Genomic DNA, 141,642 nt, shown 5'->3' on the forward strand with positions numbered 1-141,642 from the left:
TTTTGGACTCTTTTGTCTATGAAATCATTGCGCCGACATCTCAGCCAATAAGAAGCAACGTCATAAACGGCGACGCCATTTTTTCCTTTATAGGCTGATAAAGTAAATTTTGAAGCGAATGAAAATTCTCGTAACAAGCAAAATTGAATTATATAGGTATAAAAATAAATATATGATATATTTTTATGACAATAAATACATAATATATATCTATAACAATATATATATACATATAATATATATGTATAACAATAAATACAAAATATTTATCTATAACATCAATATGAATCTTCAGATCTGGAAATTAAGGGTAGGCTGATGAACGGATTTGCACTGACGGCTAAACTGTGTGTAGCGTCCGGCTGGGCTTCACTGAGTCTACTGACTACAGAATCCTATCCTACAGTCATCAGGTAGGTAAGCCAATGTTATAAGTACGAAAAATATCCAGAATGTCTATATTTTCTTCACTGACAATTGACTCCATTGTCATAAATTAATGGCGATTTATCGCTTATTAGATTTATGCAATTTTGTATTTGTAAATAATTGTTTTTTCTCTGTTTTCATTTTAAATCTGGCGTTCTGATTGGCTGATTCATTTTTTCGTACTACAAAAAATGGCGCGAATTCAAACAGTTTACAAAATAGAAATTCTTTCATACCCTGTTAAAAAGTAAAGTGCCATCAATACTTAAATAAAGTATATCTTAATCCGAAAAAGACAAAAGTTTATGTTAATCGATTTATGGATATATGTTTAATTATTTGTTACTATACAAATATTGACATTTGTATGTTAATTGAATGATACAATGAATTGTTAAACCTGACAAAGGTGATATTCCCCGAGGCCGGAGACCGAGGGAAATATCACCTTTTAAAGGTTTAATAATTCATCGTGTTATATAACGGCGAGTTTTGCACTTTTCTGATTGGTCTAGACCGCTTGAACAGGTCTGAGACTCCGAGACTTATATAACACGTGAAATTTTGAAAAACATGCTTCTGGTTTTCTAGGAACATCGGTTACGGACTTCAAAATTCGTTTTCCCGTGTTGGAGCCATGATTGCACCTAAGATTATTTACCTGGTAAATACAGCCGATATATCGCCATCTCGTTACAAACTCAGTCTTACTTAGATATACGAATGTTTGTCATATGCGATAATATAAACACACTTAATGTTAATTGTCTCTTGGGAATATCAACAAGTAAAGTATACACTTTATTTATTTGGTGGTTAAAAGAGAATGTAGGATTTTTTTAGATTTAGTGTCTTAGGCTAAATTATGTTAAGTGAACTTAATCAGTATAGAAATATAATTCCAAGAGCGTGTCTTACATCCACTACTGTTTAACGTATTCCTCCGATCAAAATCACAATAGGTACAGTATATGTGTGCGTATATATAACTTGAATGTTTCAGAACAAATCCACACCGGGCCTTATGTATTTCCTGTTTGGAGGACTGATGCTGTTGTCCGCGTGTAGTACCATCTTTGTGGTGGAGACGAAGGGTAGACACATGGAGGATCTTATCAATGGTGATCAAAGGAAATCTGGCCACGAACTTCCATCTATCGAAAAGATTGTTTCTGACGACATGAAAACGGAAAACAAACACAAATGTGATATATAAATAAAGTTAAATATCTTGTCTTTGTTGATTAATTAGCACACACGGGAAATGCTTTTAGACTATAGATTTCCGTAAATAAATGCGCAATTGTCGTTTTCTGCAGATATATTAAAGGTAGGTTAGGCCCAAGCGAATACATTATTTTTTGTAAAATCCGACAAACGGAAGAAAACGTTAAAAACATATTAAAAATATCTTAATTTAATTTCTTAATGCGTATGAGATTAAACAAATGAGTCTTGAATACAAAATTGAAGAACATCCTTGATTTATTACGTTCGTCAGGCTGGCAGGATTGTATGCAAATGAGTCTGCGACGGATTGTGTAGTCGACGTTTCGCGCATACGCATTGGTACGCACTAAAAGTAAACAAAATGGCTGAACGAGAGCGTGTGAGAAAAAAATGTATCAGAATAGGGAACAACGAGTAGGAAATTAGAATGAAATCGGTAGCACCCTAGGATCTTTATGGAATGAAACTCAGAGATGGCATTGTAGCAATAGAAGAAACAGAAGCCACATCTCAAGTGGAACTCGCCCGGATTCTGTTGTGTTGCACGTACGTGGTGAGTTAATTTCAACACATATGCCAGCGCACATACAGCGGTAGACTAACTAAATCTATGTTTGATATACTAAGCTAGCGAGCGCATGTAAGTAACTTGAAGTGTTGTAGATTATATGACATGTATAAACAATCCATCGTACTTCGATTTGTTGTTTTTTTACTAAACATGCCGTGGCAAGACTGTCACTTCTATCTGACATTTTGTTGCACGCTTCCGTTTGTTGATGCGGCCTCGTTTTGGAAAAAAATACGTCATGTTCTTTGTAAAGTTTGACTCCGCTCTATTTTTAGAGGAGTATTTTCCTGGTCCAGCTAGGTAACTGACCACCCATATTGTTCGCTGTATGCATCGAAAATAATCTGAAGATGATGTATATGCACAGGATAAATTTCAGTTTCGTAAATTTCATATTTCATTGGGCGAAACCTACCTTTAAATTTGTATCCAAATGTATGCATTTTAACTCTTTGTTTATGCTAATTTTGTGGTTAACAATTAATGGATGATTTTGATTTTTTGTTAGTTTGGAATTATTCTGAGAGAGATAAATATCTTTCAGAAACTTATACTAGAAGTTACTTGACAGTTTAAAACAAAATGAAATAATCTTGCGGAGAGTGCACTGAGCATACATAAGTGAGAACCCATCTTGAAATCCATCTTGGAAGTTCATATCTAAATTAATTTAAAGACGATTTATTGGACATATTGTGCCAACACTACACTACAGTGACTGGTGTTATAGTTTACCAGTGTATACTCCATCACTTTATTTATGTTTTTCGATAACGTCGACAAATCGAATATATCAGATTATGTGGAATTAGGAGAATAATAATTTGAAATCGCTGAAATCGCTGTGGTCGGATCGCTGTAAGCTAGTTCTAGCTTGTGAAGATCCATCGTGGTCATTTAATTACTGGTTAAATTTTTGACGGCTGTTTTTTTATAAACAAGTTTTCGGAAATATTAATATTTGATATCTGGATGTTGTATATGAGAACTAGCGTTAACGTTAGTGTTATTTTTCTCACAAATGACACTTCACACTTGATATAGTCGGTTAACAATGGCCGACCTTTCTTGTCTCAGACATTGTTAGGACCACTAGATAATACTGTTGATACCTTCCATCTCTCTATATTAACGTTGTCCAATCCGATGATATGTCGAATTTGCTGGTATATTAACATGACAGTTGCTTCTCTTTTAACACATATTCGGAACACATTGTTTAATTCATATACAATGTATTCATAATATCTCCGTTACACAACCAATACGTCTGTGTATGTGAAACATTGTTTGGGTGACTAGTACAGTATATATGTACACTCAACTCCATATCTGCCTAGGGCAATACGTGTGTGCATACAAAGATGAAACATGTGTACGAGTCACATATACACACTGAATTGTTTGGTAACATTTTATATAAGTCGCGATTTCTTCACTAAATATAATACTGTCATCTTCCTTGTTCACTTCCCTAATTAATTCCTCTTTGTTGTAATAGAATGAGGCGTATTTCACAGGTTTCGGTGTGACAGATACTGATCACATTTTCCTGTATCTCAGAAAAAGGAAGTGATGGACATATGATGGTACGAACACTGTAGATGTGTCTTTTTTTGCCCTCGCCTTACACAGTAATTTTTCGCACTTCTTAATGTGTATGCAAAAATAAAAAATAAAAAAATAAAAAAGACATGTAAAAAATGAAGCGAGATGCTACAAATACTTGTTTTGGTTTTATACGCATTGTTTGTAGAATGGGTCACTGTTAACTTCTGCTCATCTTTGGCATGTGGATAAGGTATTCCAACTCATCATCTTCAACATGGGTTCCTGAGTTCGATCCTAAGAGGACACGATTGTTCTATTGCATACAGATATACCAAGGGCGATAACTGCTATAGGAACGCCTTTACCGATAGATTTATTAGTGAAACTGATGTCTGTCAGCTATCACATAAAAGATGCTCCAGCGCTGACAAAAGTGTTTTTTTTATCTCTATCAAAAACAAGAACAGACGAATAAGTATTTTTCTTCAGTTACAAAAGCTAATTACTTTACCCCGTTACCACCATTAAAAAGTTTGAGCTTCTAATTTTACCTCAAGATAAAGATATTCAAAATATTCAATTGCATCCCAAAATAATTTCGTGCTACTATAACCTATATGAAATGAAGTACTAATTGCGCATTGTACTTAATTAGACACACACACATATATATATAATCATCTATGGCATTCAAATAATATGATCATGAGTAAATCTTTTGATAAAGCATTAATTGTTATTTAATGTTTTTGAAATATTGTATTAGATTGTTTTCGGTATGATGCTCATATGCGGATATTGTGTAATCGTTTGGTTAATGCAGTGCGTATTGAAGCTTGGTCACAGAGAACAAACCCTGTTTCAGATTAGACCACAAAGCTGTCATCCTGTGGTTTTGGGCGAATACTTAACTTATAATTCGGTTAAGAGAAAACGCAAGAATTAATTCAAAAGCAATCAAGGCAGTTAAAGGTGATTGGTATATATATGTTTCGTATCTAATGATCTACTAATATCTGATTTAAACTTCATTTTTTAGCTAAATTTTAGGGCAATTAGATTTATGATTTGTTTCCTATGCTAGTTTCTTAGACCTGAAGAATTGGTGTGTTGCTAAAGAATGAAATATCACACACGAGAGCATTACGTTAGGATAATTATAGCATACTAGAGAAAGTGTGTTAAAGCTAGGATAAAACTTACAGAGTACCTTGTGCCTGTATGAACATAGCCCCTGCGAGACGTTGTATGAACATTGCCCCTGCGAGACGTTGATGAATAATTCATGGACATTCATGAATAATTCATGAATTTTTCATAAATAAAATTCATAAATATTTGTCAATTATTCATGAATAGTTTTATGCAATTCATGAACTTAAAACTTAATAAATAATTCAGGAAAAAATATCTTATGAACATTCATGAATCCTTTCATTCACGAAAGTTCATGAATCTCTTTTATTCATCAAATCATGAACATTCATGAACAATCCATTGATTTAAATTCATAAAAGGTTCATGAATATTTTCAGAATATTCATGAACTTAAAACCATCATGAATGATCATGAATGTGTAACATGCTCGAGTCTACTTAAATATTATAGCCCTCTGGTAGGCGAGGTGCTCTATAACCTTTGGTAACAAGGTTCAAACCACTGGTAGCGAGGTACAACTTACACCTTTGGTAACAAGGTTTCTACAGGTACAACCTCTGGTAGCGAGGTATCACGTCTTTGGTAGCAAGGCTATAGATATTTAAGTTCAACCGCTCAGTGACAGAATTGACAAACTCAGTAAAATCAAATTTCAGTATTTGTATTATTATTTACATGGCCATATCAACAACCAGGAGATTACAGATAACACACTATACAATATCTAGCAGTTGTAATACATTATAGCTACAGTAGAATAGATCTCAATAGTATAATTCCTCATTAACTCACTTATCACAGATAAATTCTATTTTCTTTATAGTAGTATCCCACAACAAATACAAAACCTATAGTTGATAGATTAAAATGGTTTTGAGAACGCACTTACTTAGAAAGTAGGGTTTGTACATGCTGTCCCATTGAATGATCGTACGAGCCGACGAATTTGGAATTGATAATATATTTTGTCTATTCATTGGAACTTGCTTTCTTGTTCCTAGCGGCTTCTTTACCAGACGACAAACAAGAACATACCACAGCCTGCCAACACATATAGACATTCATATAACATACATGGCAGATCGTCTTTACATGGCCTTAGCTATAGAAAGACGACGTTCAACCTTAATAACAACTAATCGAGAGAATGCGATGACATATTTCGTCATTTGTCTCGGCATTTATTTACTGAAAACTATTCATATTATGAGTAAGCACTGAGCCGACTATAGGTCTATAGCTTTTCGTTGAAAATTAAAACTTTCCTTTACATACATATCTCCATCCATAAATGACTATGATTATTCAACAGGTTTGACGAAATTCAGACCTATTAGATATAACAGGAATAAAGGTAAGATATTTATTCGACTCGCCATAAGGTACAGTGCAATATTTGTAATGGGATTGTAATTGCTATTTCATCATTTTGGAAACATAGCTGTACGTGCCCGTTAGGGATTCAAAGTAAGGTCATTCGTGGCTAGGCATATTGATATAGACATTAAAGATGATACTCCCCGGGGGAGAAAGGTCCCCAACTTCAGGTGAGATATTTCAATAACTCAATGTAGTGAAAAATACATGTACTATATCTCAATGACATTGTATCTGTCACAAAAAGGATATATATCATTAAGTTTCTTTTGAAAATTTGAATCCAGAACAATAAGATGCCTTATTCTCTTTATCTTTTAAAAGTTTTTTTATGTGTTCAAGAAAACATCATATAACTGATATTGGTATAAGATGACACGACAGTTTGAGACACAGGTTGGATAAATTCTTCTGTACGTCTTAATGAGATTTAATTTTACATTCATATTTTTTATTTCTGTGTCGGATATCTTTGAAAATTTGCGGTACACTAACACACATAATCTATTTAAGGTGATTATGACATTACCATGAGTAATTACAATGGTAGACAATACACGAATGTCTACTTGTATGAGGTTCAAAACTATTAAGCATAATCCCTCTTCACAACTCTTCATAGCTATGAATTTACGACACCATCACAATCAAAGCATTAAGCCTATATATGTCCTAGTACATTGTGTTTCTTTATAAATATATCACATATTCTATCAGAAACCCCGCCATTAGATCAGAACACATCACGAAATACAACAACAGAAAATCGAACGACAAACACCATATAACGAAATACAACAACAATCGATTGAACGACAAACACCATATAACGAAATACAACAACAATCGATAGAACGACAAACATCATATAACGAAATACAACAACAATCGATAGAACGACAAACACCATATAACGAAATACAACAACAGAAAATCGAACGACAAACACCATATAACGAAATACAACAACAATCGATAGAACGACAAACACCATATAACGAAATACAACAACAATCGATAGAACGACAAACACCATATAACGAAATACAACAACAGAGAATCGAACGACAAACACCATATAACGAAATACACAACAACAGAAAATCGAACGACAAACACCATATAACGAAATACAACAACAGAAATCGAACGACAAACACGAAAAACAACAACAGAACATAGAACGACAAAACCATATACCGAAATACAGCAACAGAACATAGAACATTTCCGACACCATCACAATCAAAGCATTAAGCCTATATATGTCCTAGTAATTGTGTTTCTTAATAAATATATCACATATTCTATCAGAAACCCCGCCATTAGATCAGAACAACATCACGAAATACAACAACAGAAAATCGAACGACAAACACCATATAACGAAATACAACAACAGAAAATCGAACGACAAACACCATATAACGAAATACAACAACAATCGATAGAACGACAAACACCATATAACGAAATACAACAACAATCGATAGAACGACAAACACCATATAACGAAATACAACAAACAATCGAAATATCGAACGACAAACACCATATAACGAAATACAACAACAATCGATAGAACGACAAACACCATAGAACGAAAACAACAACATATAGAACGACAAACACCATATAACGAAATACAACAACAATCGATAGAACGACAAACACCATATAACGAAATACAACAACAGAAAATCGAACGACAAACACCATATAACGAAATACAACAACAATCGATAGAACGACAAACATCATATAACGAAATACAACAACAATCGATAGAACGACAAACACCATATAACGAAATACAACAACAATCGATAGAACGACAAACACCATATAACGAAATACAACAACAATCGATAGAACGACAAACACCATATAACGAAATATACGACAAACAACGAAATACAACAACATCGATAGAACGACAAACACCATATAACGAAATACAACACGAAAGATAGAACGACAAACACCATATATAACGAAATACGAAAACAACAACAAAAGATAGAACGACAAACATTATATAACGAAATACAACAACAATCGATAGAACGACAAAACATAGAAAAAACAACAACAATATAAGAAATACAACCAAAGAAAAACAAACATAATAACGAAAACAACGAAGAAGAACGACAAAACATATAACCGAAATACAACAACAGAACATAGAAGAACGACAAAAAAAAACAGAACATAGAACGAAATACCGAAACACAACAACAGAACATAGAACGACAAAACCATATACCGAAATACAACAACAGAACATAGAACGACAAAACCATATACCAAAAAACAACAACAGAACATAGAACGACAAAACCATATACCGAATAGCACATACGACAAACATTATATACCGAAAAACAACAACAGAACATAGAACGACAAAACCATATACCGAAAAACAACAACAGAACATAGAACGACAAAACCATATACCGAAAAACAACAACAGAACATAGAACGACAAAACCATATACCGAAAAACAACAACAGAACATAGAACGACAAAACCATATACCGAAAAAACAACAACAGAACATAGAACGACAAAACCATATACCGAAAAACAACAACAGAACATAGAACGACAAAACCATATACCGAATAGCAGATTATTTACGCGGGCTTATAAATTTTGGAAATGCGTAAATTAAATCTCAATGGTTTAAAAATCTCAATACTTCGCGAATGGATTTCTCAAGATCATAGCAATGTCCCACAGAATCACAAAAATATAATCACCTCGAAAAGATATCAAACTGTACGGTTTTAGGCTTAACTACTGATGGAAACGGCAAGCAAAACAACAGGCCAGGAACATGTACAGTTAATGACCTTTGTCACTGACGTTTCAATGTGACAGCTGTATATTCATCGAGATTGTCAGAGATCCCCTCAAAATGCTGCTACAACAGTTAAATAACCAATAATTCAACTAACTTTGAACTTCTAAACTGTTGAGCATAGACGATGAAATTTGTATGCCTACATTACTTGTCAAATACATATTTATGGTGGTACAGACCAGCGCAAAGTCATATAGGGCATTCATGTATTCCCATAGGTGAAAAGATTATGTAAATGACACGAGAAAATCGTCAGTAAAAACAGTCACAATTACATTCTCTATCGTCACATGGCTGGTGTAAAAACACAATGTGTACAGGTAGCAGCATATTAATGACGGAATACCGGCACGGTGATAGGCCAAACCCTGATGGCTCGGCTGTTCTATTGATGTCTACCTTCAAACCTCTTTTGTCACGTCTAAACGGTAAAGATTTGGACATGTAAAACAGTTTTTAACGATTTTATTTACAGCTGTATGACATTTGGTTTTTACTCAGTGACAATTGAACACGGCGTTATATAATACTAAAGGTTTCCCCACAAGATGTCGGCTACCAGTGTATATTTGGAGGGACTGATCGATGAGTGTGGGGGATTCTCTCGGTTCCAATGGATCATGTTTTCCTACATGATCTACAGTAAACTCTCGGTTACCTGGACCATGCTCATGATGACTTTCGCTGGTGCCACTCCGGATTGGCAGTGCGGATATACAAACTATTCCAGTCATGCTACCACACCATCTACAGATCATATGTATTATGTAGATAAGCAGTGTCAGCCTCCAGTGAATAATTCCATAGAGATGTGTTTGAAACTCAAGTTTTCACCAAGTATGAACACCGTTGTTAACGAGGTGAGAACGTGTTCAGTATCTAGTTCAGTAACTGGCTGTATACCTATGTGAAACTACACATACGTAGTGTGTAGGAGGTAAACTTAAGATTTATAATTTGAATGTTCGATTTTTTTTTTGCAATTTTGTATGCATAATATAATTAGACAGTGCGTTCGGAAACAAATATATCACATGTATATACCACAACAATTTTGTACGATAAGCTTATAGTTCATGCAAGATTTGATTTGGTACAATATTTGTGGGTTTATCGATATCAAATGATACTAATGTGTATTTGATCTCTCGAAGTGAAGAATAGCTCACATTTCCGTCTTTTTGATTGCACCCATTGACAACAGAATGCTTTTATTTTTAATTCTGATTTGACGTCCCTTCATTAAGCATGGTTGACCTGAATTATGATCTCAATAAGATAACCTGTTACATGAGGCAATTTTGTCAGGGTATTTAGACAACGGGTGCCATTCTATTTATCTTTCATCTGGATGGGCTTCATATCAACTGTATGTTCAATCTGGTAACAGTTTATTTCTTAAATGAAAATAATATTAAATATAATATTTTAAAAGATTAATACAAAATTAAATGGCATTTCTACCTATGTATTGTATTAATTTTCAATCTGGTGGTGTGATATCTTTTGAGTTTATGAAAACACAAGCATTCGCATTGGTAAAAACATAAGTTGATTTGCGCTATTTGGTAGAGTGCATAGTAAAGATACATGACGTACATAGCATATACAATTTTAAAATGGAGATACAAAATGTATGTAAAAATCCTAAATTGTTTCGAAATTCAAACTTTAACGTTTTTAAAAAAAGGACCAACTTTTTAAAAATAGATAAACAATAGTAATAAAAACGTCAATGTGTGACTATTAAACATAACAAACAGGTACATGATACCATGGATTTAAAGTCAGCAGATTTTTTATCTAGTTAATGTTATAAAATATAACAATTAACATTTAACGGTGACCGTACCTGTTTATCACAAATGATAATAAAAAAAACCCGAACAGTTTCTTTGACACCAATAGTAATTACATGTTCCCTTCCCTCATTACAGTGGACACTGGTCTGTGACAGGGACTGGATCACCTCTACCATCACGACCATTCAGATGGCCGGCTTACTGGTCAGTTGTGTAGCCTCCGGACACCTTGCGGACTACATTGGGAGAAAGCCGACCTTTTTTCTGTCCTTGACCATAATGATAGTTCTAAACGTGGTGGCCGGGTTTTCGGTGTCTTGGCAGATGTTTGCAACCCTTCGGTTCCTACTCGGGTTTGGAATTGGTGCCAACTTGACGGTGTTCTATAACTATATGATAGAATTTATACCTGCTAAACGAAGAGCGATTACCATAGCATTTCCCGGATGGGCAATTTGGGCATGCGTATTCGGTGGGTTGTCAATGTGGCTCCATGACTGGCAGTATATTCATTACGCTGTGTCTATATTGACCCTACCATGTTTGTTCATGTGGTGGTAAGTCTTTGGAGAATCTGTTTATCATCATTTATAGTTCAATGTATATAAATTGTTTTATGCAATGTGATTAAAGTGCAGACTCCGTTACATAGACGATCTGACAACGTGATGACCTTTCTAATCTATGTACTTCAGTTCTATGACTTTTCTGCTCAAAACTGATTAAAACGATATATTGTCCCAGCTCCCACATACAATAAACTCTTTGAACAAGATGACTACGAATTATGGCCGCTCCTGCAATCTTTACTTGCCCCCTTAACTTTAATTTCAAAATTCTGTAAGTAGCAATATTAGCTAACTAACTTAGTAACTAAGTTAAAGTCCGGCCTATGTGCATTAATTCTTAATAATACCAGGGTCCTCATACAGTAAGATATACCACTAAACAAAATAAAATTGTGAATATTAAGACGGTAATTTATGCAACGAAATGAAAATATGAAATATATTCCGACGCCGTCACACATTCGGTTTCAACAGCACATTGTTCTGCAAGCAGCGATCTGAGCACAGCAACACGATGTCATTCGTTAATTCACAACGTTAACAATTTGTGACGTGACAATGAAAAAAACGCAGTTTGGCTTACAATATTGAACAATAAAAAAAGACCGCAACAATATCTTTATCAGTACATTTATACAATGGCCTGAGAGTGGAATAACACAACGTATTGTGGTAAAAAGGTATCAATTTTATTCAGATTGTTGTTCACAATGCGCGCACATAATGTATCGATAAAACAAAAAATGATATCAAAGATGGCCAACCCATCATGTTACCTGTTTCTTAATCAGTTAGTTAAAACTATATCGCATTACATTATCTAATTAGACAAAACTTATTGAAACAATAGACCAAGCATGTCAAAGCGCGCCTTATTAAATGATGATTAATATTAATTTGATTATATTGATGGGTTACTGACGATGTTATTTATAGCTTAGATTCTCAGTTTTCTGCTCCCTGTGATTATCTCTATGGTTTAAAGTATCTCGTTTCTTTATTTTATCTAAAACTGTTATGTTCACAGGTTTCTACCCGAGAGTTTCCGATATCTTGTCACGCACAACCGGGTGGAGGAAGCTAAAGATGTTATTCGTAAAATATCCCGAATTAATGGTAAACCGGAACCGGATATGACTAAAATGAGTTTCTTTGTTGAGGAAGATCTCAAAGTACAAGATGATAGGAAATATAGCATCCGAGACGTAGCCAGGTCTCCTAATTTACGGAAGTGTACATTTTTACTTGGATTTGCATGGTATTACATTCTTTTCTTTACTTATTAGTTGTGCGCATGATATGACATTAAATTTAATAGCATTTTCTGCTAAAATGCCTATGAAATAATATGTAATACCAAACTAAAGTTATGATTTCTTAAAATAAATTCTAGGGTAGAAAACTGATGATTTTTTTTTAATTTTGTAGGATGTCGTGTGGCTATGGGTATTACGCGATCTCGTTCGGCGTTCAGAATTTGTCTGGTAGCTTGTATCTCAATATGTTTTTACTGAGCGTGGTGGAGATTCCAGCACAAGTATCATCGTACTACCTCACAAATAGGTACGGGGAACAGGTATCATCATACTACCTCACAGATAGGTATCATCATACTACCTCACAAATAGGTATCATCGTACTACCTCACAAATAGGTACGGGAAATATGTTAAATCGTACTACCACATAAATAGGTATCAAAGTATTACCTCACAAATAGGTATCATCGTATTACCTCACAAGTAGGTATCATCGTACTACCTCACAAATAGGTATCATCGTACTACCTCGCAAATAGGAATCATCGTATGACCTCACAAATAGGTAACATCGTATTAATTCACAAGTAGGTATCATCGTACTACCTCACAAATAGGTATCATCGTATTACCTCACAAATAGGTATCATCGTACTACCTCACAAATAGGTATCATCGTACTACCTCACAAATAGGTATCATCGTATTACCTCACAAATAGGTAACATCGTATTACCTCACAAATAGGTATCATCGTGCTACCTCACACATAGGTATTATCGTACTACATCACAAATACGTTTCATCGTACCACCTCACAAATAGGTAACATCGTACAACCTCACAAATAGGTATCATCGTACTACCTACCGAATAGGTATTATCGTACTACATCACAAATACGTTTCATCGTACCACCTCACAAATAGGTATCATCGTACTACCTCACAAATAGGTATCATCGTACTACCTCACAAATAGGTATCATCGTGCTACCTCACACATAGGTATTATCGTACTACATCACAAATACGTTTCATCGTACCACCTCACAAATAGGTAACATCGTATTACCTCACAAATAGGTATAATCGTACTACCTCACAAATAGGTTTCATCGTACTACCTCAAAAATAGGTATCATCGTACTAACTCACAAATAGGTATCATCGTACTACCTCACAAATAGGTTTCATCGTACTACCTCACAAATAGGTTTCCTCGTACTACCTCACAAATAGGTTTCATCGTACTACCTCACAAAGAGGTTTCATCATACTACCTCACAAATAGATAGTTACCATCGTACTACCTCACGAATAGGTAACATCGTACTACCTCACAATCAGGTTTCATCGTACTACCTCACAGATAAGTACGGGAGATAGGAATCATCGTACTACCTCAAAATAGGTATCATCATACTACCTCACAAATACGTAACATCGTACTTCCTCAAAAATAGGTAACATCGTACTACCTCACAAATAGGTAACATCGTACTACCTCAAAAATAGGTAACATCGTACTACCTCACAAATAGGTTTTTTCGTTTGGTTTGGTTTGATTAGTTTAACGTCCTATTAACAGCCAGGGTCATTTAAGGACGTTCCAGGTTTGTTGGTGGAGGAAAGCCGAAGTACCCGGAGAAAAACCACCGACCAGCGATCAGTACCTGGCAACTACCCCACATGGGATTCGATCTCGCGACCCAGAGGTGGAAGGCATGTGGTAATATGTCGGTACATCTTAACCACTAGGCCACCGCGGCCCCTCACAAATAGGTTACAACGTACTACCTCACAAATAGGTAACATCGTATTACCTCACAAATAGGTAACATCATATTACCTCACAAATAGGTATCATCATACTACCTCACAAATAGGTAACATCGTACTACCTCACAGATAGGTACGGGAGATAGGTATCATCATTAATAACTCACAAATAGTAAATCGTACTCAAATAGTATCTACTACCTCACAAATAGGTACATCTATACCTCAAAATAGGTACATCGTACTACTCACAAATAGGTAACATCGTACTACCTCACAAATAGGTATCGTACTACCTCACAAATAGGTATCATCGTACTACCTCACAAATAGGTAACATCATACTACCTCACAAATAGGTAACATCGTACTACCTCACAAATAGGTAACATCATACTACCTCACAAATAGGTAACATCATACTACCTCACAAATAGGTAACATCGTACTACCTCACAAATAAGTATCATCGTACTACCTCACAAATAGGTAACATCGTATTACCTCACAAATAGGTATCATCGTACTACCTCAAAAATAGGAAACATCATACTACCTCACAAATAGGTAACATCGTACTACCTCAAAAATAGGTAACATCGTACTACCTCACAAATAGGTAACATCGTACTACCTCAAAAATAGGTATCATCGTACTACCTCACAAATAGGTAACATCGTACTACCTCACAAATAGGTATCATCGTACTACCTCAAAAATAGGTATCATCGTACTACCTCACAAATACGTATCATCGTACTACCTCACAAATAGGTATCATCGTACTACCACCTCAAAAATAGGTAACATCGTACTACCTCACAAATAGGTAACATCATACTACCTCAAAAATAGGTAACATCGTACTACCTCACAAATAGGTATCATCGTACTACCTCACAAATAGGTAACATCGTACTACCTCAAAAATAGGTATCATCGTACTACCTCACAAATAGGTAACATCGTATTACCTCACAAATAGGTATCATCGTACTACCTCACAAATAGTCATCGTACACTCACAAATAGGTACATCTTACTCACAATAGTAACATCATACTTACGTATACCTCACAAATATTTAACAGTACACTCAAAATTACCGTATACCTCACAAATAGGTATCATCGTACTACCTCACAAATAGGTATCATCGTACTACCTCACAAATAGGTATCATCGTACTACCTCACAAATAGGTATCATCGTACTACCTCACAAATAGGTAACATCGTACTACCTCACAAATAGGTATCATCGTACTACCTCACAAATAGGTATCATCGTACTACCTCACAAATAGGTATCATCGTACTACCTCACAAATAGGTAACATCGTACTACCTCACAAATAGGTAACATCATACTACCTCACAAATAGGTAACATCATACTACCTCACAAATAGGACCGGGAGATAGGTATCATCGTACTACCTCACAAATAGGTATCATTGTACTACCTCACAAATATGTAACATCGTACTACCTCACAAATAGGTAACATCATACTACCTCACAAATAGGTAACATCATACTACCTCACAAATAGGTAACATCATACTACCTCACAAATAGGACCGGGAGATAGGTGTCATCGTACTACCTCAAAAATAGGTATCATTGTACTACCACACAAATACGTATCATCGTATTACCTCACAAATAGGTATCATCGTACTACCTCACAAATAGGTAACATCGTATTACCTCACAAATAGATCCTCACAAATAGGTATCATCGTACTACCTCACAAATAGGTAAGATCGTACTACCTCACAAATAGTTATCATTGTACTGCCGTGCAAAAATGTGTACGGCCATTATTTAAGTTGTTTAAATTATATATTTATAAGTTTGTTCTGTCGTGTTAATTCAATTTTTTCTCTTTCCAGATTTGGTAGGAAGTGGGTAACCCTGGCTCTAATGTTACTGGCGGGGATAACAGGGTTTATTGTGGCAGTATTGCAGATATCTGGTAACGCTGTATTACAACATTCTGAACCAACATATAGGGATCTTGAATTTTTGTTATGCAAATGATGCATGCGACCTTACACATCTTAAAATACAGTTATTTTAGGTTTCTGCCAACAATTCAATAACATCTTTAAGCGTTGAAATATATTTGAGTTGCTGTTTAAAAAAGTTTGTTGTGGACAATAAGAATTGATTAAATTATATCGCATAATAGGTTAATAAACGATTTAATATTGGTGTTTATTATAGATTTGGAGTTGAAGGACTCGTTAGTCAATTGGTTTGCGCTCGCGTCTAAAATGTCAGTTGGAGTAGGGTGGGCAACCCTCATCATCCTGTCGTCTGAAACCTACCCACCCCACTGTCATTCTGAAACCTACCCCACGGTTGTCAGGTACGTCATGTCACTGTCTGAAACCTACCCCACGGTTGTCAGGTACGTCATGTCACTGTCTGAAACCCACGGTGTCGATCGTCGACGTCATGTCACTGTCTGAAACCTACCCCACGGTTGTCAGGTACGTCATGTCACTGTCTGAAACCTACCCCACGGTTGTCAGGTACGTCATGTCACTGTCTGAAACCTACCCCACGGTTGTCAGGTACGTCATGTCACTGTCTGAAACCTACCCCACGGTTGTCAGGTACGTCATGTCAATGTCTGTAACCTACCCCACAGTTGTCAGGTACGTCATTTCACTGTCTCCTTCTGGTCTTATTCATCTATTGTGTTTTCTATAAAGGCGAAATTACAGGAAATACAACGAAACAATAAGTACAAAGTGGAAATTACCCTAACTGTGTGATACGGATTCTATAATGGAAAGCCTCAATTATTTGATTGCGCTTTATATGTACTTGACATCTAACAAATAGAAAATAAAAATTCTCAAATTGCCTTTGTGTATTGCGTTTCAGGAATATTGGATATGGGATGTTGAACTCGTTTGCCAGAATCGGAGCGATGGTAGCACCACAAATAGTATACTTAGTAAGTATTCATATACTATGTTATATATATTTGACAAAACAAATCATAAATCATGATCATATTTAGTTTCCTTCTTACAAGTGACATATCGAGTTTGTGGCTGCAAAGGGAAGAGTGTTTTTTCTCTGGTCATGATAAGTCAAAATCAAAACAGTAATATATACAGAATATCAGAGTAACGATATTATTAAAAATTGAAATAACCAATTACAATGGTCAGTGATTACTCGGTCGAATGTGGAAATTTAAAATGTTATACCAAGATAGGAAATAATATTTAGGTAATAAAACTATTTAACTAATCTTATAAAAATAATGAATTGATCTTCATACCGTTTCTTATACCTTACCCTCAATGACAATAGATGGTGTGTAACTAGTTAGACACCAGACAATGGGTAAGTATATTGTTTATATAGAATGATAATTGACCTAATCTCAATTATATTTACAGAACAGCTATATCCCTGGAGCCATGTACTTTATCTTTAGCGGTGTCATGGTTGCGTCAGCATTCTGTTTATATTTCGTCAACGAAACCAACAAAAAGCCTATGGAAGATGGTATAGAGGTAACGAAAAAGGAGCAAAAGGAGGACTACCAGGATCATATAAACCAAGCCTTCGATACTAAACTGTAACCTCAGTTACTAGGTTTTAATGAAAGACATTTAAATGATAGAACAAGTATTCATATCAATACTTTACATTTATTTAGATTTAGGAAAAAACAATATTTTCGTGAATTAATCAGAAAATATGAAAAATAGAAATTAAAGTGTAAGAACTTCATATTCATTCTTAAAATATTCCAGATGCCGAGAGAATCATTGATTGACTTCAATATATTAAAATTTCTTTACTTTTAATGAAGTTTAGATGTCTAGTTCATATTTAGTGTTCAAAAGAAATGGTATTATTATGTCAAATTGTCTTTGTGTATGTGTATTTAGTTTCGTATTACAAAATTTACACCCTTTTTAATTAAACAGATATGCATAGCGTAAAAGTGTGTCACTGGTTATATCATGCGTATAACATGATGTAAATTTATTATGTTCACCTGTTTGCCTTTTATTCTGTAGCGTACAGTGCGTAATGATTAGACCCTGTTAGACCCGGAGTTCCTAAAGATTTTTCTAATCAGGGTAAATACCGAGACTTTACCGAGAAAATGAAAGTTTTAGACATGGTTCTATGGTCTACGAAGGCTTCCGTAGATTGTCAGCATGCAAATAAAGAAAACTTGGTGCTACTAAACTCTCTTAACCTACTACTAAATCAACGTCACAAACATTGTAATGATGCTGATGTCACGCTGGAAGTCAAAGGTCAACACACATATATACACTGTGTGAGTGTGTACCAGTTTTGTATATTCCCTGGTGACGTACTGTTTACAATAGACAAAAGTCACAAAGGACGGACGAGCACTAGATTTCATTTTGAGTATGTACACAGGCAATATTTCTTAACTTACGTAAATGTAAGGTTAAGAATTTTTGACCTGAAAAATCCTAAAACTTTAAATACCAATAATGCTGCTTAATTTCAGGTTAATCATTTCTTGACCCGAAATTTGTGTCCAATTTCGTGTGAAATTCTGGTGAATTTCATGTCATTTAGGTCAGAATTTTAAATATAAATTTTAGTCAATTTTAGGTCATTTTAGGTTAAATTTTGCCTTTGTAGTACCTAATAAACAGCACTATTGTTATTCATACTAATAGTGAAATTTATCTATTTCACGATTTATCTCTTCTTTTTCACTAATGGTAAAATTCTATTATGCCACATATACAAAAATGCAATAATTTGAAGAACAACAATCGATAGGTCAGATTATACCTTATATAGGTACAACAGTGTAACCTTTTTGGAATGGAAGAGTATGGTCGCTTGTCGTTTTAAGCATAGAATCGCTAAATACAGGGCAGTATAAAGAAAATATTGTTATTGAGAACATTTCAGGTAATGTAAAACAAAGTGACACTGGATATCGGGGCTCGTTGTCACAGGGCTGACTGTAGGTATCGTTCCGCAAGGTACTGTTGATTACTAGTACAAGTAAACCCTATCATAATCTTGTATTGTCGGGATATTGGCCATTTTATATCGTATACATCTTTCGCAGTATGAACAAACTCGATCGTAAATTCCCCTGATATGTTGAACCATCACATTTCTCCTACAATAAATCAATTTATAAAATGGAATCGATTTTTATACATAATCAACATTCAATTTTCTACCACATTAATTTGGATATAGGAATAGCTCACACAAATAAAACAGCAGAAAGTACAAAAAAAGAAAAACAAAAAAGAAAAAAGAAAAAGAGGGAAAAACAATTAAACCAACCCCCCCCCCAAAAAAAAAAAAAAAAAAAACAAACAAAAAACCAACAAATTACGACAAAGAGTTATACACTGCCCTCCAAAAGTTCTGTTACAACTCTCTTAATTCTGTATAAAATTATTTTTGCCAAATTATTGGGGATATAATTTTTTTTTGTCATTTGTTTTAGATGACGTAAAGGGGGATAATGCTACTTTGGTGTTTTAACACAAATAATTTTCCTAATTAAGTCCTAAAACAGGTTTTTATTAATAATTCAATTATTTCATATTTTATGCAGACCTATCAAATGCCTAAAAATAGTAAAACAAACTCACATATGGACCGTACTTTCCATGGGAATTTAATTTGAAATGACAAAATTAATCACTGCTCACCATGTGTCATCATTTTTGTTATTCTTAAAGTATGGCTTAATTATGAAAAATTTCATGTAACAAAATGCAGCTATTATCTAGAGAAGACCATTTCCAGTGTGTTTTTTACCATCGCAATGGTGTTCCGGCGGCACAAACTGCAAGGATACTTGGAACTAGCAGGTAAATGATTGTTTTCCTTGAAACTTTTGTGGATTTTACAATTCATAATTTGGTATGCAGTTTTAAAGTTTGACCATTTCTCCTTTGTCAAAGACAGAACGTGTACATGGCTATTAAAAGATTCCTAGATACGGGTAACTACGAGGATCGGGGACGTTCTGGTCGGCCACGTATTTCTACGGATCGGGATGACAGATTACTTGTCCGGGCCAGTCTAAGAAATCGTAAGGAGACCGTTCCTGAACTTCGAACTGAATGGATCCAAACTGGTGTTGTGGCATCCAATACAACAGTGAGGAGAAGATTACACAATGCAGGGTTGAAGGGTTGAATTGCTGCCAAAAACACTCTTAACAGTTACCCATCGTCAGAAGAGGTTGGCATTTGCACAGAATCACGCAAATTGGACCTGGGTGGACTGGTCAACAGTTCCATGGACTGATGAGTCAAGATTCACTCTCTTCCAAACAGATGGCAGAACGTATGTGAGAAGAAGAGTGAATGAACAATTACATCACAAGTGTGTAGGGCCTACAGTTAAGTTTGGTGGGGGTGGTGTGACGGTTTGTGGCGCTATGTCTTTCCGAGAGACTGGATATCTTACTCCTTTGAAAGGAAATCTCAACGGAATAAAGTACATTGACATTTTAGATAACAGTGCAATACCATCAGCACATCTGCTAGGCTATGGCAATAACTTTTTCCTCCAGGATGATGGTGCCCCATGCCACAGAGCCCATATATTAAGTAAATGGAAGGATGAAAACAATATTCAGTCTTTGGAATGGCTCCCATAATCCCCTGACCTGAACCCAATTGAAAACCTGTGGAGAGATCTTGGTATGGAAGTCCGCAAGCACAAGTGCGGAAACCTTGGGGAACTGGAAGCTGCATTGCAGCTAGCATGGGATGAGATACCTGCTAGAAGATGTAGAGCATTGATCAGAAGTATGCCTGACCGCATAAAGGCAGTACTTAGAGCACGTGGAGGATATACCAAATATTAACAGAATAACAAGATTTTTGATTTTTAACAAATATTCTGATTTCATTACAATACATGAACTCAGGGCCATTGCATTATCTTGAAAAATTGTAAAAGTATTTGGACAATAAAAAATTCACGTGAAACTAAAAGAATATTGAAATTATTTTGTTTTTTTAAATATATTGATAAAAAATGCATGTGTAACAGAACTTTTGGAGGGCAGTGTATGTTATATATATATGTGCCGTAACTGGGCAAAAAATTCTTTCTTTATGTATTTAAACCCATAAGGTTCAAAAAGCTTTAGATGCCTTATAAACGTTAGTTAAACACAGAAATACTGTATTGTAAAATTGTTGTCATGTATGCCTTATGTATGTTAGGATGGAAACTTCCCGTAGAAACCCCTTTACGTTTACTATTAACGGAGTAAAAATGTGTCGACCCCCAATTTTGCTTCAGGATTTGACTGAAAAGAACTCATTATTGTCAAAAATAATTTTCTGGTCTTATTTGTGTGTGTAAAATTAAAACCAATGCATTAAAAGTACTGTAATTCTTAACATTTTGATGACCTTTGGTGACGACGAGTTTTTCAAAGCTTCTTTATCTTGATTCCTGAGTAGGAAAAATACGGCACAAATAATTGTTTGAGTCAGTGTATTATGCATACCTCATACAATTCCGGATAAGTTAATCTATCATACCTGCTCATGTAATACCAGCTGGTCTAGGACAACACACTCTTGTCGCCTGAGACTATATCGCATGGCTACCCAAAGCCTCGTGACGTCACAGCGTCAACGGAAATGTTATTTTCTCGGTACATTTGTAACATTTTGTTTTCCGAAACTAGGTTGAATTGACATTAAAAGATACAAACAGCGGAATTTGAGCTGAAATCTCACGCAATGTTCATGTATGGAGAGTTGACTTGCCGTTGCGTTTTTTTCCGAATTGATTTTAAAATGGCTGGAAATCATAAAAGTAAAGTAAAGAATATACAAATCCTTCATATTCCCTATGAAAGAGCCTTATTTTCCACCATGGAGCCTTTGGTGCTTTAAAATATATTGCAATAATTACAATTATTTTTTACTACTTCAATAGAATACATTTTCAATGTACGATTGATCAAGGTATTGCTATGTTCGGATACAAGAAGCAATGTCAATATCTCTATTGTGATAACGTTAGGTTCTTAAGTTCTTTTTTATATGATATAGTTAGTATTAATTTTTATTTCTTTACACCTATCAAAAAGTCAGATTGAATAACTTTAAATTATGAATTTAAATAATGTTAAAAAAACATCATTTTAAATGACCTTGACAAATGCTGACGAGTGTTCCGACTATGAGTCCTAGACCTATTCCCGGAAGTACTCACCATTTATAGGATAGAGAAAAGAGCACATCCATTCCATGTCTGAAAATATATTAATTATATTACCAGACTTTTAACAGACCTAATGTCGCAGCAACTTTATTTCGACACTGCTTTAGTCAGGAGTTTACATGAATCTCTTTACGCGAAATAGACTTCCATGATACTATTGTGTTTTGATTTGCACCATACACGTTATATTCGGATATATTCATGAAGACAAGCAGAACTATTGCCGATAATCAAAACAATTATCATTTAGACTAACGGTTCAGATAACATTGGAGTCGAAAGTGAATCCGGCATATGTGTCTATTTATTCCAATTAGATCCTGGTGAAATGTATCGGTAAATATCTCTATTGGTAATATTGAGATCTTGGCAGTTATCTGTTGAAGCAGGTTCCAATTGATTACAAACCCGCGTCCCTTTTGAAACTCGTTTTCCGAATAAGATATATCCAACAAACAATAATACAATAATAGCACAATTTAACACAATTTCTTTCTATATAAGTACCAATTTGAAATACGTTCGTGTCGAACAAACAAACCTCCAATGGTGCCATTCAAACACGATCCCGTGATATCTTTTATCATAATATATCAAAAAATGTTTTATAGATATAAGGCATGGCACAAATATTTCTACAAATTCATATGATATATCTGATTATATAATCAATTTGATATGGCTTCGATCATGTAATATTTTTTTTGCGTTTGGCAGAGATGTAATAAGACCTATCGCGATTTCGATTGCCTAGGCCAGGCGGCAAATACATAATGACGTCTGACCTTGACCTCAGTAACCTCCAACGTGAAGTCATGATTCGTGGATGTCATAAAAAATAGTGGACCTCGCTTGATCAGATTTTTTTTTTTGCAACGGATATTGACCATAAAAATATTGGAAATGTAGATTGTGGATGTTTTGTGGTAAGACATAGCTAGATTTTTGGAAAATGCTTATTTCCAGTGTTTCTATTTCCTTTCTGGTTTTGAGATAGTTCGATATATTACAGCCCAGACGCCAGAATTAGACATTTTGACAGATAGATGTACACCAAACAGGACCAGAGTTTCTCGTGCTAGTTTTGAGACAATGAAATATATATTGGAATTGTTTATGCTTCTAATAGCCACCAAGCTATGAAAGTTAATAAGAAAGCGTACTGGTCCATTGATACCGAATATACCGACAGCTACAACTATGGACAATCCTCCAGGGACTTAAAGACTAAATATTAATATATCACTTATTGTATTAGTAACCCCACCATAAGATTAAATCACGTTATTACACCAAAACAAGATAGAACGACAAACACCATATAGCCTGTTATATACGCTGGATAAAATTTTTGGGAAAGATGAAAATTAAATCTTCTCGGTTTCAAATTGCAACAGATATTTCGGAAATCGAATTACCTCGATAAGATATCCAACTATACGGTCTTAGATTTAACTGCTGATGGGAACTTGATAGCGGCAAGCAAACCAGCAGGGCAGGAACATGTACAGGTAATGATCTAACGTTTCGTTCTTACTGCTGCGTATTAGTCGGGATTGCCAGCATATCCTTACATTAATGAAACAACATTTTAGTAACCAATACTGTGAATAACATTGAAAAAGGTAAAAAGAAGTAAAAAGTAAAGTACTCATTAAAAAGAAGAAAAAAAGAGTAAAATAATAGAACCACATATGTGAACTTTGTATGCTTACACTTTTTGTCAAATGGATTAGTATGACGCTAAAGACCAGCTCTAAGTCATGTGTTACAAGCGCTAAGTCATGTGTGACAAGCGCTAAGTCATGTGTGACTAAGTCGTGTGACAAGCGCTAAGTCATGTGTGACAAGCGCTAAGTCATGTGTGACAAGCGCTAAGTCATGTGACAAGCGCTAAGTCATGTGTGACAAGCGCAGTCATGTGACAAGCGCTAAGTCATGTGTGACAAGCGCTAAGTCATGTGTGACAAGCGCTTAGTCATGTGTGACAAGCGCTAAGTCATGTGTGACAAGCGCTTAGTCATGTGTGACAAGCGCTAAGTCATGTGTGACAAGCGCTGAGTCATGTGTGATAAGCGCTAAATCATCTGTGACAAGCGCTAAGTCATGTGTGTATACATTTATGTATTTCCTTAGAAGAATAGATTATGCAAATCACAAACAACGACAGAATTGTCAGTAAAACAGTCACAAAAACACACTATTACGGTTATAGGCCAAACCATGATGGCTCGATTGTTCTATTGGTGTCAACGTTTAACCCACTTTTGTCGTTTCTAAACGTTAACGATTGGGCCATGCAAAGCATGTGTTTTTTAACGATAATTGTGTTTATTTTTGTATGACATTTAATCATTTAAAGGGATTACGGTTAGTTTTTTTTACTCAGTGACAAGTGAACATCACGTTATATAATACTAGATGTTTCTCTACAAGATGTCGGCCACCAGTGTATATTTGGAGGGACTGATCGATGAGTGTGGAGGATTCTCTCGGTTCCAATGGATCATGTTCTCCTTCATGGTCTATACCAATCCATCGGTTGCTTGGACAATACTTATGATGACGTTCGCTGGTGCCACTCAGGATTGGCAGTGCGGATTTACAAACTTTACCAGTCCTGATACCACCCCATCTACAGATAATCTGTATTACATAGATAAGCAGTGCCAGCCCCCAGTGAATGATTCTATAGAGACGTGTCAGGAATTAAAGTTTTCACAAAGTATGAACCCCATTGTTAATGAGGTGATAATGTCCGATATGTTTTGTATTTATTTCTGGACCCTCTCTTACGTGCGATGAAACAGACGTACATGTAGCATGTGGGTGGTAAACTACTTATTTGCATGCACATTTGTTCATGTAATTTTGAAACATCCATACATGTTATATTAAAATATGTATCGCAAAAGGTTACAAATATATTACATGTATAAAACACAACAAATTAGTAAGAAGAAGCTTACAGCAATTAGAAGGTAGGCTATCGGTGGGTGTATCGTTATCAAAGGATACATGTACTAATGCATATTTGAGAGGCAAAAGAAAAGTACCTTTGTAAACTCCAATTATCCTTAGCTGATAAGTCTATCCCTCCTGGTAAATGGTGGCGTATCGCCAAATCAGTTATGAATCTAAAATAAAAAATGAAACTGATGTCCCATTGGTCATAAATGGGGAAATAAATTTAACCCCGAACTGTCCCCAACCTCATTATCTCTTCTCTAATATTAATATCACTGAACAAGATATTAAAGCCCAGTTACATCTCCTCAACGTTAATAAACCAGCTGGTCCGGATACTATTCCCCCCAAATTTATTAAAAATGTATCAATTCGCTAATTAAACTACTACACATCATATTTAATAAGTCTATTTCTACCAGTACTCTTCCAAAGGTATCCATCAAATTTTCGACCAATTTCTGTAACCTCTATTTTTAGTAAAATACTAGAAAAGATTGTTTTCAAATACATGTTTAATTGTCTTTCAGAGAATAATATCATTTCCAAAAATCAATCTGGGTTTTTACCTAAAGATTCAACTTCTTTTCAATTATTGAATATATATGATACAATTGTTAAACATATGGATAAGGGTAAAAAAGTAAGAATGGTTTTCTGTGATATTAGTAAAGCCTTTGACCGCGTTTGGCATGATGGTCTTTAGCGGAAACATGATTAAGTGGTTTTCATCGTACTTATGTAATAGGATGCAGAGAGTGGTCGTTGATGGATTCAGATCTTCTTGGCAGGTGTACCACAAGGTTCAGTGTTAGGTCCCTATCTCTTTCTTTTATGCATAAATGATATTAGTGGAAATTTAATTCTAACGTAAAAATATTTGCTGATGACACATCATTATATTACACTTATAAAGGGAGACGGACATGAATCTGCAAATATCTTAAATTCTGATCTTAGAAAAATCACTTTGTGGGCAAACGCTTGGGGAATTTCGTTTAATCCGGATAAAACAGTAGCTCTTCTATTTTCAAGGCGGACTGACTTCCAGGCTTTACATCCCGACCTGGTCTTTAATAACCGTACAATAGTGAATGTAACTAACCACAAACATCCTGGTCTCTTCTTTAATTCTAAGGCTAATTGGTCGAATCATGACAATTTCATTTATGAAAAAGCATATAAAAAGATAAATATAATCAGACTGTTAAAATACAAAATTGATAGAAAGTCTTTAACAACTATATATATACTTCTTTTATCCGACCTATTCTTGAATATGCTAGTATAGTGTGGTCAAATTGTACCCAGGCCGAATGTGACCTCTTGGAGTTAATCCAGCTTGAAGCAATACATATAATTACAGGTTTAAGAAAGGGGACTAGTCATAATATGTTATATAATAAAATTGGTATTGTACCTCTCATTAAGAGAAGACATCTTCATCAAAATATCACTTTTTATAAAATTTTCAACAATAACTGTCCCAACCATATAAAAGACCGACTACAACCATTCATTAACACCAGTACTGCCTATACTTTTCGTCATACTAGATTGTTTAATATTCCAACCTCCAGAACTCAATTATACAATAATAGCTTTTTTCCGTCTTTAATGTCAGAATGGAACTCTCCGTCCTGTCCGTTTCCCTCTATGTCATCCATACGTGCAATAAAAAAGGAATGTTTACAATCTGGTGTTACCGATAATTTTCCAATATGTTCGGAAGCATTTAAATACTCTGGCGAGAGGAAAACAAATATTACATTGTGCCAATCAAGAAATTCCGCAAGTAATCTAAACTCTGATTTATCTAACTCGAAGTTCCGCCTGCCTGTGTGGTTTTCCAATTGAAGATTCCTATCATTATTTCCTTTATTGCCCTCTCTATAATAATCAAAGAACTCGCCTGTGTAATTTCTATTCTTGCACTAGATATCAACATTCCTCATTCTATCGACACTTACCTCTATGGATATAATCGCCAATATTTTAATTCAAATGATAGATTATTGAAAATTGTACATGAATACATTAGAGATACCAAACGTTTTGTATGAGATGTCATTGACACTGAGAGCATTTCAATTCTATTCATTAAGATATTGTGAACATTTATCAAATATGCTTTTCCACCAACGAATGAATGCTATTTTTTCTCCATCAAATACCTGAGCAGACGAGTTGATGTTTTCTACAGAAAGTCGGAACTTCTTTTTTACTTCTAAATAAAAATATAAAATAATTTATTATATCCCGAGAAATGTCCATGCCACTGTGCCCTATATGGAACACATTCACCAAATGTATTGTAAATTACTTCAATAGATATATCTAAACATGAGTAAATGCTAATTATAGCTCAAATAATGAAATTCGTTTATTCCTTGTTGGTGGTGGAGCATCTTTAACATATTGTAAAAATGGTGATACTTATCTGACAATAATTTCTTATGCTTTTTTAAGCTTATGAGACTCTAACCCTAAATTATTTTGTAATTTCTGTTAACGAGATGCTATTTCTATTGATGGATTTTATGTATTGTACTGTTATTCATGTAGCTACTGGGGAGAGGGCTAAAATAGGCATAGCCTGTTGCCCAATTTATTTAACTTTTTTGTTACATGTATCACGCCATTACTCATGTCTGTCCTGATCTATGATAAAACAACATGTTACATAAATCAATGTTGTCATGTTATGTTGAGTGTGTATTTTATGTTCTCCGACCCTGTGTGATTACCTATTTACATGTTGGTGACTAGTAGTATGTTAACACTATGTGAGGAAACATCTGACGTACCCTTCATATTAACTTAAAATAGTCCATGGTAGAATTTAAAACATCTGATCACAGCCATTAAAATATCATAGAAAAAAAAGATAAAAATGACAATGATACTTAATACAATAATTCCAATATCAATACAATATCAAATGACAAGTCTATGTATGTAACATATTAATCTTTTATTCTGCCGATATGGTTATTCAAAACACAAGCATTTACATTGGTAAAATCTGAAGCTGATTTGCCCTACGTGACACTGCACGTAGTGATGATATACTATGGACATGGAATTCTAAAATGCTTCGAACTTAAAACGTGAAGTTTGAAAAGCCAGAATATTTTTAAAAAATAAATCAACAATATAAAAAACGTCAATGTGTGACTAGTAAGCATAATAAGGAAATGCATGTACATGAAAATACGATTGAATTTAATGTTGCAGATTATATTTAATATTATGAAATATAACTATTAGTAGTTGACAATTTTGGTACATGTTTATCATAAATAGAATAATTGACTATTTTGGTACATGTTTATCACAAATACAATAGTTGACAATTTTGGTACATGTTTATCACAAATAGAATAGTTGACAATTTTGGTACATGTTTTTCACAAATTCAATAAATGACAATTTTGGTACATGTTTATCACAAGCTTAAAGTTAACCGGTCACACTATCATGAAAATAAATACCCAGATAGAGTTTGCCATTGACACAAACAGTACTCACATTAGATGTTAACATGTCTTCTTTCTGTGACAGAGACTGGATCACTTCTACCATCACGACCATTCAGATGCCCGGCTTACTGGTCAGTAGTGTACTCTCCGGACACCTTGCGGAATACATTGGGAGAAAGTCGACCTTTTTTCTGTCCTTGACCATAATGATAGTTCTAAACGTGGTGGCCGGGTTTTCGGTGTCTTGGCAGATGTTTGCGGCCCTTCGGTTCTTACTCGGGTTTGGAATTCGTGCCAACCTGACAGTGATCTATAACTATGTAATAGAATTTATACCCCCTCAAACGGAGAGCGGTTACCATAGCATTCCCTGGATGGTCAATTTGGGCATGTGTGTTCGGTGGAATGTCTATGTGGCTCCATGACTGGCAGTATCTCCACTTCGCTGTGTCTATAATGGCAATTCCCTGTTTGTTGATGTGGTGGTAAGTCATTAGGATTACGATTTATTACCATCTTCTATTATCATAGTTCAATGTATATAAATTGTTGTAAGCAATTAAAATACAGATCCTTATAACTTCGTTTACTAGAGGATCTGACAACATACCATAAGGGGTCACGTTCTGGTGATCACTATACTATAGCGGATCTGACAACATACCATAGGGGGTCACGTTTTGGTGGCCTATTCTCCCTGTACATCAGTTCAATGCATTTGCTCCACATAGCTACATGAACTGAAACGACATTTCGTCCCAGCTCACACATACAATAATCTAGGTTGTGATCTTTGAGCAAGGTGACTACAGACACGAAAATGAATCTGACAATCTACCTTTGTCCCCTTAAGTTTCATTTCAAGATTCTTGAAGTGGCAATTTGATTGGTCAATTAAAAAAAAAACTCACAAGAACGTGACCCCGAATGGAATGTTGTCATATCCTTGATAAAACGGAGTTATAGTAATGGTCTTATTTTATTGAAATTGTTGTTTTATGTTAACAATGCGCGCTCATTACGAAACGAGAAGACATTTATAAAAATGAATAAAGATAACTTAAAACGCGCCTTAAAAAGGGATGATTCAGATTTATTTCATTATATTGATGGATTATTGACGATGCTATTAATAGCTTAGATTCCCAGTTTTCTGCTTTTTAAGATTTCCTTTCTTTATTTTATCTACAACTGTTAAGTTTACAGGTTTCTACTCGAGAGTTTCCGATATCTCGTCACGCACAACCGGGTGGAGGAAGCTAAAGATGTTATTCGTAAAATATCCCGAATTAATGTTAAACCGGAACCGGATATGACTAAAATGAGTTACTTTGTTGAGAAGGATTTCAAAGTGCAAGATGATAGGAAATATAGTATCCGAGACGTAGCCAGGTCTCCTAATTTACGGAAGTGTACATTTTTACTTGGATTTGCATGGTAAAGCATTTCTTTCTTTCTTATAATATGTTGTGAACATTATATGCTGTGGAAATAGTAATTGCTGTTGATAACACTTAAATATATATATATATAATACCAAACCAAACATATGATTTCTTGAAATTAATTTGAAGTGAGGAAAATAATCTTTTGGACTTCATATATCATAAGTTTATATTGTATAAAATAATAAGAATTTATAAATTTAATTATATTTTCCAAAAGACGCAACTATCAAATATAAAATGTCAAATTTCAACGTTTACATATCCAACAGATGTTATTGTATGATTCATTTTGTAGGATGTCGTGTGGCTATGGGTATTACGCGATCTCGTTCGGCGTTCAGAGTTTGTCTGGTAGCTTGTATCTCAATATGTTTTTACTGAGCGTGGTGGAGATTCCAGCGCAGGAATCATCGTATTACCTCACAAATAGGTACGGGGAACAAGTATCATCGTATTACATCACAAATAGGTATCACCGTACTACCTCACAAATAGGTACGGGAAATAGGTATCACCGTACTACCTCACAAATAAGTACGGGAAATAGGTATCACCGTACTACCTCACAAATAAGTACGGGAAATAGGTATCACCGTACTACCTCACAAATAAGTACGGGAAATAGGTATCATCGTACTACCTCACAAATAAGTACGGGAAATAGGTATCACCGTACTACCTCACAAATAAGTACGGGAAATAGGTATCACCGTACTACCTCACAAATAAGTACGGGAAATAGGTATCACCGTACTACCTCACAAATAGGTACGGGAAATAGGTATCATCGTACTACCTAACAAATAAGTACGGGAAATAGGTATCATCGTACTACCTCACAAATAGGTATCATCGTACTACCTCACAAGTAGGTAACATCGTACTACATCACAAGTAGGTAACATCATACTACCACACAAATAAATAGGTAACATCGTACTACATGTACCTCACAAATAGGTATCATCGTATTACCTCACAAATAGGTATCATCGTACTACCTCACAAATAGGTATCATCGTACTACCTCACAAATAGGTATCATCGTACTACCTCACAAATAGGTATCATCGTACTACCTCACAAATAGGTATCATCGTACTACCTCACAAATAGGTATCATCGTACTACCTCACAAATAGGTAACATCCTACTACCTCACAAATAGGTATCATCGTACTACATCACAAATATGAATCATCGTACTACCTCACAAATAGGTATCATCGTATTACCTCACAAATAGATGTCATCGTACTACCTCACAAATATCACAAATAGGTAACATCGTACTACATGTACCTCACAAATAGGTATCATCGTACTACCTCACAAATAGGTATCATCGTAAACCTCAGAAATAGGTAACATCGTACTGTCTCTCAACTTTTGTCTTTCCTCCCTTCAGATTCGGTAGGAAGTGAGTGACCCTGGCTCTGATGTTACTTTCAGGGATGACAGGGTTTATTGTGGCAGCAATACAGCTATCCGGTAACGGTGCATTAATAAGAACTAATGGTCTCTCAATTAGTTCAGTTTATCAGATGAAGACAAAAGAGTTACGCCCCCTGTCCTTCTATAGCAGTGGAAATCTCCAGTTGGGAGGTGGATATAATCCTTTTTAATCTAGTTTACGTACAGGAAGGTGCACGATATTTGTTCCCATAGATTTGTTTGCCAAAAACCCACCCTTCCCACCCATTTTTCTATTGCTAGTGTGCTGATTGATATCTTGCGTTTCTGCTGTCGGTTTTTAATTTGTATGTTTCAGCTCATCACTTCCAAGAACCTTCGTCGAGGCTTCAGCATGATTTCCCAGAGTGCAGTTAAAGTTATTCCAGGGCATCACATATTGTTTGGGACATATTACGGTAGCAATGATTATCTTAACTTTGCCGTGGAATTAATTGTTCCGTGTAAATTCCATTTGGCGGTGTTTCACTTGGAGCAACAGAAAATGCTGATATAGAATTTGTAAGTCTATTATATACAACAACTTCTATTTTGTGGTATTTCCTGTTCTCAGTTTCCATTTTAATATTAGCTGTTTTTAATTCTCATGTTGAAGCTTTGGCCAACTTCTGCCATTTCTATTAGGTTAAAAATATATTCAAATATAGTTTAATATTCCCATTGAAAGCTAAGTATTATAATGTAGGTTGTTATTGATTGAATATTGATTGGATATTTTCAATAAAAATTAAGTCTCGGTAAATATCAATTTTGTGTTTGTCTTCTATTTGATAAAATCATTAAGAATGAACAAGTAACGATTTTAACTCGGGAGAAAATTTCAAGTTTTATGAGTTAAATATCGCGTTTTGACTATAGAATAACAATATTTATCTTATTTTTGTGATCTGTTCAAAAATCAAGTTATGAAAACACGTGAAAAGGTTATCATTATTAAAATAATCGGCCGTATAGCACTGATTTATTGCTTTTGTTCGTTGTAGTTATTGTTTCGTAAGCGCTTACAATACACACCATTAGCGTATTTTCATCATATTGACTAGTATGTATAATTTGTAATGGGGTGATTACTTTAAGACTCTTTCATCTGCAGATATGATTGATAGAGATATTCTACACGAGGGTCACAAAATGCTGTAAAACCCGAGGTTTGCGGACGGTCACAAAATGTAGTAAAACCCGAGGCTTGCGGAGGGTTTTACAACATTTTGTGGTACCGAGGGTAGATTATCCCTATCCGTTATGTCACCATATGAAAGAGTATTGTTCTCTCATACCTCGACGTTTTATTGCAATTTTACTACTATGATTATCCGCAATTTTGAAATAAATTAGAAAAATACCGCGACTGTAAATAACCATATCCATATATGAAAATTGCGTTATATTTTCAACGTAAATTCCGTTGTTTGTATCTATTACTGTAATTCCAGATTATTTTCTGAAAGAAAATGTGATTTGTACCGAGAAAAAAATGTTGACGCTGTGACGTCACGAGCCTCATGCGACATGAGTGTATTGCCCGAGACCAGCCAGTATTACACTTATATGTATGGGAGAAATTTTAGTTTGTGATACTAAATCAATCTCAAGTACATTTATTTAATGTTTCTCCCACCATCTCTAACATGTGGTGTTGTTTGAAGTTTTTGTGGACAACAAGAATTGATTAAATTATATTGAACAATACATGGATTAAGTATTTAATAATTTGTTTAATATAGATATGGAGTTGAAGGAGTCTTTAGTTAATTGGTTTGCACTCGCGTCGAAAATGTCGGTTGGGGTAGATGGGGCACACTCGTCATCTTATCGTCAGAGACTTATCCTACTGTTGTCAGGTACGTACATATTAAACAAATAATGAAGCAGCTTTCTATCACAAAATCCGGCAATGGTCTTATTGATCTAGTACGTTATGAGGTGTAAATGCGAAATAGATTAAAGACAATAAAATGAAACAATAAGCACAAAGAGGATCACCCTAACTATGTCAACTGAATGATATTTTTTGTCTATTATAATGGAAAGCCTCAATCATTTGATCGCGCGTTATATGTACTTGAAATCTAACCACTGGAAAATAAAAAAAAATCTCTTAGTACCTTGGTTTATTGCATTTAAGGAATATTGGATATGGGATGTTGAATTCCTTTGCCAGAATCGGAGCGATGGTAGCACCACAAATAGTGTATTTAGTAAGTATTCATATACATTTATCCTGCAACTGTCCCACATACTGACCGATAACTACTGCCGGATAAACTTGTGCTTTATCCGTCAATACGATATGCTTTATCCGTCAATACGATCACGTGAATTTGTTCCATATCTGACGGAACTTTTTCTAACTTGACCCAGAACTTGAACCTTCCGGTGAATGAAACGTCATTCAGTCCCGCTAAAACGTGACGTCACATTCATCGAAATGACGTCATTTTTACGATATCGAAAATCTCGTATGGCGGTGTCGTCTTTTTCTTGGCTCATGACAAAGGTATGTATTGTTAAGTAATTCTTAAATGGGTATTGGTTATTATTTGAGTATTTTCATTTCCTTTCAGTGATATATCACCCTGAATAGAATTACGGTTACTGTTTGTGAATGCGCTTATTTATTTCCCACGACAGTAAAAAGGAGTACACTCTCATTCGGTTAATGAATGAATCTTTACCTCCGCATCAAAGAAGCGTCTCACTTCGAGCGAAACAAAGTAAGGAACTGTCAATTTGCTTTCGTTTTGAAAGCCATAATGGTTTTTCATCTCGGCTTTCCTAAGTCTCGCACTAAGTCTCGCACCAAAATAAACCTTGTATTGTAAGATACTAACCGTGTATTCTCTATATACTATGTTATATATATTTGACAAAACCAATGATATCCCATCATGTCCAGTCTTTTTCTCTTGTCACGATAAGTTAAAGTCAATACAGGCATGCAAAGAACATCTGGGTGACCTTGACATGTAAAATAACCAATGGTCAGTGACCAAATTAAAGACGTTATATTGAGTTAAGAAATTATATGTAATTAATAAAATGATTTGAGTCATCTGATTAAAACAATAAATAGATCTCCATGCCGTTCCTCATAACTACACTTAATCATAACGTAACATATAGTTAAATCAGATTGTGGTTAAGACATAAAACACAATGCGTGTGTTGTTGATTTCTATTTTACATAGAATGCTAACTGACCTAATCTCTATTATATTTACAGAACAGCTATATTCCTGGGGCCATGTATTTCATCTTTAGTGGTGTTATGATTGTGTCAGCATTCTGTTTATATTTCGTCTACGAAACCAACAAAAAGCCTATGGAAGATGGTATAGATGTAACGAAAAAGGAGCAAAAGGGACGAATGACAATATAAACGAGACATTCGACAATAAACTTTAATTTAAAATATAATGTTATTGTAACCATATAACATACATGAAAGGCTATATCAAGACATTCAAAACCTATTTATATAGATTTAGAAAAGAAAGGATTGCTGTGAATCAATCAGGCAATATGAAAAATAGATAGAATTATTGTTTAAGAAATTCATGCAAAGAATGATGATTTCATTATAGTAGATTTTTGTACTTGTAATGAAGTTTAATTAATAGTTATACTAGTATGCAGCGTTCGGTATAGGTGTCATTAGTTTCAAATGTTTTTGTCTAAAGCGTTATATAATTCACCCCTAAAATTTAAACATATTCGTGTCGATAATGGAAATCTAAAAACAAATCACGTAACGTCTTAGCAATATCAATTGTTTCAGAATAATTCTTGAAATCTAAAATATTTCGTTATTTCAATATCTATCTGATACAAAATAATAAAAGATATAAATATAGTTATATGGCCTAGTTAGTCCACCGTCGATTTGCATCATGCAAATAAAGATAATTTGGTGCTACTAGACTCGCCTAGCCCGCCACTTAATCAAAGTCACAAACATTGTAATGAGCCTGATGTCGCGGCGGAGTTCAAAGGTCGTTTCGTGTAAACATATATATACACTGTGTGGATGTCTAACAGTTATGAACATCATCCAGGTGAAAGCAGACCGCACCAAATTAACAGAGGTGTAAGGCGCACCATAATTCTCACGTGTAGTTCATCACATCATTATTCCACGTCCCTGTTGTATTCGTACTGAATTAATCACTGCGACATGATTTTGTTTGGCACCTTGAATATATTGCTTTTCCAATGTTTGATGTACCTTTTTATGTCTGTAATATAATCAAACATTATGAAACAATAAAATGTTGGTGTGATTGCTCACCCTATCACGACCTGTACGGGAAAAGTAGAATCAAACATTTTTTTTCAAATGTCATAATATTTAATTAAAACAAATTATATATATAGATAGAGTATATTATTTTAAAATTACACCAGATTTAGTTAGTTTTATCTAATTTTGGCGTTGATTATAATGGTCGCCTGTCGCTAAGTAGGGTATAGCTGATTACAGGTCATGTATATAGTATATATCGCTGGTATAGTTTAGGTCGTGTCAGACAACACGTCGCTGGTATAGTTTAGGTCGTGTCAGACAACACGTCGCTGGTATAGTTTAGGTCGTGTCAGACAACACGTCGCTGGTATAGTTTAGGTCGTGTCAGACAACACGTCGCTGGTATAGTTTAGGTCGTGTCAGACAACACGTCGCTGGTATAGTGTAGGTCGTGTCAGACAACACGTCGCTGGTATAGTTTAGGTCGTGTCAGACAACACGTCGCTGGTATAGTTTAGGTCGTGTCAGACAACACGTCGCTGGTATAGTTTAGGTCGTGTCAGACAACACGTCGCTGGTATAGTTTAGGTCGTGTCAGACAACACGTCGCTGGTATAGTGTAGGTCGTGTCAGACAACACGTCGCTGGTATAGTGTAGGTCGTGTCAGACAACACGTCGCTGGTATAGTGTAGGTCGTGTCAGACAACACGTCGCTGGTATAGTTAGGTCGTGTCAGACAACACGTCGCTGGTATAGTTTAGGTCGTGTCAGACAACACGTCGCTGGTATAGTTTAGGTCGTGTCAGACAACACGTCGCTGGTATAGTTTAGGTCGTGTCAGACAACACGTCGCTGGTATAGTGTAGGTCGTGTCAGACAACACGTCGCTGGTATAGTTTAGGTCGTGTCAGACAACACGTCGCTGGTATAGTTTAGGTCGTGTCAGACAACACGTCGCTGGTATAGTTTAGGTCGTGTTAGACAACACGTCGCTGAATACATGGGGTCGTTAAGACAGGGTTGACTGGATGTGCCGTTTCTTCAGGTACATATGTACTTGTTACCGCTTTAAACTAGCATACCCTATGATGTTCTCGTGTTTTGGGATTCTTTGCCATAATATGTGTCTTCTGCACTTTGGACAACCTCAATCGTAAATTCTTCAGATGTTGAACCATCACATTTGTCCTACAACAAAATGAAAGATAGAGTGAAACCGATTTGCAAACATAATGAACATAGACAAAATGCACACACGAATAAAATAAAAAAAAAAATAAAAAAAAAAATAAAAAAAAAACACCTTTTGTACACAAACTGAGAAAATGAGTCTGTATAATATGCATACCTCATTCGTTTTCGGATAGTGAATTTCACAACGGAACCTTCGTCGAATGTTCTCCGGGATACAGCAGCACAGATAATCACATACCGATACTACCAGTCGGGTGTCTACAGACTTTGGTGCTTTAAAATATATTACAGTTATCTTGATTAGTTTTCAGTCTGATTAAATCAAACATTTACGACCCTGTTGGTTTACGAAGGGATTTCCAAAATATATGCATACGTTATCGTGAATATCTTCTGAATATCGTCGCTAAATGTCGGTTTTTCAAATCATTTTTTTTTAATCTTATAGAAATATGAACAAAAGGAATACACCATCATAAATCTGGTTCAGTACCAAACAAAGATATTTAACCTATTAATATTGTATCTATCTGATTCTCATTGGTTTGTATATAATTCATACCGTCTCAATTTTGACTTCGTTTTAATAAAATAAATGTTAAAGAATAACCCTGAAATTTTACATAAAAACCATTATACAATATATATTACCTTGACAACTACTGACGAGTGTTCCGACTATGAGTACTAGACACATTCCCAGAGGGACTAGCCACTTATAGGATAGAGAATAGAGCACATCCAGTCCGTGTCTGAAAATATATTTAATACATTATGTAGAGCAATAGCATCCATTCTTACTTTACGATTTAATTGAGCATTAGCATTAATTATTACTTTAGGATTAAATAGAGCAACATAATTAATTATTACTTTAGGATTTAATAGAGCAACATAATTGATTATTACTTTAGGATTTAATAGAGCAACATAATCAATTATTACTTTAGGATTTAATAGAGCAACATAATTGATTATTACTTTAGGATTTAATAGAGCAACATAATCAATTATTACTTTAAGATTTAATAGAAAAACATTATTAATTATTACTTTAGGATTTAATATAGCAACATAATTAATTATTACTTTGGGATTTAATAAAGCATTTAATTTAGTATTAATTATTTTACACTATTAGTTAAAGGTAGGTTTCGCCAAACCAAATAAATATTTTTTTGTGAAATTCGATAAGCGGAAGAAAAGATGAAAAAACATATTAAAATATCTCAATTTAATTTCTTTATGTGTTTGAGATTGAACAAATGTGTCTTGAATACAAAATTGAAGGAAATCCTTGATTTATTACGGTGTCCGTCAGACAAAATAATATGCAAATGAAGCTGCGATGGATTGTGTTGTCGAAGTTTGGCGCATGCGCATTGTCACGCACTAAAAGTAAACAAAATGGCTGAACGAAAGTGTGTGAGATGAAAAAAATATATCTGAAACGGCAACAAAGTGGAGGAAATTATAATGGATTCGGTAGCACCCTAGGATATCTATAGGGAATTGAATTCAGAGATGGCATGTAGCAATTGAATAAACAGAAGCCACATCTCAAGCGGAACTTGCCGGGATATGTTGGGACTCGTGTAACGGCATTGCACGTGGTGAGTTAAATTTCAACACATATGCCAGCGCACAAACAACCGCAGACTAACTACATGTATATTTGGTGTACAAAGTTAGCGAGCGTATGTAAGTAACATGAAGTGTTTTAGATTATATGATATGTATAAACAGTCCCTCGCACTTCGATTTGTTGTTGTTGTTGTTGTTTTTTAACTAAACATGCCGTGGCAAGACTGTCACCTCTATCTGACATTTTGTTGCACGCTTCCGTTTGTTGCTGCTGCCTCGTTTTGGAAAAAATACGTCATGTTCCATGTAAAGCTTGACTTCGCTCTATTTTTAGAGGAGTATTTTCCTGGTCAAGCTAGGCAACTGACCACCCATATTGTTCGCTGTATGCATTGAAAATGATCTGAAGATTATATCTATGTATAGGATAAATTTCAATTTCGTAGTCTTTATATTTCATTGGGCGAAACCTACCTTTAACTTTTAATCACAGAAAATTCGTGGTTAACATTATATTACATGTATAAGTTGATCAAATTGTTATATTTCATTTAAATTATCTGCATAATTATCATCTGTAGCCATAAACGTTAATCGTGTAAAGTATATAATTACAAAGTACAGCTGGACCGTAACCTAAAAATCAACACAATAATTCACCGTGGGAACGGAACCAAAACTTTTTTCCGGACCCGAGTTACGGCCCTTTGTCATTATTTCAACCTTTTTGGCACAGTATTAACCTACGGTTCAGGTAACATTGGAGCAGGACGTGAATCAGGTGTATATGTCGAGTTATTCCAAATAGATCCTGGTGAAATGTATTGGTAAACATCTCTATTGGTGACATTGAGATCTTGGCAGTTATCTATTGAAGCAGGTTCTAGTTTGTGATGAACCCGCGTCCCTTTTGAAACCAGTTTTCCGAAGGTAATCCATCCAATAATGACTACAGAGACCACGCCTCCGACTAACCCTCCCTGTAAAAGTTTCAACCATATGACCACGTTGTCATGAAGCAGCTAACATTTCAACAGAGATTAACAATAACACCTTTAAAACTGTTTATTGTCTTTCATATAAATATCAATTTGAAATACGTTCGTGTCGATATTGCGTGTAGTACTCACCGTTGCGTCTGCTTTAGGTACGAACCAGCCAAGAACAAACAAGCCTCCGATGGTGCCATTCAAACATGATCCCGTGATATCTAATATCTAAAAAAATATATACAAAAGGTTTTATAGAAAAAAGGCATTTTCTTACAAATTCAAATGGTATATTTTGCATTATTAACATCAAGAAAGAATCCTGTAATCTGATTGGTCGAGAGGTATTTGGCATTTCAACCTAAGCAACCCTTAGCAACGAGTGTATTTGACGGTGCAAAATATTAACCGCCCGAAAAAAGGTGCACGCTCGTTTCTTTTTCGACATTATCTTTGATTTTTTGAAAGCAAGGCTTCGAAATCTTGTTTGAATCTATTTATTAATATTTCTATCTAATGAGTCTGTTAATCATAATATTTTTTTCACATCACGTCTGGAGCCTGCCGTTTATAGTACTCTTTCGTTTTCCGTCGATAATTAATTGTGTAAACAACACTTACTGTTTTTATCTAGTCATCCAATAATGTTTTTAGTCCCTAGTCGTAATTTACTGGATGTTTGCGTCTGGTTTTTTTACCTATATACTTATCTTTGATATTTTATATTTATGTTGAATGTATTAATTTGTGCTATCCGTTTTGTAAGTGGACTTTCTGGTCCGTTAAATTGGAAATAAATAAAATAAATATGTAAATTAGAAAGCGGTACCCGTGAGACTGGCCCATCGATACCGGATATACCGAAGGCAACAGCTATGGACAGTCCTCCAAAAACATTAAAACAGTCATGACGGAAGTGGTATAATGGTCATGTAATATAAGCTGTGCTTTTGAAGATGTTAATAGCAATAAAAAAAAACTCTTCTAATCACATCAAAATTCACGCTGAAGACGAGAGTAATATCAATCTGAAAAATTGTAGATGACATAATAACTCACAAAGAAATCCAACAGAAATAGAAATTGATGTTTCAGAGAATGTCTGAATATGCATGTAAGTCGGAAAATTCAATCTGGTAGCGACAAAAAAATTGCTACCCGTGATACGAGTTCAGATTGCTCAAGTCAATATCAATACAGGCTCATGTGTGGTATCGTAACAGTGACGTCTAAATGCCAACTGTTTAAAAATAATATATTTAGGAGACGCAAGTTTGTTGAAAATCACTTTTTTGTAATTGAACAATAATCTTTGGAATACGACAATAATTGTTCAACGCTATATACCAATTGTTGTGTAGGTTGACAATATATACCTTCATATAAGAAATCTATGTTATGGACACACGTACCTGATAGCTGTGCTACCCGTATGGCCCTTCTATCTGACATCGGTCTACAGTGCGGTTTGACGATATCCTCCCAGAACATGGCGGACATCCCGCTCAATACTGACGACATCGTACTACATGTAAATATAGGATGTCCTAAGATATTTAGTAATTACTTATTTACACCTATATTACCCCACTCAGTACTGACGACATCGTACTACATGTAAAGATAGGATGTCCTAAGATAATTAGTAATTACCTATTTACACCTATATTACTCCGCTCACTACCGACGACATCGTACTACATGTAAAGATAAGATGTCCTAAGATATTTAGTAATTACCTATTTACACCTATATTACCTCGCTCAGTACTGACGGCATCGTACTACATGTAAAGATAGGATGTCCTAAGATATTTATTAATTACCTATTTACACCTATATTACCCGCTCAGTACTGACAACATCGTAATACATGTAAAATAAGGATGTCGTAAAATATTTAGTAATTACCTATTTACACCTATATTACCCTGCTCAGTACCAACGACATCGTACTACATGTAAAGATAGGATGTCCAAAGATATTTAGTAATTACCTATTTACACCTATATTACCCCACTCAGTACTGACAACATCGTACTACATGTAAAAATAGGATGTCGTAAAATATTTAGTAATTACCTATTTACACCTATATTACCCCACTCAGAACTGACGACATCGTACTACATGTAAAGATAGGATGTCCTAAGATATTTAGTAATTACCTATTTACACCTATATCACCCGCTCAGTACTGACGACATCGTACTACATGTAAAGATAGGATGTCCTAAGATATTTAGTAATTACCTATTTACACCTATATTACCCCGCTCAATACTGACGACATCGTACTACATGTAAAGATAGGATGTCCTAAGATATTTAGTAATTACCTATTTACACCTATATTACCCTGCTCAGTACCGACGACATCGTACTACATGTAAAGATAGGATGTCCTAAGATATTTAGTAATTACCTATTTACACCTATATTACCCCGCTCAGTACTGACGACATCGTACTACATGTAAAGATAGGATGTCCTAAGATATTTAGTAATTACCTATTTACACCTATATTACCCCACTCATACTGACGACATCGTACTACATGTAAAGATAGGATGTCCTAAGATAATTAGTAATTACCTATTTACACCTATATTACCCCACTCAGTACTGACGACATCGTACTACATGTAAAGATAGGATGTCCTAAGATATTTAGTAATTACTTATTTACACCTATATTACCCCGCTCAGTACTGACGACATCGTACTACATGTAAAGATAGGATGTCCTAAGATATTTAGTAATTACCTATTTACACCTATATTACCCCGCTCAGTACTGACGACATCGAACTACATGTAAAGATAGGATGTCCTAAGATATTTAGTAATTACCTATTTACACCTATATTACCCTGCTCAGTACTGACGACATCGTACTACATGTAAAGATAGGATGTCCTAAGATATTTAGTAATTACCTATTTACACCTAATTACCCCGCTCAGTACTGACGACATCGTACTACATGTAACGATGTCCTAAGATATTTAGTAATTACCTATTTACACCTATATTACCCCGCTCAGTACTGACGACATCGTACTACATGTAAAGATAGGATGTCCTAAGATATTTAGTAATTACCTATTTACACCTATATTACCCCGCTCAGTACTGACGACATCGTACTACATGTAAAGATAGGATGTCCTAAGATATTTAGTAATTACCTATTTACACCTATATTACCCCGCTCAGTACTGACGACATCGTACTACATGTAAAGATAGGATGTCCTAAGATATTTAGTAATTACCTATTTACACCTATATTACCCGCTCAGTACTGACGACATCGTACTACATGTAAAGATAGGATGTCCTAAGATATTTAGTAATTACCTATTTACACCTATATTACCCCGCTCAGTACTGACGACATCGTACTACATGTAAAGATAGGATGTCCTAAGATATTTAGTAATTACCTATTTACACCTATATTACCCCACTCAGTACTGACGACATCGTACTACATGTAAAGATAGGATGTCCTAAGATATTTAGTAATTACTTATTTACACCTATATTACCCCACTCAGTACTGACGACATCGTACTACATGTAAAGATAGGATGTCCTAAGATATTTAGTAATTACCTATTTACACCTATATTACCCCGTCAGTACTGACGACATCGTAATACATGTAAAGATAGGATGTCCTAAGATATTTAGTAATTACCTATTTACACCTATATTACCCCACTCAGTACTGACGACATCGTAACTACATGTAAAGATAGGATGTCCTAAGATATTTAGTAATTACCTATTTACACCTATATTACCCCACTCAGTACTGACGACATCGTACTACATGTAAAGATAGGATGTCCTAAGATATTTAGTAATTACCTATTTACACCTATATTACCCCGCTCAGTACTGACGACATCGTACTACATGTAAGAAGATTCCTAAGTATTTATTTTATTACTATACACCCCTCATATACGACCGTACTACAGTACTACATCGTACGATACAGAAAAGAGATGTCCTAAGATATTTAGTAATTACTTATTTACACCTATATTACCCCACTCAGTACTGACGACATCGTACTACATGTAAAGATAGGATGTCCTAAGATATTTAGTAATTACTTATTTACACCTATATTACCCGCTCAGTACTGACGACATCGTACTACATGTAAAGATAGGATGTCCTAAGATATTTAGTAATTACCTATTTACACCTATATTACCCCTCAGTACTGACGACATCGTACTACATGTAAAGATGATGTCCTAAGATATTTAGTAATTACTATTTACACCTATATTACCCCACTCAGTACTGACGACATCGTACTACGTAAAGATAGGATGTCCTAAGATATTTAGTAATTACCTATTTACACCTATATTACCCCCTCAGTAACTGACGGACATCGTAGTACATGTAAAGATCGGATGTCCTAAGATATTTAGTAATTACCTATTTACACCTATATTACCCGCACTCAGTACTGACGACATCGTACTACAAGATGTAAAGATAGGATTGTCCTAAGATATTTAGTAATTACCTATTTACACCTATTATTACCCACTCAGTACTGACGACATCGTACTACATGTAAAGATAGGATGTCCTAAGATATTTAGTAATTACCTATTTACACCTATATTACCCCGCTCAGTACTGACGACATCGTACTACATGTAAAGATAGGATGTCCTAAGATATTTAGTAATTACCTATTTACACCTATATTACCCCGCTCAGTACTGACGACATCGTACTACATGTAAAGATAGGATGTCCTAAGATATTTAGTAATTACCTATTTACACCTATATTACCCCGCTCAGTACTGACGACATCGTACTACATGTAAAGATAGGATGTCCTAAGATATTTAGTAATTACCTATTTACACCTATATTACCCCACTCAGTACTGACGACATCGTACTACATGTAAAGATAGGATGTCCTAAGATATTTAGTAATTACCTATTTACACCTATATTACCCCGCTCAGTACTGACGACATCGTACTACATGTAAAGATAGGATGTCCTAAGATATTTAGTAATTACCTATTTACACCTATATTACCCCGCTCAGTACTGACGACATCGTACTACATGTTAAAGATAGGATGTCCTAAGATATTTAGTAATTACTTATTTACACCTATATTACCCCACTCAGTACTGACGACATCGTACTACATGTTAAAGATAGGATGTCCTAAGATATTTAGTAATTACCTATTTACACCTATATTACCCCGCTAAGTACTGACGACATCGTACTAACATGTAATAAGATAGGATGTCCTAAGATATTTAGTAATTACTTATTTACACCTATATTACCCCACTCAGTACTGACGACATCGTACTACATGTAAAGATAGGATGTCCTAAGATATTAAGTAATTACCTATTTACACCTATATTACCCCGCTAAGTACTGACGACATCGTACTACATGTTAAGATAGGATGTCCTAAGATATTTAGTAATTACTTATTTACACCTTAATTACCCCACTCAGTACTGACGACATCGTACTACATGTAAAGATAGGATGTCCTAAGATAATTAAGTAATTACCTATTTACACCTATATTACCCCGCTCAGTACTGACGACATCGTACTACATGTAAAGATAGGATGTCCTAAGATATTAAGTAATTACCTATTTACACCTATATTACCCCGCTCAGTACTGACGACATCGTACTACATGTTAAGATAGGATGTCCTAAGATATTTAGTAATTACCTATTTACACCTTATTACCCCACTCAGTACTGACGACATCGTACTACATGTAAAGATAGGATGTCCTAAGATATTTAGTAATTACCTATTTACACCTATATTACCCCACTCAGTACTGACAACATCGTACTACATGTAAAGATAGGATGTCCTAAGATATTTATTAATTACCTATTTACACCTATATTACCCGCTCAGTACTGACAACATCGTACTACATGTAAAGATAGGATGTCCTAAGATATTTAGTAATTACCTATTTACACCTATATTACCCCGCTCAGTACTGACGACATCGTACTACATGTAAAGATAGGATGTCCTAAGATATTTAGTAATTACCTATTTACACCTATATTACCCCGCTCAGTACTGACGACATCGTACTACATGTAAAGATAGGATGTCCTAAGATATTTAGTAATTACCTATTTACACCTATATTACCCCCACTCAGTACTGACGACATCGTACTACATGTAAAGATAGGATGTCCTAAGATATTTAGTAATTACCTATTTACACCTATATTACCCCACTCAGTACTGACGACATCGTACTACATGTAAAGATAGGATGTCCTAAGATATTTAGTAATTACCTATTTACACCTATATTACCCCGCTCAGTACTGACGACATCGTACTACATGTAAAGATAGGATGTCCTAAGATATTTAGTAATTACCTATTTACACCTATATTACCCCGCTCAGTACTGACGACATCGTACTACATGTAAAGATAGGATGTCCTAAGATATTTAGTAATTACCTATTTACACCTAATTACCCCACTCAGTACTGACGACATCGTACTACATGTAAAGATAGGATGTCCTAAGATATTTAGTAATTACCTATTTACACCTATATTACCCCACTCAGTACTGACGACATCGTACTACATGTAAAGATAGGATGTCCTAAGATATTTAGTAATTACCTATTTACACCTATATTACCCCGCTCAGTACTGACGACATCGTACTACATGTAAAGATAGGATGTCCTAAGATATTTAGTAATTACCTATTTACACCTATATTACCCCGCTCAGTACTGACGACATCGTACTACATGTAAAGATAGGATGTCCTAAGATATTTAGTAATTACCTATTTACACCTATATTACCCCGCTCAGTACTGACGACATCGTACTACATGTAAAGATAGGATGTCCTAAGATATTTAGTAATTACCTATTTACACCTATATTACCCCGCTCAGTACTGACGACATCGTACTACATGTAAAAGATAGGATGTCCTAAGATATTTAGTAATTACCTATTTACACCTATATTACCCCACTCAGTACTGACGACATCGTACTACATGTAAAGATAGGATGTCCTAAGATATTTAGTAATTACCTATTTACACCTATATTACCCCGCTCAGTACTGACACATCGTACTACATGTAAAGATAGGATGTCCTAAGATATTTAGTAATTACCTATTTACACCTATATTACCCCGCTCAGTACTGACGACATCGTACTACATGTAAAGATAGGATGTCCTAAGATATTTAGTAATTACCTATTTACACCTATATTACCCCACTCAGTACTGACGACATCGTACTACATGTAAAGATAGGATGTCCTAAGATATTTAGTAATTACCTATTTACACCTATATTACCCCACTCAGTACTGACGACATCGTACTACATGTAAAGATAGGATGTCCTAAGATATTTAGTAATTACCTATTTACACCTATATTACCCCACTCAGTACTGACGACATCGTACTTCATGTAAAGATAGGATGTCCTAAGATATTTAGTAATTACCTATTTACACCTATATTACCCGCTCAGTACTGACGACATCGTACTACATGTAAAGATAGGATGTCCTAAGATATTTAGTAATTACCTATTTACACCTATATTACCCCACTCAGTACTGACGACATCGTACTACATGTAAAGATAGGATGTCCTAAGATATTTAGTAATTACCTATTTACACCTATATTACCCCGCTCAGTACTGACGACATCGTACTACATGTAAAGATAGGATGTCCTAAGATATTTAGTAATTACCTATTTACACCTATATTACCCTGCTCAGTACCGACGACATCGTACTACATGTAAAGATAGGATGTCCTAAGATATTTAGTAATTACCTATTTACACCTATATTACCCCACTCAGTACTGACGACATCGTACTACATGTAAAGATAGGATGTCCTAAGATATTTAGTAATTACCTATTTACACCTATATTACCCCACTCAGTACTGACGACATCGTACTACATGTAAAGATAGGATGTCCTAAGATATTTAGTAATTACCTATTTACACCTATATTACCCCGCTCAGTACTGACGACATCGTACTACATGTAAAGATAGGATGTCCTAAGATATTTAGTAATTACCTATTTACACCTATATTACCCCGCTCAGTACTGACGACATCGTACTACATGTAAAGATAGGATGTCCTAAGATATTTAGTAATTACCTATTTACACCTTAATTACCCCGCTCAGTACTGACGACATCGTACTACATGTAAAGATAGGATGTCCTAAGATATTTAGTAATTACCTATTTACACCTATATTACCCCGCTCAGTACTGACGACATCGTACTACATGTAAAGATAGGATGTCCTAAGATATTTAGTAATTACCTATTTACACCTATATTACCCCACTCAGTACTGACGACATCGTACTACATGTAAAGATAGGATGTCCTAAGATATTTAGTAATTACCTATTTACACCTATATTACCCCGCTAAGTACTGACGACATCGTACTACATGTAAGATAGGATGTCCTAAGATATTTAGTAATTACTATTTACACCTATATTACCCCACTCAGTACTGACGACATCGTACTACATGTAAAGATAGGATGTCCTAAGATATTTAGTAATTACCTATTTACACCTATATTACCCCACTCAGTACTGACGACATCGTACTACATGTAAAGATAGGATGTCCTAAGATATTTAGTAATTACCTATTTACACCTATATTACCCGCTCAGTACTGACGACATCGTACTACATGTAAAGATAGGATGTCCTAAGATATTTAGTAATTACCTATTTACACCTATATTACCCCGCTCAGTACTGACGACATCGTACTACATGTAAAGATAGGATGTCCTAAGATAATGTTTATAGTAATTACCTATTTACACCTATATTACCCCGCTCAGTACTGACGACATCGTACTACATGTAAAGATAGGATGTCCTAAGATATTTAGTAATTACCTATTTACACCTATATTACCCCACTCAGTACTGACGACATCGTACTACATGTAAAGATAGGATGTCCTAAGATATTTAGTAATTACCTATTTACACCTATATTACCCCACTCAGTACTGACGACATCGTACTACATGTAAAGATAGGGATGTCCTAAGATATTTAGTAATTACCTATTTACACCTATATTACCCCACTCAGTACTGACGACATCGTACTACATGTAAAGATAGGATGTCCTAAGATATTTAGTAATTACCTATTTACACCTATATTACCCCGCTCAGTACTGACGACATCGTACTACATGTAAAGATAGGATGTCCTAAGATATTTAGTAATTACTTATTTACACCTATATTACCCCACTCAGTACTGACGACATCGTACTACATGTAAAGATAGGATGTCCTAAGATATTTAGTAATTACCTATTTACACCTATATTACCCCACTCATTACTGACGACATCGTACTACATGTAAAGATAGGATGTCCTAAGATATTTAGTAATTACTTATTTACACCTATATTACCCCACTCAGTACTGACGACATCGTACTACATGTAAAGATAGGGATGTCATAAGATATTTAGTAATTACCTATTTACACCTATATTACCCCACTCAGTACTGACGACATCGTACTACATGTAAAGATAGGATGTCCTAAGATATTTAGTAATTACCTATTTACACCTGTATTACTCCAATAACTGACGTGAAACAAAGTACTTACCTTTCAAATACTGAAGGACATCATATGTGACATTTAAAAAACAACCAAGCATTACGCTAGATTGTTTTCGTCGTAAAATATTTTCCATAACAATAGATACATGCAAATTTACGTTGATAGAACTGTTTATACGGTATCAGTGTAATGATGCTAATGTATGCAGCATACCGATTACACATTTGTTTATTTTTTATGCATACAGCAAATATTCATACCTGAGTGATGCGCTGAATAGAGCCGCTAAAAACAACCCAGGAAGACAGGGTGTGTCCCTGAAAATATCTCGAACCATCACCGCTATCAACTGATAAATAGAGGTTACACCATGTATAAGGATAGCTATTGAATGTTTAGGAATACAACTTATGTTATAAGGACAGCTACAGATGATAAATAATGTACAATGTGAAATATGTTTAGTAGCATAAGTGTTATAAGTGTAGCTATAAGAATATATTTGGTAACATAATATCATTCAATGTTAAAATGAAATGAAGCTATATTCAGCTATATTCAGAAGTATAGATTTCATGTAACAACCAAGCTTTTATCAATATTTTGTAGTACTTTTTATCTTATAAGGCTATGATACATTTGGTAGTATATAAGTTATACATTTCTATTGATCAATGTCTTCACAAATTAGCTAGCAATGATACTTGTAGTATGCCGATTGCTTTGTCGTTTTAAAGTACACAGAAAGACATTGTGGTTTTGACTCAAATTTCCACAACTCAATATGTTGCATTTGAATCGTTTTTCTGTTAAAAATCAATATGACATGACCAAGCAGTAAATTAGATTATGTCTTAATATACAATTTTAGTCCTATCATATCTGAATAATTGTTAACTATACTGAGAGCTGATAAAAACGTAACACTTTTTAATTGAATATTTTTCAATTTATTTTTTTGTTCATATCAATGTATACAATAAAGATTCGCATGACTGAACTTGCTCACGGGCCGTGAAGCGGTCGATTGTTGAAAAAGTTCCTATCTGCACGTGCACTCGGTATCAATGCGCGCTTGGTCTACCCATTACACGTGTACAGTCCTTGTGGATAGGAAGACTGTTTTCCACAACCAGATTTTAAAAACGCCGTTTAGTTTGGAAAACGATGCCACGACTTACGGATACCCAGCGTCACAAATTTAGGGGTATGTTGGCAGGCGGACTGCTGCGGCGTGAAATTGCGCGTAGAATGGGAATTTCGCCTTCTACTATTGTCAGACTTCATCAGCAGTACGTTCAAACGGGTTCTCTGAATGATAGACGGCGCCATGGGAGGCAAAAAGTGAAGTCGGATCGACAGGACCATTACATCCGGGTCACCCATCTCCGTGACCGCCACCAAACTGCCTCCCAAACGGCCAGAACAACGATAGGTATCAATGGAAGAAGAATTTTCGTTTCTACTGTCCGCCGACCTTTACGTAGCGCCGGTTTTAAAGCCTGTAAACCCTTCCGTAAGAACATGTTGACACAACGTCGATGTTGGAGGCATCGACGTTGGCTCATGCGCCAATGGAGACGCGTACTGTTCACGGATGAATCCCACTTCCATCTCCGTAATAGTAACGGTAGAATTCGCATGTGGAGACGACGGGGAGAACGTTACGTCGATTCGTGTGTCAGCGAATGTGACCGTTGGGATGGTGGCAGTGTCATGGTGTGGGGAGGGATATCCTTCGACCGCAGGACGCCCCTTGTTATCGTAGACAGTAATCTGACGGCACGGCGTTACATCGACGAAGTCCTACAAACTACCGTTGAACCGTTCTTTCGTAATCATCCCGACGTCGACATTCTACAGCATGACAATGCTCGTGCGCACTCAGCAAGGTTGACAATAGACTTCCTTAATCAATAGAACATTCAAACACTGCCCTGGCCTGCCTTCTCCCCTGGCCAGTTAGGTCAAGCTATGAAACGACGTCAGCCACAACATCAGAATCGACGTGAACTTGAAATTGCCCTTCAGGAGGAGTGGAGGAACATTCAGCCAGTTAAAATTTAGCGTCTGGTTCGGTCCATGCCACGTAGGAGTCGTGCTTGTGTGGAGGCAAATGGTGGCCACATCATATATTGAAAGTGTGAAAATGAGCGTTGAAACGTTTGTCTCATCCCCATTCACGGGCAATCTTTGACTAACTCACTGGTAGGAAACGACTCTTGAAATGTATACCTTTGTAATGAAATAAAGATTTTTTTTCTGTCAAATTTTTGTTACCGTTAAATTTTGCATATTATAACAGTACTGTTGCGTTTTCATCGGCGCTCAGTATATTAACTACTTATTGACTCATATATTTCCTCTGTACAGTTGTGAGATGTTTTAGTATTTTATTTACGGAGATTTATATCCTTTGTACCTGATTTTGATTGCTGACTTGCATGGCTACAAGGGGATCACATCCTACGGTATGGTAGTAAGCGAACATGACGGCACCCTCCAAAACAGCTAGTCCGGATATAAACAGGAAAAATACGGACGCAAGGAAAAACATCCTTCAACATAAAAGTAATATTTTCACAATCATGAACATTTACTCTGATACATTTATGTAAGCCACGTTATGTTTGCTTCTACGTCATGTATAACAAATTAAACAAATTCGCGGTTAAGGGTTCTTACTGACATTTAAATCACGTTTTATATATTCACAGCATTTGACTTTACGTTCGAGCCATCTCCCGGACTTGTACGAAAATGTATGTCTTGCGAAAACGACTAAAACGATCCGTGTGGTAGAAATCAGACCTTTTAGCTGATGCTACGGTAGGTGTTGCTTTTATTCGTTGGAAAGTTGGTTGTGCAAATTGTAATCTCAGTCCGTTTATAAGGCCCCCAACGAAGAGGCTCCAGAAAGACTGGCGTAACGTTGGATCCGGATTGAAACTGAACGGGAAGATAAACAACAATAAGTATGTGCAATCATCATGTTAAAAAACTTTCTTTTATTATCAATGGATACATATTAATGTGCATTTATCAGGAGGTTAGTGGACTATGTATCTGCACGATTATATTCCATACCAATACACTCCCGAAAGTGTAAAACTGTCCTTTTTCTTCGTATTTGACGATCAATTTTATTCGGACTTGAGATTTTAAGTTCATACATCTACACGACGATCGCATATCATGTTGACTTATATTTTCGTTTTCAGAAGTGCAGACATTTAGTTTGAATTAACATGTGTACGATAACAGCAGTCAGGATAGATAGTTGCAAAAAAGTTGGAGGGAATGTTTCAAAAACCTATATCCTGGACAATATCTTTGTACACATTACTTGTATAATTTTTGCATAGTTCTTTATTGTTCCATGATATGTATACAATTATAAACCTATAAAATCAGTAGATACAGCCTTGGTACGTATTTTACTTACTCGAACATGTTAATCCGTCCTTTCTCTCTAATGATTGTCCAAGTACTGGTTAGTCCGCCTGACTCCATTGTACCCTATCATAGATAATAAAGGTTTTACAACGGATCATTACCAACACTATCATTTATTATTTAGGGGGAGTTGCAGAACTCCCTGTTACAAACTGTCTATCGGTAACGTGGATCAATGTTATAAGCATGAGAGGATTTTCAAATTATTTTTGGGACAAAAAATATGGTTCTGTATGTAAATGTACCGTAAATGTTTGAGTTCTGTAACGTCCTTAAAGCATAAGCGAAATAAATGTCGGATTTGTTAATGGTTTTGATGTCCGCTATAGCGAAATTGCTTTTTTGTATGATATTATTATTATAAAAATAGCATCATTCACAATTAATACCATGCTTGTAAAGTTATATGAAAGCCCTTCTATTGACTGGGTTTGAGTTAATTTCCGCAAGTGCATTGCTATACCATAGTATCATTGAATAAGAGTACTGAATGATGGACATACAGTCCTTTCCACAGAGACTTTATATTAAAACAGGTATAGTGTATACGTACCTTGATGAGAACAGCGAACATTCCACTGAACATGAGGACTGCCTGGAACACGTCTGTCCAGATGACGGCGGTGAAGCCTCCCTACAACAATGACCCAGACTATCAACCTTCTCAAACATTGTCATTATATCATACTGAACAGGCGACAACAGACTTATATACTTACAATAACAGTATATATAAGAACGACGCTTGTCAGTGTGATAATTGAGATCCAGATTGGTATGCCAGTTACTAGAACAAATTAAAACATAATTCAATATTAGGAATGTTTCTTTTCACCAATAGTCTGTTACAGTGCACAATAATTCACATAGCAAAACCAAATAGCGAGTGTTATAATAAAGAAAAAGTATTATTATGAAAGCGATATTTCTTAAATCAGACTATATTGATCATAACTTTTTTTATTAATCATCCGCAGTTAATTAATACAATTTGCGCTGAAGTATAATTAATTATTAAAGACAACAATTCCATTCATACCCATTTCCAACGTCACCGCCGGTACAAATACTACGCTCCCTAGGTAGTTGACCTGTATCCAAAACAAATGTATTCCACAGATTGATTCCATTGTAAAATTAATTGTAAAGGATTCTTCGCGGTAATCATCGATAGTACAGGGGTAACTACCACTGTTATTCTATCTCCCATGGTCGTAGTGAAACTGAGAGCTTTGTGTTGGACATCTTGTGTGTATATATAGGTTGTTTGATCTACGGATGTGCTTCAAAGAATTTATCATCGGGTCCAAATAGAAAAAATGAAGAAAAAATGAAGAGTTGAGCGATTTAATGTACCGTCACTTATAATTCATTTCCGGAGATTAGGTCGCTTTTTTGTACTATTTGAAGACCCCCGGTGCTTGCGATTGGTCAGTTGCTGTCTATGAACTGAGCTTGGCTTTGACATAGTCCATGGATAAATATTATGATACATTAGGAATGTATTGGTCGCTGAGTATCCCTGCAGTCATTTAGAAATAGTGATAGCTACTATTTTTGTACTTTGAAACGATTTTATAACATATCGGATATAATTCAGGACTAAGTGGCATGTAACATATTACGTACTGTCATGGTATAATAGAAAAAAAAGATCTTGATATAAATCAAATACGCCTGACATGCATGGGACTAAATACAAAGATAAACTTACCGACGACAGCAAGCTAATTATTGTAGCAAATAGTCGCAGTCCATGAGATTTGTATCGAAGCTCGAAATACTAGAAACACATCAACAGTATAATAATATTATATTTCATATTCTATACAATGTAATTTTTATGTATATTCACTTCTATCTACCTGAGTTGGCATACTTTATTACAGTCACATATTAATGCAAAATTGATCACAAAATATTGATCACAAGTTGAATACACAAGATCCAATCATTACTAAAAGGATTATTATATTTTTTGGACACATGGATGACTTAAGCAGTTTATAGATTTCGAGTTAGATAAAATTTGACATACTACAATTAGGATGAAATCGTTAAACACATTATATGCATAGTGATCATTTGCTTTTCTGCAAGTAATTTAGTGGTATGTCCTAATTTGATTCGAAATCACAGCCACGTGAGTTCCCAGCCAATACCTGATTCATACTGGTGATGGACAGCTTCCTCTGTGATGGAAGAAGTAGGTACAACGTCAGTAGGTGGGATATAAAGGCAGCAATAATACTCATGTACCACTGCATCCCGTACATATACACTTCCGCCGGAACCCCTAACATCATCACACCAGATTCATAGGAAACCATCAGAGACAGCGCCACCGGAAGTGACCACATATTTCCATCGCCGAGTATGAAATTCTTGGTGGTTCTTTGTTTCGATCCTCGCAGTGAATAATAGAGACCGACTCCCAAGGAGAAAAACAGAGTCATAGCAAAGATGACGTAATCCTCCCATTTTAGGAATGTCATCCTTCAGTGATTACCTGTAAACGTACTTATCTAACATATTGTTTTCTTACTCAAGCGTTCAATTTACCCAGTCAATATATGACAAGGACCATGATCTGATATGCATTTTTCAGTCTGGAGTTCATACAAGTCGACGTATCTAATTAGTTATTATTAAAGAGCGACATACGTAGTGGAAATCTTTTAACTTTAAAGTTAATATGTTGCTTTGGAACATGACACAAGTCGACTCAACCAAACAATGCTAATAACATTATTATATAACTTTTAGTTTTAACAAATCGATAGAATACATCCGTTGTATGAACTTACAAAAATTGAGTTTCAGAGCCACAGTTTTAATTCGTTGATTTCCTGCTTGTCAGCTTTTCTAGATATTAACTCATTAACAAATTAAAAATAAAAACATGATCAAAACTATTTTTGAATTATCGGAACTTAAATGAAAGTCAATACCTGATAGCGGCAAAGAGACCAGATGAGTATAGCTGTTGTCTGAGGGATTCTAATTGTCAATTTCTGTCTGCTTTAGCACGTTTGTTATCGTTGATACAATATGGATCTTCAGATTTTTCGTACATAAGCCAAGGCCAGTTGTTGTAGGATGTGAGCTTGCATTTACCGTGAATGATAATGGGACGTTAAACTATCAAGGAGTGCAAGGTAATATTTATAAATATACGTAATCATCATTGTTTCAGATAAACCATAATTACCTTACACACACCTTAATTCCTTCAGTGTGGACAAAGAGATTGGCATATACTATGAATTTTAAACATTTCGTTCAAGATCCATATAACGCAAATACGGTCATATGATATAAAAGTAACTATGCAAATAAAACAATACAGAGAAAGAGACTAAATTTACTTTTCTCAGTTTGAGTATATATATATTAGTGTTATAAGGTATCTCATTCAAAGATAGTACATGTAGTTCAAACGATTTCAAATATTTCACGACATTAAAATACATAAAAAACAGTTTAATATTTATTCAGTTTTTGAAGAATTATTCCCAGTTGTGAATAAGTATTAATTTTGACGACGTACAGGTACGAGCGTTATATCATGATCTCCAGAAAAAATAATCACGTAATATTTGTTCACAAAATTCTGACGCCACAATCGATACCTTCCAACAAGGGAAATAATTGTGTAATATACCAGTTCGGAATGTCGGGTAGTGTAGTACCACTTTTCATGGAAACATTTGTTATCTTATCTAATTTAATCTAAAATGTATAAATAGATTCAGTATGACATGAATGATTTGTCTTACATTGTACAATGTTCTCAAGGATTAAGGTATTCCGGGAGAATATTGAGACTCTGACAGGGTAATTTGTCATACAATGTATTAATAGATCCAGGTACGCCGGGAGAGTCTGACTGGGTAATTTGTCTTACAATGTATTAATAGATCCAGGTAAGCCGGGAGAGTCTGACAGGGTAATTTGTCTTACAATGTATTAATAGATCCAGGTACGCCGGGAGAGTCTGACTGGGTAATTTGTCTTACAATGTATTAATAGATCCAGGTAAGCCGGGAGAGTCTGACAGGGTAATTTGTCTTACAATGTATTAATAGATCCAGGTAAGCCGAGAGAGTCTGACAGGGTAATTTGTCTTACAATGTATTAATAGATCCAGGTAAGCCGGGAGAGTCTGACTGGGTAATTTGTCTTACAATGTATTAATGGATCCAAGTAAGCCGGGAGAGTCTGATAGGGTAATTTGTCTTACAATGTACTAATAGATACTATAATGATAGTATTCTGGGGGAATATGGATGTGGGAATTTGTTTTACAATATGTAAATGATTAAGTTATTCCGGAAGAGTATGGATGTGGTAATTTGTTTTACAATGTGTTAATGGATTAAGGTATTCCGGGAGAGTATGGATGTGGTAATTTGTTTTACAATGTGTTAATGGATTAAGTTATTCCGGGAGAGTATGGATGGAGTAATTTGTTTTACAATGTGTAAATGGATTGAGGTATCCGGAATATGGAGGTGGTAATTTGTTTTACAATGTGTTAATGATTAAGGTATTCCGAGAGTATGGATGTGGTAATTTGTTTTACAATATGTTAATGGATTAAGGTATTCCGGGAGAGTATGGATGGAGTAATTTGTTTTACAATGTGTAAATGGATTGAGGTAATCCGGAATATAGGTGGTAATTTGTTTTACAATGTGTTAATGCTTAAGGTATTCCGGAAGAGTATGGAATGTGGTAATTTGTTTTACAATATGTTAATGGATTAAGGTATTCCGGAAGAGTATGGATGTGGTAATTTGTTTTACAATGTGTAAATGGATTGAGGTATTCCGGGAGAGTATGGATGTGGTAATTTGTTTTACAATATGTTAATGATTACGTTATTCCATAAGCGTATGGATGGAGTAATTTGTTTTACAATGTGTAAATGGATTGAGGTAATCCGAATATGGAGGTGGTAATTTGTTTTACAATATGTTAATGGATTAAGGTATTCCGGGAGAGTATGGATGTGGTAATTTGTTTTACAATATGTTAATGATTAAGGTATTCCGGGAGAGTATGGATGTGGTAATTTGTTTTACAATGTGTTAATGGATTAAGGTATTCCGGGAGAGTATGGATGTGGTAATTTGTTTTACAATGTGTTAATGGATTAAGGTATTCCGGAAGAGTATGGATGTGAGTAATTTGTTTTACAATGTGTTAATGGATTAAGGTATTCCGGAAGAGTATGGATGTGGTAATTTGTTTTACAATGTGTTAATGGATTAAGGTATTCCGGGAGAGTATGGATGTGGTAATTTGTTTTACAATGTGTTAATGGATTAAGGTATTCCGGGAGAGTATGGATGTGGTAATTTGTTTTACAATGTGTTAATGGATTAAGGTATTCCGGGAGAGTATGGATGTGGTAATTTGTTTTACAATGTGTTAATGATTAAGGTATTCCGGAAGAGTATGGATGTGGTAATTTGTTTTACAATGTGTTAATGGATTAAGGTATTCCGGAGAGTATGGATGTGGTAATTTGTTTTACAATGTTTAATGATTAAAGTATTCCGGAAGAGTATGGATGTGGTAATTTGTTTTACAATGTGTTAATGATTAAGGTATTCCGGAGAGAGTATGGATGTGGTAATTTGTTTTACAATGTGTTAATGGATTAAGGTATTCCGGGAGAGTATGGATGTGGTAATTTGTTTTACAATGTATTAATGATTAAGGTATTCCGGGAGAGTATGGATGTGGTAATTTGTTTTACAATGTGTTAATGATTAAGGTATTCCGGGAGAGTATGGATGTGGTAATTTGTTTTACAATGTGTTAATGGATTAAGGTATTCCGGGAGAGTATGGATGTGGTAATTTGTTTTACAATATGTTAATGATTAAGGTATTCCGGGAGAGTATGGATGTGGTAATTTGTTTTACAATGTGTTAATGGATTAAGGTATTCCGGGAGAGTATGGATGTGGTAATTTGTTTTACAATGTATTAATGATTAAGGTATTCCGGGAGAGTATGGATGTGGTAATTTGTTTTACAATATGTTAATGGATTAAGGTATTCCGGGAGAGTATGGATGTGGTAATTTGTTTTACAATGTGTTAATGGATTAAGGTATTCCGGGAGAGTATGGATGGAGTAATTTGTTTTACAATGTGTTAATGGATTAAGGTATTCCGGGAGAGTATGGATGTGGTAATTTGTTTTACAATGTGTTAATGGATTAAGGTATTCCGGAAGAGTATGGATGGAGTAATTTGTTTTACAATGTGTTAATGGATTAAGGTATTCCGGAAGAGTATGGATGTGGTAATTTGTTTTGCAATGTGTTAATGGATTAAGGTATTCCGGAAGAGTATGGATGGAGTAATTTGTTTTACAATGTGTTAATGGATTAAGGTATTCCGGAAGAGTATGGATGTGGTAATTTGTTTTGCAATGTGTTAATGGATTAAGGTTTTCCGGGAGAGTATGGATGGAGTAATTTGTTTTACAATGTATTAATGATTAAGGTATTCCGGGAGAGTATGGATGTGGTAATTTGTTTTACAATGTGTTAATGATTAAGGTATTCCGGGAGAGTATGGATGGAGTAATTTGTTTTACAATATGTTAATGGATTAAGGTATTCCGGAAGAGTATGGATGTGGTAATTTGTTTTACAATGTGTTAATGGATTAAGTTATTCCGGGAGAGTATGGATGGAGTAATTTGTTTTACAATGTATTAATGATTAAGGTATTCCGGGAGAGTATGGATGGAGTAATTTGTTTTACAATGTGTTAATGGATTAAGGTATTCCGGGAGAGTATACGTATTAGTTGGTAATTTGTCAGACTCTATATGTTATCACTGTACAATAACTGCCATTTATTTCAGGGAAATGAGGAGACGTTATAGACATATTACTTAATGAAAGCTGAGTGTGCATTAACCTCATCACGATTACCTGTTTAATAAAGGTCATGTTGTCACACTCTGGTTACTATATTAATAGTATTGCTTTAGCAATTCATTCATGTATGATTTGTTGACTGCATTGATGCAGCCACGCATGTTGCAAAACACGTTTGTGTTTAGAAATTAATAACTTCTCCAGGTGACGCAGCCATGCATGGAACCAACTACTGTTAGAATTATAAATAAATACAGACAAAGCAGTTATGTTAACCATTCATCTAAAATAGTCAGTAAGAAAACAAATATAAATACATAATAGGGCTTAGGAAAATGACAAGATTAATACGAAACAATTACTGTCTAGGATAGTAAGACATTCGGCTAATAATACACTAAACGACAGAGCGCTTCTTATTTAATGTAGAACATTTCGGTTCTATCTGATTAATAGATTACTTGACTTCAAATAAACAGTTCCATAATACGAATTGATTAGAAATGGTCGGTGTATCGTACAATCATCAACAGCTAACTGTAATCCCGGCTGAAAGTAGATTTTTTATCCTATACATATCAGTTATATCAGTATGAATGTTGTGCAAAAATGACCAATAATGGATATTGAAGTTGATCTTTTAACAATTTCAAATTTAGACAAAGGTTAATAAGTATCGATTAACCAACATTGAAATCTCAGAGGAAATGTTTCTATTTCACTATTTTTTTCTTCTTTTTTTTTTGCTTGGTGCTTTTATCATCAGGGAAATTAAACAGTATAAAATACGACATCACATCAGGATGATATCAATGATATGCTCTATCAGACATCCGTAAAACGTAATTGTGAAAACATTAGGTGATACAGATCAAATAAATGACGCCTTCCAGCGTTCAGCTCCACTGACCCGTAACAATACCGTAACATCTGAAAGTATTAGAACATTAATTTATAAATTCATTGCGATGACGCCGCCTGATTTACATAGATCATTCCATACCACCGCAGACGATACAATTACTGGATATAGTAAAATACATTATTAATATGGTAACGACGGAATCTGCGTGAGTGCTAGCAGCTGGTTTCCATTGTCGACTGCAGAGAGAAGGCTCCAGGACGCACATCAGACGTCGTTACTTATCGGTGAGTATACTTACATCACCGCATGTCATAGATTGTGTTAATTAAGCTGCAGCACGTGTACTACATTGAAATGCTTAATTGATTATGTGAAATATGTTTAAAGTCATTTGACCAAGCAACGCGAACATAACGCATATCCTTTGCATTATTTTCTACAAGACGTCAGATCAGGAACATGATTACAATTATGATTGCACATTGTCGGGGTCGGCGTGTTACAGGTAATTATATAAGACCACCAGCCTTACGCCAGGTTTGGTGAGATAGGCACGGAAGAGTTCGCTAATTGTTATTGGTAAGCAAAATCTAGGGCAATATTTACACGGGTATGTCAAAGAAATCAAAGATAACTGAAGTACAGAAAAAAAAGTTCAATGAATATGAAAGCAGAAGTAATTATCATAGGCGCGGAATGAATTTTAGAACATTTCATTTACTCTTGACATGTTATATGAATGTATGCATTATCGTATTATATAAAGTCATATGATGCACCAAATGTAGAGAAGCGACTTATTTTAAACTAACGATGCACATCAGAAAATGCTTTATTTATATAGGCAATTAACTGACGAAAGATGCGCGTTATTTGTATTGATTTTCAACATTAATCCGCTCCAACTTTATAAATTAAACTACACTACTGACGATTTTTTTTATATTTCTTTATCTCCATCTTAGGAGCACACCAATAAGTATTTTTTCTTCAGTTACAAGACAGTTACATACTTTATACCATTACCATTATTGGAGCTTCTGATTTTACTTCAAGATAAAATATTAGCAGCAATTATTTTCTACTGGTGTTACATGTTACATGTTTGATTCAGGAGAACCGCAAGAAGCTCAAACTATTAAATGATGGTAAAATGTAAGTAAGTAACTGAACCAAATACCAATTTAATTTAAATTGGTCCTATCATGCTTTGAAAAAGATAAAAATACATTGAAGGCTGTATCCAGAAAACATTAAGATTATTATAACTAACTTGAAATATATCCAGACCTTCATGCAAAATTATTCATATGTGATTGTTTTTCTCATAGATCTGAAAAAAACCCGAACACTTTTCATTTGATAACCTCAGAAAATACAGACAATGCGCATTTTGAATAATTCCAGTATTTGAACTTGGTCGGCACGGACAACTTTGCCTGTAACAGGGAAAAACATGTTCTTTGAAAATATTTATTTCATGTTTTATGAATAACTCGCCTTTTGTCAATAAATGACATCACGTGCCTAACGTATTCGTTGTTGATGGGAAGGTTATGTATTTTCATATTACGTTTGGTACAGTTTAGTACTATCAAATACTCTATTTACCTTTGGTACCATGTCAAGTCAAAACACGGCGACTAGCCCAGGCATCACTAAATGATCTGTACGATTTATAACTGATTTTGTGTATGACACCTCCATATTTTGTTTGTATTGACGTGGTGCAGCATAAATATCGATGATCAGGAAAACGTTTGTTTTGGTAGAATTTTATCACTTATATAGTACCACTGTATTTTGTATCAAAATCATGATTTGATCTTTAATGTTTTATTATTTTCCTATTATCTGTAGACATTTCTATTTTTGTAGCATCGACACAAACATTCACGATGCAGGCTGTGCCACTATTGTACAAGTCAGATTAAAACAAGCATCGAGTGCATAACAATAAAATATCTTTATGAATATGAAAATTAAAGGAAATTATGTGATTACTACTGACATTTATATGTCAATAGTGTTTTGGTAAAATGCATACAACATAAAAATCAATTTAATTTTAGAAATGTTCTTGTAAATCAATACAACATCTCAGTACTTATTGTGTGACGTCATGATGCATTTTCATTTTCTTGTGACATATCATATTTATAGAGCGACCTGTATGGAACTTATTAAATTTCTCGAAGAATACGGTGTTATTTTACAATAACCTCGCTTCAGTCATTCCAATTAAATATCTATGGTCATATTAATCTAAAACGAAAGTCTAAATGACATCCAATAGTAACAATCACTTAGCAGTTGCTTCCTTACTCCACCCTAAAGGATAAGAGTTACACTGTTGACATTTTGACATGGGATTATATTATGGTATATAAATCGGACAGCACTGTATTTCTAGCGCTATGGGATATTCATGTTACATGACATTACGGTTTTTATATATAAAGGAACATTATGTAAAATATCTATTTACCATTCAAATTACTATTGCTGAATCTATATTGATTTTTGCAATAAAGATTTTTTAAATGCTTCATTCGGATTGTCATTGTAGCCCCGTAAAATGAAGGTGATGATAAATTATTAAACCGCTATCAAAGTTATACCAGATCTTAACAAATCTGTTCAATAAAACTATGCATGTCATTTTCTTCACAAAAACGAACTTCAGGAGCTATTATACATACTGAACATCCCTGTAATGTTTTCAAATTTCACTAAAATGTACCAGTATGTCAAGGTTATAGTCTTTATATTTATATCTTTGTTGTTTCAACACACATATTAATATTGTATGATACTATTGGAAAGGATTTCTATAGACTTTGACTGCTGTCCAATCCATTTGTTAATACTTAAATATTTTATGATTTATGTTATAATTATGTTTGTATTTCTTCCATTATCAATGAAATATTTTGAAATGAAATCAATACTGTAACCCAACTTATTTTCGCGTCCGATAAACTTTCGCGTTTATTGCGAGTAATCATATCATAAACATAAATTGCCGCGTGAGCGTTTTAACGCAGATAAAGTAGAACGTTACATGTCTAGATCACCAAATTAGATCTCCCTGAATTAATTATTTGGCAAAAAAACGCAGAATTAAGATTAAGCGCCAGAAAAATACGTTGATTGACAATATATAATTGGAGATATGCCTTGGCTATACTATAACAATACTGTTTGGTTATTAGTCGGATTCATTTTCAGAATTAATAAGAATGTGAAAATGATTCGATATATAGAATGGTTTATCGTTTTCTACTCTGAGTCAATTTTACGATTATACTATTAGTTTTACTGATCTGTGGTCGTCAATTAATGAATTGGTCTTTTATGTTATTGATGTCTTTGCTTTTGATTTCGTATAAAGCAAAATCACTCAATTTTACGATTGCGCCGTGATAACAATGTAAGCTGCTTGGAAAATAAAACTACACTTTATATTCATTAACACAGAACAGCGTATTTCAAGTAAAAATGTATTGTTTTAATTGGTATTAATTTGTTCAGTGTAGATGTACAAATACTTCTGAGTAGAATGAAAACCAAAGAGGGTATAGTCCTGGGGCCATTTGATGGCCAGTATACCACCACTCAATGGAAAACAAAGCATTTTGAATGAAGATACATTAAGACTAGTTGTATACTGTATGCTATTCAAAACATTTATATTGATCATGGTAATTTCAGAGGTCAGGGGGCGAATATTGAAACCATTATTGCTTAAATCCTTATAATTACGTTTTGAGTACAAATATTTTTTTGAATCGCGATGTTATGAATTTCAGTTAATCTGTCTCCTTCTTATTATTTGTCAAAAAATATGTGTTATTAATCTAAAACATTTACCAGCTTTATTAACACCCCAACGAAAGACTTAAAAACTGAACATATAAAGACTGAGAGATCGTTTTTAAGTGTTAAAACAGGTTTGAAACAGAGATTTTGTTTTTGAAGTGAGAAAGAAAACTGAAGGGTATAAATGAGGAGAATACAATCACATGCAAAAAATGAAAATTAGAAATATATTCCAATAAATAATTTAAAAATAGTTTAACATAGACAAATGACAATAAACATGTCGAAATGTGACATAAAATGATAAATATGAACATCACTACCTAATATTGTGTCAAATACTAATTCTACTACATTATATATTACATAACTTTTAAGTTTATTATTTTTATTTTCATAATCATAGGTAAATATATTTGGGTGGATTTCATTGGGCTCCTACCGATAAGAAACTTTAATGATATTGAATTCATACTTTGGTTGATTATTATAAATTATTTATGTATGATTATTTCCCTGACGATATGAATCTAGAGATTGAATATTTCACTGCGTTTGTTGTCATGAATAAATGATGAAGTATTGGCGTACTATACACTCGTTCTTACTCTACCTGGCGTACACTGTAGTCCACGCATGGATTGTCATTTTCCCAACAGACAATAGGTAGTGTACGGAACACTATCAATGTGATCCTACGGAATATCAACTCGTATCCGATCTCCAAGTGGTGCTATAAATGTGTTATCAACCATTGATGTTAGCTGTGGAATGAAAGGCCATTTACCAAAGGGAAGACCGGCTTATTATTATTTTAGTATCCAGAATTGAGTCCATTCCACGCATAATCTAGCAGACATGCAAACTATACGAACTCAAACTTACAACACAGTAACATGTTACCACTTAACATATAATTTATTTATTTTAAAATGTGAGTTTTACCTGATGATATTAATTAATTTTTTCCAGTGGCACACGGGTGGTTTAATCATCAAATGTCATCAATGATATAACTGTTTTACCTCATTTATTTATAGTTTATTAGCATAAAGTTATTCATATAATTGAGTATCCACTTTTACATAGATTTCAGAGTTAGGTTATACCAATAACGCGAAATAAAGAAAGAAGTGACATTACGGGCAACAGACTTCGACTCACATCAATGGCTTTAGTGTAAAAGCCTTTAACGTTAATTCCACTGTACTGTGTACCTATGTTATAAAGCTGTCTTGTGTTAGCTGAACATTCGTTCTATATATTTCTCCGATTTGTTCCGTGTGTTACATTATGTAGCTGAACACTCGTTCTATATATTTCTCCGATTTGTTCCGTGTGTTACATTATGTAGCTGAACATTCGTTCTATATATTTCTCTGATTTGTTCCGTGTGTTACATTATGTAGCTGAACACTCGTTCTATGTATTTCTCCGATTTGTTCCGTGTGTTACATTATGTAGCTGAACACTCGTTCTATGTATTTTCTCTGATTTGTTCCGTGTGTTACATTATGTAGCTGAACACTCGTTCTATGTATTTCTCTGATTTGTTCCGTGTGTTACATTATGTAGCTGAACACTCGTTCTATGTATTTCTCTGATTTGTTCCGTGTGTTACATTATGTAGCTGAACACTCGTTCTATGTATTTCTCTGATTTGTTCCGTGTGTTACATTATGTAGCTGAACACTCGTTCTATGTATTTCTCCGATTTGTTCCGTGTGTTACATTATGTAGCCGCACACTCGTTCTATGTATTTCTCTGATTTGTTCCGTGTGTTACATTATGTAGCCGCACACTCGTTCTATGTATTTCTCTGATTTGTTCCGTGTGTTACATTATGTAGCTGAACACTCGTTCTATGTATTTCTCTGATTTGTTCCGTGTGTTACATTATGTAGCTGAACACTCGTTCTATGTATTTCTCTGATTTGTTCCGTGTGTTACATTATGTAGCTGAACACTCGTTCTATGTATTTCTCTGATTTGTTCCGTGTGTTACATTATGTAGCTGACCACTCGTTCTATGTATTTCTCTGATTTGTTCCGTGTGTTACATTATGTAGCTGAACACTCGTTCTATGTATTTCTCTGATTTGTTCCGTGTGTTACATTATTAGCTGAACACTCGTTCTATGTATTTCTCCGATTTGTTCCGTGTGTTACATTATGTAGCTGAACACTCGTTCTATGTATTTCTCTGATTTGTTCCGTGTGTTACATTATGTAGCCGCACACTCGTTCTATGTATTTCTCTGATTTGTTCCGTGTGTTACATTATGTAGCTGAACACTCGTTCTATGTATTTCTCTGATTTGTTCCGTGTGTTAAATTATGTAGCTGACCACTCGTTCTATGTATTTCTCTGATTTGTTCCGTGTGTTACATTATGTAGCTGAACACTCGTTCTATGTATTTCTCTGATTTGTTCCGTGTGTTACATTATGTAGCTGACCACTCGTTCTATGTATTTCTCTGATTTGTTCCGTGTGTTACATTATGTAGCTGAACACTCGTTCTATGTATTTCTCTGATTTGTTCCGTGTGTTACATTATGTAGCTGACCACTCGTTCTATGTATTTCTCTGATTTGTTCCGTGTGTTACATTATGTAGCTGAACACTCGTTCTATGTATTTCTCTGATTTGTTCCGTGTGTTACATTATGTAGCTGAACACTCGTTCTATGTATTTCTCTGATTTGTTCCGTGTGTTACATTATGTAGCTGAACACTCGTTCTATGTATTTCTCTGATTTGTTCCGTGTGTTACATTATGTAGCTGAACACTCGTTCTATGTATTTCTCTGATTTGTTCCGTGTGTTACATTATGTAGCTGAACACTCGTTCTATGTATTTCTCTGATTTGTTCCGTGTGTTACATTATGTAGCTGAACACTCGTTCTATGTATTTCTCTGATTTGTTCCGTGTGTTACATTATGTAGCTGAACACTCGTTCTATGTATTTCTCTGATTTGTTCCGTGTGTTACATTATGTAGCTGACACTCGTTCTATTCTCTGATTTGTTCCGTGTGTTACATTATGTAGCTACATCGTTCTATTATTTCTCTGATTTGTTCCGTGTGTTACATTATGTAGCTGAACACTCGTTCTATGTATTTCTCTGATTTGTTCCGTGTGTTACATTATGTAGCTGAACACTCGTTCTATGTATTTCTCTGATTTGTTCCGTGTGTTACATTATGTAGCTGAACACTCGTTCTATGTATTTCTCCGATTTGTTCCGTGTGTTACATTATGTAGCTGAACACTCGTTCTATGTATTTCTCTGATTTGTTCCGTGTGTTACATTATGTAGCTGAACACTCGTTCTATGTATTTCTCTGATTTGTTCCGTGTGTTACATTATGTAGCTGAACACTCGTTCTATGTATTTCTCTGATTTGTTCCGTGTGTTACATTATGTAGCTGAACACTCGTTCTATGTATTTCTCCGATTTGTTCCGTGTGTTACATTATGTAGCTGAACACTCGTTCTATGTATTTCTCCGATTTGTTCCGTGTGTTACATTATGTAGCTGAACACTCGTTCTATGTATTTCTCTGATTTGTTCCGTGTGTTACATTATGTAGAGCTGACCACTCGTTCTATGTATTTCTCTGATTTGTTCCGTGTGTTACATTATGTAGCTGAACACTCGTTCTATGTATTTCTCTGATTTGTTCCGTGTGTTACATTATGTAGCTGAACACTCGTTCTATGTATTTCTCTGATTTGTTCCGTGTGTTACATTATGTAGCTGACACTCGTTCTATGTATTTCTCTGATTTGTTCCGTGTGTTACATTATGTAGCTGACCACTCGTTCTATGTATTTCTCTGATTTGTTCCGTGTGTTACATTATGTAGCTGACCACTCGTTCTATGTATTTCTCTGATTTGTTCCGTGTGTTACATTATGTAGCTGAACACTCGTTCTATGTATTTCTCTGATTTGTTCCGTGTGTTACATTATGTAGCTGAACACTCGTTCTATGTATTTCTCTGATTTGTTCCGTGTGTTAAATTATGTAGCTGAACACTCGTTCTATACATTTCTCTGATTTGTTCCGTGTGTTACATTATGTAGCTGAACACTCGTTCTATGTATTTCTCTGATTTGTTCCGTGTGTTACATTATGTAGCTGAACACTCGTTCTATGTATTTCTCTGATTTGTTCCGTGTGTTACATTATGTAGCTGAACACTCGTTCTATGTATTTCTCTGATTTGTTCCGTGTGTTACATTATGTAGCTGACCACTCGTTCTATGTATTTCTCTGATTTGTTCCGTGTGTTACATTATGTAGCTGAACACTCGTTCTATGTATTTCTCTGATTTGTTCCGTGTGTTAAATTATGTAGCTGAACACTCGTTCTATACATTTCTCTGATTTGTTCCGTGTGTTACATTATGTAGCTGAACACTCGTTCTATGTATTTCTCTGATTTGTTCCGTGTGTTACATTATGTAGCTGAACACTCGTTCTATGTATTTCTCTGATTTGTTCCGTGTGTTACATTATGTAGCTGAACACTCGTTCTATGTATTTCTCTGATTTGTTCCGTGTGTTACATTATGTAGAACACTCGTTCTATGTATTCTCTGATTTGTTCCGTGTGTTACATTATGTAGCGAACACTCGTTCTATGTATTTCTCTGATTTGTTCCGTGTGTTACATTATGTAGCTGACACTCGTTCTATGTATTTCTCTGATTTGTTCCGTGTGTTACATTATGTAGCTGAACACTCGTTCTATGTATTTCTCTGATTTGTTCCGTGTGTTACATTATGTAGCTGAACACTCGTTCTATGTATTTCTCTGATTTGTTCCGTGTGTTACATTATGTAGCTGACCACTCGTTCTATGTATTTCTCTGATTTGTTCCGTGTGTTACATTATGTAGCTGACCACTCGTTCTATGTATTTCTCTGATTTGTTCCGTGTGTTACATTATGTAGCTGAACACTCGTTCTATGTATTTCTCTGATTTGTTCCGTGTGTTACATTATGTAGCTGAACACTCGTTCTATGTATTTCTCTGATTTGTTCCGTGTGTTAAATTATGTAGCTGAACACTCGTTCTATACATTTCTCTGATTTGTTCCGTGTGTTACATTATGTAGCTGAACACTCGTTCTATGTATTTCTCTGATTTGTTCCGTGTGTTACATTATGTAGCTGAACACTCGTTCTATGTATTTCTCTGATTTGTTCCGTGTGTGTTACATTATGTAGCTGAACACTCGTTCTATGTATTTCTCTGATTTGTTCCGTGTGTTACATTATGTAGCTGAACACTCGTTCTATGTATTTCTCTGATTTGTTCCGTGTGTTACATTATGTAGCTGAACACTCGTTCTATGTATTTCTCTGATTTGTTCCGTGTGTTACATTATGTAGCTGAACACTCGTTCTATGTATTTCTCTGATTTGTTCCGTGTGTTACATTATGTAGCTGAACACTCGTTCTATGTATTTCTCTGATTTGTTCCGTGTGTTACATTATGTAGCTGAACACTCGTTCTATGTATTTCTCTGATTTGTTCCGTGTGTTACATTATGTAGCTGAACACTCGTTCTATGTATTTCTCTGATTTGTTCCGTGTGTTACATTATGTAGCTGAACACTCGTTCTATGTATTTCTCTGATTTGTTCCGTGTGTTACATTATGTAGCTGAACACTCGTTCTATGTATTTCTCTGATTTGTTCCGTGTGTTACATTATGTAGCTGAACACTCGTTCTATGTATTTCTCTGATTTGTTCCGTGTGTTACATTATGTAGCTGAACACTCGTTCTATGTATTTCTCTGATTTGTTCCGTGTGTTACATTATGTAGCTGAACACTCGTTCTATGTATTTCTCTGATTTGTTCCGTGTGTTACATTATGTAGCTGAACACTCGTTCTATGTATTTCTCTGATTTGTTCCGTGTGTTACATTATGTAGCTGAACACTCGTTCTATGTATTTCTCTGATTTGTTCCGTGTGTTACATTATGTAGCTGAACACTCGTTCTATGTATTTCTTGATTTGTTCCGTGTGTTACATTATGTAGCTGAACACTCGTTCTATGTATTTCTCTGATTTGTTCCGTGTGTTACATTATGTAGCTGAACACTCGTTCTATGTATTTCTCTGATTTGTTCCGTGTGTTACATTATGTAGCTGAACACTCGTTCTATGTATTTCTCTGATTTGTTCCGTGTGTTAACATTATGTAGCTGAACACTCGTTCTATGTATTTCTCTGATTTGTTCCGTGTGTTACATTATGTAGCTGAACACTCGTTCTATGTATTTCTCTGATTTGTTCCGTGTGTTACATTATGTAGCTGAACACTCGTTCTATGTATTTCTCTGATTTGTTCCGTGTGTTACATTATGTAGCTGAACACTCGTTCTATGTATTTCTCTGATTTGTTCCGTGTGTTACATTATGTAGCTGAACACTCGTTCTATGTATTTTCTCTGATTTGTTCCGTGTGTTACATTATGTAGCTGAACACTCGTTCTATGTATTTCTCTGATTTGTTCCGTGTGTTACATTATGTAGCTGAACACTCGTTCTATGTATTTCTCTGATTTGTTCCGTGTGTTACATTATGTAGCTGAACACTCGTTCTATGTATTTCTCTGATTTGTTCCGTGTGTTACATTATGTAGCTGAACACTCGTTCTATGTATTTCTCTGATTTGTTCCGTGTGTTAAATTATGTAGCTGACCACTCGTTCTATGTATTTCTCTGATTTGTTCCGTGTGTTACATTATGTAGCTGACCACTCGTTCTATGTATTTCTCTGATTTGTTCCGTGTGTTACATTATGTAGCTGAACACTCGTTCTATGTATTTCTCTGATTTGTTCCGTGTGTTACATTATGTAGCTGACCACTCGTTCTATGTATTTCTCTGATTTGTTCCGTGTGTTACATTATGTAGCTGAACACTCGTTCTATGTATTTCTCTGATTTGTTCCGTGTGTTACATTATGTAGCTGAACACTCGTTCTATGTATTTCTCCGATTTGTTCCGTGTGTTACATTATGTAGCTGAACACTCGTTCTATGTATTTCTCCGATTTGTTCCGTGTGTTACATTATGTAGCTGAACACTCGTTCTATGTATTTCTCCGATTTGTTCCGTGTGTTACATTATGTAGCTGAACACTCGTTCTATGTATTTCTCCGATTTGTTCCGTGTGTTACATTATGTAGCTGAACACTCGTTCTATGTATTTCTCCGATTTGTTCCGTGTGTTACATTATGTAGCTGAACACTCGTTCTATGTATTTCTCTGATTTGTTCCGTGTGTTACATTATGTAGCTGAACACTCGTTCTATGTATTTCTCTGATTTGTTCCGTGTGTTACATTATGTAGCTGAACACTCGTTCTATGTATTTCTCTGATTTGTTCCGTGTGTTACATTATGTAGCTGAACACTCGTTCTATGTATTTCTCTGATTTGTTCCGTGTGTTACATTATGTAGCTGAACACTCGTTCTATGTATTTCTCTGATTTGTTCCGTGTGTTACATTATGTAGCTGAACACTCGTTCTATGTATTTCTCTGATTTGTTCCGTGTGTTACATTATGTAGCTGAACACTCGTTCTATGTATTTCTCTGATTTGTTCCGTGTGTTACATTATGTAGCTGAACACTCGTTCTATGTATTTCTCTGATTTGTTCCGTGTGTTACATTATGTAGCTGAACACTCGTTCTATGTATTTCTCTGATTTGTTCCGTGTGTTACATTATGTAGCTGAACACTCGTTCTATGTATTTCTCTGATTTGTTCCGTGTGTTACATTATGTAGCTGAACACTCGTTCTATGTATTTCTCTGATTTGTTCCGTGTGTTACATTATGTAGCTGAACACTCGTTCTATGTATTTCTCTGATTTGTTCCGTGTGTTACATTATGTAGCTGACACTCGTTCTAATTTCTATTTCGTTCTTACTGAACACTCGTTTATGTATTTCTCTGATTTGTTCCGTGTGTTACATTATGTAGCTGAACACTCGTTCTATGTATTTCTCTGATTTGTTCCGTGTGTTACATTATGTAGCTGAACACTCGTTCTATGTATTTCTCTGATTTGTTCCGTGTGTTACATTATGTAGCTGAACACTCGTTCTATGTATTTCTCTGATTTGTTCCGTGTGTTACATTATGTAGCTGAACACTCGTTCTATGTATTTCTCTGATTTGTTCCGTGTGTTACATTATGTAGCTGACCACTCGTTCTATGTATTTCTCTGATTTGTTCCGTGTGTTACATTATGTAGCTGAACACTCGTTCTATGTATTTCTCTGATTTGTTCCGTGTGTTACATTATGTAGCTGAACACTCGTTCTATGTATTTCTCCGATTTGTTCCGTGTGTTACATTATGTAGCTGAACACTCGTTCTATGTATTTCTCTGATTTGTTCCGTGTGTTACATTATGTAGCTGAACACTCGTTCTATGTATTTCTCTGATTTGTTCCGTGTGTTACATTATGTAGCTGACCACTCGTTCTATGTATTTCTCTGATTTGTTCCGTGTGTTACATTATGTAGCTGAACACTCGTTCTATGTATTTCTCTGATTTGTTCCGTGTGTTACATTATGTAGCTGAACACTCGTTCTATGTATTTCTCTGATTTGTTCCGTGTGTTACATTATGTAGCTGAACACTCGTTCTATGTATTTCTCTGATTTGTTCCGTGTGTTACATTATGTAGCTGAACACTCGTTCTATGTATTTCTCTGATTTGTTCCGTGTGTTACATTATGTAGCTGAACACTCGTTCTATGTATTTCTCTGATTTGTTCCGTGTGTTACATTATGTAGCTGAACACTCGTTCTATGTATTTCTCTGATTTGTTCCGTGTGTTACATTATGTAGCTGACCACTCGTTCTATGTATTTCTCTGATTTGTTCCGTGTGTTACATTATGTAGCTGAACACTCGTTCTATGTATTTCTCTGATTTGTTCCGTGTGTTACATTATGTAGCTGAACACTCGTTCTATGTATTTCTCTGATTTGTTCCGTGTGTTACATTATGTAGCTGAACACTCGTTCTATGCATTTCTCTGATTTGTTCCGTGTGTTACATTATGTAGCTGAACACTCGTTCTATGCATTTCTCTGATTTGTTCCGTGTGTTACGTTATGTAGCTGAACACTCGTTCTATGTATTTCTCCGATTTGTTCCGTGTGTTACATTATGTAGCTGAACACTCGTTCTATATATTTCTCTGATTTGTTCCGTGTGTTACATTATGTAGCTGACCATTCGTTCTATGTATTTCTCCGATTTGTTCCGTGTGTTACATTATGTAGCCGCACACTCGTTCTCTGTATTTCTCCGATTTGTTCCTGATAAACCCATTATGGTGACGGCTAAAAAACGACATTTGAGCGAAAAAATAAGTTCGATTAAACACATGTTTACATAATCTGGACGTTACTTTAGTTCTTTTTTTCATTTATCATTTTGATGTTCTTCAAAAAATGTTCACCGCAACAAAATTTTGTGCTCTGCTTTCTTTTTTGACGCCATTTTTTTTTGTTAAATGTCTTTTTGCCAAAAGAGTATTCATCGAAAAGAATATTTCCCCATTTAAGCCTACGATCTATTCGTGTTCGCTTGCCATCAAATCATTGTACGTTGGCTTTTATGATTTTTTTTTGGTAATGCTTCGAAACCTTGTCGATGTTGTAATGAAGACGACCGGACGAAGCAAACTTTCATATAAATTTATAATAAACTCTCAAGTGTAAAATGAATCATCAATCCTATCTGTTCGTAATTGTATTGAAATAGAAAATTGCATTTTATAAAATATTGCTTTAATATTTTTGATCGTGAAAAAGCATCTGCTTTCAATCAAAGTAGTTTGTAAGTAGTTTATATTTGGATGAGATTATATATAGAGAATACATGGTCAGTGTTTTAACAAATAAGCTATATTTTGGCTAGGATGAAGAAATACAATCTTAATGAGCCTCAGGCGAACCACTTAAGTCTTTTGTCCAGAGTCAAAGTACAGCCTATATTTTAAGATACTAAACCTGTATTAATTTTATCATTACAAAAAATGCATATGATTTTAATATTTAGCAGTGTTACATTCAATAACATATTCGTACTACAATGTTCAACAAATACGTCCGACTATCAAACAACAGATCAACCAATAGTAGGTCGATGAAATCGGCGCACGTGCTAAAATACTGCTACTTCTCGTCAGTGCGGAATAAAGCCAAAATATATGTGGTAGGTGTATTCCAACACACCAATATATGTGGTAGGTGTATTCCGACACACCAATATATGTGGTAGGTGTATTCCGACACACCAATATATGTGGTAGGTGTATTCCGACACACCAATATATGTGGTAGGCGTATTCCGATACACCAATATATGTGGTAGGTGTATTCCGACACCCCAATATATGTTGTAGGTGTATTCCGACACACCAATTTATGTGATAGGTTTATTCCGACACATCAATATATGTGGTAGGTGTGTTCCGACACACCAATATTGGTGGTAGGTGTATTCCGACACACCAATATATATGGTAGGTGTATTCCGACACACCAATATATGTGGTAGGCGTATTCCGACACACCAATATATGTGATAGGTGTATTCCGATACACCAATATATGTGTAGGTGTATTCCGACACACCAATATATGTGGTAGGTGTATTCCGACACACCAATTTATGTGATAGGTTTATTACGACACACCAATATATGTGATAGGTTTATTCCGACACACCAATACATGTGGTAGGCGTATTCCGACACACCAATATATGTGGTAGGTGTATTCCGACACACTAATATATGTAGTAGGCGTATTCCGACACACCAATATATGTGTTAGGCTATTTCGACACACCAATATATGTGGTAGGTGTATTCCGACACACCAATATATGTGGTAGGTGTATTTCGACAATACAAATGCTGGTTGCAAGATAGCTTAAGGTTGTCCAAGTGTAATAGCATTATATATGTATGAACTATATACTATATATAATAGGTATGTCATTATACATCTTTTATCTGACCGAGAAGCATTAGAATGTACAGACTCACATGTCCATAATTTGAATATAATCCCCAAAACCTTTGAGTTTACCATACAAATATAATGACAAGTTTTAACAGAATATGTGTAATTTGTAACTTGAGATTTTTTTACTATTTAATCGCATTACCATGACACAAGGGCATGTATTTGTACAAAGTTTAAGATACATGTAATACATTAAGGAATGATAGTTAATATCTTCTTGGGGGTCTTTCTAATAATATTTCTTTAATATTTTTTTTTTAATAATGATAAAAGTAAGGCGTTTCATTTGTTGCATTTATGTTTGTAGTTTCATGACACCTGGAAAAACCAATGATGCTCTGACCAACATTATTTATATTATAACAATGAAAACATGTCTTTTGATTTTGTTATTTTCAATTTCTTGTAATCTAGAGCTTTTCCACAATAAACCGACATGGCAGACAATAAAAAGGAATCGCTCAAAGATATCCTGAGAGATCTTGGAGAAAATACATCGGTTCATGGCATACCGAAGATCCTGACGTCCAAACATAGATTCCTAAAGTTATTCTGGCTGCTGGTGTTCCTGGGGACGTCTGTATACCTGTGTCTCCAGATGTACGCTCTATTTGAGGATTACTACTCGTATCCTGTAGAAACCACCGTGTCTCTCAAGTTTAGCGCCATCAAATATCCAGCCGTGACGTTTTGTAACATAAATCCACTGAAAAAGTCGAACTTGAAACTTACCCCTCAGTCATTACAGGATACTCTTAAACCAAAGTCGGTAAGTCTAAACTGTAACATATCTCTCAAACATTACAGGATACTCCTAAACCAAAGTCTGTAAGTCTAAACTGGAACATATCTCTCAAATATTACAGAATACCCTAAAACCAAAGTCTGTAAGTCTAAACTGGAACATATCTGTCAAACAATACAGGATACTCTTAAACCAAAGTCGGTAAGTCTAAACTGGAACATATCTCTGAAACAATACAGGATACTCTTAAACCAAAGTCGGTAAGTCTAAACTGGAACATATCTCTCAAATATTACAGGATACTCTTAAACCAAAGTCTGTAAGTCTAAACTGGAACATATCTGTCAAACAATACAGGATACTCTTAACCCAAAGTCGGTAAGTCTAAACTGGAACATATCTCTGAAACAATACAGGATACTCTTAAACCAAAGTCGGTAAGTCTAAACTTAAACATATCTTTCAAACATAACATCATACTCTTAAACCAAAGTCTGTAAGTCTAAACTGGAACATATCTCACAAACATTACAGGATACTATTAAACCAATGTCTGTAAGTCTAAACTGGAACGTATCTATCAAACAATCCAGGACACTCTTAAACCAAAGTCGGTAAGTCTAAACTGGAACATATCTGTCAAACAATACAGGATACTCTTAAACCAAAGTCTGTATGTCTAAACTGGAACATATCTGTCAAACATTACAAGATACTCTTAAAGTGAACAGTCGGGCAAGGGTGGCTAAATTCGGTAAAAATGGTGTGAATGTATCCAGTATAATTTCTTATGAAATGGAAAAATAAAATTTCTCGTCAAAATCTGTCTGCGTACGAAGAAATTAATTTAAAGTATGGGAATTCTAAACCGTCCTCCCGACTCACTATGTCCGTGGTTACATTTCCACACAGCCTCGCTTTCAATGCTTTCAACTTTTCTTTACTTTAATGGTCAGAACTGGGAAACTAAGCAGAACTTGACCGTCGTATTAATATGTGAGAACTTTTGGAAGGCCAATGAACGCATTTAGACTGGTTTTCTTTGCCCAACTATTCACTTTAAACCAAAGTCGGTAAGTCTAAACTGAAACATATCTTTCAAACATAACATCATACTCTTAAACCAAAGTCTGTAAGTAAAAACTGAAACATATCTCTCAAACAATACTGGTTACTCTTAAACCAAAGTCGGTAATTCTAAACTGGAACGTATCTCTCAAACATTATACTCTTAAACCAAAGTCGGTACATCTAAACTGGAACGTATCTCTCAAACATTACAGGATACTCTAAAACCACAGTCGGTAAGTCTAAACTGGAGCATATCTCTCAAACATTACAGGGTACTCTTAAACCAAAGTCGGTAAGTCTAAACTGGAACATATCTCACAAACATTACAGGATACATGTACTCTTAAACCAAAGTCGGTATGTCTAAACTGGATCATATCTGTCAAACAATACAGGATATTCTAAACCAAAGTCGGTAAGTCTAAACTGGAACATATCTCACAAACATTACAGGATACTCTTAAACCAAAGTCTGTAAGTCTAAACTTGAACATATCTCTCAAACATTACAGGATACTCTTAAACCAAAGTCGGTACATCTAAACTGGAACATATCTCTGAGACATTATACTCTTCAACCAAAGTCGGTACATCTAAACTGGAATGTATCTATCAAACATAACAGGATACTCTAAAACCAAAGTCTGTAAGTCTTAACTGGAACATACCTGTCAAACAATACAGGATACTCTGGAACCAAAGTAGGTAAGTCTAAACTGGAACATATCTCACAAACATTACAGGATACTTCTAAACCAAAGTCGGTAAGTCTAAACTGGAACATATCTCTGAAACAATACCGGATACTCTGAAACCAAATTAGGTACGTCTAAACTGAAACATATCTCACAAACATTACATGATACTCTGAAACCAAAGTCGGTAAGTCTAAACTGGAACATATCTCACAAACATTACAGGATACATGTACTCTTAAACCAAAGTCGGTATGTCTAAACTGGATCATATCTGTCAAACAATACAGGATATTCTAAACCAAAGTCGGTAAGTCTAAACTGGAACATATCTCACAAACATTACAGGATACTCTTAAACCAAAGTCTGTAAGTCTAAACTGGAACATATCTCACAAACATTACATGATACTCCTAAACCAAAGATGGTACATCTAAACTGGAACATATCTCTCAAACAATACAGGAAACTCTTAAACCAAAGTAGGTAAGTCTAAACTGGAACATATCTCACAAACATTACAGGATACTCTTAAACATCTAAACTGGAACGTATCTCTCAAACAATACAGGAAACTCTGAAACCAAAGTCGGTAAGTCTAAACTGGAACATATCTCACAAACAATACAGGATATTCTTAAATCAAAGTCGGTAAGTCTAAACAGGAACATATCTCACAAACATTACATGATACTCTTAAACCAAAGAAAGTAAGTCTAAACTGGAACATATCTCACAAACATTACAGGATACTCTTAAACCAAAGTCGGTAAGTCTAAACTGGAACATATCTCTCAAACAATACAGGATACTCTTAAACCAAAGTCTGTAAGTCTAAACTGGAACATATCTCTCAAACAATAAGGAATCTTAAACCAAAGTAAGTAAGTCTAAACTGGAACATATCTCTCAAACAATACAGGATACTCTTAAACCAAAGTCGGTAAGTCTAAACTGGAACATATCTCTCAAACAATACAGGATACTCTTAAACCAAAGTCGTTACGTTGATAGTATATGTACTACCTCATAGGAATTCCAGGACCATTGTTTGGATTGTAGGTTTGTCTTCAGTGTTAAACGGATGGCTAATGATTTGATACTTCAGGTGTAATCACCACATAACAATGCGTTACTAAATTAATACCCCTTGTTTCTTGATGAATGTCTATTATACTTCATCGAGTGAATTGGAAACTTCGATATTTTTCACGAGTACGAAGTGTTGAAAAATATCAAAGTTTCCATCTTACTCGATGAAATATAACTGCTATTCATGGAGAAACAAGGAATATTCTATTTATTACATTTGTTTTATCGCTTCCATTTACAGAAGACCATCACTTCTAGTTCCGCCAATGGTTATTCCGCCATTGTATGTTGCAGTTATTTTGCCCTTGTGATTATTACGTCGTATTTTTGTGAGCATAACGTCATATTTCTATACAAAAATATGACGTCATTATTTGTGCACAAACTAATGGCGTAGCAATCAAAATGATATTTTCACTGCCAATATTGCATTCCTATTCTACAAAAGCGAGTGATAATATTAAAAGTGATATTTTCAATCCAATGAAACCATAAAATCTTATATTTCACTGCGAAAATGTAATAAACATCGATAACTCACAGAACAAAGTAAAAATTGATAGTTGTTATCTCCACCTAAGTGTGTGTTGTTTATTTATTTAGCGCGATAGTACATCTTCGTCTAGCAGTGGAAGCAGTGGTAACAGTGGCGGGAATATGACCGGAAGTGACTACGATTACTATGGTTACGAATATCACTACGACTATGACAATCAGGAATACCAGAATGAATTGAACGATTATTTCTCCAACCCGAGTCCGTTACAACAGGCATACCTCGCCACGCAGAACCCAAACGCTCCAAAGGATAAATGGACGGAACGCATCGATAATTTCAAGGCAGAATACAGGAAAGTAACACCGTAAGTTAATGTGTCAGACAATGTCGAGGCAGAATACAGGAAGGTGGAGGAAAGTAACACCGTATTGATGTGGTATCCGCACCAGTGTGTTTTGTTTTTCTTTCTGAAGGTTCAAGTATAATGATCATCTAGCAATATATTATATACTAATAAATGATTAATCTGGAGCAGATAGCAAATAAAACTTGATGAATGTGTTAGTATTTGTGTATTATAAGAATCGTTTACATCTTTTATAGACAAATAACGGTCAAAATGACCCCAGCACCCAGGCTTTTATAAAGCCAAATCTGGTCAAACAAAAAATTGGAGGACCTACTATAGGCGTTAGTGATGATAATGATATGTTTATTTTGTACCAAGTATGTTGTATGTTTGATATGCATTTTTATTCTGTGTCATATAATTTCCCACGTAGCTGAATAAAGTACGTGTTAGCTGCCTACTGAGTTAATTATGATATATACTAACTATTTATCGCGATTAATGTCCATCAGAATAGCAATTCATAGTTATACAAAACATGACTTTACGGCCTCAAACAAATGAAGTCACAAACAATACCTACCCACAATGTCAGATAACTCTGTAATACGCCAACATGGAATATATATACGTGTTCCCATCACTTTGTACCTTTCACAGTTACGACAAACAAGAATACGGTCACCAGCTCAATGATATGGTGGTATCCTGCTCCTTCAACAAACGACGATGTAACATGAGGTAATCCTGTTAATATTGATTATCAAAATATACCTATAAATGTAGAAATTCTGCGTAACTTTGTCTACATGTAAGCATTGATGTCACTATTTTTTAACTTCATCGGAGTATGAAAGAAATGTTGTTTGCAAACAGTGTGAATCGCGTAGTTGATTCTCACAAAAGTTTCCAATTTTTTTTTCATAGTATATGAAGAAAAATTATATTTATCTGCCAATCAAAAAGTTGGATTTAGTATGACAACAAATGAAAATTAGTTATTTATATATGTCAGGAAATTTCTAACATGATATTGTTCTCTGGTATCACCAACCTTTAGTATGTACATATCAAGAAGCAGAGAGAGAATTTGAGGATGAATTAATCTTTTTTTTTCGGTAAGAATTCATGGCATTATAAATATCTTCGTTTACTGATATTCAGAATTTGCAAAAATTATTTGAGGTTGATTTTTCTTTTTTTTCAGTACAAATTATCTACTTTAAACTTAAAAAATACATACATTCCCCGTGTTGTTGTGTGTTACAGTTATTTCCACCACAGTGTGACCTCTGACTTTGGTAACTGTTACATCCCGTGTTGTTGTGTGTTACAGTTATTTCCACCACAGTGTGACCTCTGACTTTGGTAACTGTTACACCCCGTGTTGTTGTGTGTTACAGTTATTTCCACCACAGTGTGACCTCTGACTTTGGTAACTGTTACACCCCGTGTTGTGTGTTACAGTTATTTCCACCACAGTGTGACCTCTGACTTTGGTAACTGTTACATCCCCGTGTTGTTGTGTGTTACAGTTATTTCCACCACAGTGTGACCTCTGACTTTGGTAACTGTTACATCCCCGTGTTGTTGTGTGTTACAGTTATTTCCACCACAGTGTGACCTCTGACTTTGGTAACTGTTACATCCCCGTGTTGTTGTGTGTTACAGTTATTTCCACCACAGTGTGACCTCTGACTTTGGTAACTGTTACACCCCCGTGTTGTTGTGTGTTACAGTTATTTCCACCACAGTGTGACCTCTGACTTTGGTAACTGTTACACCCCCGTGTTGTTGTGTGTTACAGTTATTTCCACCACAGTGTGACCTCTGACTTTGGTAACTGTTACATCCCCGTGTTGTTGTGTGTTACAGTTATTTCCACCACAGTGTGACCTCTGACTTTGGTAACTGTTACACCCCCGTGTTGTTGTGTGTTACAGTTATTTCCACCACAGTGTGACCTCTGACTTTGGTAACTGTTACATCCCCGTGTTGTTGTGTGTTACAGTTATTTCCACCACAGTGTGACCTCTGACTTTGGTAACTGTTACATCCCCGTGTTGTTGTGTGTTACAGTTATTTCCACCACAGTGTGACCTCTGACTTTGGTAACTGTTACATCCCCGTGTTGTTGTGTGTTACAGTTATTTCCACCACAGTGTGACCTCTGACTTTGGTAACTGTTACATCCCCGTGTTGTTGTGTGTTACAGTTATTTCCACCACAGTGTGACCTCTGACTTTGGTAACTGTTACATCCCCGTGTTGTTGTGTGTTACAGTTATTTCCACCACAGTGTGACCTCTGACTTTGGTAACTGTTACACCCCGTGTTGTTGTGTGTTACAGTTATTTCCACCACAGTGTGACCTCTGACTTTGGTAACTGTTACATCCCCGTGTTGTTGTGTGTTACAGTTATTTCCACCACAGTGTGACCTCTGACTTTGGTAACTGTTACACCCCCGTGTTGTTGTGTGTTACAGTTATTTCCACCACAGTGTGACCTCTGACTTTGGTAACTGTTACATCCCCGTTTTTGTGTGTTACAGTTATTTCCACCACAGTGTGACCTCTGACTTTGGTAACTGTTACATACCCGTGTTGTTGTGTGTTACAGTTATTTCCACCACAGTGTGACCTCTGACTTTGGTAACTGTTACATCCCCGTGTTGTTGTGTGTTACAGTTATTTCCACCACAGTGTGACCTCTGACTTTGGTAACTGTTACATCCCCGTGTTGTTGTGTGTTACAGTTATTTCCACCACAGTGTGACCTCTGACTTTGGTAACTGTTACATCCCCGTGTTGTTGTGTGTTACAGTTATTTCCACCACAGTGTGACCTCTGACTTTGGTAACTGTTACATCCCCGTGTTGTTGTGTGTTACAGTTATTTCCACCACAGTGTGACCTCTGACTTTGGTAACTGTTACACCCCCGTGTTGTTGTGTGTTACAGTTATTTCCACCACAGTGTGACCTCTGACTTTGGTAACTGTTACATCCCCGTGTTGTTGTGTGTTACAGTTATTTCCACCACAGTGTGACCTCTGACTTTGGTAACTGTTACATCCCCGTGTTGTTGTGTGTTACAGTTATTTCCACCACAGTGTGACCTCTGACTTTGGTAACTGTTACACCCCGTGTTGTTGTGTGTTACAGTTATTTCCACCACAGTGTGACCTCTGACTTTGGTAACTGTTACACCCCGTGTTGTTGTGTGTTACAGTTATTTCCACCACAGTGTGACCTCTGACTTTGGTAACTGTTACATCCCCGTGTTGTTGTGTGTTACAGTTATTTCCACCACAGTGTGACCTCTGACTTTGGTAACTGTTACATCCCCGTGTTGTTGTGTGTTACAGTTATTTCCACCACAGTGTGACCTCTGACTTTGGTAACTGTTACATCCCCGTGTTGTTGTGTGTTACAGTTATTTCCACCACAGTGTGACCTCTGACTTTGGTAACTGTTACACCCCGTGTTGTGTGTGTTACAGTTATTTCCACCACAGTGTGACCTCTGACTTTGGTAACTGTTACATCCCCGTGTTGTTGTGTGTTACAGTTATTTCCACCACAGTGTGACCTCTGACTTTGGTAACTGTTACACCCCCGTGTTGTTGTGTGTTACAGTTATTTCCACCACAGTGTGACCTCTGACTTTGGTAACTGTTACATCCCCGTGTTGTTGTGTGTTACAGTTATTTCCACCACAGTGTGACCTCTGACTTTGGTAACTGTTACATCCCCGTGTTGTTGTGTGTTACAGTTATTTCCACCACAGTGTGACCTCTGACTTTGGTAACTGTTACATCCCCGTGTTGTTGTGTGTTACAGTTATTTCCACCACAGTGTGACCTCTGACTTTGGTAACTGTTACATCTCCGTGTTGTTGTGTGTTACAGTTATTTCCACCACAGTGTGACCTCTGACTTTGGTAACTGTTACATCCCCGTGTTGTTGTGTGTTACAGTTATTTCCACCACAGTGTGACCTCTGACTTTGGTAACTGTTACACCCCGTGTTGTTGTGTGTTACAGTTATTTCCACCACAGTGTGACCTCTGACTTTGGTAACTGTTACATCCCCGTTGTTGTGTGTTACAGTTATTTCCACACAGTGTGACCTCTGACTTTGGTAACTGTTACACCCGTGTTGTTGTGTGTTACAGTTATTTCCACCACAGTGTGACCTCTGACTTTGGTAACTGTTACACCCCGTGTTGTTGTGTGTTACAGTTATTTCCACCACAGTGTGACCTCTGACTTTGGTAACTGTTACATCCCCGTGTTGTTGTGTGTTACAGTTATTTCCACCACAGTGTGACCTCTGACTTTGGTAACTGTTACATCCCCGTGTTGTTGTGTGTTACAGTTATTTCCACCACAGTGTGACCTCTGACTTTGGTAACTGTTACACCCCCGTGTTGTTGTGTGTTACAGTTATTTCCACCACAGTGTGACCTCTGACTTTGGTAACTGTTACATCCCCGTGTTGTTGTGTGTTACAGTTATTTCCACCACAGTGTGACCTCTGACTTTGGTAACTGTTACACCCCCGTGTTGTTGTGTGTTACAGTTATTTCCACCACAGTGTGACCTCTGACTTTGGTAACTGTTACATCCCCGTGTTGTTGTGTGTTACAGTTATTTCCACCACAGTGTGACCTCTGACTTTGGTAACTGTTACACCCCCGTGTTGTTGTGTGTTACAGTTATTTCCACCACAGTGTGACCTCTGACTTTGGTAACTGTTACATCCCCGTGTTGTTGTGTGTTACAGTTATTTCCACCACAGTGTGACCTCTGACTTTGGTAACTGTTACATCCCCGTGTTGTTGTGTGTTACAGTTATTTCCACCACAGTGTGACCTCTGACTTTGGTAACTGTTACATCCCCGTGTTGTTGTGTGTTACAGTTATTTCCACCACAGTGTGACCTCTGACTTTGGTAACTGTTACATCCCCGTGTTGTGTGTGTTACAGTTATTTCCACCACAGTGTGACCTCTGACTTTGGTAACTGTTACACCCCCGTGTGTTGTGTGTTACAGTTATTTCCACCACAGTGTGACCTCTGACTTTGGTAACTGTTACACCCCCGTGTTGTTGTGTGTTACAGTTATTTCCACCACAGTGTGACCTCTGACTTTGGTAACTGTTACATCCCCGTGTTGTTGTGTGTTACAGTTATTTCCACCACAGTGTGACCTCTGACTTTGGTAACTGTTACATCCCCTGTGTTGTGTGTTACAGTTATTTCCACCACAGTGTGACCTCTGACTTTGGTAACTGTTACATCCCCGTGTTGTTGTGTGTTACAGTTATTTCCACCACAGTGTGACCTCTGACTTTGGTAACTGTTACACCCCCGTGTTGTGTGTTACAGTTATTTCCACCACAGTGTGACCTCTGACTTTGGTAACTGTTACATCCCCGTGTTGTTGTGTGTTACAGTTATTTCCACCACAGTGTGACCTCTGACTTTGGTAACTGTTACATCCCCGTGTTGTTGTGTGTTACAGTTATTTCCACCACAGTGTGACCTCTGACTTTGGTAACTGTTACATCCCCGTGTTGTTGTGTGTTACAGTTATTTCCACCACAGTGTGACCTCTGACTTTGGTAACTGTTACATCCCCGTTGTGTTGTGTGTTACAGTTATTTCCACCACAGTGTGACCTCTGACTTTGGTAACTGTTACATCCCCGTGTTGTTGTGTGTTACAGTTATTTCCACCACAGTGTGACCTCTGACTTTGGTAACTGTTACATCCCCGTGTTGTTGTGTGTTACAGTTATTTCCACCACAGTGTGACCTCTGACTTTGGTAACTGTTACATCCCCGTGTTGTGTGTTACAGTTATTTCCACCACAGTGTGACCTCTGACTTTGGTAACTGTTACATCCCCGTGTTGTTGTGTGTTACAGTTATTTCCACCACAGTGTGACCTCTGACTTTGGTAACTGTTACATCCCCGTGTTGTTGTGTGTTACAGTTATTTCCACCACAGTGTGACCTCTGACTTTGGTAACTGTTACATCCCCGTGTTGTTGTGTGTTACAGTTATTTCCACCACAGTGTGACCTCTGACTTTGGTAACTGTTACATCCCCGTGTTGTTGTGTGTTACAGTTATTTCCACCACAGTGTGACCTCTGACTTTGGTAACTGTTACATCCCCCGTGTTGTTTGTGTGTTACAGTTATTTCCACCACAGTGTGACCTCTGACTTTGGTAACTGTTACATCCCCGTGTTGTTGTGTGTTACAGTTATTTCCACCACAGTGTGACCTCTGACTTTGGTAACTGTTACATCCCCGTGTTGTGTGTTACAGTTATTTCCACCACAGTGTGACCTCTGACTTTGGTAACTGTTACATCCCCGTGTTGTTGTGTGTTACAGTTATTTCCACCACAGTGTGACCTCTGACTTTGGTAACTGTTACATCCCCGTGTTGTTGTGTGTTACAGTTATTTCCACCACAGTGTGACCTCTGACTTTGGTAACTGTTACATCCCCGTGTTGTGTGTTACAGTTATTTCCACCACAGTGTGACCTCTGACTTTGGTAACTGTTACATCCCCGTGTTGTTGTGTGTTACAGTTATTTCCACCACAGTGTGACCTCTGACTTTGGTAACTGTTACATCCCCGTGTTGTTGTGTGTTACAGTTATTTCCACCACAGTGTGACCTCTGACTTTGGTAACTGTTACATCCCCGTGTTGTTGTGTGTTACAGTTATTTCCACCACAGTGTGACCTCTGACTTTGGTAACTGTTACATCCCCGTGTTGTTGTGTGTTACAGTTATTTCCACCACAGTGTGACCTCTGACTTTGGTAACTGTTACATCCCCGTGTTGTTGTGTGTTACAGTTATTTCCACCACAGTGTGACCTCTGACTTTGGTAACTGTTACATCCCCGTGTTGTTGTGTGTTACAGTTATTTCCACCACAGTGTGACCTCTGACTTTGGTAACTGTTACATCCCCGTGTTGTTGTGTGTTACAGTTATTTCCACCACAGTGTGACCTCTGACTTTGGTAACTGTTACATCCCCGTGTTGTTGTGTGTTACAGTTATTTCCACCACAGTGTGACCTCTGACTTTGGTAACTGTTACATCCCCGTGTTGTTGTGTGTTACAGTTATTTCCACCACAGTGTGACCTCTGACTTTGGTAACTGTTACATCCCCGTGTGTTGTGTGTTACAGTTATTTCCACCACAGTGTGACCTCTGACTTTGGTAACTGTTACATCCCCGTGTTGTGTGTTACAGTTATTTCCACCACCAGTGTGACCTCTGACTTTGGTAACTGTTACATCCCGTGTTGTTGTGTGTTACAGTTATTTCCACCACAGTGTGACCTCTGACTTTGGTAACTGTTACATCCCCGTGTTGTTGTGTGTTACAGTTATTTCCACCACAGTGTGACCTCTGACTTTTAACTGTTACAACTGTTGTGTGTGTTACATTTAATGTACACCTATTTAGCGACGGTTGCTGATACATTAATATAATATTACACCTATTTAGTGATGTTAGCCTGATACATTCATATAATAGTTACACACCTATTTAGTGAATGTTAATCTGATACATTAGATATAATATTTCACCTATTTTACGTGATGTTAGCTTATGCATTATTTATAATATTACACGTATTTAGTGATGTTATCTTGATACATTAAGTATAAAATATTAACACCTATTATAGTGGATGTTATCGTTATACATTTAGTATAATCTTATCACCTATTTAGTGATGTTATCTTTAAACATTAATATAATATTAACAACCTATTTAGTGATGTTTAGCTGATGCATTAGTATAATATTACAACCTATTTAGTGATGTTAGCTGATACATTAATATAATATTACACCTATTTAGTGATGTTAGCTGATACATTAAGTAATAATATTACACCTATTTAGTGATGTTAGCCTGATACATTAATATAAATATTAACACTTATTTAGTGATGTTATCCTGATCACATAAGTATAATATTACACCTATTAAGTGATGTTAGCTGATACATTATTAAATAATTACAGTATAGAACGTATATGATACATTACAACCTATTTAGTGAGTGTTTATCTGATGCATTAGTATAAATATTACACCTATTTAGTGATGTTAGCTGATACATTAATATAATATTACACATTATTTAGTGATGTTATCTAGATACATTAATATAATATTACACCTATTTAGTGATGTTAGCTGATACATTAATATAATATTACACACCATTAGTAATAATATTAGCAACGATTTAGTGATGTTATCTGATGCAATAATATAATATTACAACCTATTTAGTGGATGTTAGCTGATCCATTAGTATAATATTACACCAACATTACCTATTTAGCTGATGCATTAGTATCATATACATATTTAGTGACGATGTTAGCTGATACATTAATTTAATATTACACCTATTTAGTGTGGATGTTAGATGATTTACATTAGTATAATATTACACCTATTTTAGTATGATGTAGCCTGATACATTAATATAATATATACACCTATTTAGTATAGAATATACATTAATATAATAATTACACCTATTTAAGTGATGTTAGCTGATACATTAATATAATATTACACCTATTTAGTGATGTTAGCTGATACATTAATATAATATTACACCTATTTAGTGGGCCTTGTTAGCTGATACATTAATATAATATGTACACCTATTTAAGTGATGTTATCTGATGCCATTATAATATATATATTACACCTATTTAGTGATGTTAATAGTGATGCATTAAGTATTAATATTACACCTATTTTAGTGATGTTAGATGATACATTAATATAATATTACACCTATTTAGTGATGTTAGCTGATACATTAATATAATATTACACCTATTTAGTGATGTTAGCTGATACATTAATATAATCATTACACCTATTTAGTGATGTTAGCTGATACATAAAGTATAATATTACACCTATTTATGAATGTTAGCTGATACATTACGTTAGTCTATAATATTACACCTATTTAGTGATGTTATGCTGATACATTAATATAATATTACACAGTATTTAAGTGATGTTATTCTGATACATTAATATAATATTACACCTATTTAGTGATGGTTAGCTGATACATTAATATAATATTACTCCTATTTAGTGATGTTAGTGGGATGATGACATTAGTATATAATATTACACCTATTTAGTGATGTTAGCTGATGCTCATTAATATAATATTACACCTATTTAGTGATGTTAGCTGATACATATAGTATAAATATTACACCTATTTAGTGTTATGTGATGTTAGCTGATACAATTATATAATATTACACCTATTTAGTGATGTTAGCTGATACATTAAGTATAATATTACACCTATTTAGTGATGTTAGCTGATACATTAATATAATATTACACCTATTTAGTGATGTTAGCTGATACATTAATATAATATTACACCTATTTAGTGATGTTAGCTGATACATTAATATAATATTACACCTATTTAGTGATGTTAGCTGATACATTAATATAATATTACACCTATTTAGTAAGAGCTGATACTTTTATAATATGACACCACATTAATGCATTAATATAATTACACCTATTTAGTGATGTTAGCTGATAAATTAATTTATATAATATTACACCTATATTTAGTGATGTTATCGGATGCATTAGTATGATACAAGACCTATTATAGTGTTAGCTTATAATTAATATATATTACACTATTTAGTGATGTTATCTGATACATTAATATAATTAGTGATGTTACACATTATTATAATATTACACTATTTAGTGATGTTAGCTGATACATTAATATAATATTACACCTATTTAGTGATGTTATCTGATACTGATACATTAGTTGATATAGATGATATTATATTACCCTATTTAGTGATGTTAGATGATGCATTAATATAATAATTACACCATTTTTTAGTGATGTTAGCTGATACATTAATATAATATTACACCTATTTAGTGATGTTAGCTGATACATTAATATAATATTACACCTATTTAGTGATGTTAGCTGATGCATTAATATAATATTACACCTATTTAGTGATGTTAGCTGATACATTAATATAATATTACACCTATTTTATGATGATGTTATCTGATATTCATTAATATAGTAATATTACACCTATTTAGTGATGTTAAGCTGATACATTAATATATAATATTACACCTATTTAGCTTGATGTTATTACACCTGATACATTAGTATAATATTACACCACTATTTAGTGATGCATTAATAAATATTAGCTGATGGACAATAATATAATTATACACCACTTATATTTAGTGATGTTATACACCTGATAGAACATTAATATAATATTACACCCTATTTAGTGATGTTAGCTGATACATTAATATAATATTACACCTATTTAGTGATGTTCTGATGATACATTAATATAATACCATTATATTATATTATAAGTGAGTTAGTGATGCATTAGTATAATGATACACCTATATTAGTGATGTTAGCATTAAATAATATATATTTATGATGATAGCTGATACCTATTTAGTGATGTTAGATGATACATTAATATAATATTACACATATTTAGTGATGTTAGATGATACATTAATATAATATTACACCTATTTAGTGAGTTAGCTGATTACATTAATATAATATTACACCTATTTAGTGATGTTAATACATTGATACATTAATATATGTTAATATTACACCTATTTAGTGATGTTAGCTGATACATGATATAATATTACACTACCTAATGAGTATTTAGTGATTGTTATGTTAGCTGATACATTAATATAAATTACAACCTATTTAGTGATGTTATCTGATGCATTAATATAATATTACACCTATTTAGTGATGTTCCCTGGATACATTAATATAATATTACACCTATTTAGTGATGTTAGCTGATGCATATAAATACCTAATATTACATTACATTAGTATAATATGTACCACCTTAGTGATGTTAGATGATGCATTAGTATAATATTACACCTATTTAGTGATGTTAGCTGATACAATTAATATAATATTACACCTACTTTAGTGATGTTAGATGATACATTAATATAATATTACACCTATTTTATGAATGTTAGATGATGCATAACTTATAATATTACACCTATTTAGTGATGTTAGCTGATACATTAAATATAATATTACACCTATTTAGTTGATGTTAGCTGATACATTATATATATAATATTACACCTAATTAGTGATGTTAGCTGATACATTAATATAATATTACACCTATTAGTGATGTTATCTGATACATTAATATAATATATACTTATTTAGTGATGTTAGATGATACATTAATATAATATTACACCTATTTCTAGTGATGTTTAGCTGATACATTAATATTAATATTACACCTTATTTAGTGATGTTAGCTGATACCATTAGTATAATATTACACCTATTTAGTGATGTTATATGATACATTTAATATAATATTAATACCTATTTAGTGATGTTAGCTGATACATTAGTATAATATTACACCTACTGATGTGGATTAGCTGATACATAATATTACACCTATTTATTGATGTTAGATGATGCATTAGTATTAATATATTACACTATTTAGTGATGTTATCTGGATACATTAATATAATATCTGACACACACTTTATTTGATAGTGATGTTATCTGATACATTAATATAATATTACACCTATTTAGTGATGTTATTAATATGATAAAACATTAGTATAATATTACACCTATTTAGTGATGTTAGCTTAAACCTTATAAAATAACTATTCACCTATTTAGTGATGTTAGCTGATACATATAATATATATTTATCACTATGTAGTGATGGTTATCTGATACATTCATACTAATATTACTCATAGTTTAGTGATGTTAGCTGATGCGATTAATATAATATTACACCTATTAAGTGATGTTTATATTCTGATGCATTTAGTTGATGTTAGCTGATACAATATTATATTTACACCTATTTAGTGATAGTTAGCTGATACATTAGTATAACATTACACCTATTTAGTGATTGTTTAGATGATACATTAATATAATATTACACCTATTTAGTGATGTTAGATGATGCATTAATATAATATTACACCTAATTTAGTGATGTTAGATGATACATTAATATTAATATTACACCTATTTAGTGATGTTTACTGATACATTAGTATAATATTACACCTATATTAGTGATCATGCCATTCAGAATAATATTACACCATGTTAAGTGATGAGCTGATACATTAGTATAAAATTTACACCTATTTAGTGATGTTAGATGATACATAATGAATGATAATATTACACGTATTTAGTTGATGTAAGCCTAATATACATTAAGTATAAATATTACACCTATTTAGTGATGTTAGCTGATACTTTAATATAATATTACACCTATTTAGTGATGTTGATGATGCAATAATATAATATTACGGTACTGATATTTAGTGTTGTTAGTGCTGATACATATAATATAATATTACACCTATTTAGTGATGTTATCTGATGCATTAGTATAATATTACACCTATTTAGTGATGTTAGCTGATACATTAATATAATATTACACCTATTTAGTGATGTTAGATGATGCATTAGTATAATATTACACCTATTTAGTGATGTTAGCTGATACATTAATATAATATTACACCTATTTAGTGATGTTAGCTGATGCATTAATATAATATTACACCTATTTAGTGATGTTAGCTGATACATTAATATAATATTACACCTATTTAGTGATGTTAGCTGATACATTAATATAATATTACACCTATTTAGTGATGTTAGATGGATATAATAATTACACCTATTTAGTGATTAGCTGATGCATTAGTATAATACTTACACCATTTAGTGATGTAAGATGATTACATTAATATAATAATCTACACCTATTTAGTGATGTTAGCTGATGCATTATATATAATACACCTATTTAGTGATGTTAGTGATGCATTATAATATTAACACCTAATTAGTGATGTAAGATGATAATATATAATATTACACTATTTAGTGATGTTAGCTGATAATTAATATTAAATATTACATCTATTTAGTGATGTTAGCTGATACATTAATATAATATTACACCTATTTAGTGAATGTTATAAATATAATATTTACTACCACTGATGATACATTAATAATCTAATATTACACCTATTTAGTGATGTTAGCTGATACATTAATATAATATTACACCTATTTAGTGATGTTAGCTGATACATTAATATAATATTACACCTATTTAGTGATGTTAGCTGATACATTAATATAATATTACACCTATTTAGTGATGTTAGCTGATACATTAATATAATATTACACCTATTTAGTGATGTTAGCTGATACATTAATATAATATTACACCTATTTAGTGATGTTAGCTGATACATTAATATAATATTACACCTATTTAGTGATGTTAGCTGATGCATTAGTTATAATAGTTACACCTTATTTAGTGATGTTAGCTGATACATTAATATAATATTACACCTATTTAGTGATTGTTAGCTGATACTATTAGTTAATAATAGTCGATACACCTGATTTATGTGATATTAGCTGATATCCTGATACATTAATATAATATTACACCTATTTAGTGATGTTAGCTGATGCATTATGTATAATATTACACCTATATTAGTGATGTTTAGCTGATACATTAATATAATATAATATTACACGTTATTTAGTGATGTTTAGCTGATACATTAGTGATAAATATTACACCTATTTAGTGATGTTAGCTGATACAATTAGTATAATATTACACCTATTTAGTGGATGTTATCTGATACATTAATATAATATTACACCTATTTAGTGATGATGATACATTAATATAATATTATAGCTATTTATTGATGTTAACTGATCCATTAATATAATATTACACCTATTTAGTGATGTTAGCTGATACATTAATATAATATTACACCTATTTAGTGATGTTAGCTGATACATTAATATAATATTACACCTATTTAGTGATGTTAGCTGATACATTAATATAAATATTACACCTAATTTATAGTGATGTTAGATGATACATTTAATATAATATTACACGTATTTAGTGATGTTAGCTGATACATTAATATAATATTATGAATACACACTATTTAGTGATGTTAGCTGATACATTTAATATAATATTTACACATAAATATAATAATTACGTATTTAGTGATGTTAGCTGATACATTAATATAATATTACACCTATTTAGTGATGTTAGCTGATACATTAATATAATATTACACCTATTTAGTGATGTTAGCTGATACATTAATATAATATTACACCTATTTAGTGATGTTAGCTGATACATTAATATAATATTACACCTATTTAGTGATGTTAGCTGATGCATTAGTATAATATTACACCTATTTAGTGATGTTAGCTGATACATTAATATAATATTACACCTATTTAGTGATGTTAGCTGATGCATTAATATAATATTACACCTATTTATGAAGTTATTATAGATTATTACACCTATTTAGTGATATCTGATGCAGAAATATATAATTACACCTATTTATGATGTTAGATACATTAATATAATATTACACCTATTTAGTGATGTTAGCTGATACATTAATATAATATTACACCTATTTAGTGATGTTAGCTGATACATTAGTATAATATTACACCTATTTAGTGATGTTAGCTGATACATTAATATAATATTACACCTATTTAGTGATGTTAGCTGATACATTAATATAATATTACACCTATTTAGTGATGTTAGCTGATACATTAATATAATATTACACCTATTTAGTGATGTTAGCTGATGCATTAATATAATATTACACCTATTTAGTGATGTTAGCTGATACATTAATATAATATTACACCTATTTAGTGATGTTTAGATGATACATTAGATATAATTATTACACCTATTTAGTGATGTTAGATAGATGATACATTAATATAATATGATTACACCTATTTAGTGATGTTTAGATATGATGCATTAATATAATATTAAAACACCTATTTAGTGATGTTAGCTGATGCATTAGTATAATATTTACACCCATTTAGTGATGTTAGATGATACATATTCTAATATAAATATTACACCTATTTAGTGATGTTATCTGATACATTAATAAAATATTATTACTATTTAGTGATTTAGTGATTGTATAATATTACACCTTATGTGTCATTACCATTATATAATATTACCACCTATTTAGTGATGTTATCTGATGCCATTAATATAATATTACACCTATAATTTAGTGATGTGATACATTAATATAATATATACAACACTAAATGTTAGATGATACATTATATAATATTACACGTATTTAGTGATGTTTATATGATATACATTAATATAATATTACACCTATATTAGTGATGTTAGCTGATACAATAATATAATATTACACCTATTTAGTGATGTTAGCTGATACAATTAGTATAATTATTACACCTATTTAGTGATGTTAGCTGATACATTATGTATAATATTACACATATATTTATGTTGATGTTAGCTGATACATTAGTATAATATTACACCATATTTTAGTGATGTATAGGCTGATTGAATTTAATATAATAATATTACACCTATTTTGATGTAGCTGATACATTAGCTGATAATATTACACCTTAATAGTGATGTTAGATACACCTAGTATAATATTGTGATGTTAGTTGATTAATCTGATTATTAATATAATATAACATTTACACGTATTTAGTGATTGTTACTTATATAGTTGATGTTAATTACAATAATATAATATTACACGTATTTAGTGTATGTTATCTGATACATTTAAGTATAAATATTACACCTATTTAGTTGATGTTTAGCTGATACAATAGTATAATATTACACCTATTTAGGTGATGTATCTGATGCATTAGTATAAATTACCACCTATAATAGTTATTAGCTGATTAATTACCCTATTTAGTGATGTTAGTCTGATGCATTAATATAATATTACACGGGGTATTTAGTGACCTATTTATCTGATGCATTAATATAATATTACAACCTATTTAGTGATGTAAAGCTGATGCATTAATATAATATTACACCTTATTTTGTGATGTATCTGATGCATTAATACCATATTACACCTATTAGAGTGATATAGCTATTAGTAAACCTATTTAGTAGATGTTAGCTGATGCATTAATTATAATATTACACCTATTTAGTGATGTTATCTGATACATTAATATAATATTACACCATATTTAGTGATGTAGCTGATACATTAATATAATATTACACCTATTTAGTGATAGTTAGCTGATACTTAATAAAATTAATATAATGTTAATTACAACATATTTAGTGATGTTAGCTGATACAATTAATATAATATTTTACACCTATTTAGTGATGTTAGCTGATACATTAAATATAATAATACACCTATTTAGTGATGTTAGATGATGCATTAATATAATATTACACCTACTTTTAGTGATGTTAGCTGATATACAATAAATAATAATATTACACCTATTTAGTGATGTTAGATGATAATTAATATAATATTACACCTATTTAGTGATGTTAGCTGATGCTATTAATAATAATATTACACCTATTTAGTGATGTTAGCTGATACATTATAAATAATAATATTACACCTATTTAGTGATGTTAGTGCTGATACATTAATAGTATATATTACACCTATTTAGATAGATCTGTTAAGCTGATGCATTAAGTATAATATATTACACCTATTTAGTGATGTTAGCTGATGCATTAATATAATATTAACACCTATTTAGTGATGATTAATATAGATGATACAGTATTTAGTGATATAAATATTACATGTATAATAATAGTGACCTATTTAGTGATGATGAATACATTAATATATATATTACACCTTTTTAGTGATGTTAGCTGATACATTAATATAATATTACACCTATTTAGTGATGTTAGATGATGCAATTAGTATAATATTACACCTATTTAGTGATGTTAAGCTGATACATTAATGATTACACCTCTTAAGTGATGTTAGCTGATACACATTAATTAGTATGTTAGTGATGTTTATTACATTAGTATAATATTACACGCTATTTAGTGATGTTAGATGATACATTAGTTATAATATTACACACCTATTTAGTGATGTTAGCTGATACATTAATATAATATTACACCTATTTAGTGATGTTAGATGATACATTAATATAAATATTACACCTATTTAGTGATGTGTTATGATACATTAGATAATATTACATTGAAGTTATCTATACATTAATTAAATATACACCTATTTATATTAGATGATACCATGTTATTCTGATATTTAAGTGATTATGTGGATATAATATTAAATACACACTATTTAGTGATTGTTAGATGATACATTAATATAATATTACAGTATGTAGTGATATATATAGATGATACATTAATATAATATTACACCTATTTAGTGATGTAAGATGATACATTAAATATAATATTACACCTATTTTAGTGATGTTATCTGATACATTAGTATAATATTACACCTATTTAGTGATGTTAGCTGATACATTAATATAATATTACACCTATTTAGTGATGTTAGCTGATACATTAATATAATATTACACCTATTTAGTGATGTTATCTGATGCATTAGTATAATATTACACCTATTTAGTGATGTTAGCTGATACATTAATATAATATTACACCTATTTAGTGATGTTAGCTGATACATTAATATAATATTACACCTATTTAGTGATGAGTAGCTGATGCATTAATATAATATTACACCTATTTAGTGATGTTAGCTGATGCATTAATATAATATTACACCTATTTAGTGATGTTAGCTGATACATTAATATAATATTACACCTATTTAGTGATGTTAGCTGATACATTAATATAATATTACACCTATTTAGTGATGTTAGCTGATACATTAATATAATATTACACCTATTTAGTGATGTTAGCTGATACATTAATATAATATTACAACCTATTTAGTGATGTTAGCTGATACATTAGTATAATAACCTATTTAGTGATATATAGCTGATACATTAGTAATTTAACACCTATTTAAGATGATGCATGCCATTAATATAATATTACACCTATTTAGTGAGGTTAGCTGATACATTAATATAATATTACACCTATTTTAGTGATGTTAGATGATACATTAATATAATAATTACACCTATTTAGTGATAGTTAGATGATGCATTAATATAAATATTACACCTATTTAGTGATGTTATCTGATACATTAAATTAATACAATAGTTAAGCTAATATATACCTATTTAGTGATGTCTAGCAATACTATGTATTTAGTATAATATTAATAGTTAGTTTAGTGATCTGCACTTTCCAGTAGACGTAAATACTAAGTCAAATTACACCTATTTGCAAATGTTAGATGATGACTTAATATGATCAATCATATTACACTCATTTCAGAGTCGGTGGGTCCATCGTCTAGCTGTTGACAATTGATATATTATGTCACCTACTTCCAGTTCTAAACTCTGATTCTCACAGCCGTACGTTTAATTATCACTACTGTTTCAGTTAAACTTGTTTAGGTCTTCCAAATCTAAGCTTTCCTCAACTTATTGTTCTGACAAAAATACAACAGTTTCCGCTGTTTTAACATTTTTAGTCCCGTCTACACTTATGTGTTCTGAACAAAATGATACGAACAGTGTCGCATGTTTTATCGTTTTAGTCCTGTCTAAACTTTATGTGTTCTGAACAATATAATACAACAAGTGTCGCTGTTTAACGTTTTAGTGTCCTGTCCTAAACTTATGTGTTCTGAACAATATAATACAACAATGTCGCTGTTTATCGTTTTAGTCCTGTCTAAACTTATGTGTTCTGAACAATATAATACAACAATGTCGCTGTTTAACGTTTTAGTCCTGTCTAAACTTATGTGTTCTGAACAATATAATACAACAGTGTCGCTGTTTATCGTTTTTAGTTCTTATGTGTTCTGACAAAATGATACAAACTTATGTGAACACTATAATACAACAGTGTCCTGTTTAACGTTTTAGTACTCGTCTAAACTTATGTATTCTTGAACAATATAATACAATACAACAGTGTCGCTGTTTAACGTTTTAGTCCTGTCTAAACTTATGTGTTCTGAACAATATAATACAACAATGTCGCTGTTTAACGTTTTAGTCCTGTCTAAACTTATGTGTTCTGAACAATATAATACAACAGTGTCGCTGTTTATCTTTTTAGTTCTACCTGAACCTATGTGTTCTGAACAATATAATACAACAGTGTCGCTGTTTATCGTTTTAGTTCTACCTGAACCTATGTGTTCTGAACAATATAATACAACAGTGTCGCTGTTTAACGATTTTAGTCCTGTCTAAACTGTATGTGTTTCTGAACAATAATACAACAGATGTTCGCTGTTTAACGTTTTAGTCCTGTCTAAACTTTATGTGTTCTGAAACAATAATAATACAACATTGTCGCTGTTTAGTTATCGTAGTCCTGTCTAAAACTTAATGAACAAAATGATACAACAGTTCTGAACGTTTTAGTCCTGTCTTTTGAACAATATAATACAACAGTGTCGCTGTTTAACGTTTAAGTCTGTCTAAACTTATTGTTTCTGAACAATAATAATACAACCGCTGTTAAACGTATTTTTAGTCCTGTCTAAACTTATGTGTTTCTGAACAATATAATACAACAGTGTCGCTGTTTTTATCGTTTTTAGTACTGTCTAAACTTATGTGTTCTGAACAATATAACACAACAGTGTCGCTGTTTAACGTTTTAGTCCTGTCTAAACTTATGTGTTCTGAACAATATAATACAACAGTGTCGCTGTTTATCGTTTTAGTCCTGTCTAAACTTATGTGTTCTGAACAATATAATACAACAGTGTCGCTGTTTAACGTTTTAGTCCTGTCTAAACTTATGTGTTCTGAACAATATAATACAACAGTGTCGCTGTTTATCTCTAAACTTATGTGTTCTGAACAATATAATACAACAATGTCGCTGTTTAACGTTTTAGTCCTGTCTAAACTTATGTGTTCTGAACAATATAATACAACAATGTCGCTGTTTATCTTTTTAGTTCTGTCTAAACTTATGTGTTTCTGACAATATAAACAACAAGTGGTCGCTGTTTTAAACGTTTTAGTCCTGTCTAAACATATGAGTTCTGAACAATATAATACAACAGCTTTTTATCTTTTTAGTCCACAGTCTAAACTTATGTGTTCTGAACAATATAATACAACAATGTCGCTGTTTAACGTTTTAGTCCTGTCTAAACTTATGTGTTCTGAACAATATAATACAACAGTGTCGCTGTTTTTATCTTTTTTAGTTCTAGTCCTAGAACCTTATGGAGTTCTGAAACATATATAATACATCAGTGTCCAGCTGTTTAACTTTTTTTAGTCCCTGCCTGAAAACCAATGTGTTTCTGAACAATATAAATTACTACAGTGTCGCTGTTTATCTTTTTAGTTCTACCTAACCTATAGTAACGAACACTAAAATAATCAACATGTCGCTGTTTACGTATAGTCCCTGCCTTGAACCAAGTCCTGTTCTGGAACAAACTAACAACAACAGTGTCGCGCTGTTTATCCTGTTTTTAGTTCTACCTGAACCTATGTGGTTTCTGAACACTAATAACACAACAGTGTACGCCTGTTTAGTCCTTTTTAGGTCTACCTGAACCTATGTTGTTGCTGAACACTATAACACAACATGTCGCTGTTTATCTATTTATCCTGTCTAAACTTCTAGTGTACTGAAGAAAATGTTTAATACAACAGTGTCGCTGTTTATCGTTTAGTCCGTTTTTTAGTTTCTACCTGAACCTATGTGTTCTGAACAATATAATTCAACAGTGAAATCGTTTATCTTTTTAGTCCTGTCTAAACCTAATGCCTTTCTGAGAAAATGAATACAACAGTTGTCTGAACCCTGTTTATCGTTTTAGTTCTACCTGAACCAATGATGTTCTGAACAATATAATACAACAGTGTCGCTGTTTATCTTTTTAGTCCTACCTGAACCTATGTGTTCTGAACAATATAATACAACAGTGTCGCTGTTTATCTTTTTAGTTCTACCTGAACCTATGTGTTCTGAACAATATAACACAACAGTGTCGCTGTTTATCTTTTTAGTCCTGTCTGAACCTATGCGTTCTGAAGAAAATGATACAACAGTGTCGCTGTTTATCGTTTTAGTTCTAACCTGAACCTATGTGTTCTGAACAATATAATGCAACAGTGAAATCGTTTATCTTTTTAGTCCTGTCTGAAACCTATGCGTTCTGAAGAAAATGATACAACAGTGTCGCTGTTTATCGTTTTAGTTCTACCTGAACCTATGTGTTCTGAACAATATAATGCAACAGTGAAATCGTTTATCTTTTTAGTCCTGTCTGAACCTATGCGTTCTGAAGAAAATGATACAACAGTGTCGCTGTTTATCGTTTTAGTTCTACCTGAACCTATGTGTTCTGAACAATATAATGCAACAGTGAAATCGTTTATCTTTTTAGTCCTGTCTGAACCTATGCGTTCTGAAGAAAATGATACAACAGTGTCGCTGTTTATCGTTTTAGTTCTACCTGAACCTATGTGTTCTGAACAATATAATGCAACAGTGAAATCGTTTTATCTTTTTTAGTCCTGTCTGAACCTATGCGGATCTGAATAAATGATACAACCAGTGTCGCTGTTTATCGTATCGTTTAGTTCTAAACCTGAACCTATGCTGTTCTGAACAATATAATGCAACAACAGTGAAATCGTCTGTTTATCTTTTTAGTCCTGTTTAACGTCTTAGTCCTGTCTAAACTTATGTGTTCTGAACAATATAATGCAACAATGCCCCTATTTATCTTTTTAGTGATACATGAACCTATGTGTTCTGAACAATATAATGCAACAGTGAAATCGTTTATCTTTTTAGTCCTGTCTGAACCTATGCGTTCTGAACAATATAATACAACAATGCCCCTATTTATCTTTTTAGTGATACATGAACCTATGTGTTCTGAACAATATAATGCAACAGTGAAATCGTTTATCTTTTTAGTCCTGTCTGAACCTATGCGTTCTGAACAATATAATACAACAGTGCAACTGTATGCCTTCTACTAGCGAAAACGGCGTATTGAATGACCCGAAGTATCTCCATCTTAACTACTGTGAAGAAGAAGACTTCGAAAGTAAGTAAATGACCAGCCCATATATATAGTCCTCTACACTTGAAACTGCGCCTTGGTAATCATTATGGTAAATGTAAAAATAACTTCTAAAATATAATTCTAAAACCTATCTGATTTATACGTTTAGTTTGTATTTCAATATTCTGTTAGTATCTGCCCATGCGGGTAGGGTACATAAGTTATTTGATGAAAATAAGAATTTCAATCTGATATTGAAAAGGGGGAGAGAGAAGAAGCGGCTTGAGTTATGTGATTTACAAATTAATTACAAATTAATTAACAACCACATAAGGTCTTGGGATTTGTATGTATTATCTAATTATATAAAATAATTCAATTGTAATATTGTGTGTTACGTGGGAGAGAAGGCGGGGTGAGTTTTTCACAAATTAATGACCACTGTGATTTTATATGGGTCCATTTTCAGAACTTGTGTGTGTCAGTTCAGAGTAGAGAAGTATCAACTGGAGGGCAAACTGAGCTGTGACTGTCCGACCCCGTGCAAGTAAGATTTCCCTCATATTCTTTGGATTAATTTATATTTGTATATACATTTGAATAATAAATCACTGACTTTCGAATGGCTGAAAATAAATAAATGTATGAAACTTCTGACATTAGTAATGGATAATTCAGCATAAGACTGCATGTTTAAGATTTTAATTCATACAAGAGGATGTGTCATTGTATATATTGAAATTTGGTCAACTATCTGGACAATAATGAATTAAGCTGTAACTATAACTAAATTAACGGCAAAATAAGCACAATCACATTGAAATGAAACATTTGAAAGAGGTAAATTGTGATGCACGACAAAATATTTAATAAAAAAACGTATTGCTTAAGGATAACAACACCTGTTTAGCAAAGTAAACCTTAGTGTTATATATGTCTTTTGTATTAGGTCTTTGCCCTATATGTCCATAGTATTAGCGTATACTTACAATCAAATATTCTACCAAGTCGTCTAAAGGTTTTGTGGTATATATGTCTAGTATTAGCGTATAGTTACAAAGTAAGTATTCCACATGGTCGTCTAAAGTTTTTTGTGGTATATCGTCTATTTAGCGTATAGTTACACAGGAAGTATTCCACAAGGTCGTCTAAAGTTTTTTGTGGTATATCGTCTATTTAGCGTATAGTTACACAGTAAGTATTCCACAAGGTCGTCTAAAGTTTTTTGTGGTATATCGTCTATTTAGCGTATAGTTACACAGTAAGTATTCCACAAGGTCGTCTAAAGTTTTTTGTGGTATATACGTCTATTTAGCGTATAGTTACACAGTAAGTATTCCACAAGGTCGTCTAAAGTTTTTGTGTGTGGTATATACGTCTATTTAGCGTATATAGTTACACAGTAAGTATTCCACAAGGTCGTCTAAAGTGTTGTTGTGGTATATACGTCTATTTAGCGTATAGTTACACAGTAAGTATTCCACAAGGTCGTCTAAAGTTTTTTGTGGTATATACGTCTATTTAGCGTATAGTTACACAGTAAGTATTCCACAAGGTCGTCTAAAGTTTTTTTGTGGTATATCGTCTATTTAGCGTATAATTACACAGTAAGTATTCCACAAGGTCGCCTAAAGTTTTTTGTGGTATATCGTCTATTTAGCGTATAATTACACAGTAAGCATTCCACAAGGTCGCCTAAAGTTTTTTGTGGTATATCGTCTATTTAGCGTATAGTTACACAGTAAGTATTCCACAAGGTCGTCTAAAGTTTTTGTGGTATATACGTCTATTTAGCGTATAGTTACAAAGTAAGTATTACACAAGGTCGTCTAAAGGTGTTGTGGTATATACGTCTATAGTATTAGCGTATAGTTACAAAGTAAATATTCCACATGGTCGTCTATAGGTTGGTGGTATATTATTCTATTATGGCTCTTTCCAGAGGGAACTGTTCTCCTATAGTGTTGTCTGGCGAGGTATAGTCTCCGAGTCAAAGACGAGGAGACTAAACCTCGCCAGGCAACACTATAGGAGAACTGTTCCCGAGGGAAAGGGCCATAATAGATTTAGTACGTCACATGATGTTCATTATGACGTCATATATTTGATCGCGTGCTCATTCCCGGGGGGCTATAATTTGGTATAGTTCCCGTAGTCAGGTATAGTATCCAGTAGTCAAGACGGACAGGGAACTGTCGCAAAATAGATCATGGCTATTATTCAATCGCATTCCTAGTAATTATCATGTGATGTACTAAACGTCTATAGTATTAGCGTATAGTTAAAAAAGTAAATATTCCACAAGGTCGTCTAAAGGTTTTGTAGGTATGTCGGTATATATCTGTCTATAGTATTAGCGTATAGTTAAAAAGTTAATATTCCACAAGGTCGTCTAAAGGTTTTGTAGTTTATCCGGCTTTAATATAAGCGTATAGTTACAAAGTAAATATTCCACAAGGTCGTCTCAAGGTTGGAGAGTGTATACGTCTATAGTATTAGAGTATACGCACAAAGTCAGTTGATCGCTAGGAAAACAAGAACCGTAAACCTGCCCCCTGATATAATGATGTAACATGTTGCGTTCCAAGTTATTTCAAATAAAATCGTCAAGTGTTTCCAATCAGGTTCAACAAGTTTAATCAGAATTAACTTGATACTGTTGATCAAAGTTAAAATAACATTAGACTGAGTGTGATATTGTATTTTATTTCTACAGTGAAATTGTGTATACTAAAACGCTGTCATCGAGGACCTGGCCCCACGATGAATATGTGGTAAGATAATTATTTATCTATTTGTTTTAATTAAGATGACTGAGCGGACATAATTAGACCATTGTTTTGATTAATACACCGTTACTTTATCTCGTTTGATTACCAGGTTTTCATAACCTTATCATATATAAATACTTGTCCTGGTTTAGATACTTACCTATCATTATTCCTTCCAGCGCCAGTTCCTTATGGTAAAGGTTTGTGCAAAAAACCTGACGTCAGCAGTCGAAGCTTGTGAACAGTACAAAAACAATCCGAAAAACTTCACCACGGAAAGGTAAAATATCGCCGGGTGTTCTCAGGGAGAACTCAGATTTAATGTAACGACATCCAAAATTGTTTACTAAGATCAGAATACTTTCACATTCTTATTGTTGTATTATTGAACTTGTTGCAATTATCGAAATGCAAAAGTCACATATTCTAGTAACGCGTTGGAAATCAGTCGTAACTTCAGGGAAGACCATACATGTATGTCATTTAGTACATGCATCTGGAAATTTCGAGTTTGTATCTCGCAGTTTCGAGTTGGTAATACAAAAGTTTGAGTTAGTATGTCAAATGTTCGAGTTTTTTAAATAGAAAAAAAACCGTTTTTTGGATTGACAATACAGATGTTTTACGTGCAACATATATCATTGCACTGTTATTAATTTCCAAAACTAACTTGTTGTTCAGCAAGGTATTGTAGACCGATATAAAACTAAATTGATATAATTACTTAATACAAAAAGACTTCTATTATATGTATATGTATATATGTTCTATTTTCAGTGTTGTTGACAACTTTTTGGCCGTCAACATTTACTTTGAGGATGTCAACTACGAAGTGATAACCGAGTCTCCCAAATATGACGTAAGTTTTGGTGACAGTTCTCTATTATAACGAAAAAATGATGAGTATGATCAAGTTTGACAAATTATCAATAATCTCCACTCTGAAATATCAGAGTTAGTTTCAGTTGTTATACTCCGAAGAGAAACGAAGGGAAGTAACTCTGATAGAACCTCTTAGCTCGACGTATACAATGCCAGGTTACAACCCATTTTGAAAAAGATAACTCACTTTGAAAAAAGGACTTCAAAGTGCGTTAAATATGGTGCATGTTCAAAGCACCAGATTTAACGCAATTTGAAAATATTTTTCAACGTTGGTTAAGAAGGTTACATTGTATTTTTTTCAAACTGCGTTCTTGAAATTCTTGTAAAATAATTCTTTATTCCTGGTATTGCTTTGTAATTGTTGGATTGCATGATGATTTCGAATTCATATATTGATAAAAACGTGTATAGTTTTCATTACAAGAGGTAGAGCACCACAGTTCTACAGAACTTTGGTAACTCATTGTCTTTTTAGTGGCTTGCCGGAATTACAACAGAGGTAGAGCACCATAGTTCTACAGAACTTTGGTAACTCATTGTCTTTTTAGTGGCTTACCGGTATTACAACAGAGGTAGAGCACCATAGTTCTACAGAACTTTGGTAACTCATTGTCTTTTTAGTGGCTTACCGGAATTACAACAGAGGTAGAGCACCATAGTTCTACAGAACTTTGGTAACTCATTGTCTTTTTAGTGGCTTACCGGTATTACAACAGAGGTAGAGCACCACAGTTCTACAGAACTTTGGTAACTCATTGTCTTTTTAGTGGCTTACCGGAATTACAACAGAGGTAGAGCACCATAGTTCTACAGAACTTTGTAACTCATTGTCTTTTTAGTGGCTTACCGGTATTACAACAGAGGTAGAGCACCACAGTTCTATAGAACTTTGTAACTCATTGTCTTTTTAGTGGCTTACCGGTATTACAACAGAGGTAGAGCACCACAGTTCTATAGAACTTTGTAACTCATTGTCTTTTTAGTGGCTTACCGGTATTACAACAGAGGTAGAGCACCACAGTTCTACAGAACTTTGGTAAACTCATTGTCTTTTTAGTGGCTTACCGGTATTACAACAGAGGTAGAGCACCACAGTTCTACAGAACTTTGTAACTCATTGTCTTTTTAGTGGCTTGCCGGAATTACAACAGAGGTAGAGCACCATAGTTCTACAGAACTTTGTAACTCATTGTCTTTTTAGTGGCTTACCGGTATTACAACAGAGGTAGAGCACCACAGTTCTACAGAACTTTGGTAACTCATTGTCTTTTTAGTGGCTTACCGGTATTACAACAGAGGTAGAGCACCATAGTTCTACAGAACTTTGGTAACTCATTGTCTTTTTAGTGGCTTGCCGGAATTACAACAGAGGTAGAGCACCATAGTTCTACAGAACTTTGGTAACTCATTGTCTTTTTAGTGGCTTACCGGAATTACAACAGAGGTAGAGCACCACAGTTCTACAGAACTTTGGTAACTCATTGTCTTTTTAGTGGCTTACCGGAATTACAACAGAGGTAGAGCACCATAGTTCTACAGAACTTTGGTAACTCATTGTCTTTTTAGTGGCTTGCCGGAATTACAACAGAGGTAGAGCACCATAGTTCTACAGAACTTTGGTAACTCATTGTCTTTTTAGTGGCTTACCGGAATTACAACAGAGGTAGAGCACCATAGTTCTACAGAACTTTGGTAACTCATTGTCTTTTTAGTGGCTTACCGGTATTACAACAGAGGTAGAGCACCATAGTTCTACAGAACTTTGTTAACTCATTGTCTTTTAGTGGCTTACCGGTATTACAACAGAGGTAGAGCACCATAGTTCTACAGAACTTTGGTAACTCATTGTCTTTTTAGTGGCTTACCGGTATTACAACAGAGGTAGAGCACCATAGTTCTACAGAACTTTGGTAAACTCATTGTCTTTTTAGTGGCTTACCGGAATTACAACAGAGGTAGAGCACCATAGTTCTACAGAACTTTGGTAACTCATTGTCTTTTTAGTGGCTTGCCGGAATTACAACAGAGGTAGAGCACCATAGTTCTACAGAACTTTGGTAACTCATTGTCTTTTTAGTGGCTTACCGGAATTACAACAGAGGTAGAGCACCATAGTTCTACAGAACTTTGGTAACTCATTGTCTTTTTAGTGGCTTACCGGAATTACAACAGAGGTAGAGCACCACAGTTCTACAGAACTTTGGTAACTCATTGTCTTTTTAGTGGCTTACCGGAATTACAACAGAGGTAGAGCACCATAGAGTTCTACAGAACTTTGGTAACTCATTGTCTTTTTAGTGGCTTGCCGGAATTACAACAGAGGTAGAGCACCATAGTTCTACAGAACTTTGGTAACTCATTGTCTTTTTAGTGGCTTGCCGGAATTACAACAGAGGTAGAGCACCATAGTTCTACAGAACTTTGGTAACTCATTGTCTTTTTAGTGGCTTACCGGTATTACAACAGAGGTAGAGCACCATAGTTCTACAGAACTTTGGTAACTCATTGTCTTTTTAGTGGCTTACCGGTATTACAACAGAGGTAGAGCACCATAGTTCTACAGAACTTTGGTAACTCATTGTCTTTTTAGTGGCTTACCGGTATTACAATGATGAGCAATAGTATAATTTTTTTTAATTCAACATATTTGGTTGATTCAACCGAAATGAACGCCAATTATTATCAGTCTGGGTCAAACAATCTGTTTTTCATTTCTTACTTCTAGCATTGGAAATACATTATTATACCTGAAAATAAACCATTTTTATTTATCTGTTTTAAAACCTTTTATACATATTCAATGCACAATAGCGATGATAAATATGTCGCTATCCTTTTATTTATTTGTAAAACGTTTCGATAATCTTTTTTTTGTATTCTAATTCAGGTTTTTATATACATTTTTGTATTACATGATTTACACTAAAGTAAAGCTCCTTGAAAAACTACTTTTTTTAAAATAATATTAAACAATGACGTGTGTTTATACACAAAAATGATTAAAAAAATCAAATATATAACATGATTAAAATTTAATTCTTCAAAATGAAAATCGAACTAACAATCATTGTTGAGTGCAGATAAATTGATATCTTATCACGGTACTTCTTTTGTTTCAAAATCTCATTCGTGCTTTAAACATGTCATGTTAATTTCATACAAAGAATTGATTTATCATAAAAAGGTATCCTATGGCACAGGTAAATATGCGTTATAACAGTTTTATTCAATGTGCATAAAGCACGTAACCCTTTCAAATCATATCATAACGCATTGGGTTTTAAAAGGTAATTATATAATAACATGCTTATACTATAATGTAATTACACCGATTGACAGCATGACAAACACATATCTCTAGCTGTAATTCAATGTTAACGTCACTTTCATAGCGAGATTATTAGGTAATAAGTCGGCTTGACAAGATAAAAAGTCGACTTTGTGAGATACATACTGCCGTATACGTTTTCCGCTTTTCCGTTTTGCTTTAACCTATCCAAATGGGACAAGTCACTTGAGTCGTCATCATTTTTTTCAACATGTTCGCAATACGTTAGTTCTGAACAAAGTGTGTTAAAGTCAAGATAATGTAATGAAATCGAAACATATTATTATCTAAACATACTTATTTCACCAATTAAGTCGACTTACTGTACCTAGCTAAGTCGTCTTAACTACCTCCCTATGTGTTGGCAAATAAACACCACCATATCTTTATATGTTTGACATATCATTTTTAACCAGAACATTTTTTTGACAAAATATGTACGCAATACGTGAATCAGGAGTAAAACCGCGTACTTGTGATACGATTTATTACGAAAACGTTTACGCGATTTTTAAAAATTGTGTGTGGAAAACAATGATAAAATAAAATCTTACCGGCATTGCATCGTGTATTTTCAAATATGTGATATGCTTTGATTTTCTACTATTATGATAGGCTAATATATGTTATTGTCACGAGAATGTCAATATATAGCATATCAACTCAATGCCACCCTATAGAGATTTAGAGTAACTCCATTTCCCAGAAGTGCGTTCATTTGGGTGATATCCAATGGCCACCGGTTTCCATTTAACAAACACATTAAAGATTCATTTGCGAATAAAATGGGCAAACTTTGAATCTAATATAATGACCTTGATTTGTTTTATATTATGTAAACCGATAATAGAATTTTTGCTAATGAGCTGATTCTACGCTCTCGGTCCTATATCACAACATTGACATCAACACATCTGAATAATTAATAAATATCATATACTTATAATTTAACGGTAATATGATTAAAAGATGAAATTACATGTAACTATAATTTAATAATATTTTATTCCTATCATATGAATCAGAAACATTGAAAAGCTTTGTAAAAATATCATCTACATTAGTAGATGTTTCTAAACACAGTATTCAAGTAAACAGAGTTATTTAATACGTTACCACTTTTTTTCAAAGTACATGTACATTGATATCTCTCATATTAATGCAAAATGAAATAAGAAAATATTCTTCAAAGTGCGTTGAACCTGTACTATATTTAACGCACTTTGAAATAATTTTTCAAAGTGCGTTAGTTTTTCAAAGTTCGTTGTAACAATGTCATCTGATTGAATCCCCATTAATGGTAGCCTTTGTTGTGTTTCAGGAGTTCGAGGTACTAGCCAGTGTCGGAGGAACACTCGGGCTGTTTGTAGGGGCGTCCGTTCTCAGTTTCGTGGAGGTTATTCATATTATACTGGAAGTCTGTATGTTCCTGTTTAGAATTCGGGTCAGAAAGAATGAGGTACAGGAAATAGGTGATGACATACCACGGGAAAAAACCTGATAAAAACTATGTCAGAGACTGTATTCGTGATACGTTTATTTTGACTATGGTAACTTTTATAATTTTATATTTCTCATTTTGAATAAATATACAAATAAACTGCTGTGAGAAATTCGTGTTTATGACACAACATGTAATTTTACTATGATATTAATGTCACAAGTAGTAGTATGGTTACTATGGTTACCTTTGTTACGATATGACAGACGCGAGGTAGTGACAGAGGTTACCCTCATGCGTTTAGGATGTCAGTTTAACCTCTTCAACAGTTAAAAAATTGTTCCTTAGAATTTTTTTTATGTTTAATTTTGACAATTTTCTTTTTTATCTTGTAGTACAAATGAAACCAAAACAACTATTGGAATATTAATAGATTAGTTGAGGCTACAATATAAATACAATTGCACTCCAGCTTTACTTTTACCATTGTATTTAATATTATATTACGACTTGAACGTGCTACCATAGGATACCGATTATTTACCGGAACAACTAACGACATCGTGTCCGCTTTAGCAGTCTCAATCCATTTGTATTTGCCATATGGTCTATTTTTAAAGGCTAACATTCTCAAACATTTGTATGTATATACAGAACCATGTTGTTTAAAGTTCTGAGGCAAAAATAACAACGTCGTGTAAATCGCCTAAACATACACGAATACGTTATGTATATAAGATTTTACTTTACATGCCATTTAAAATATCTTTTTTTTGACATTTTTATATACAACTGTGATATCTGTAAACACTGTCAGGTACGTGTAAATCTGTATTCGTTAAATTGTAATAAACTATGCTTCTCAGAAGAGATCTAATGGAAACGTCATTGGATGTTTTTCCATTTTTTTAATAATTGCACGATATATTGATGTGTTTAAATAGTCTTTCAAATGAAAACCATGTTGATTGTTAATCCTTTTAATGTATTTTATACTTTTCAAGCACTTAATTAACTTGACTTTAACGTGTACTTTATATTAAAAGCACATTGCGTTCTCCATGCTAATCTGTTTCCTGTTTTATTTAGGTTATTTGGATAATCTATTCTATCACCATTGAGAATCTCACGGGACTTACCAATGAGGAAATGGACGGAAGTTGTGTGTACGATATCATTTAGTTTCCACGTCTAGTGTTTAAATGGCAAACCAAACTTAGATTATTAAAGGAGAATGTTGATTTTATCATGTATATTTGTATTACACACTCAATTTCTTTGCCCTTATATGCTTCATTAAAATATCCGACATCCGTGATAAAAGGACGCTCCAATAAGCAATTAAGATGACCGATATCATCGTGTAATTAAGATATGTAGTTCAAATAAATTGGAATATGCAACTATAAGTCAAAGCTTTGAGACTGGTGGTGGACCTGTTACGTTAGTGAAGAGTTCAAACATTTCCCGGGGTAGGTCGTACGACCATCTGGAATGTATCATCATCCTAGCAGCTATCCGCCCGATCTCATCGCTTGATTTAGCCGCCCAGCCGTTGTCTCCCATGACGACGCCTAATGTCGACGTCACGAGGTCGATGTATGGCTGAGAGTTTGGCGTTACCATAGTGATGCATGCATCACCATGGTGACTGAGAAACTTTACCCCTGGAAACACAGAAATAGACAAAACAATATAAGTCACTGACAATGTGGTCATCAGACAGATGTTTTCCCCGGAAACTTCTAAATTGACAGTATAGGTGGATAACATGACAAGACGTCGAGGTAAAATGTCCTTCCTGAGTATGTAATGAGTTTTCTCTGTCATGATTTTTAGTTATTTCATTTTCTAGACTAACGCTTTTAGTAGCGACCACGAAAAATACGTTGGTAAGCGTAATATATAATTTGAGTATTCAATTCAAAGCCGTGTTTCATTACTAGTACTACCTGATGATATTCCTTCAAGGAGTTTAAGTACTAGCAACATTTTACCTGGTAACCTTGAAAAAGTCTTAACATTATTATTACTTTTCCTGGTAATTATATTTGAAGGAGTCTAATTATCATTGATATTTTACCAGGTAATATTACTTAAAGGAGTATAAACATTATCAATACTTTACCTGGTAATGTTCCTTGAAGGAGTCTAAAACATTATTAATATTTTAGCTGGTAATATTTCTTGAAGGAGTCGTACCATCATTAATATTTCACCTGGTAATATTACTTGAAGGAGTTCAACAATATTAACACTTTACCTGGTAATGTTCCTTGAAGGAGTCTTAAACACTTTATCTGGTAATATTCCTTGAAGGAGTCTAAAATTATTATAACTTTACCTGGTAATATTCCTTGAAGGAGTCTAAAACATTATTATAACTTTACCTGGTAATATTCCTTGAAGGAGTCTAAATATTATTATAACTTTACCTGGTAATATTCCTTGAAGGGGTCTAAAACATTATTATAACTTTACCTGGTAATATTCCTTGAAGGAGTCTAAAACATTATTATAACTTTACCTGGTAATATTCCTTGAAGGAGTCTAAACATTTGTTCCTCTAACGTCTTATCGCCCTCCCCGCAGTACCATTTCTGCATTTCTGACACTTTCAAAGGTCCCTTTAAAATGACATCACTGTGGCCGAGTTTAATGTAGTATTTTCCTGAAACTCACAACCAAATAAAACAAACTGCAATAACATCTTGAATATTGGTAGACGGAAATGTATACCTGAGTACAATGATGAGCGACAGACTGACAAGTCAATCATCAACATACTGAGATTACATATTTACAGGGAAATATACAAATTTAGATTATAAATATATATATCGTTAAATGCAGATGATAGCAAATTAATACAATCTGAATAAACTAGTAAATTCTTCGTTGATTTAGACATTTCTGTCAGCCTTACCGTCAGGGTACCGCACAGGAGGTAGCAGGTAGAAGTCGATATTATTGTGTGACTCCCTTGGGTAATCTGAGGGCCAATTAGGTCCACCGTAACCTTTATACTTCACAGAGGGCATATCCCTGTCACATCAAGATAACATAGACATCATCTAGGGTAAATCTGAGGGCCAGTTAGGTCCGCCGTAACCTTTATACAGAGGACATATCCCTGTCACATCAAGATAATATAGACATCACTAGGGTAATCTGAGGACCAGTTAGGTCCACCGTAACCTACAGAGGGCAATCCTGTCACATCAAGATAACATAGACATCATCTAGGGTAATTGAGGACCAGTTAGGTCCACCGTAACCTTTATACAGAGGACATATCCCTGTCACATCAAGATAATATAGACATCATCTAGGGTAATTTGAGGACCAGTTAGGTCCACCGTAACCTTTATACAGAGGACATATCCCTGTCACATCAAGATAATATAGACATCATCTAGGGTAATCTGAGGACCAGTTAGGTCCACCGTAACCTTTATACAGAGGACATATCCCTGTCACATCAAGATAATATAGACATCATCTAGGGTAATCTGAGGACCAGTTAGGTCCACCGTAACCTTTATACAGAGGACATATCCCTGTCACATCAAGATAACATAGACATCATCTAGGGTAATCTGAGGACCAGTTAGGTCCACCGTAACCTTTATACAGAGGACATATCCCTGTCACATCAAGATAACATAGACATCATCTAGGGTAATTTGAGGACCAGTTAGGTCCACCGTAACCTTTATACAGAGGACATATCCCTGTCACATCAAGATAACATAGACATCATCTAGGGTAATTTGAGGACCAGTTAGGTCCACCGTAACCTTTATACAGAGGACATATCCCTGTCACATCAAGATAACATAGACATCATCTAGGGTAATTTGAGGACCAGTTAGGTCCACCGTAACCTTTATACAGAGGACATATCCCTGTCACATCAAGATAACATAGACATCATCTAGGGTAATCTGAGGACCAGTTAGGTCCACCGTAACCTTTATACAGAGGACATATCCCTGTCACATCAAGATAATATAGACATCATCTATGGTAATCTGAGGACCAGTTAGGTCCACCGTAACCTTTATACAGAGGACATATCCCTGTCACATCAAGATAACATAGACATCATCTAGGGTAATCTGAGGACCAGTTAGGTCCACCGTATAACCTTTTTACAGAGGACATATCCCTGTCACATCAAGATAATATAGACATCATCTAGGGTAATCTGAGGGACCAGTTAGGTCCACCGTAACCTTTATACAGAGGACATATCCCTGTCACATCAAGATAACATAAACATCATCTAGGGTAATCTGAGGACCAGTTAGGTCCACCGTAACCTTTATACAGAGGACATATCCCTGTCACATCAAGATAACATAGACATCATCTAGGGTAATCTGAGGACCAGTTAGGTCCACCGTAACCTTTATACTTCACAGAGGACATATCCCTGTCACATCAAGATAACATAGACATCATCTAGGGTAATCTGAGGACCAGTTAGGTCCACCGTAACCTTTATACTTCACAGAGGACATATCCCTGTCACATCAAGATAATATACACATCATCTAGGGTAATTTGAGGACCAGTTAGGTCCACCGTAACCTTTATACTTCACAAGGGCATATCCCTGTCACATCAAAGATAACATAGACATCATCTAGGGTAATTCTGAGGGCCAGTTAGGTCCACCGTAACCTTATATCACAGAGGGCATATTCCTGTCACATCAAGATAACATAGACATCATCTAGGGTAATTTGAGGACCAGTTAGGTCCACCGTAACCTTTTACTTCACAGAGGACATATCCCTGTCACATCAAGATAATATAGACATCATCTAGGGTAATCTGAGGACCAGTTAGGTCCACCGTAACCTTTAAACCTCACAGAGGACATATCCCTGTCACATCAAGATAACATAGACATCATCTAGGGTAATCTGAGGACCAGTTAGGTCCACCGTAACCTTTATACTTCACAGAGGACATATCCCTGTCACATCAAGATAACATAGACATCATCTAGGGTAATCTGAGGACCAGTTAGGTCCACCGTAACCTTTATACTTACAGAGGACATATCCCTGTCACATCAAGATAATATAGACATCATCTAGGGTAATCTGAGGGCCAGTTAGGTCCACCGTAACCTTTATACAGAGGACATATCCCTGTCACATCAAGATAATATAGACATCATCTAGGGTAATCTGAGGACCAGTTAGGTCCACCGTAACCTTTATACAGAGGACATATCCCTGTCACATCAAGATAACATATAGACATCATCTAGGGTAATCTGAGGACCAGTTAGGTCCACCGTAACCTTTATACTTCACAGAGGACATATCCCTGTCACATCAAGATAACATAGACATCATCTAGGGCAATCTGAGGACCAGTTAGGTCCACCGTAACCTTTATACTTCAAAGAGGGCATATCCCTGTCACATCAAGATAACATAGACATCATCTAGGGCAATCTGAGGGCCAGTTAGGTCCACCGTAACCTGTATACTTCACAGAGGGCATATCCCTGTCACATCAAAATAACATAGACATCATCTAGGGTAATCTGAGGACCAGTTAGGTCCACCGTAACCTTTATACAGAGGACATATCCCTGTCACATCAAGATAACATAGACATCATCTAGGGCAATCTGAGGACCAGTTAGGTCCGCCGTAACCTTTATACAGAGGACACATCTCTGTCACATCAAGATAACAAAGACATCATCTAGGGCAATCTGAGGACCAGTTAGGTCCACCGTAACCTTTTTACTTCACAGAGGGCATATCCCTGTCACATTCAAGATACACAATGGGACATCTTCTAGGGTTATTTGAAGGACCAGTTATGGTCCGCCGTTAACCTTTATACAGAGGTCCATATCCCTGTCACATCAAGGATAACGTATGACATCATCTAGGGTAATCTTTGAGGACCAGTTAGGTCCACCGTAACCTTTATACAGAGGACATATCCCTGTCACATCAAGATAACATAGACATCATCTAGGGTAATCTGAGGACCAGTTAGGTCCACCGTAACCTTTATACTTCACAGAGGGCATATCCCTGTCACATCAAGATAACATTGACATCATCAATGGTAATCTGAGGACCAATTAGGTCCACCGTAACCTTTATACAGAGGACATATCCCTGTCACATCAAGATAACATAGACACCATCTAGGGTAATCTGAGGACCAGTTAGGTCCACCGTAACCTTTATACTTCACAGAGGACATATCCCTGTCACATCAAGATAACATTGACATCATCAATGGTAATCTGAGGACCAGTTAGGTCCACCGTAACCTTTATACAGAGGACATATCCCTGTCACATCAAGATAACATAGACATCATCTAGGGTAATCTGAGGACCAGTTAGGTCCACCGTAACCTTTATACTTCACAGAGGGCATATCCCTGTCACATCAAGATAACATAGACATCATCAATGGTAATCTGAGGACCAGTTAGGTCCACCGTAACCTTTATACTTCACAGAGGGCATATCCCTGTCACATCAAGATAACATAGACATCATCAATGGTAATCTGAGGACCAGTTAGGTCCGCCGTAACCTTTATACTTCACAGAGGGCATATCCCTGTCACATCAAGATAACATAGACATCATCAATGGTAATCTGAGGACCAGTTAGGTCCACCGTAACCTTTATACAGAGGACATATCCCTGTCACATCAAGATAACATAGACATCATCTAGGGTAATCTGAGGACCAGTTAGGTCCACCGTAACCTTTATACAGAGGACATATCCCTGTCACATCAAGATAACATAGACATCATCTAAGGTAATCTGAGGACCAGTTAGGTCCACCGTAACCTTTATACTTCACAGAGGACATATCCCTGTCACATCAAGATAACATAGATATAGGGTCTTAAATGGGTGTTCAAGTGTTCAAGGGGTCCATTTAATTGTTTCTGTCATGAGGTCACAGTGGATTTCCGTCGTATTGAAATAACAGACGACAGTCACTGTAAAAAACAAGTTTGACGGTATTTCATTAATACATATTCCATGACTGTATAGTAACTGACAAAATAAAACTGTATGTTTATTCCTAGTACGGAAGTGAATAAGTTAACATTAGGCTTCACTACCACGATCGGCTAACAGCTGTCAGATTATGTATGCTAATTGATAGTTGATATATTATACCTATAAAGAAATACTTGTAGCATGTGTTACTCTCATCTGTATCACTATAGTTATATATACTATTGACGTTGTAATGTACAAAGAAGAATACATAGAAACTGGTTTACCGTAAACGTTCAGCATCATCAGGTGAAATCTCAGCCAGTGTGACAGTCTGTGGCATGGGAACATACAGAGGTCGGAGATCGCCGAGAAGGTTATGAACCTCCGTAAAAACGTTTGTTGCCAGTAACACCTTGCGAGTCAATATTGTCCTCCCATTTTCCGTCACCACTCGGCTATTTCCGTCTGGTTGTCGGACTATTCTGGTGACTGTATCGCGTATAACGTCACATCCGTTTTTCGAAGCAATACTTATTTGCGCCATAACAATTTTCCTCGGATTGATTATCCCAGCTTTCTTTTCCTCGGCGATTCCAAGGTCGTCTGGTGCAAAGTCGAAGTAGGGAAACTTACTTTTCAGTTGTCGATTATCGAGTATGTCCATATTGCGTGAATATCCCTGATCCCTGGCCTGTTTTTCTACTTTCTCTATGTATTCGGAGTTCCTAGTTCCTACTGTAAGTGACCCTACACTGTCGTAAAAATGAACTCCTGGAGTAAATAAATATAGTAAAAGATTATAAGTTTGTCTTGAAACTTTGCTATGATCACAGTATACAGTGAATAAAGAAGTCTCTTTCTTTGAACAAATGCATTCAAAACAATCATTATTTAAATTCGTAATAAAGATATTGCGCATGTAAATACATATTAACAAATATGTTATAGCTAGCAAATCAGATTCAAATTATTAAGTCGTATTAGAAATGCTACAACTTTCCACTATCGACTAAAATAAGACCAAGACAAGGTGGGTATTTTTTCTAGAACCTACAAGTATTTCATGTCTTACATTGTTATTCAATGACATTTCACCAGCTTAAAGCTGACAATGCAAGTGAAAATGTCTGCATTTGAGATTTTAAAAAAGTGTAAAGGAGGTATCATTAAAAACGTTTCTGAGACCCTCTCTAGTTATGACAGTACCGTATCCAAGGAAGAGAGTGTACCGTATCCAAGGAAGTATGATAGTATATTTTGCTCTACTTGGATACCTTATTTGACCTCGACATGGGAATATCTCATAAACGATTCGTGAAACACTTATTTTTTTTTTCAATCTCAATTGAATGCTGTTTACTTGTATTGTCAGCTTTACCTAGATGATAAAAGTCCTTGGTAGTGTGTACCTGATAGCTGTTCCAGCTCCCCGTACCTACGAATTGACCTCTCCGCCAGTATACCCCAGACAGGAACCTTGGACGTTGTTGCTGATGCGATCCTCGCCTCGTCATAATGGGAGCCAAACACTTCATTACCCGTGACAAGTTTCCGTACCTTAACATGGAAGGAGAGAACCCAATCAACATTGGTATTGAATAGTATACACAAACTAAATATGCATCATGGCTAATAGTTAATAGTTCTAGGTTGTACAATGTGCGAGCTAATGACAACTGAAAACATTAAAGCATGTCTAATATTACTGGTGCCTAACGGGAATCTTGTTAAGATCATAAAAATCGTTTTTATCTGATGATCCTCCTGACTTCCAGTGATTTTACCCATGTAATACCTTCGCATACATGTATATGTTACTAGACAGTTGTAATATACAGTAACCTAGAGTGCCTCTGAAGAGAACGTCGTGACAAAATGACTTCCTCCGCAGGTTTTTTTTAGATTCATGCAGATGTAGGTTGCTGTAGTTATGTGATCAAAAGTACCTTAAACGTGTTCATTCACATGAAATGTTATGCAATCTGTTAAGTTATTTTCAATTTTTGCGAGACTTGGATTTTATGTTTGCTCGGCAAGGTTCGCGATTAATAAAATCTGATATGAAATGAACGATCATTTAAAACCCTGTTTACACCATTTTAAAACAAAATATTTAACTTCCTTGGTAAACATTAATTCTAGTAAATTTTTGTTCCAGTCGGTACGTGTTTAAACTTACATTACATAAGCTTTTATAATGGACTATTGTTTAACTTTAACACTATGCAAATATAATGTAATGCAGATTGTACGTGTATGTAAAGAATCTATGGATGGTCACCTAAGAAAGACGTTAACTGTATTTAGTATAACACATTTAATAAAAAGGTTCAATTAAACATCAGGAGCATTGCTATTTAACCTGGGGCTCATTCAGGTATATAACGTATGTATAATGTGGACTCGTCTGTAATTCCTTTAGCATGAATGACGAAACCAAAACTGCAGGATATAAATAGAATATGTAAATCAATCAATGTTGGATCGCGCTTACATGGAATCAATATGTTTTACAGTATAGTTAGCGTAATGTAACAGTCTGGATTAGGGATAATAAACAGACATACCTTAGGTTCCGCGGGTCCGACCAGACACACTTTGTAGTTAGGGAGTCTGGAGGCCTCCCGAGCGGCCGCGGACCCCGTCATACCAGCTCCTACCACACACAGATCATAAACAAACGCCATGTTGTTTTGGCATTAGTCCGGTACAATGTAAACTTAAATGTATGTACAGAAGGCATGGAGTACATATGAATGTGTAATTGGCAATGTTCCTATCTAGACAGACACTGATTTGGATTACTATAACGCTTAGCTATCAAATGATATGTTACATAACATATAAATACCTGTACGTATGGATCCATGCATGCTGTTTCTCATGGAGGTATACCGGGTGACAGTGTGCCTTTATTGTATAAGTACGATAACATCTACTGTGTGTTACATGATAGTAATTCGATGTCACCTTTTATGTTTTACATGATATACGCTGAGTATTCGGGTTCTCGGTTATACATGGTTACATGTATAACTATCCTCCTGACCTGCAGTCATCTTAGATAACATGTATTGTGTCACTTGATGAGAACTCGGTTCTATTTAGATTGCGAAAGGTTCGGTGTATTAAGTCGTATGTCAGTAAATGTCCAATTTAAATTTACAGTAAAATGCTACCAGAACATACTAACATTGTAGTAATATTTACTAATCTCGTCAAATGGATACTTAATCTGCTAAAATAACTGAATAAAACTCAAGTATTTGTTTTTCAGAAAACGGGGGAAAAATAACTAAGAGAGGATGATATTTGGTTTTATAACGGTTGCCAATTAGAGATTGTAAACGATCTTAATTACCTTGGTATTCTTCTAAATTTTAACGGTAAATTCAGGAAAGCACAGGCTAGAATTTCTGAACAGGGTAAGAAAGCTCTTTTTGCAGTGTCAAATGTATGTAAGAAAAACTTTTTAACATTGAAACACAACTTCATGTATTTTGATACTATGTTTGCTAGTATTTTAAATTACAGTAGTGAAGTATGGGAGTTTCACAAAGCACCAAGTATAGAATATTGCACCTGGAGTTTTTGCAAACGATTATTAGGAGTTAAGCAAAGTACAGCAAATTGTATGATATATCAAGAGTTAGGCAGATTACCGATGGCTATTGTGAGAAAATTAAGAATTTGAAATTTTGGATTAAATTAAAGACTTCAAATAACTGTATTTTAAATGCTATCTATCAAGAAATGCTTGAGAAGGGGAGTTATTGGTCGGATAGTGTCAGAGATGAATTATACAGAATGGGGGTTAGGTTATATTTGGCATAGTGATAAAATAATTGACAAAGATATTGATATCATCAAACGTAGAATGTATTATCTTTTAAGTGCTTCATTGAAACAAATATATTCGCGAAGGTTTTGGTCTACAGAAATATTTAACAAAATCTATAGGGACTCAAAATTTGAAAGAAATATCAAAAATTTGTATGTCATCACATAAGTTAAATATCGAGAGAGGTCGTTATAACAATACAGATAGAAGTCGTCGAATTTGTACATTATACAAATATAGCATTTTGATGAGGTCGATACATGGTTATATCGACCAAAGAAAAAATATTGACCGAGGACGTAGTCCGAGGTCGATATTTTTTCTGTGGTCGATATAACCATTGTACTTGAGCCGAAATTCATAACATGCTATAAATTGTTTAATTATTTTTCTTCATTTTTTAATATTTTGATAATTGAGTCGATGAAACTAATTGACGTCCATCGCATTGTAAATTCTGCTTCGTGATGGACAGTTATCTATATCCCTATGATTTTGGTAACACCCCCCCCCCCCCTCCCCTCCCTCCCGCGCCCCTCCCCCCCCCCTCCCCCCCCCCCCCCCCCCCCGCCCCCCCCCCCCCAATAATAAAACCGAGTATTATTCAAAAACAAGCGCAATGATGAAAACTAGTATCAATTGATGCATCTTCAAGTCTTTTATTACAATGGAACCCGGTGCATGCGTGTTATGTAAATTGCATTCATGTTCATGTACTCCGATTTATTACATGTGTAGCATCCATGTCTTAAGGACACAGTCAATTAAATGTATAGTTTGTCCTCCGTTGAAATAATACACTTCGACGTCAAACATATATTAACAGATTCAGATTGACATTAAGATACATTATTTTATGCTTAGTACTCCATTCCGTAAAATAAAAATCGTATACATACAGTAGGATTAGACTAGGCCTAATGTTGTAAGTAGCCTAGGTGGAATTTTAAAAATGAATATCAAACGTATTCACTATTCAATGGCTCCAGACGCATAATGAATGTTATTCGATTATTTCCTACTCTCCTACCGTGTTTATATTGAAACTTTAAAAGCTTAAACTGTAGTCATCAGCTGGAAGTCATCATCATCTTTGATAGAAACCGAAACAATCAACGTCGTCTGTCACATTTTGTGGTTACGCTTCAAACTCATGTCATCAAAGCGTTTGTTTCAAAGCGCTAGGAACACGAAGCGTTTTGGTAACGTGTATGATAACGTTATCTAAAAAATAACCGTGCAATATACTTTTTCTATTAACTACTTCCGGGAAAATCGTGCAATATAGTTTTTTATCGGTGATCACGTGGCGTGTTTTTGACCAATGAGAAGTGACAAAAAATCCAGAAAAAATAATAACATGCAATAGCGGGGATATCGAGGATGAATATTCATTTTATTATAAAATGCGAAAGTTTTAAAGATATAAGAAGTAAGTGTATCAAGAGATATTATTTTCAAAACCCTAGTATGTTTAAATTTGTGCAATTAATGAAAACAATATAATATAAAAGATCTGTTAAATTTAGCCCAAATTTATCAGATTGAGCAGCAAAAAGAGAGAAAGTTTAGCATGAATAATGGCATACCGTATTAATTACTAACGTACATAATACTATCAATGCCGTGGTTGAAGGTTTTATTTGAATGATTAAATTAATGTGTTAAATAATCATGTACGAAATGCAATGATTACACAATTATATATGAAAATACTTTTAATGTAATTTGAGTAACGTAAATTGTAATATGTTATGCGAACAAAGAACATTGTATAAAGTAATGTAGAACGTAGACATGAGATAACATGATACTAATATTAATGTATTTTGAATTTTGCTATGTTTAACGTGCTAATTGTATGTTTTATAATATATGTTAATTACATAGGGTAAAGTATCCAATGTACATGTGCGCTGGTTAATGAATGTAAGATGAGTAACGTGTATAATGTAATGTGAAGAAACATCTATTGGATATAAATCGAGTAACGTTAAAATGTAACATAGGATTATAAATGCATTTATTGTGAGTAAAATAGAGATATAATACTGTATGAGTACAATAGTAAAAAAAACACCAGTTTTTCTGTAAGTAATGTATAAATGTAATATGAGAGTGTTAAAACGTGTTGTGTGACAATAACATATTAATGGTATATATTAATAATGGATGAAAATATAACATGGAAGTTAGAAAATAAATGTGACGAATGTAAATATATCGTAATGTGAGATATCTCTCTACACTACATACGTGTACGCTGCGAGTGTGTTGTGTGTCTGTAAATATTGTATTGTTTTTCCTGTCTGCACTGTATATATATGCACTGTACTGATAAACCAATTGGTTTAAAGTAATAAAGAACTGAACTGAACGTCCAAACTTATAACCAGTCTTTTATCTGCATTAATACATAATGTAAGTCAGCATTATCCTTACTTGTATCTGATACTAGTCACAAAGAAACAGTTTTATCAGTAGCAATCAGGGCTTAATTTTAGAGGGCGTACGCGTTTTTCCGTTCCTTTTTTGACTTCGAGTTGTTGATAGTTTAAACAACGTTTTATTCCACACATTCACATTTCGGATTAGTTCTTTACCTCAGCTCAATCCTAATTTTCCTCGACCTTTCACTGTGACCCTTTGTTCTGTTGTCCTCACGTTGAATGCACAGTTCTCCTTATGTTACACGTTTTGTCACTCCCGCCGAGAATCCTGAATATATGTAGTATGTCACATCGAATATTTCTTTACTGAAGACATGGAATCCCTAGTATTTTCAGTCTTTTTGCATGCGTTTCGTCTTGAAGCATTTAACTGCTTTGGTGGCCTTCTTTGCACATTTTCAGTTTCTATTTTATCTTTTCATAATAATGGTCACCACACTTTTGTTATTCGCGTTGTAGCCTTATTAGCGACTGAAAATATCCTAAAGATGATCTCGTCCATAATTATATTGCATTTTTTATCAATCCAATTCACAAATCCATCCTCATAGTCCAAAGTATACAGCTTTGCACTAAGTACCATTGAGTTAAATTTGATAATCTACTAACCATTTTTTCCAAGTTTGCTGAAGTCCACCTGAATTGTTCCTATTTTTGTCCTGTGTGTGTTGTTGTTTCTGTGTATTTTGTATCATCTGCTAATGGTTGATATAACTTAGAACAAGGGTCACAAGTCGTTATCGTTTGATCTCTCCATTGCATAAAGGATTTTATCCAGAAATCCTATTTCGGCTGGTACATGTAATGACTTCACAGTTTAAAACATCCCTAGTGTGGTACCGTGTCAATGCGACGTCTAGTTAAACGATGTTCATGTTGTTTCCTTTTTCTTATTTGCCTGGAATGCCGCATGCTACTTCATGGACTCGATCAAGGTGTTTCGTAACATTATCTTTAATTATAGATTTTAGACATTTCACTCTCAGACTTTTAACACTTACCCGACTGCAGTTTTCTGATTCGTATTTTTCTGATATAAGTTTATAGTAGCTTCTTTTCAACACTGGCTAAACTTCCCGGTTGATCGACTTTGGGTAAATTGATAGATGTTTGTTGATTTTTTCTGCTGTTTCCTTTAAAGCTTTAAGCTGCAATTCAATCATCTGTTCCTTGTGGTTTTAAAGCGTTTTAATTTGATGATATTTGGTGCACGCTGATCATTCCGTATTGATATCTATGAATTCGAGATCTAGAGTATCAGTTCTTCTGTCGTACCCTTTTCAATACGTTACATCGAGTTGAAATTCTCCTTTAAAAACTGTTTTCACCTTGTCACCATTGTCATATAGCTCTACGTAAGATATTCCTACTTTAGAAATTAATTGCCCTACATTTCACAAATTGCCATATTTTGTTTGGATTTGATTTTAATTTTTCTTTGGCTACTCGTAATGTATTGATCCTTTCCTTAAAGAGGATTTTGCTTTATTCTGGCCTGTTAAATGTATAATTTCGTCATCTCGGCTTTTCTAAGTCTCGCACCAAAATAAACCTTGTATTGTAAGACACTAACCATGTCTTCTCCATGTTGCTGTTCTAATCACCAGATGGACTTCTGTAAACACATCCAATGTTAATTTCTAATTGTTATTTAGGAGTACATTGTCGTTCACACTCCCCATTATATATATAATTAGCAGAAATGTAAACGAGTCCGGGAAACCAATAGGGCGTCTGCAGAAAAGATGCGTTCTCGTCTATAATTCAATGGATTCAATAAATTCTTAAAATGAAATACCAATGTATTTGGTCAGTAGTATTTGAACATTCGAGTCTGGTGTTTATACCTGCGGCATCATAACACGGGCGAGAGCGCACATTAAATTCCATCAAGTGCTTCTTTTTAGATACATATTTAGATCATTTCCGTTTCGATTTTTTCATTTTTTTTCAAAAGCAAAATTCATATGAAACGTTCAACAAAAATAGCGAATAAACAACGATGTAGACCTATACAATGTATGTACAACCCTCTGCACTATCGCCAAAAAATCATTATGTATTTGCGAAATTTTGTGTGAAACGCATTCGGGCTTCTTACTTTGAAAAAAATGTTTATTTGAATATCGACATTATTCATCCAAATCCACATACAAATACACATATTTATTTTAGATTCCTGTCCATTTTTGACCGGGTCAATTTTTACATGGTAATCTTTTGTCCTAGCACCGTCGCCGCTGAGAGGAACTCTTCTGTAACATGAGGAGGGAAAGGTGTATCAACATAAACATGGATTCCCCACATGTCAATACAGATTCTGCGAGTTGTTTCATGACATATCCTGAGATGTAAAGCCAGTCTAGTGATCGTGTACAATGTCGAACAGCTCACATTCGTGTTCAGGGCACCTTGCCACCCCATCTGTCCACCAGACACTTGGCGAACTGGAGTTTGGGAGAGGAATCTGGATGTCTGCCCTGGACGGAGATGTCGGTGAGGTCGAGAAACATTTATCGAAAGGTGTTTCTCCCAATGTTACAGACAACTCCGGCTATACAGCCCTAGTGCGTATTATTTTAATGTCTTGCGCATTGTCATATCTCTCAAAACTCATTATATATGCCATAGCTTGATATGTAAAGATGAATTCATGAACATGCTATTTTTATTTTCTGACAATTCATCTATTTACGTCATCATGCTGCTTATATTGACATATCAGGAGTGCGCATGGTGAAAATATCTAAAATCCACTACCATTCCGAAACGTCTCTAAATTTTTAAAAAGGTAATTTAAAATGACATCAATAGTTTTGTAGAGTCCCTGGTCCGCCCTCAGGTTGAATATGCTAGCGCAGTATGGGACCCTATCTAAAGAAAGATATAGATAAGGTGGAAATGGTACAGAGCTGCCCGTTTTGTCTCCAACCGCTTCCATAACACATCTAGTGTCGAAAGTATGTTGTAAGTACTAAACTGGCGCAGTCTCGAAGATCGCCGTAAAGACGCTAGAATGACAATGATGTTTAAGATCATCCACCAGAAGGTTGCTATTACAACAAAACACCTCATTCCAATAAAAAGACCCTCAAGACACAACCACCACTTATCATTCCAATTAACATCATGCAGAACAACTTCCAGAAAATAATCTTTTTCTCAAGAACAATAAAAGAATGGAACCACCTCCCTACACAAACTATATCTTCTGAAACTGTACCATCATTCAAATCCGCAATCTCAAATCACAAATATTAATTTCCAGTTCCCACATTTCATGCTCCACAACCACTCGACATAATCTTCATCATGTTGAAAAAGGTCGATAACTGGTAGAAGTAGTAGAAGAGTCGCAAAAGTTGTTTACTTAATGTAATACTACACACATCATCACCTTCTGAACAATTTAATTTTTAATCAATAAAATGTTTTCATAACACGGGACGTCTTATATTTTGTGCTGTCGTCTTAAATATCACACTCCGCCAGACAGCAAAACAGCAAAATGACTCTCCACTTTTATCATATATTACAACGGGATATCTTGCATATATTTGGTGTTGTAACCTCATTTTAGGCCGTCAGATTTGGTATAAATTTTCTGATGTTATTAATGTTTTTGAGAAAAATACATGTAGTGGGCCTTTAAATGTTAAAAACAGCATAGAATATATAATTCTAAGCCAGCGACGCAACAACCTAGATTTGAAGATATTGTACAATGTATTTTTTAATAAACAAAATAAAAATAAAGCTTTAGCAATTAAATTACAAATACAATTCAAGCTTGTTTTATAAGAGTAAATGGAGCAGTGATAGTATGTATATTTTCCTTGTCAAGAATTCAATTTTATAATAAAATGAACGAAAACTAAATGATAAATTATATGGTATATACTGGTTCAGAGAGAGGCTTCCTGTTTGTGAAGAAAGCACATAGGTAAAATACTAGCTGTATGCTCTACTGATTGAGTTATTTGGTTGCTGTTGTTTGATCCACTGCAGCCGACCCCGCTATACAGCCTATACTAGTTAGCTTTTCTTACATCCCATTTCCTTCTGTATATATAGGGGTTTTGGCTTAGAGTATTAATACATACTGTATATTCAAAGTTTTAAAAGTATCATACATGTAAGTCTAGTGTACTTATTGTGAAATTAAGAATACTCTCAATTATGCTAATACTTTTGATAAAAACATGCACATACATATATTGATGTGATTTACTTGCTATTATTCAATAACTTTCATAATGATAGTAATTAGACTATCTGCAACATTTTATATTTTACAATGTATCATACACTGTACATACTGTAGGAATACCATGTAACATTTGTAAATATGAAAGGAATATAGACAATGTTTCATGGAAATTAACTCAAAAATAAAAATTCTTGCCATCAAAGTATGTCATAGAAATATAATGTGTACATGTCTTGTGGCTTATTTTTATATAATACATGTAAGTGCAAACATGTACATGCATGGTATATGTAAGTTTAATATATTTCAAACTTTAGTGTAGAAAAAGTTCAAATTATTATGTTTATGAATGAATAAGTAAAATCATTTAATTTCCAAATCTAAATGGGTTATATGTATCTTTAAAAGAAGCACTTTGCAGAAAGTCCTCAAAATTATCCATATATTTTACTTCATTGCTTCATAAGAATAATAAATCCAAGATTTTTTTATCACATTTTGGAGTGAGGATTAATTTCTCTATTTACAGCATTATGCCTGTAGACATGGCAAGAAAGCTGTCTGTGAATTTACTTCTGAGACACGGCGCTGATGCCAACTCTGCGACTAAAACTGGAAGAGTTACTCCCCTTCATCGGGCAGCTTACTGTGGCCATGAGGGGATTGTCTCCCTTTTGCTGAGTAAAGGAGCAGATTCCCTCATCCAGGATGTGGATGGTAAAACTGCATTACATAAGGTATGTACTTAATGATCAGTGTAGTTAGAAACTAAACAACAAAATGTTTTTACAGTCGCTTATATTCACGGGGCAAAATCTGAGCGATTTGCTTTATAGATGCTCCACTGCCAACAGAGCATAAATGATACTCATCATTTGAACAATAATTGGTGTTTAATTGTGCATATACATGTCTAATTAACACAAAAAGTAATGCAAGTTAATTTATTTTGCTTTTGCTCCATGCAAATTCAGTACTTGGATTTTTTTTTTGGATGCAATTGATTATTTTTTAAAATTTTTATCTTGAAGTAAAATATGGGAAGCTCAAACTTTTAAATGGTGGTAATGGTGTAAAGTAACTTTTGTAACTGAAGAAAAATACTAATGTGTCTGCTCCTGTTTTTGATAGAGAAAAAATACCATTTGACATCAGTGGATCATCTTTAAAAATTTTTAGTGGCTTTAAAATGTTTATGATTCAATGATTTCTTAATTTTCAACGGATCATATTTTTGCGATAATAACAAAATATTAAAAAAATATTATCCTACACAATACTGTTAACAGGAAATATTAATAACTATTAAACATTTTCAAAGTTCCTATACTTGGTAATGAGATTGTTATGCAGATTAAAATAATGAAATTGACTATAAAACTTAAAGATAACTCTGCAGCATAATGTTAAATTTGAGGTTTATTTTAAAGATATTGTCTTTAAAACCAAAAGTTGTTTTTTTTATAATCATTTTTACCTTCCACAATTTCCTGATTTCCCCCATTTTAAAAAAATCCGACAAGGAATTCCCTTTTCTGGAAAAAAATCCTCATCTGATATAAAATATTTTGTTAACATGTTTTAAAATGAATTAAGGAGATCTGTTTCGCATACAAATATCCAAATGTTACTTTTTGTTGTTATTGTTAACTTCTGAATTTATTTATCTTTGATCTATTCATGATGCATTTAGGTTTAAGACTGCTCATCATTTATAAGAACTCTTTAGTCATAATTATATGTACATCAGATAAAATGTAATGGGTTATCTCCCTTGAACCAAATTGTGATTTATGTGTTCATGTACAACTACATATAATTAAAAGCAGTTTTTAGGTCATCAGACCCGAAAGGGTCAGGATGACCTATAGTCATCATGTTTAGTCCGTCGTCTGTGCCGTGCGCTGTGTGTAAACTTTTCACATTTTGAACTTTCTACGCCAGTTCAATTCAACTGAAACTTGCCTGAAATGATCCTGACATGGTCCTTCCCAAGTGTTGTTATTTTTCAGGTCAATATGAAATCCAAGATGGCTACACCATCGTGAAAACACATTTTGAACTTTGTCTCAAGTTTTTATCAGTGCGATTTGGGTGAAACTTGCCTGAAATGATCATGACATGGTCCCAACAAAGTGTTGTTATTTTTTGGGTCAATCTGAAATCCAAGATGGCCGCCACAACCACCATCTTAAATACACATTTTGAACTTCTTCTTAAGTTCCAACAGTGATTTAGGCTGAGCTTTGCCTGTTAATGCCCTTGGATATTTGGTCCCATACAAGTGTCTGTTAATCATGGGTCAATAAAAGACCAATTGGGCCGCCTACATGTACCATTTCAAAAAATTTTGAACTTCTTCTAAATTAACTAGTGTGATTTAGCTGTTAACATGTACCAAATACCAAATGTACATAGTTAAACATAGTGGTTTTATTTCCATTTGTAGGTCATCTGACCCTGAGGGTCAATCAGGTCTCTATACAGGATCATGATTGTGGACATTTTGGTTACATATGGTGACCAGATACAAAAATTTCTTTTGGGTTTTGGTTGCTATTGGTGACCTGATCACTAATTTACATTTTCAAATTTGTGGACTGATTTTGGTTGACCGCATTGGTAACATGGTCACTATACACAGAAAGATCTTTGTGAATTATTTTCCGGTTGACATTAGAAGATCAATTTATACAGGTTTCTTAGGATCCATTTTTGCTCGTACTATGACCAGGTCACTACTTTACAGGTTTCTTTGTGGACATTTGGTGCTCTGTGTGACCATACTTCAATTTACACAGATTTTTGTGAACTTTCTGCTTGTTGCATTGTGAAACTTGTCACTATAAAAGATTTTCTTTAAAGGACATTTTGGTTGCTATGGTGACCAGGTCACTGTACACAGATTTCTTTTGGACATTTTGGGTGCTATCTGGTGAAACCAGATCACTGTAAACCAAGGTTTCTTTGTTGCGATACATTTTTGTTGTTGCCGTATGGTAAAATCATGGTCACTATACACAGATTTTCTTTGTGGATATTTGGGTTGCTATGGTAACTAGAATCACTATATACAGGTTTCTTTGTGGACATTTGGTTTGCTCTGGTGACCAAATATTTATACAGGTTCTTTGTGGACATTTTGGTTGCTTCTGGTGACCAAGGTCACTATTTCTTGTGGGAATTTTTGCTATCAAGTGTGACACAGGTCACTATAAAAGATCTTTGTGCGACATTTTGGTTCTCTTGTGAACAGATTTCTTGTCAATGACAGCCGTTGTCTGAAAACCATGTCACTATCACATTTCTTTGTGGAACATTTGGAATTGGTGACCACATGCAAAATCAGGTTTGTTGTTACATTTGGTTACTTGGGATTGACCAGGTCAACATACTACAAACAAATTTCTAACATTTTGGTATATGCTATGGCCAGGTCACTATTCCGACATATTTCTTGTGGCCCCTTGGGCCACTTGTTAGAATGTGTAAATGTGAAATAAAGATTTGCAAACTACATGTACCAAAACTTCAAAATTTTTATGGACATTTTTTTTGCTTATGGTGACCAAATCACTGTATTACATAAATCTTTGTGGACATTTTGGTTGCTATGGTGACCAGGTCACTATGTGCACAGATTTCTTTGTGGACATTTTGGTTGCTATGGTGACCAGGTCACTATACACAGATTTTCTTTGTGGACATTTTGGTTGCTATGGTGACCAGGTCACTATACACAGATTTCTTTGTGGACATTTTGGTTGCTATGGTGACCAGGTCACTATACACAGATTTCTTTGTGGACATTTTGGTTGCTATGGTGACCAGGTCACTATACACAGATTTCTTTGTGGACATTTTGGTTGCTATTGTGACCAGGTCACTATATACAGGTTTATTGTGGACATTTTAGTTGCTATGGTGACCAGGTCACTATATACAGATTTCTTTGTGGACATTTTGGTTGCTATGGTGACCAGTTCACTATTCACAGCTTTCTTGTGGACATTTTGGTTGCTATGGTGACCAGGTCACTATATACAGATTTCTTTGTGGACATTTTGGTTGCTATGGTGACCAGGTCACTATATACAGATTTCTTTGTGGACATTTTGGTTGCTATGGTGACCAGGTCACTATACACAGATTTCTTTGTGGACATTTTGGTTGCTATGGTGACCAGGTCACTATACACAGATTTCTTTGTGGACATTTTGGTTGCTATGGTGACCAGGTCACTATACACAGATTTCTATGTGGACTATTTTGGTTGCTATGGTGACCAGGTCACTATTACACAGATTTCTTTGTGGACATTTGGGTTGCTATTGGTGACCAGGTCACTATACACAGATTTCTTTGTGGGACATTTTGGTTGCTATGTGACCATGTCACTATAACAGTTTCTTTGTGGACATTTTGGTTGCTATGGTGACCATGGTCACTATATACCACAGGTTTTCTTGTGTGGACATTTTGGTTGCTATGGTGACCCAGGTCACTATATACAGATTTTCTTGTGGACATTTTGGTTGCTATGGTGACCAGGTCACTATAACACAGATTTCTTGTGGACATTTTGGTTGCTATGGTGACCAGGTCACTATACACAGGTTTCGTTTTCTTTGTGGACATTTGGTTGCAATATGGTGACCAATTGGTCACTATATAATTGACACAGGTTTTGCACATGTGTGGTTACATTTTGGTTGCTATGGTGACCATATCAGGATATTCATTTCTTGATGGACATTTTGGTTGCTATGGTGACCCAGGTCACTATACACAGATTTCTTTGTGACATTTTGGTTGCTATGGTGAACCATGTCACTATACACAGTTCTTTTTTTGTGGGACATTTGGTATGCTATGGTGACCAGGTTTTCACTATATTTGGTTGCTAGATTTCTTTGTTCTTACTATTTCTCATTTTCTATGTGCCAGGCTGTAGAGGTAACCAGCGTATATAATTAGCCCATACAGTTCTGTTTGTGGACATTTTATATGGGGCTGCTATAGGTGACCAGGTCACTAATACACAGATTTCTTTGTGACTAACATTTCTATGGTTGCTATGGTGACCATGTCACTATACACAATTTTTCTTTGTATAAATTTCTATGGCGGGCTGTAGGGGTTACAGGTACTATTAATTATATACAGTTGTGACATTTTGGGTTGCTATGGTCACCTGTGGTTACAATTGATATTAGCCTTTATATTTTTTTCAATCACATCTGTAGGGGTGAAAGGTATACTATTAGCCCATACAGTTCTTATATTTCTTTGTATGGACTGTAGGGGTTACAGGTTGCTATAGGTGACCATGACAATTAACTATTTTCTTTGTGAATATTAGGGGTTACCAATATGCTAATTATTGCCCATACAGTTCTTACTATTTCTCATTTTCTATGGCGGGCTGTAGGGGTTACAGTGTATATTAATTAATTACCCATACAGTTCTTACTATTTCCATTTTCTATGGCAGCTGTAGGGGTTACAGGTATATTTAATTAGCCCATACAGTTCTTACTATTTCTCATTTTCTATGACAGGCCAATGGGTAATGTGTCTATAGTCCACTATACAGTTTCATTAATTAGCCATGGGTTAATGTTGTATAGGTCACAATTCTTATCTATTTCTCATTTTCTATGGCTGTATGGGTTACATGTGTATATTAGTTAGCCCATACAGTTCTTACTATTTCTCATTTTCTATGACAAGGCTGTAGGGGTTAAGGTATATTAATTAGCCCATACAGTTCTTACTCATTATTTCTCATTTTCTTTGACAGGCTGTAGAAGAAAGGCATACAGGTGTGATGAAGCTATTGTAACACAGTGTCCTTAGTTGTACAAGTTTGTTACTACGTTTTATCATTTTCTATGGCTAGGGCTGTAGCAGATTATTTTTCACTGACGATAGTGGGGTAATCAACATATTCCCATAATGTTCCTCCATTAAGGCCGTTATTACCTAAAACGTGACAAAACTTTACATAAGCTGTGTTATACATTACTGATGAAAAGGTTTATAGTGGGGGTGTGTAAATGTTCATTATGTGTTTGTTACATTTATTGTGTTTCAAATGTCAACATTTATCCATTGTGGCTGTCATATTGGTTTATTTGTAGGCTATTTGTTGTTTATTTGATTTAGATGTTTCCATTGTCTCTACCTTGTGTAACTGAATTTTACTTGTTTTTTTTTTATATATTGATATTTAATGGTTCATTTTTCCAAATGGTATCCCAGGAAGTTTTGTCTTCCGATTTAGGTTTCCACTGTTCTTTTATCATTTTACTCTCTCTAAATATACGTGTTTACCAGTGTAATAACAAGCAAGATAACGAACTCATCAACATTCTCGAATTATTTAGTCATGCTACATATGACCATGTGGTCCATTGGTGTCTAAAATTTTGTTAGGCATTTTATAATTCTTATACTGGAGAGTGGGGTCTAAATTACTTAGTGCAGCCGATTCTATCTGTATATTGTGCATTTTAGTATTTCCTAAATTGGTCCTCGTCAGTTTGTAACAATTACGAGACTTATTGTTTTTCGGCTAACATATCATATAACTTCTACTGGTAGAGAGTTGAAGAATAATCACATGAATGTTATGTCCTTACTGTTTACTATGCATTGGCACGTGATACGTTCGCAAACTGTCGTGTATTGAGTGGTTCGCGTTTATTTTACAGAAGACATTACAACTGGTTGTTATACTCACAGTAGCATGTTGTATGTGATACATGAATTAGTCATTACATGGTTCACCAGGGATTTCAGAAAGGAAATTGTGCAGATGGTTTTTAGGGTTAATAATTCACATCATGATATCCTTTGTCATGTGTCCTTTGGTCTACGTTCTGTAAATTTGTGCTAGTTGTTACATAAATGATAGTAATTTTGCTATTGATGTATTGTTTTGCTCATCCTGTCACGTAGGGCCGGTGTGACGTATTGTCACATGGCGCGGAGACGTTACGGCGTCCTTACCCGTTACGTCCGTCCGTATCTATTTCTCACTTTCACAAAATCGCTACAAGTCCATTGAGTTCTGCGCGTGGTTTTGCTTTACAATATGGTGGCCAACTATTTAGCACAAGTCCTGGTGGAGGGGGTTAATCAGAATGGGTGTTTTGTTGTTGGGCTCATTCCCACTTGCCCAGGGGCAGGCTATAGGGGCGGCGGCCCCTTATAGTGGGGGGGGATATTAGTAGCGGTTCTCATTTGTGGGTATTGTCCTTGTCGCGTTACTGTCCTATAGAGGTTAAGGCTTGGAATGTAAACCAATGAAATTGAACACATACCTCCTTGGGGCGAAGGGGGGGGGTTTCAGTAATAGTTATGTTTGGTTTGCGATGGGTCCCCACATGGGGATGGTTGGGGAGGGGCACATTTTTCGTGGGGGTACATAAGTGGAGGGTTTGGCCTTATTTGCGCTACGGGCGCCTTGAGTTTTCTGCACTGGATAGTAAACCAATAATTAGCCCCAAATAGCCTTGGGTGGTAGGGGAAACAGTTCTTGGTGTGTATAATGATGTGACTTCATCTGGTTTTCCCCGTGGGTCAAGCAGGGGCGGGCCCAAATAGGGGAAATTGAGGTTATTTCCCTTTATATCGCTATCTTATCATTGAGTTCTGAATGGTATGTTTACCATTTTTGGCCAATAAAAATCATTTGGAGGGGAAGGGGAAACCGTACTTGGGATGTGGTTTTTTTGGCTCGGGTCCCCCAAGGGGCTTGGTGGGGCGGGGGCACCTTATAGGTTATTAATTAGAAGGTTAATCCTTTTAAAATCGCAACTAGTCATTGGAGTTTTTTGAATGGAATTGTTTCACTTAATTTGGCCGCCACAACATCCCTTGGGTGAAGGGGTTTCAGACACTTGTAGTAAGAAATGTTTGCTCTGACCCCACCCCCCCCCATCGGGGGCAGGGTGGGGCTGGGCCATATAGGGGTTTTAGAGAGTTATTTCATTTAATTCATATACTTGTCCTACAGCTCTTTAAAACAAACACATTATTTGGTAAAACCAATTTTTGGAGAGCACAAACATCCTTGGGGGAAAAGTAAGATGGGGTTGCAGGGAAAGGGGAACAGCACTGTTTAATACAACTTTGGGCTCTGGTACACCCGGGGGTTGGTGGGGGCGGGGCCTAATTGGGTGGGGTTATTTAATTGAGGTTTAAATAATCCTTTAAATCCGCAACTATTCATAAGAGTTCAGAATGGGCATGTAACACAATTTTGGCCGTACATTACATCACTTTGGTGAAGGGGGTACAGAACTTGTAATAATATTTTTGGCTCTGACACCCACCGCGGTGAAGGAGGGGCGGGGCCCCAATTTGGGGGTAAATAGTGGGTAATATCCTATAAATCACTTCTCTGTCACTAGTACTTTTGCTTGGATTGTGACCAAATTTTGCCAATAAATCATCCTTGGGGTAAGTGGATAACAGTATCTTGTATAAATTTTGGATGCTGTCACACCTGGGGGCGGGAGGGGTGGCGGCCCAACAAGGGACTGGTTCTTCTCTAGAGGTATGGGCCATCCACAATAGGGCAGGTCATTTAAGAGGTTAATATTAAAATTCCTTCCAGAAAAGACAACAATGAAACTGTCTATTCAGAAATACATTACTACTGTACTTGGCATTACATATACCGAGGTCTGAGCGATACAGCCCACACTGGGACTCCTTGTTAACTTTACACAATATAACAGCAACATTTGTCTGTGTACCAAGTTCTAGTGTTAAATTGTGAGTTTTGCGCCTCATGTTAAAACTGGAAGACTTTTACAATGATGGTAACATTTCTACTATTTCACGATCAGTTACATTTGTATGTGTCCATGTCTAGTATGACAATTGTTCACGCCGTTAAAACCGAGAAGACTTTGCTATGATGTCCATATTTAACTATTATCTCACTCAGAAACTATTTGACTTCATATCTGACAATGGTCTAGTATTAACGTACGCTATCACTTTACCAACATGAAGACATTGCAATTGATGTCATTTTTCATATTACACATCTGTAACTTTTGTATGTGACACAATGTCTAGTACATTACAATTGTTCAATTTAAACGACAAAGACATTTTAGCACTTTGACGTCATTTTTAGCTCACCCGGACCTCAGGGCCAGGAGAGCTCTATGTCCAGGCGCGCGTCGTGACCGTAAATCGGAGCCGTAACGATCCGTCCCGTCAGTAAAGCCGTACACCGTCAATCATTTCCTTTAAATCCGCTACTTGTCCATTTTAATTTCTCTGCCATCGGATCTGAGTAACCATATTTTGAGAGCGCACAAGCATCCTTGGGGAGGGGGGAACAGAACTTGTTTAAAATTAGGCTCTATCTAACCCCCCGGGGGCAGGAGAGGGGCCGGGCCAATACAACGCGAAATAGTGACACAATCAGTTACAATACGCTCACTTGTCCCTAGACAGATACAGCTTCGTACAAAGTAACCAACAATTGGCGCCGACAACATCCTTGGGGGAAGGGGAACAGAACTTGTATAAATTTTGGCTATCTGACCCATAAACCGACGCCGTGGGGCAGGGAGGGGCGGGGCCCAAATAGGGGAACATTGTGGCTAATTTCCTTTAAATCCGCTTACTTGTCCTAGAGCTTCTAGCATGGCATTTGGTCAACCACAATTATTACGCCACACAATCATTCTGGTGGGATGGGGAAACAGAACTTGTATATATTTTCTTGGCATCGGACCCCCTGGTGGGCCAGGTGGGGCGGGGCCTAATAGGGGAATAAAGGACGTAAATTTCTATTTAAATCGCTTTACTTGTCCTTGTTTTCATGCTTAGAATTCTGTAACAAAAATTACCACAAACATCCCTTTGGGTGAAAGGGGCTACAGAACTTGATAACAATTTTGGCTCTGATCCACCGGGGGCTCGAGGGGCGGGGCCCAATAGGCAGCAAATATAGAGAGTTAATCCTTTATATCGAGCTACTCAGTCATTGTGTTCTGTAATGGAAATCGTTCTACACAAAATACTTGGGCCGCACAAAACAACCACTCCTGGGAGGAAAGGGGATCAGGATACTTTGTAATTTATTTTGGCTACTCGAGTACCCCTCGGGGGGCTGTAGGGGCGGGGAACATTCAGGGATAAAGAGGTGGTAAATCCTATAATAAATCAGATACTTGAGGTCAAATCCATTTAAGATCGCTAATTGTCTGTCATGACGAGATCTGCAACGTATTGTTAGATTAATTTGGCCACAAACACCACTGGCGGTGGTAATGGGAAACAGAACACTTTATAACATTTATTTTGTCATCTGACAACACCTGGGTGCGGCAAGAGAGTAGGGACCAATCACTAGGAATATTGATGTTAATTCCCTTTGAATGCGCTACTTGTCATAGATTTCTGCATGGAATGTTAACTCAAAATTTTTGGGCACCATTTCATCATTGGGGCGAACGGAGAAACAGATCTTGTTTAAATATCTACTTTGGGCTCTGGACCCACGGGGGCAGGAACGAGGTGTGGCCCAAATAGGGAAAATTGAGGAATATTCTATTAATACGCTACTTGTCCTAGAGTCTCTTGCGATGGATTTGTAACTAACTTTAGGCCACAAATAATATCCTTTGGGGTAGGAGGAACTGAACTTGCGTATAAGAAATTTTGGCTCTGACCCACCGAGGGGCAGGAGGGGCGGGGCCCAATAGGGGGAACATCAGAGGTAATCCTTTAAATCTCGCTAACTTGTCTCAAAAGAGTCTTCTCTGCATTATGATTGTAACAAAATTTGGGCCACACACTCTCAGCCCGTGGGGAGAGAAGGGGAACAGACCTTGTTTAAATTTTGTGCTCTAGACACCAATGGGGGCTGGAGACGTTGTGAGCCCCAATACAGGATAATAGATGGTACAATCTCTCTTTGATACTCGGACTAGTCCTTAGATTTCTGCATGGAATGTAACCAAATTTGGCCTCAAACATCCCTTGGGGGAAGTGGATACAGTACTTTGTATAAACTGGCACTCTAGCCCCCGGGGGCATGACTGGTGTGGCCCAATAACGGGAATATAAAGGTAAATCCTATAAAATCGCTACACTTGTCCTATATTTTTAGCTTGATTGAGAACCAAATTTGGGCCTTACAAACATTCCCTTGTGAGGGGTAGATCAGAACAGAAAACTTTGGCTCCTGGACCGCGCCCAGGGGTCGCAGACAGGGGTATGGAGGGCCCAATAGGGGAAGCTAAGCAGGTTAAACATTCTTAAACATTCCTTCAGAAAATAGATAACAATGAGAACCTGTATATCTCAGAACATTTCTTGGCATTACTCAGCAACCAGGTCGAGCGATACAAGGCCCGCTGGGCCTCTTTTTAATATTACACACTAGTACACATTTGTATGTGTCCTTTGTTCTCTTGTACTCAAAGTTGCGCGTTCACTTTAAAAACAGAAGAACTTTGCAAATGATGTCTTTTTTAATTATTTTCAAGGACAGTAAATCATTGGTATGTTGACCATGCCACAGTATTTAAATTGCTCATCTTAATACAGTAAGGACCATTGCACATGAATGTTCATTTTTAATATGTACTCCGTCAGTAACATTTGTATGTAGACCATGTCTAGGTACACAATATTTAATCCTGTCGCGTGTTTTTACCACCACATACGACTTTTCAACCACATAATAACGTCTGTTTTTGCATGTGTATAAGGGCTTGTTTACCAACACATCGAATTGTCAACCACATGATAACGTCTGTATTAGTTGTGTATACTCCACATATTTGATGTGTATAAACAGGCAAATCGGACTGGTCAACCACATTAGTAACCGTATGTATTTGATGTGTATAAGGTGTGTATACCAACACATCGACTTGTTCATCACACGATAACGTTCTGTCTGTATTTTGATGTTGTATAAAGGTGTGTTTACCACCACATCGACTGGGTCACCACACGATACACGTCGCTGTATTTGATGTGTATACGTTTATACCCACATGCGACTTGTCACCCTACATTTATAACGTCTGTATTTTGATGTCTATAAGGCACGTGTTCATACACCACAAATCGAATTTGTCACCACATGACATGATAACGTCTGTATTTTAATGTGTTTAAGGCGTGTTTACCATCACATCAGACTTGTTCACCAAAACTATGAATAATGTCTGTATTTGATGTCTATAAGGTGAAATATACCACCACATGATACGACGTTTGTATTTGATGTGTATACCACCATATTCTATTTGTCCAACCACATTGTAAACAACTGTATTTGATTATGTATGTCACCACACAAGGACACTTGTATATTTGATCTTCTTTGTTCAAGATAACACTCTGGAAGTTGGTTGTAATAGTTTAATGTACCAGTAAAAACACGTTTATAATGAACATTCTTACAGCGAATGCATGTTTCTAACATTTAGTAATTTTCGTTTCCTGTCAAGGTTCCTATAAGATGTCTGTAATATGTGTATAACAAACTATATGTATAACAAACTGAATAAGGTGGTCCCCAAAGGTTTGTTATAACCATGGTTTACTGTATACCCAACCTATTGTACATGTAGCTTAATAATAACACAAACATAAGACTATGTAAGAAGTTTTAATTACAGTTTATTAAATAATACATAATGTAATAATAATGCACATATTAAGTTATGTATCACTGCAAAATGATTAAATACTATTAAAGCACCCTTCTCCTTCATCCTGACTCAGTAAATATCATCCTGACTCAGTAAATACGATTGTATGGTAAA

The 141,642-nt window shown here is 34.9% G+C and overlaps 5 protein-coding genes and 2 pseudogenes across 6 annotated transcripts; 5 read left to right on the top strand and 2 right to left on the bottom strand.

Moving 5' to 3' along the window:
* Window positions 1–1,661, top strand: part of LOC138307585 (solute carrier family 22 member 7-like) — an 8,682-nt pseudogene extending 7,021 nt beyond the window's left edge.
* A 7,801-nt stretch (window positions 1,662–9,462) lies between these two features.
* LOC138307779 (solute carrier family 22 member 21-like) lies at window positions 9,463–19,939 on the top strand. The gene is made up of 8 exons (XM_069248661.1): window positions 9,463–10,050; window positions 11,128–11,549; window positions 12,589–12,819; window positions 12,990–13,124; window positions 16,499–16,581; window positions 16,833–16,977; window positions 17,502–17,574; window positions 18,029–19,939. The coding sequence occupies exons 1-8, from the start codon at window positions 9,739–9,741 to the stop codon at window positions 18,212–18,214; spliced, it is 1,587 nt and encodes a 528-aa protein (XP_069104762.1). The 5' UTR covers window positions 9,463–9,738; the 3' UTR covers window positions 18,215–19,939.
* A 9,428-nt stretch (window positions 19,940–29,367) lies between these two features.
* Window positions 29,368–34,973, top strand: LOC138308078 (solute carrier family 22 member 21-like; annotated as a pseudogene).
* A 641-nt stretch (window positions 34,974–35,614) lies between these two features.
* Window positions 35,615–56,542, bottom strand: LOC138307408 (sodium-coupled monocarboxylate transporter 1-like). The gene is made up of 18 exons (XM_069248148.1): window positions 56,375–56,542; window positions 55,586–55,932; window positions 55,138–55,206; window positions 54,463–54,514; window positions 54,143–54,210; window positions 53,977–54,057; window positions 53,413–53,486; window positions 52,779–52,916; window positions 52,390–52,525; window positions 50,228–50,316; window positions 41,650–41,762; window positions 41,067–41,137; window positions 40,379–40,465; window positions 39,996–40,228; window positions 38,316–38,416; window positions 37,819–37,937; window positions 37,553–37,658; window positions 35,615–36,461 (listed from the first exon to the last, which is right to left on the bottom strand). The coding sequence occupies exons 2-17, from the start codon at window positions 55,916–55,918 to the stop codon at window positions 37,554–37,556; spliced, it is 1,869 nt and encodes a 622-aa protein (XP_069104249.1). The 5' UTR covers window positions 55,919–55,932; window positions 56,375–56,542; the 3' UTR covers window positions 35,615–36,461; window position 37,553.
* A 4,479-nt stretch (window positions 56,543–61,021) lies between these two features.
* On the top strand, window positions 61,022–112,377 carry LOC138308079 (amiloride-sensitive sodium channel subunit alpha-like). The gene is made up of 11 exons (XM_069249026.1): window positions 61,022–61,478; window positions 76,535–76,889; window positions 80,328–80,587; window positions 81,233–81,313; window positions 81,909–81,966; window positions 102,790–102,926; window positions 103,350–103,427; window positions 105,597–105,654; window positions 105,831–105,931; window positions 106,429–106,510; window positions 111,186–112,377. Exons 2-11 carry the CDS (start codon window positions 76,557–76,559, stop codon window positions 111,363–111,365), a joined length of 1,368 nt encoding a protein of 455 aa, XP_069105127.1. The 5' UTR covers window positions 61,022–61,478; window positions 76,535–76,556; the 3' UTR covers window positions 111,366–112,377.
* Window positions 109,552–121,196, bottom strand: LOC138307274 (N-methyl-L-tryptophan oxidase-like). Of its 2 annotated transcripts, none has more exons than XM_069247925.1 (6): window positions 120,891–121,196; window positions 119,763–119,880; window positions 118,608–119,094; window positions 114,232–114,350; window positions 113,833–113,976; window positions 109,552–112,972 (listed from the first exon to the last, which is right to left on the bottom strand). In XM_069247925.1, the coding sequence occupies exons 1-6, from the start codon at window positions 121,008–121,010 to the stop codon at window positions 112,716–112,718; spliced, it is 1,245 nt and encodes a 414-aa protein (XP_069104026.1). In that variant the 5' UTR covers window positions 121,011–121,196; the 3' UTR covers window positions 109,552–112,715. The 2 variants fall into 2 exon arrangements, with proteins under 2 accessions (XP_069104026.1, XP_069104025.1); XM_069247924.1 differs by having other exon boundaries at window positions 119,733–119,880.
* Window positions 121,197–126,872: 5,676 nt separating this feature from the next.
* On the top strand, window positions 126,873–134,669 carry LOC138307899 (ankyrin repeat domain-containing protein 39-like). Its single transcript, XM_069248825.1, is given in 4 exon segments — window positions 126,873–127,181; window positions 129,354–129,392; window positions 129,394–129,561; window positions 134,628–134,669. Coding segments are annotated over 4 exon segments (438 nt in total). The 5' UTR covers window positions 126,873–126,992.
* The last annotated feature ends 6,973 nt before the right edge of the window (window positions 134,670–141,642 follow it).

Source organism: Argopecten irradians, chromosome 14 (genome assembly GCF_041381155.1).
Source record: "Argopecten irradians isolate NY chromosome 14, Ai_NY, whole genome shotgun sequence".
Taxonomy (NCBI): domain Eukaryota; kingdom Metazoa; phylum Mollusca; class Bivalvia; order Pectinida; family Pectinidae; genus Argopecten; species Argopecten irradians.

Excerpts from the sequence above, each read along its gene's own strand:
- LOC138308079 (XM_069249026.1), top strand. The coding sequence starts at position 76,557 with ATGGCAGACAATAAAAAGGAATCGCTCAAAGATATCCTGAGAGATCTT. Across the intron at positions 81,967-102,789 it reads GTTACACCCCGTGTTGTTGT|TCCTGTCTGAACCTATGCGT; the intron begins GTGTTACAGTTA and ends TTATCTTTTTAG. Across the intron at positions 106,511-111,185 it reads CCGAGTCTCCCAAATATGAC|GAGTTCGAGGTACTAGCCAG; the intron begins GTAAGTTTTGGT and ends GTTGTGTTTCAG.
- LOC138307779 (XM_069248661.1), top strand. The coding sequence starts at position 9,739 with ATGTCGGCTACCAGTGTATATTTGGAGGGACTGATCGATGAGTGTGGG. Across the intron at positions 12,820-12,989 it reads TTTTTACTTGGATTTGCATG|GATGTCGTGTGGCTATGGGT; the intron begins GTATTACATTCT and ends TTAATTTTGTAG. Across the intron at positions 13,125-16,498 it reads TCGTACTACCTCACAAATAG|ATTTGGTAGGAAGTGGGTAA; the intron begins GTACGGGGAACA and ends TTCTCTTTCCAG.
- LOC138307274 (XM_069247924.1), bottom strand. The coding sequence starts at position 121,010 with ATGGCGTTTGTTTATGATCTGTGTGTGGTAGGAGCTGGTATGACGGGG. Across the intron at positions 119,881-120,890 it reads TCGGACCCGCGGAACCTAAG|GTACGGAAACTTGTCACGGG; the intron begins GTATGTCTGTTT and ends TTCCATGTTAAG. Across the intron at positions 112,973-113,832 it reads CCTTCAAGGAATATTACCAG|GGGTAAAGTTTCTCAGTCAC; the intron begins GTAAAGTTATAA and ends CTGTGTTTCCAG.
- LOC138307408 (XM_069248148.1), bottom strand. The coding sequence starts at position 55,918 with ATGACATTCCTAAAATGGGAGGATTACGTCATCTTTGCTATGACTCTG. Across the intron at positions 50,317-52,389 it reads AAGTCAGCAATCAAAATCAG|TTGATAGCGGTGATGGTTCG; the intron begins GTACAAAGGATA and ends TCTATTTATCAG. Across the intron at positions 40,466-41,066 it reads TCGATGGGCCAGTCTCACGG|ATATTAGATATCACGGGATC; the intron begins GTACCGCTTTCT and ends ATATTTTTTTAG.